Source organism: Lacerta agilis, chromosome 14 (assembly GCF_009819535.1).
Source record: "Lacerta agilis isolate rLacAgi1 chromosome 14, rLacAgi1.pri, whole genome shotgun sequence".
Taxonomy (NCBI): Eukaryota; Metazoa; Chordata; class Lepidosauria; order Squamata; family Lacertidae; genus Lacerta; species Lacerta agilis.
In genome coordinates this window covers 32,361,118-32,503,891 of record NC_046325.1, presented here as the reverse complement: position 1 = coordinate 32,503,891, position 142,774 = coordinate 32,361,118, and the positions used below count along the sequence as shown (strand labels likewise).

The 142,774-nt window shown below is 46.1% G+C and overlaps 4 protein-coding genes across 6 annotated transcripts; 3 read left to right on the top strand and 1 right to left on the bottom strand.

Annotated features, from left to right (window-relative positions):
• The first annotated feature begins 37,596 nt into the window (after positions 1 to 37,596).
• Positions 37,597 to 48,257, top strand: PHB (prohibitin). Its single transcript, XM_033170509.1, is given in 10 exon segments — positions 37,597 to 37,611; positions 38,517 to 38,650; positions 40,233 to 40,258; positions 40,260 to 40,349; positions 40,351 to 40,396; positions 41,748 to 41,895; positions 43,116 to 43,173; positions 43,175 to 43,237; positions 46,151 to 46,244; positions 47,217 to 48,257. Coding segments are annotated over 9 exon segments (828 nt in total). The 5' UTR covers positions 37,597 to 37,611; positions 38,517 to 38,562; the 3' UTR covers positions 47,432 to 48,257.
• Positions 48,258 to 53,432: 5,175 nt separating this feature from the next.
• Positions 53,433 to 89,760, top strand: ZNF652 (zinc finger protein 652). Its single transcript, XM_033170508.1, has 6 exons — positions 53,433 to 53,627; positions 74,640 to 75,759; positions 80,576 to 80,723; positions 84,112 to 84,227; positions 85,205 to 85,349; positions 87,274 to 89,760. Exons 2-6 carry the CDS (start codon positions 74,857 to 74,859, stop codon positions 87,792 to 87,794), a joined length of 1,833 nt encoding a protein of 610 aa, XP_033026399.1. The 5' UTR covers positions 53,433 to 53,627; positions 74,640 to 74,856; the 3' UTR covers positions 87,795 to 89,760.
• Positions 89,761 to 99,120: 9,360 nt separating this feature from the next.
• On the top strand, positions 99,121 to 117,114 carry PHOSPHO1 (phosphoethanolamine/phosphocholine phosphatase 1). 3 transcript variants are annotated; one of them, XM_033170013.1, is made up of 4 exons: positions 100,208 to 100,446; positions 113,920 to 114,053; positions 114,361 to 114,456; positions 115,913 to 117,114. In XM_033170013.1, the coding sequence occupies exons 3-4, from the start codon at positions 114,436 to 114,438 to the stop codon at positions 116,672 to 116,674; spliced, it is 783 nt and encodes a 260-aa protein (XP_033025904.1). In that variant the 5' UTR covers positions 100,208 to 100,446; positions 113,920 to 114,053; positions 114,361 to 114,435; the 3' UTR covers positions 116,675 to 117,114. The 3 variants fall into 3 exon arrangements, with proteins under 3 accessions (XP_033025905.1, XP_033025904.1, XP_033025903.1); XM_033170012.1 differs by lacking the exon at positions 114,361 to 114,456; XM_033170014.1 differs by lacking the exons at positions 100,208 to 100,446; positions 113,920 to 114,053; positions 114,361 to 114,456 and adding an exon at positions 99,121 to 99,150.
• Positions 117,115 to 123,096: 5,982 nt separating this feature from the next.
• On the bottom strand, positions 123,097 to 139,361 carry ABI3 (ABI family member 3). Its single transcript, XM_033170842.1, has 8 exons — positions 139,002 to 139,361; positions 137,596 to 137,763; positions 133,395 to 133,571; positions 129,444 to 129,529; positions 128,826 to 128,915; positions 127,467 to 127,639; positions 124,574 to 124,702; positions 123,097 to 123,295 (listed from the first exon to the last, which is right to left on the bottom strand). Exons 1-8 carry the CDS (start codon positions 139,116 to 139,118, stop codon positions 123,132 to 123,134), a joined length of 1,104 nt encoding a protein of 367 aa, XP_033026733.1. The 5' UTR covers positions 139,119 to 139,361; the 3' UTR covers positions 123,097 to 123,131.
• Positions 139,362 to 142,774: the final 3,413 nt, after the last annotated feature.

Sequence of the window (142,774 nt, the reverse complement as noted above, 5' to 3'; positions counted from 1 at the left end):
GATCAAGCCTGCCTTTTTTCCTGAAAGTTAATAAGCAGCGAGAAAACAACCACCAAGATCATGGGTAGGCAAACTAAGGCCTGAGGGCCGGATCCGGCCCAGTCACCTTCTAAATCCGGCCTGCGTACAGTCCAGGAATCAGTGTGTTTTTACATGAGTAGAATGTGCCCTTTTATTTAAAATGCATCTCTGGGTTATTTGTGGGGTATAGGAATTCGTTCATTTTTTCCCCCTTCAAAATATAGTCCGGCCCCCCACAAGGTCTGAGGGACAGTGGACCGGCCCTCTGCTGAAAAAGTTTGCTGACCCCTGACCAAGTTATTTGGACCTTCTTTGTCTCGGCCCTTCCACTGTGTTAGAGGCATCTATCTTGCGCACAAACGGTGCTCTGTTGCAGAAGCGCACATAGCATGCTCCGTTCCTAACTTAGCTTATGGAGGCCCAGGGAGGGACATACAGGGAGGGGGCCCAGATGCACACAATAATTGCTCCTAAATGAGAAACAGCTCTTTGAATGGGAGAGCGATTAGCGGCTGAATGGAGAGAGGAGATAATGGAGTGGGAGAACCCTGAAAATGGAGAAGAGCTGGGAGGCGGTTGGGGGGGGGGGAGAGAATAAGCCTAGAAAGGGTGTGATGTGACGAGGAGGGAAGACACCTGCAGTTTGGCTTTCCAATTCTTGGCCTCCGCTACGACTGTCGGCAGGCAATTACCGGCCATTACGGTCCTCCTCGGAGCAGAACCGGACTCGGGTGCTGCAAATTTCAGGGCGCAAGCCAGGTCTGCAGAGGAGGCAACTTTGTTAAGAGACGATAAGAGATCTGGAAGTGGCTTTAAAGGGAGGGAGAGAGAAGCAGGACACTGTCCAGATGCGGAGGCCCTTCTCTTGGCGCTCTCTTCCTTTTCCACCACATGGCTCAGGCCTACCTCCTTCGGAAGCTAAAGTGCATCTACCTGCGGGGACCACCGGCCATGCTGGACCTGCCTGCAAAAGGGGAGCGTTAATGGGAGCTGGAACGGTTTGTGCCGATCGGCACACAGGACAAGGCAGAAGCGGAGCTACCATGCGAGGTGAGTTAGGCAGGGTGGCCTGTTTTATTGATGACAGTTGAAAGAGAGCAGTTGTCTGCTTGAAGGGGTTCTCTCTTCCAAGGGCTGGATGCTGAAGATGTGGGGTGTAACATCACTGAAGAAGCAGTCAAATACAACATTTCCTGTTTGCCCAGAGTGGACACGCAGGGGAATGTTGCTCCAGCCAGGAGGACTTCCTGTCACACCTGGTCTGGAGCATCCTCCCCCTGCGTGTGACCAGGGAGATGGGCGTGACCTTGGCAGACCCTACAAAAGGGCCAGTCATGCAGCCATCTCTCTCTCTTGCTCCCTTCTCTCTATTTTGCCTTTTGCTGTCTGCTGGCTCTCAGCCAGCAGCACATGGGCTCATCCCTCACAGAGGATGAACCCACACTTTTCACTGTAACTACAGGCTAAAGCAGGCATAGGCAAACTCGACCCTCCAGATGTTTTGGGACTACAATTCCCATCATCCCTGACCACTGGTTCAGTTAGCTAGGGGTGATGGGAGTTGTAGTCCCAAAACATCTGGAGGGCCGAGTTTCCCTATGCATGAGCTAAAGCCTGCCTTCAGGACCATACAGTGAACTCATGTAAGTAACATTCATTACTTTTAAAAGAAGTGTTGTGTCATTATTGTTTTTAAGAGGGAACTAAAGGGGATTTACTATGACAAGCCAGACTGGGTTGCTTAACTCAAATGATTCTCACAAATCCATCCACTACCTTCCTGCAATGTACAAGGGAATGTGCTCTGCTACAAGCTCACTAGCATGAGTGAGGAAGGATAATATTTAATCAATATATCCTCTCCTACTGTCCTAAACATTCCCACAGAAGAACCCTATGAAGGGAGAGCAGGACGGGGCTCGCCTATCAACTCTTAAACCTGGAGAGCAGGCACAGCAAGCACACGGGTCATCTGAGCCCAGTCTCCCCCCCCCCCCCGTCGGCCAGATGGATTGTTTATATTTCTTTTTACACCGCAGTCCTTGGACTCAGCTATGTTGTTGTTGTTGTTCAGTCGTTCAGTCGTGTCCGACTCTTCGTGACCCCATGGACCAGAGCACGCCAGGCACGCCTATCCTTCACTGCCTCCCGCAGTTTGGCCAAACTCATGTTAGTAGCTTCGAGAACACTGTCCAACCATCTCATCCTCTGTCGTCCCCTTCTCCTTGTGCCCTCCATCTTTCCCAACATCAGGGTCTTTTCTAGGGAGTCTTCTCTTCTCATGAGGTGGCCAAAGTACTGGAGCCTCAACTTCAGGATCTGTCCTTCTAGTGAGCACTCAGGGCTGATTTCTTTGAGAATGGATATGTTTGATCTTCTTGCAGTCCATGGGACTCTCAAGAGTCTCCTCCAGCACCATAATTCAAAAGCATCAATTCTTCGGCGATCAGCCTTCTTTATGGTCCAGCTCTCACTTCCGTACATTACTACTGGGAAAACCATAGCTTTAACTATACGGACCTTTGTCGGCAAGGTGATGTCTTTGCTTTTTAAGATGTTGTCTAGGTTTGTCATTGCTTTTCTCCCAAGAAGCAGGCGTCTTCTAATTTCGTGACTGCTGTCACCATCTGCAGTGATCATGGAACCCAAGAAAGTGAAATCTCTCACTGCCTCCATTTCTTCCCCTTCTATTTGCCAGGAGGTGATGGGACCAGTGGCCATGATCTTAGTTTTTTTGATGTTGAGCTTCAGACCATATTTAGCGCTCTCCTCTTTCACCCTCATTAAAAGGTTCTTTAATTCCTCCTCACTTTCTGCCATCAGGGTAGTATCATCAGCATATCTGAGGTTGTTGATATTTTTTCCGGCAATCTTAATTCCGGTTTGGGATTCATCCAGTCCAGCCTTTCGCATGATGAATTCTGCATATAAGTTAAATAAGCAGGGAGACAATATACAGCCTTGTCGTACTCCTTTCCCAATTTTGAACCAATCAGTTGTTCCATATCCAGTTCTAACTGTAGCTTCTTGTCCCACATAGAGATTTCTCAGGAGACAAATGAGGTGATCCGGCACTCCCATTTCTTTAAGAACTTGCCATAGTTTGCTGTGGTCGACACAGTCAAATGCTTTTGCGTAGTCAATGAAGCAGAAGTAGATGTTTTTCTGGAACTCTCTAGCTTTCTCCATAATCCAGCGCATGTTTGCAATTTGGTCTCTGGTTCCTCTGCCCCTTCGAAATCCAGCTTGCACTTCTGGGAGTTCTCGGTCCACATACTGCTTAAGCCTGCCTTGTAGAATTTTAAGCATAACCTTGCTAGCGTGTGAAATGAGTGCAATTGTGCGGTAGTTGGAGCATTCTTTGGCACTGCCCTTCTTTGGGATTGGGATGTAGACTGATCTTCTCCAATCCTCTGGCCACTGCTGAGTTTTCCAAATTTGCTGGCATATTGAGTGTAGCACCTTAACAGCATCATCTTTTAAAATTTTAAATAGTTCCGCTGGAATATCATCACTTCCACTGGCCTTGTTGTTAGCGAGGCTTTCTAAGGCCCATTTGACTTCACTCTCCAGGATGTCTGGCTCAAGGTCAGCAACCACATTACCTGGGGTGTATGAGACCTCCATATCTTTCTGGTATAATTCCTCTGTGTATTCTTGCCACCTCTTCTTGATGTCTTCTGCTTCTGTTAGGTCCTTTCCACTTTTGTCCTTAATTGTGGTAATCTTTGTACGAAATGTTCCTTTCATATCTCCAATTTTCTTGAACAAATCTCTGGTTTTTCCCATTCTGTTATTTTCCTCTATTTCTTTGCATTGCTCGTTTAGAAAGGCCCTCTTGTCTCTTCTTGCTATTCTTTGGAAATCTGCATTCAATTTCCTGTATCTTTCACGATCTCCCTCGCATTTTGCTTGCCTTCTCTCCCCCGCTATTTGTAAGGCCTCATTGGACAGCCACTTTGCTTTCTTGCATTTCTTTTTCATTGGGATGGTTTTCGTTGCTGTCTCCTGTATAATGTTACGAGCCTCCATCCACAGTTCTTCAGGCACTCTATCCACCAAATCTAAATCCTTAAACCTGTTCTTCACTTCAGGACTCAGCTATACAGCTGCAAATATAACGTTTTAAGCGTGTTTTAAGTGCATTATACAAATGTGAAACAAGATGGCGCTGGTGAGCTAATGGCAAATTCCACATATGTTTTAAAACTTTTTTTAAAAGCATTTTCACAGCGTTTTTTTAAATGTGTGTAGATTTAGCCCTTATTTCTGAAATTGCATACGAACATTTAAAGCCAGAATATGGAAACATGTAGATCTGTGTCATCTTTTCGGAGAGAGGGTGGGGGAGGGCATGCGTAAACCATCAACCCCAGAGCTGCAGGTGTGATGTGCAGTGGTGTACAGTTCTCTGCTCCCACCTTAAAGAAGCAAATCAGCCACCTTGCGCATATTGCGCGATCACGCAAGTAGTGAATTGGGCTGGTGGGATTCTGGACTGCACCAATTTAGGCTGTAGGGGAGGGATGCCAAGGTGGCGAAGTGAGCTGGTAGAATTTTGGGCTGTACCACTTCACACTGCGGGGGAGGAATCCTCCCCATAGCTGTCAAATTTTCCCCCTTTTTAAAGGGAAATTCCCTTATTCCGAATAGGATTCCTCGCAAGAAAAGGGAAAAGTTGACAGCTATGTTCCTCCCCCTCCCCCTCATATTGTCATGGGAGACTCTCATGCTCATGCAGGAGGGGCACAGCCCCACCACAGCCAGAGCCTACTCTCTATATTCCTCCTCCTTGCCCTCCCCTCTTGCCCCATCATGCAGCATAACATGCTCAGCACTGGACCACTGATTGCACATGTATCTTCCATCCACCATGGCCCATTCCTATCCCACCCCATAACTTCGGTGGGTTGGGTTGAGGGGAATAACTCTCACATCTCAAAACACTTTCAGGCTGCCTGCCCAACAAATGCTTTGCCATTTAGCCTCTCTCCTCCGCTTCAAATATTCCCACATTAAAAAAAAATTAAAGCCACTAACATCTTGCACTTAGTGAACATGCAGACCAAGAACAAAGTTTTTTTTCTATTAACCACACACAAGCAGCTTTTACTTGAGGAACTATTTTAAAATATTAACCCACACGCATAGCTGCAGTACAAAGTGCAACTGCTCCAGATTCCTAGTACTGTACCTCCGGCTGCGTACACACTATACCTTTAAAACACATCTGAAACGTATTGTTTGCCTCAAAGAATTCTGGGCACTGTAGTTTTCCCCTCACAAAGTTACGCTTCCCAGAAACCCTCAACGATTAGCCTTGTTGAAACTTAATTCTCTTATAAATCCGTAATGCACTTTTAAGAATTTTTTTTTTTTTGGAAAAGTTATAATTAAACACAAGAAGAAAAAGGAACAGCCCACTCTTTCTGATCCTCTTCTGTACAGAGACAGTGGCAGGCAATTATGATTCATTTTTTTATAATTCAGGGATGCTGTGGTCCTTGAAATAAAGGGTTACCCTAGAGCAGAAACTAATATCTATAGATACTGGTTAATTTCCATTCTTGCTTCCCATTCAAATCATTTCAATGAGAAATGGTGAAGAAAATTTCAGGTTTTTTTATACAGAATGTGAAATCTGCATATAAATACAATTACCTAATGTACATAGACATCTCTTGATGGTTTGATTTTGACTGACTTCTAATCTCTAACCTCATCAACAGCCAGCCATCAATACCTTGTATTGCTTTAAAAAGCCCCAAACAAGTTAGGTCCAAGGGTACTTTAGAGACCACCTGAACCCTCATATTCCAGTCTCTGAGATCATCTGCAGGAGGATCACAGGTAATTTCCTTGAGTTGGAGAGGTTCATTTGACAAGAATCTGAACCATTAGCGCCATCATCCCAGTTTTGTGCAATATTCTGCCGATGTGGGGGGGAAACGTGCTTCAGGTGTGCTGTAAAGGTATACTAGTGTGTACATAGCGTTAGTTTGATCACCTCGTTCTGCATAAAGTGTAGAACTATTCAGAACTTCATCGAGGTTGACACAGATCATGATTCAATCAACATCCGGGCCCAGGAAAAGTGCATGGTGAGAGTTTCAAAGATCTGGTTTGATGGTCCATGTTTCAGTGCAAGACTATAGCTCCCATCATTCCTGGCCATTGTCCATGCTTGATGGGGCTGATGGGAGTTGGAGTCCCACAACCTCTGCAGTGCCACAGGTTCCCCGTCCCTATTTTAGTGCCTGGAGTTCTTTGTTCCGAAGGAGCCGGCCATAGGAGCTCTTCCCATTAATATTTATCTGTTCCTTGTTGAATGGAAGTAGAGCTGAGCAGACAATGAAAGTTTTAATTGCTGGCACTTGCTGCCAAAAAGCAATTTCTCTCTTGCTCAAGGGACAGGAAGACAGGAGGTAGGGTTTTATTATTATTGTTGTTGTTGTTGTTGTTATTATTATTTAAAGAGCACCTCAATGGAGCTCGGAGATTGTGGATCAGAGGAGAAAGCACCGTCCGAAATTGGCAAAAAAAACAAGCTTCTGCTGCTGCAACCTTTAGTTATGAGTTGTAATATGTATCTAACATGCTCCATCCAAAGGGAATACGTTGAGTAATAGCACAAGATTTTTTTAAAAAAGGAGGAGGAAACCAACCGCAGTTCCACTGAATATTCAGAGCACTACAATTAAAGCTACCCTGCCATGCAATTTTACTCCAGGCCACCAAATGTCCCTTCCAGGCAGGAAGTCCTGACATCACGTCTCTCCTCAGAGTCCCAAAGTTAAGTTGTGTGAGGCATTTACCAAGAACACCCTCTGCAAATCATCATCAGCATAACTAGATGGTTCCCAGATGGAACAATTAAAGACATTTTATTCTCTCAGGCAATTTAAGCGAAATGAATTTTTCTTTTAGATCTGATGGGAAAGGAAGCTATATTTCAAATGCCAAAATGGAGTCACCCATTCTGCTGTCTGAATTGGTTATGATGAATCTGAAAAGTGCTCTTGTTTTAATTGTCTCTCTCTCTGTGTGTGTAATTAAAATAAAATAAAATACTGTTTCATACCTGCCTGGCCTGTCATTTCAAAGTAATCCTATTCAATGTTCATTCAGAATTGTCAATGAGTTCACTGGGACTTCCTCTAGCCCAGTGGTTCCCAATTGGGGGTCCGCGTAACCCACCCAGGGGGTCTGTGACACAACTGACATGAAACAACTACCACAGTGATACCAAGTTTTTCAAAAGTATGGCTTGGCTTGGCTTTTGAAAGAAGGACACACATTCAAAGCACTGTGGTACAATTTTAAACAACTCCCCAGCAAGAATTCTAGGAAATTTAGTTTGTTAAGAGTGCTAAGAGTTGTTAGCTCTCTCCTGGAGCTACAAGTCCGAAAATAGTTTAACAATCAATCCCTCTTCGCTGGGAACTCTAGGAGGGCAATAGAGTTTTCCTTTAAGGAACTACAGCTCCCAGAAGGGGCGCCACAGTCGGGATTCAGACCTCATCATGGGACTGAAACTGTCTTGGTCGCACTGGTCGATGATCTCTGGCAGACTAGGGACAAAGGTGAGAGCTGTTTCCTAGTTCTGCTGGATCTCTCAGCGGCTTTTGACACCATCAACCATAACATCCTTCTGGACCGTCTAGAGGGGTTGGGAGCTGGGGCCACTGTTATACAGTGGTTCTGTTCCTTCCTCCTGGGCCGTGTTCAGAAAGTGGTGGTGGGGGATGAGTGTTCAGACCCCTGGGCTCTCACTTGTGGGGTACCTCAGGGTTCTGTCCTCTCCCCCATGCTTTTCAACATCTACATGCAGCCTCTGGGAGAGATCATCAGGGGGTTTGGGCTGGGTGTTCATCAGTATTCGGATGATACCCAGCTCTACCTCTCTTTCAAATCAGAACCGGTGAAGGTCCTGTGTGAGTGTCTGGAGGCGGTTGGATGGCAGCTAACAGATTGAGATTGAATCCTGACAAGACAGAAGTACTGTTTTGGGGGGACAGGAGGCGGGCAGGTGTGGAGGACTCCCTGGTCCTGAATGGGGTAACTGTGCCCCTGAAGGACCAGGTGCGCAGCCTGGGAGTCATTTTGGACTCACAGCTGTCCATGGAGGCACAGGCTAATTCTGTATCCAGGGCAGCTGTCTACCGGCTCCATCTGGTACGCAGGCTGAGACCTTACCTCCCCACAGACTGTCTCACCAGAGTGGTGCATGCTCTAGTTATCTCTCGCTTGGATTACTGCAATGCGCTCTGTGTGGGGCTACCTTTGAAGGTGACCCGGAAACTACAACTAATCCAGAATGCGGCAGCTAGACTGGTGACTGGGTGCGGCCGCCGAGTCCACATAACATTGGTCTTGAAAGACCTACATTGGCTCCCAGGACGTTTCCGAGCACAATTCAAAGTGTTGGTGCTGACCTTTAAAGCCCTAAATGGCCTCGCCCCAGTATACCTGAAGGAGCATCTCCACCCACATCGTTCTGCCTGGACAGAGGTCCAGTGCCAAGGGCCTTCTGGCGGTTACCTCACTATGAGAAGCCTATTTACAGGGAACCATGGAGAGGGCCTTCTTGGTAGTGGCACCCGCTCTGTGGAACGCCCTCCCACCAGATGTCAAAGAGAAAAACAACTACCAGACTTTTAGAAGACATCTGAAGGCAGCCCTGTTTAGGGAGGCTTTTAATGTTTAATAGATTATCGCATTTTAATGTTCTGTTGGAAGCCGCCCAGTGTGGCTGGGAAAACCCAGCCAGATGGGTGGGGTATAAATAATACATTCTTCTTCTTCTTCTTCTTCTTCTTCTTCTTCTTCTAAATGGTTTGAATGCGTCGCAAGTCTATTTAGCCTGGAAGTGTTTCTGCTCAGCATCATGAAAGCTATCTCCAACCAAAGCAATGGCGGCTATCAATTTTCTAAAAAAACACAGTCTGTTATTGCAGTTGTAAACTGGGGCTTTCCCCATGTCTGCAGGGTCTGGAAATTAGTCATTACTGCGGTTAACAACCAGTGGGGCTTTGCTCATTAATTGCTCTGCCCCCAGCTGTTAAATAGCAAAAAACGGTTGTTAACTCCAGGTTAAAAACAACTGCTAAAACACACACACACACACACACACACACACACACACACTCGTGCACAATCCAAACAGAAAGCAAGGTGATCAGGAGGGGGATTATGACAGGAATTACAGACTATAAACTCCCTGCAGGTTAATGTCAGTGCTAAAGGTTGGGTGAGGCCGCTAGCTATCTCAAGTGAGTGCAAATGTATACATTGGCAAGACACTTCATTTTATCTGCTGCTGCTGCTGCTGCTGCTGCAGTTCAGAAGCTATTTTACCTCAAAGCAAAGCAGTCGCCTCAAGTGGTGGATTTGAAGTTCAAGGCAATAGTTTTTGTATGGTGTTTAAAAGCAATTTGGTGAGAGAAGTCAGGGAGACTCAAGAGGGCGACATTTATTTTATTTTCTAATGTAAAATAGTTATAACTCTCCCCTCATCGGGTACCAGGATTAGATGGAGTACATATAGAACCAAACAACAACGACAACAGCAATACCAGAAGTCACAGGGACAACGTAGTCCAGGCTTCCTCAGACTCGGCCATCCAGATGTTTTTGGCCTACAACTCCCATGATCCCTAGCTAGCAGGACCAGTGGTCAGGGATGGTGGGAATTGTAGTCTCAAAACATCTGGAGGGCCGAGTTTGAGGAAGCCTGACGTAGTCACACCCATGCCATACATTTAAAGCACTCTTATGCCACTGTTAATAATAATAATATTATTATAATTTATTATTTATGCCCCACCCATCTGACTGGGTTTCCCCCAGCCAATCTGGGTGGCTTCCAACAGAATATTAAAAATGCGATAAAACACCAAACATTAAAAACTTTCCTAAACAGGGATGCCTTCATATGTCTTCTAAAAGTCAGAGAGTTGTTTATTTCCTTGACATCTGATAGGAGGGTATTCCACACGGCGGGTGCCACTACCGAGAAGGCCCTCTGTCTGGTTCCCTGCAACCTCACTTCTCGCAGGGAGGGAACCGTCAGAAAGCCCTCAGAGCTAGACTTCCGTGTCCGGGCTGAACGATAGGGGTGGTGACGCTCCTTCATGTATACTGGGCCAAGACTTCCCCCAAACAACCCTGGGAACTGCAATTTGTTAAAGGTGCTAATATCTATCAGAGTCGGACCCGCCTTACCATTAGGCAACTGCCTCAGGTGGCTGATTCAGGGGTGAACCATTCCCTTCCATTGGAGGACAGAGATGGTATGCCACCCAGATCATTCTGCACCCCCTGAATTAGCCTGCTTCCCTTGGGTTGCATGGAGGACGCCATCTTAGCACTGGTGAACTGCTGCTCCGGTTGACTTCCATATATGAAACAGGGGCACCACCTTGCCCGTTGCCTCAGGCAGCAAAATGTCTTGGGCTGGCCTTGGTCAGGAGACACACACCCCTCCTTACACAGCAAAAATTCCCAGCAACAAACTACAGTTCCCAGGGTTTTTTGGGGGGTGGGGGGAGCCATGAATTCTGTCAGGGTGTTTTCAATGTACAGTGGTACCTCGGGTTACAGACGCTTCAGGTTATAGACGCTTCAGTTTACAGACTCTGCTAACCCAGAAATAGTACCTCGGGTTAAGAACTTTACCTCAGGATGAGAATAGAAATTGTTCGGCAGCAGCAGGGGGCCCCATTAGCTAAAGTGGTACCTCAGGTTAAGAACAGTTTCAGATTAAGAACGGACCTCCGGAACGAATTAAGTTCTTAACCCAAGGTACCACTGTACTGTGCAAACGGGATCGCAACATACAATAAAAATCAGTGAAAGTGAAACAGGCGTACGAAGAGGCCCTAAATTGTGTGTGGATTCTCTTCCCTTGCCGCTCCATCTCCACCACCCCTTTCCCACCCACGCCTGATGGCTCAGGGTGGCTGACAAATGCTTTAAACAACAAACATCAGTTCAGATGCCAGCTCCTCTCCAGCCAGGCTGGCATAACTGGCCGCTATCAGCTTCCCTGCCGCAACTGTGTGTCGCTCCCATTCTTAAGTTAACAGCTTGGTGTAATTGCCTTGCGAGCGACAGCTTGAATCACAGCAGGCCCTGTGAATGCGGGTGATTCAGACCCCTTCCTATCTCTTCGCTGCCACCACCGCCAGGGAGCTATTTTAAGCAATGTCGAACAAAAGATGCTGCTGAAGCCATTCTGGAGAGCAGGGAGGTAGCCGGGCAAGTCGGGAAGCTGGGCCTGAATGCTGCCTCTGTGTGCTCTTCGGAAGACTTTCGCCCTTCAGGGCCTCATCGGAGATGCAGCCTTCTTTGGATTGGAATGGCTCCCATGCCAGCTCAGGGCCCTTCCAAGCTGCTGCTATTTTCAGGTGGAATTCAGTCACACTCTGGCAAATCCAAGTCATGCAGTTATAGGCAGTGCCGGATTTACGTATAAGCTAAACAAGCTATAGCTTAGAGCCCCACTCTCTTGGGGGCCCCAAAAAAATTAAAGGGAAAAAACTGGATGTACATTTCCAAAATATAAGATTAAAAATAAAACCTACACACAGCAACAGTGTTTTGTGTTGTGTAGACTCCTATGATGTAAGTAATGGGCCCCGCCTGCTAGCCTGCTCCCTAAAATATCACTGGTTCTTAATTGTATTTCAGTTCAACAATTACTTTGATAAAATACATATTTTGTTATGTGCAAATGGCTTTAGATACCTATTAGGTCCGTAAATTACCATATATTCAACACAAAAAACAGCAACAATCTGTTGTTGACAAACGATAGCTGGACATATAAAGGGCCACATTACCTTCAGTAGCTTAGGGCCTCATCAAAACTAAATCCGGCCCTGGCTATAGGTGATGGGCAGGTTTGGTGCAAAAATAATAATAACCTGCTGCCCCTGAAAATCAGACTTTCTGTGATGAGGAAAGCGACAGGAACATGCTTTCCCCAAAAACAAATCAGAATGACAGGCCCTTCCAAATGTGCCTATTTTCCAGGGACAGTCTCGGATTTACAGAAGCTGTCCCGGCTTCTGATTTGACCCTAAAATGTCCCACTTTTCCTTAAAAAGGTAAAGGGACCCCTGACCGTTAGGTCTAGTCACGGACAACTCTGGGGTTGCGGTGCTCATCTCGCTTTATTGGCCGAGCAGGGACCGAGCAACGGGAGCTTACACGGTCGTGGGGATTCGAACTGCCGACTTTCTGATCGGCAACCCTAGGCAGACGGCATAATAATAAAATAATCATAATAACAGCCCCTCCCCTCCACAGCTTTAACAGGTCATAGATTATTTAATGGCCAAAGACCCGGGTAAAGAGGAATGTTTTTGCCTGGGGCCTAAAGACATGCAATGATGGCACCAGGCATGCCTCTCTGGGGAAAGTGTTCCACAGATGGGGAGCCACCACAAAAATGGCCCATTCTCATGTCACCTTCTGAACCTCTCGGGGAGAAGGGGCATAGAGTAGTGAGGTATGCAGAGTAGTGATATAATGCATCAGCTGGGGAACCCCCAAGGAAAACCCCAAGAAATGAAGGCTCAGAGTGGTGGTGGTGGGGCGATGATGAGTGGCCAGAGGGAGAAGAGGGACAGTACTGGGAGGAGGAGGTGTCGGAAGCTGAAGAGGTAACAGGGCTTAATGACCTGGGAAAGTCTTTGGCAGAAAGAAGTCCAGAATCGGAGGCAGAAGCTGAAGCAGGAAAGTGAGATGAGGGAGGCCAAGAGGCAGAGAGGAGTCAGGCTGGTGAAGAGTCACGGGTGTTTCCCCCTCCTGCTGCGACCAGATCTCCTCCCCTCTGATCTCCCAGGACCAGGAGGGGTATGAAAAGGGCAGAGGAGAGGTTGGTTTCACACAGACACAGTCTCTGATTGCTTGGGAAACAACCTGGTGAGGAGGAGGGAACTTTCAATCTCTGCAGCTGATTTTCGTGGAGGAAGACCACTGGGAATGCTGCTCTGCTCATTAGGCCTGACACCAAGTCTGTGGAGGTGGTGTGTTTGCTAATAGTTAGCTCCATCTTTGAAGTGTGTGATTACTGACCGGCATACTCCTGTGACACCACCAAAGGGGCAGGACTAGATATGGGAAGGCCTGGGGGAAAAACTGGGGAAATGGAGGGAGGGCCCCCCCATTTTTCCAGTTGTTTTTTTCCAGGCCTTCCCATCTCTAGGCAGGACAAAGCCAAGCAGCTATCACACAACACCTGTGACTCCCCTTTCTTGAAAACGCAGCCAGTTTGAGACACCGACACCACGACTGCCTCTTCCCAAACGAAATGCCGAGCTTCTAGCAATAACAAGGATTCCCGAAGCGAGATGGGAAGAGATCAATGGCTGCCTTTATAGTTGACAAGATCTCTGGGGTCACTCGGTGACAAGCACTTCAAATTCTCCAGAGTTTGCAAATTTCATGCCGCAACTTTCCCCCCCTCTGGGGTAGACTTTGGACACCATTGTCTTTGGGCTGGTGGGCTGGAGAGGGATGAGGAAGAAGGGTCTCTCTTGTTCCCCCGGCCCGCCTGCTCCGTTCCAAGCATGGAGTTGGTCCTGGCCTAGACTCCCAGCGGAGAAATACAATGGAGCGCTTCTTGGCTCGGAGGCCGTGGTTTCGCCCGTTGGAGGCTCTGCCCCCAATCTCGAGATGGATCTTCTCAAATATACCCAATTCCCACACAGAGCCCCGATTCAGACTCCCGTCTTTGTTTCTGCAAGTCGTCATCTATCGGAAATCCCATTGTTAGCCGTCGGGGAAGGACCAAGAGATGCCCCTCTGGATTCCTGAAAAGCCCGACACCCTGGCCTTATGAGCTGCGGTGCTAGAAGTTTAAGAGGGGGCAGAAGGAGGACAACGGCACCAGCCCAGCCTCACGAGAAACGGCGCCGATGCTGGCAAGGCAAGCAGGCGTGGGATGTTGTGCAGACACAACATCTGCCCTAGGCAAGAACAAGCAGGCAATGATAACAAGAGAAGTGGCATCCTATAACAGGATTGTATTAATTTTTTTCTTTACTGGCTCTGTTCTTCTCTGCTTAGCAGTTGCATGATAAACAAGCATTAAACCGACTGCACTCCGGTGCCCACAGGAGGAAGTCCCCTTCTAAGTGTACATGCAGGAGCTCGTGTTGGAACCTGCTTTCCCTCCCTCTGATAGCCTCACCATGAAAAATTGCACATGCAATTTTTGCATGTTGTGAACCAGAAGAAAAAATGGCGACTCCTTGGGCTAGCATCCAATACAGTGGTACCTTGGTTCTCAAACGCCTTGGTACTCAGACAACTTGGAACCAAAACACTGCAAACCTGGAAGTAAGTGTTCTGGTTTGCGAACTTTTTTCGGAAGCCGGACATGCTCTGTTTTGAGTGCCACGCTTCCATTTTGAGTGTTACGCTTCCGATTTGTGTGCCACACCTCCGTTTTGAGTGTTACGCTGATTTTTTGCTATTTACTTTGCGTTTTTGTTTTTGCGGCTCTTTTTGTTTTGTTTTTGTGACTGTGTGGAATCCAGTTCAGCTACTGACTGATTGATTGTGTGGCTGCAGTACATTGTTTATTGCTTTCATTTTATGGATCAATGGTCTAGTTAGATAGTAAAATTCATGTTAAATTGCTGTTTTAGGGGTTGTTTTTAAAAGTCTGGAACGGATTGATCCGTTTTGCATTATTTTCTATGGGAAAGCGTGCCTTGGTTTTGAAATACTTTGCTTTTGGAACAGACCCCTGATATACTGCTACAAAATTGTGGGTTACAAATACTTCAACGAATAAGCAAATAAGTAAACAAACTATATTAGACAAAGGTCCCTGCCAAAACGTGTCTCTTTGAAGAATTCACAGTAAAGTGATTACAAATATTCATGAGGGCTTCTCTTCTGCATTTTGTTTCTTTAAACATAAGATTTAAAGAAAATGAGAAAACTGAAATGAACAGGTTCACTCATCCCTAGTCCCAATAAGCATAGCCAGTTCCTTCATAAACTGCCTTGTGCAGGCAGCTAGAATGGATGAACCTCTGAGGTCCCATTTCAACTCAAAAATTCTAGGTCTATTATTCACACACACACACACCCCAATACACATTTGAGATCATCTACAATTTACCAGAGTTTCACAGAAGACCAATAAATGTCAAAAAGGGCCCTCTGCATAATCACTGATCCAGAGGAACCCTTTTCCTTTGAAACTCTGCAATTTTTGTACTGTGTTGCTTCTCTCTCTCTCTCTCTCTCTCTCACACACACACACACACACACACACACACACATACACACAACATCCTCCCTGTCTTCTTAATGTGCTCCCTCAAGAAACTAACTTCTCATTTTGCATCCATTTATGGCCAGTTTAGGTAAGTGGATATGTTGTGTGGGAACTGATGATCTTTTACAAAGGAAAGCAATTAAATATATAAATAACCCAAGAAAGGGGGGGGGGGACTTGTCGGTTTGATGGTTTGCTAAATAATTGTGACTCTGAAACAAAACCCTGCCCTAACACTACACAACAGAACAAAAGAACACCCCCATCTGAAAAACAACACACACACACACATACACCATCTTCCTCCCTCCTTCCCTCTCTCTTTCCCCCAATCGCAATATATCTATGTCAAAAGTGTCTCTCACAACATGTAAACGAGCTGTGAGAAAGAATCTATGAATTGAAAGTGGAGTCGAAAGACGCACTTTCCCCTGTTTGTTCGTTTTGCAGCGCAAGAAAATCTTTAAGAGAAACTAATTTTTTTTTAATGTGGCAATGGTTGTTTGATTGTTTGTTTGTTTGGTGTGCGTGCGTGCATACGTTCGTGTTATGCGTCTGGTTTTGCTAACTAAGCCAAAGGTCCAGCTGCTTGATTTGTAAATGAAATCCAACTGACGTGTTTCTTTGAGAGCCCTTTCCTCAGCAATCCTTCAGCCTCATTAAACAGAATCAAAACTCCCCGTGACAAATCTGGATGGAGGAGGCGGAGGCCAATCTGCCCTCCGAGGATGCTTTGGCCAGGAGTGTGTCTGTGGAAGCTGATAGCGAGTCAAGTCGGCGTCACTGCTGCTCCAAAGTCCTAATTCAGCAAAAGATTCAGCACTTTCTTCCCTAGGCAGCCACTGTGCCGTCTACCGAACAGCTCAGTGCAACGGAAAGCATTTCTGGAAGGAGTCCTGGACCTGCGGCCACGCAGCCTTGGGTTCAAACCTTGGTCAGCCCCACAGACTTCCCCTTGCCCAGCCGCTTGTCTTCAGCTCTCTCCCTCTGTAAAACACGCAGAGTTTTGTCTTGCAGACAGATACGTCAAAGGCGGCAAAGTGTTTCGAACATCACAGCCGCGATGGAACTGACAAGCAGGCAAAATTCAGGGGAGAAACTACCGAGGGAGACTAGCAAAATGAGAATTTGCAAAACACAGAGTAGCTATGCTTGTTGAGACTCGCCTCCATGTGCCAATCCTCGTTTCTTGAACCTTGGCTTGCATGCCTGTGAAACATGGCAGCTTGCCTCCCTCCGCCCCTTAGTTTGACACGTGTTGGTTGCTCGGCATGCAAATAGGTGTGAGGTGACAGTGGAGAGAACTGCAGCCAGTCACTTATCTCGTACATCAATGTGGTGGTCTCTCATACTGGGGGCTGTGACAGCAGGGCTCGAGTGTATATTACTCCATGTTGTTGGGATGTGAATAGATGCTAGGGGACGCAGGTGCCGCTCTGGTCTAAACCACTGAGCCTCTTGGGAATGTCGATTGGAAGGTTGGCAGTTCGAATCCCCACCACGGGGTGAGCTCCTGTTGCTCTGTCCCAGCTCCTGCCAACCTAGCAGTTCGAAAGCAAGTAGATAAATAGGTACTGCTGTGGCAGGAAGGTAAACAGCGTTTTCGTGCGCTCTGGTTTCCGTCACGGTGTCTCGCTGCGCCAGAAGCAGTTTAGTCATGCTGGCCGCATGACCCAGAAAGCTGTCTGTGGACAAACGCTTGCTTCCTCAGCCTGAAAGCAAGATGAGTGCTGCAACCCCATAGTCGCCTTTGACTGGATGTAACCGCCCAGGGGTCCTGTAGTTTTTTTTACCTTTTAGATGCTAGGAGAGGATACGTTTTTGTCAGATATTATCCTTCCTTATGTTTGTGAGTTCAACAGAGTGCCATCCCTTCGCAGTTTAAAAGGGAAGCTTAGATAGGCTAGTTTTAGCTTTTTAGTTTAAGGAATCCACGATGCTTTGAGGCAGATGGGATTTTCCTGGCATTCCCCCTTTTCTCCCCCTTAAAGCAACAAACACACAAACAGTCTCGTAAAAGGTAAAAAATAGTATTTACTCACACATAATATTTCTTGGAAAGGGTAACGGATACAGCAGCTTTGTCCAGGTAGGCTTCAGGTGGCAATTCAGTCACAAAGACATACTTAAAGTCTAGCTTGAAATGGTGTCCAGAGTGGAAGGAGGTGGACAGAGATGGAAAGGGAATAAAAGAGTGTGCCCAGGCAGGTAGGTGAATATCTAGCTATGCCCTCCCTCCCTGTCAGGGCACAGTGGGAGTATCTGTCACAGAGTTCTCTCCAGCAAGTTTACAGGAAAACTATGTGAGCTTCAGCTCCTATCATGTGCCTCTCTAGCAAAACATGAATTGTTGGTTTGACCGCATTTTGAACATCCCACACCATGGCAGCTTGCAAGGGGAGAGAACTGCCTACCTGGCCTCAGCTCAAGGGCAGTACCACCACTGCCAGATGTGTATTTGAAACCCTGCAGAAAAGGAAGTTGATTGAGACGGTGATTTGGAAGAGGGCAGCCAGGAGAGTCTTAAGAGATAGTTTGTCACATATATGTGGCATTTCAGAGTCCATATGGTTGCCCGGCAGCAGCTGTCAGGCCCTGGACCCTTGTGTCTTGATGGATGCCCTGTCCACTCCATGCCAGATGGCTGGGTCTGGGAGGTTTCCACCGGACATTTCCCATAGTGCTCTGGAGCAACTGTCCACTGAGCACACAGGGCATTGTGGGAAATTCTAATTGGCAGCTTCCCAACCATCTGCTCCCAGCAGCAAGCAAAACCATGATTGTCCTACTTTGGGGGCCAAGATAGCGCATTGCTGAAGGTACCCTCCTCCCTGGACTCTGGTTAAGGCGAAAGAGGGTGTCATGTTGTTTATAGCTGATATGATGGTTCCAATAGTTATTCATCAGGCAATAGTATTTATTTGGGTTTAATTCAAAAGATGGAGTTGGATTTTAACTGGCATGGTTTGGAACAAGAGTGTCTTTTGGGATAAAGGGTGGATTTCCGAATGATGTTATTGTTTCACTCTGCCTTCCTTCCTTGTTTTCTATTGTATCATATGTTTAAGATTTTAAGCCTCTGTGCGGGGACGTTCTTGTTTTAATTAATTTTATGTAAGCTACTCTGGGAGTCTTTTTGGCTGAAGAACAGGGGATGCATGCTCCCAGTCCCTGTTGAACTTCCTGCCCTTGGTGAAGGCCTACTAATTTCTGTGGCATTTGAAGTTAGTTTTCCATTTAATTTTAACTGATTTGATCTTTATTGGATCTTTTGCAACCTTCCTGTGCACCGTTACATAGATCAAATGTATATCTAATTTTTAAATAAAGAATCCTTGAGGTGTTGCTGCAGTAGCAGCAATTTGCATGGATAGTAGTTAATGTCTTAAAGGAAAAGTGTCCCGTAGAGGTTCAAATCCACCTGGAAATTGCATTCTACCCTCCTCTCTGATTCAGGACACCCTAAGTTCCACCTGGGAAGAGTGGTCTGTGATGATGATGCAACAATAGGCCACTTTGCATAAGCTCAGAAGCAGTCTTTTCAACTGCTGCAGGAGTGGCACAGAAATGTGATCTTAGCACCATGCTATGATCATACCTGTCAAGTTTCGGATTTGAAAATAAGGGATCAGCAGTCTCACCTATCCCGGGGACAGTCACGTCAGTGGTGGGCGGAGCCAGAAGCAAAAGTGGGTGGAGCAGCAATGTAAACTCCAAGTGGGCTCGGGCTCGGAGTGGAGCAAAGAGGAGGGCAGCCATGTGCTCCGCACGATGGAGCCCCATGTCTTCTTATCTGATCCCATCAAAACAGGACAGGAAGCAGCAGCTGCTCAAAGGCAGCCAGGCTCCGCCCGCCAGCGAACCCTATTGGCCGGCTGAGGGGCTCGGTGGCAACGGATAGGGGCTGATGCAGGGGGAGGAATACACCCCCCTGTAAGCACGGGAAACGGCTCCCACTTGCTTTGAGGGATGACGCTTTTCTCTCCAAGTAGACGAGGTCTTCCCACCCAGTCCCTGGCCAGCAGGGGAGGAGCTGCTTCCATTAAAAACGGGAAATTTAAGGGAAATAAAAAATAAGGGAGAGCAGCGGGAAACTACTTGAAATAAGGGAGAATCCCGGGGAAAACGGGATACTTGACAGCACTGGCTATGATGAGTTCTTGCTTCCTTTAAACCCTGAGAAGAAACCTTCATAAAGTTGTCCTGTGAGGTTTTTTCTCTCCAATTGTTTTGAGACGGAAAAAGTATATTTTTTGACGCATCAGCCCAAGGGCCAGATTTAGGTTTGATGAGGCCCTAAGCTACTGAAGGTAATGGGGCCCTTTATATGTCCAGCTATCCTTTGTCAACAACAAATTGCCGCTGTTGTTTTTTTGTGTTGAATATATGCTGTATGGTAATTTATGGAACTAATAGGTATCTAAAGCCATTTGCACATGTTGCTATGCAACCAGTCCATGCAGAATGTAGGCACCCTATATATAGAAATGAGCAAACCAGTGATATTTTAGTGAGCAGGCTAGCAGGCGGGGCCCATTACTCACATCATAGGAGCCTACCAAACACAAAACACTGTTGATGTATGTAGGTTTTGTTTTATTTGTTTTTTATCTTATATTTTGGAAATGTACATCCAGTTGTTGTTTTCCTTTAAAAAAAATTGTGGGCCCCAAGAGAGTGGGGCCCTAAGCTATAGCTTGTTTAGCTCATATGTAAATCTGGCTCTGACAGCCCCCACAATTCTGTTTGGGAATTTTTTGCTTTCACTTTGTTTGCAATGGGTCCTGGGAAACGTGAAATCTGCAAGCGCAGCAAGACGCTCACCGGGTGGCACAGCATGCTTGGCGGGTCTGAGAACAAATCTCCAGGTTTCACCCCAGATGAGCAGAAATTAGCAGCTCATCAATTCTTCAAGAGCAGCTAATTAGCAAGTACCCAGGAGATCTGCGCTCTCTTGCAACATCAAGCCACTCAGCCAGCCCAGATCTGAGCATGCGGGGGGGGGGGGTTGCTGTCTGTAATTGAGACTCTCAGCCTGGATCCAAGTGGCCTGGGGTCTCCCCTGGAGAAAACGCCAGCCAAGCAGGGAAGTGCCGCAAATTGCACTTGTCATCGGCACAGCTTCTTGTGGAGCCCGCCGAAGATCATAAAACGCTTCCAGCCAGAAAAGAGTCCCAACACTCTGTCAATGGTGTGTCATTTTTTTTTGAAATCCAAATAATTTTTATTGGTTTTCATGTAAATACAAGAAAAACATGCAACTACAGTAACTTGCTTTTTGAAAGGCATCACCGTCATTGCGTGGTTGGTACTTAGCCCCAGAAATGATGCAGCTTTAAAATTTGGCTATCATTAGCCACAGGTTTCTTTGGTCCCCCAGATGTGGCTGAACTACAGCTCCCATCATCCCCGGCCATTGGTCATGCTGGCTGGGGCTGATGGGAGTTGTGGTTCTGCAACATTTGGAGGGTCAAAGGTTCCATGCACGCGGTCTGCATAGAAATGAGATCTGGAGACAGCTGTGGCATTGAATTCTACTCAGTATTGATCCAGAGTAGATTCCAATGTATAGTTAGCACAGTAACACCTTAAACACATTGCAGGATTCCCAAAAAATAGACCAGAGGCAATTGTATTTCATCCAGCAGAGCTTAACTGCTAATGAAGGCAAATGAGCATAATGGTCACAAATCCAGTACATTCAGGATTGGCACTATCCATAAGAAATCCAGTTGCAGCAGACTTACCTTAAACTTATAGTAAGTATAAACCTTAACACTAAGCATACTATGTACAGAACACCACACCAGAAGGAAGACAGATAGAAAGAGAAAGTGAAACCCAGGCTCCTTCTGGCCCTACTTTTATAGTCAGCATGACAGAAAAGATAACAGAACCAGTTTAAGCCTGCTGTGCTCAGCTTCTCTGAAGGAATAACCCAAACATCATGAGCCTTCTGCCTGTTTCTTTCACACAGAGAAGCTTCCAGAACCCTCTTGAATGAATTAGAATAGGAAAGATCTCTACATATCAGATCAATACTTTCTGCACTAAGAAATGCAAACTGACAAGCTGGTCATTCCAGACAGGAGCCACAGGATGATGCAGAAGTGGGTGGTTTAGCAGGACCCAGTCATTCCCGTTCAGCTTTAATCTGGAATGGAAACTCTGCTTCCAGGCTTCTAATACTCTGTAGCCAGTGCTGGATTTAGGGTGGTGCATCCAGTCATCCCCCCCCCCAGGTGCTGAGCTATAATAAAAAAATATAATAATAATAATAATAATAATAATAATAATAATAATAATTTACACAGGTGCCTTCAGAGAAGATCCACTTAAAAAGCAACTGTACCAAAAGGAATTATTGTAAATAATAAGAAACACTTAGCGGGGAAGTGTCAAATGCTGTCCTTGTTCAGGGTGCCATATTACCTGCCCTGCCCTCCTCAGCTCCAAGGTCCCCACCAACTCAAAAACGCCATGTTTCTATGGAAGCATCTTGGACTCTTTGCAGGGAACAGAAGGAGAAAGGCTGACCCAGAATTCAACCAAAACATTCTGCCTTCAACAATGCCCTCAGTGCTACCTAATTTTGTAGAAATGTGTGCCTCGTGGGTCTCCCGTTCAACACACACAAACATAGTGTCCCCCAGCCTCACAATCGTGAAGAAGGAGAAGAAGAAGAAATGTGTTGGTCAGGCGTCAGTCTTGGTTGAACTCACTCTTGAGATATTCCTCAGACAATGAGGCCATTTTTTGATTTCCCTGGGCCTCCTCCCAAGCCAGCCTAGAAATCATAACTCTCTCACTCTCTGGAACGCGTCAACAGATGGTGACCGGGCGGTGACTGGGAGTGCACATGACGACTCCCACTGTGGTCAATGCGCCAATATGCAGAGGGATGTTTCAGCTGAGAGCTGGAGATGTCAACAACTTGCTGGGTTCTCAATACAGTGGTATCTCGGGTTCAGAACTTAATTTGTTCTGGAGGTCTGTTCTTAACCTGAAACTGTTCTTAACCTGAGGTACCACTTTAGCTAATGGGGCCTCCCGCTGCTGCCACGCCACTGCCGCGCGATTTCTGTTCTCATCCTGAGGTAAAGTTCTTAACCCGAGGTACTATTTCTGGGTTAGCGGAGTCTGTAACCTGAGGTACCACTGTAAGTTGGCTGCCCCATTGACAAGTCTTTAGGACGCACCCATCGGTTCCATATTCTAAATCAGCAGGTTCATCCTCATCAAGTGGTGCAATAGCATGAATCATGGCGATGTATTTTCTTATCAATACTATATCCCAGCTTTCCTTCAAGGAGCGCACGGTTGCCCCTCTCCTCATTTTATCCTCAGAACAACCCTGTGAGGTAGCTTCAGCTGAGAGGTCATGACTGACCCAAAACCAGACAGTGAGTTTTGTGGCCAATTGGGGACTAGAACCCCCATCTCCCAGGTCTTAGTCCAACACTCTAACCACTACACTACACTACACCTTTCTCAATGGAAAGGTTAACAGATGGATTATAAATGCACCAATTAGGTTTGTTTTCCTATGAACGAAGCCAAACAGCGAGAGCAAGTGCTGTAGGAGAAATTCAGGGGCAAGCAGAGATGGCACCCTTCTGCCCCTTCCTCCTCCCTGTTGTTGTTTCCTTACCCAAGGGTGCAGCTAGGCAATTTCAGACCATGTACTTAAAGGTCTTACAGAGCCAAGGGAGAAGGGCTCTTTAAATGACAATGCGGGTTACTTTACTTACATATACTTGAAGATAGGATGCCCAGAACATGGCTATCATATCACCCCTTAACCTTCTCTTCTCCAGGCTAAACATACCCAGCTCCCTAAGCCGTTCCTCATAAGGCATCGTTTCCAGGCCTTTGACCATTTTGGTTGCCCTCCTCTGGACACGTTCCAGCTTGTCAGTATCCTTCTTGAACTTATAAACACCATCTCCAACTCCTCAAAAGATTCCATCAACGGTGTCTCCAAAAAAAATTTACACATCACGTAGGAAGACATGTGAACTAATGCCAGCGTACTGGAAGAAGCAAAGATCACCCGTGTCGAAGCAATGATTCTTCAACATCAACTTTGTTCGACTGGTCATGTTGTGCAGATGCCTGATTACCGTCTTCCAAAGCAACTACTCTATTCTGAACTTAAAAATGGAAAGCTTAATGCCGGTGGTCAACAAAAGAGGTTTAAAGACTCTCTCAAGGCAAATCTAAAAAATGTAGTATAAACACCAACAACTGGGAAACACTTGCCTGCGAGCACTCCATTTGGAGAACAGCCTTTACCAAAGTTGTCATGGGTTTTGAGGACACTCAAACTCAGAACAAAAGGGACAAATGCGCTAAGAGGAAGGCACGCTTGGCAAACCCTCACCGTGATCAACTCCCGCCTAGAAACCTATGTCCCCACTGTGGAAGGATGTGTGGGTCCAGAATTGGCCTCCACAGTCGCTTACGGACCCACTGTTAAAAGTGTTTATGGAAGACAATCTTACTCGGCTACGAATGATCGCCGAAGAAGAAGAAGAAGCATACCCTCCAAGTGTCCCGATTTTAAGGGACAGTCCTGGAATTATGAAAGCCATTCCGGCTTTTGATTTGATCCCGGAATGTCCCTATTTCCCTCAACAGCGCTGTCAGCGCCGAGTTCAGGGAGGAAGATGAGCCAGGGTTTGTCCCAACCAGCTGCTTGGGCAGCTCATAGCAGCTGTTGGAGAGCGGGCAAAAACAAGGTGAGGGTGAGGCCCAGCCCTGATTTCTCCTTGTCCCCCTCCGAATATGTTTGTGTGCGTTTGTGTGAATTTATTTATTAAGCTGTACTTACGGATCACTTCTCTTAAAAGATCCAAAGTGATTTGACAGCAAAATAAGCATCAGCAATAAAAAGAATTACACCATTTCATATGCGAAAATACAATTAAAGCAATTTTGAAAACAAACTTTTTTTTCCATATTTTAAAAAATCAAGTCCAGATCGAAGACGGACAGAGACTGTGATAAAGGTCTCCACTTAAAAGGCTTGCTGAAAAAAGGAAGAGGAGGAGGAGGAGGAGGAGGAGGAGGAAGAAGAAGAAGAAGAAGAAGAAGAAGAAGAAGAAGAAGAAGAAGAAGAAGAAGAAGAAGAAGAGTTTAGATTTGATATCCCACTGTATCACTACCCAAAGGAGTCTCAAAGAAGCTAACATTCTCCTTTCCCTTCCTCCCTCACAACAAACACTCTGTGAGGTGAGTGGGGCTGAGAGACTTCAGAGAAGTGTGACTAGCTGAAGGTCACCCAGCAGCTGCATGTGGAGGAGCGGGGAAGCGAACCCAGTTCACCAGATTAGGAGTCTACCGCTCTTAACCACTACACCACACTGGTTTTCGATAGCTGTTTCGATAGTTGCTAAAAAGACAAGAGAGATGGAGCCTGCCTAATATTCAAGGGGAGGGTGGTCCAAAGTATAGATGCCACACACGAAAGTTCCCATTCGTACATCATATGGAACAGACGTCCTGATGAGATGTTGGAGCACAGTGATCAGTCTGGTATATAAGGGGTTACGGAACGATCTTTTAGGTATCTTCATGAGTTGGTGTTTGGCCCCTTTGTGCTCAAATCTCTCGTGTTGCTCTGTTACTATCACCCACCCCATTTCCGTCCTGCAGGCTTCTCTTCCGCCGCCCTCCCCCCTCCAAGTGTCCTTTATTCGGATGAGCTCAGCTCCACATGGCTTTAGCCGGTCCCAAGGGCCGGTCCGTTCCAACCTTCAACCTCTAAAAGAAGCCAATCTGGAGTCCCCCGCGATTCGTAGCTTCTCTTTTATGAGAACGAGCTCTGGCACATACACACACCTCTCGGCTTCCTTTCCTTTCCTTCCATCCAGGTTTGGGCCCCCAGAGGATCCTCGATCCCCTCACTGCTTCCCTTCCCTCCCCCTTCTTCCGGCAAATGGGTTATTAGAAACTTTTGTGGAACCTCTGTCTGTGACGTCAGGGTCTCCTTCCCTTCCTCTGTCCCCAGGGATGAGACGCTAGAACAATCCCGCACACCTGTAAACACCTTCCCCCTCTCTTCCTTTCTCCTCTAAAGTTTCTGCTTCCCAGAGCTGTCAAGACATAAAAGATCTTTTGTGAATGCGGGGAAAGGATTTGCCAGAAATGCAAAACTCAATTCCAACCACGCTGCCGTACATCTGTTCCATACAGCTGGTCCACAGTGCACTGAGGGACTTGGGTGTGCAGGCTGTTCCCCCCCCCACTCCCCTTTTCATTTAATCCCCCCCTTTAACAAAACAGGAACATGCTTGGTGCCAGAAGTGAAGATCAGCTGTGAACTTGTCCTTGGTGCACAGGGAGTTTCACACCGAGTGGAACCAGGAGGTCATTTCTTGAATTTTCAGCTCAGCAGTTGGAGATCCTCTACATCTGAGCAGCTTTGTCTAGATACGGTACATACACATTTGTTCCAGCTGCTTTCGAGGCCACCCACCGCCTCTCTCGCTGTTTGTAAATAAGAGGCTGCTATTTATTCCTCCTCCCCACCGAAAACACTTCCCTGCAATGTCAAAAAACAACAACAGGTCATACATCTCATCGGTCATACGGCTGGTCGGAGAGGTGCTTATCAGAACCAGATTCAAGCAAGGGGTCTTGGGATATTGATAACTTTGGCACGTCTCTGAAGCCCCTGCAGATTTTTGTAGGGTGTGTTCTGCACAACATGTCATTGATGCCATAATAGTGCATTAGTGCTGGGTTTATAGTGGGCTGTCCGCTCCTCGTTCTGCCTTATTAGTCCCCCAAATGTTACTCTTCCACTGTAGCACAGCAAAAGTAGGGCCAAGCAAGCAAATCCTGGAACATTTGTGGTATAAACAGTTTCAGGATTAAAAACGAAGCACATTGTTGCCACGGTCTGCAAGATCCCAGAGGATTCCAAGCACTCACCCAGGGTCTGTGCTCCTTTGGAAAATTGAGACACAGCAGAGACTGCTGTAGCTTTAAGAAATATGGTTCATCCACCTATTTACACCTTCAGTCTGCGTGGAGGGAGTCTAGATCTTACAGCATGGTCATTTCAAGAGGGAATTGTCACCCACAGCAATGCAGCCAACCTTCAGCCAGCCTGCCCAAGATGGATCCCGGTCTCTCTTCTTCCTTCTTCTTCCCAGAACACCTTGCTTAAAAAAAACCTCTCTTTTCCTGTCACCTCACACCCAGTTGCCCTGGCAACCTTCCAAACCCCCAGTCTCTGTTCACACTTCAGGGCAAGGAGGGATGGCAGTTCTCTTCCATTGCCAATGGCTAATAATAATAATAATAATAATAATAATAATAATAATTTTATTATTTATACCCCGCCCATCTAGCTTGGCTAGGTCGTTTTGCATTTCCTACTTTTGGAATGGGGAAAATGGTAGGCATTGCATGGGTTTCCTATATATATAATTGACTGAATTATATATACAATTGAATTCAACAACATTTGTGGTTTGGTTTGTTGAACTCAGTAAGCTATCATGCATGAAACTAATATAAACAGCCCAGTCCAATGTTTACTTGGAATTAAGTCCCATTTGTGTTCAGTGGAGCTTATTCTCAGGTAAGTTTGCATAGAATTGCAGCTGTGCAGCTGTGGGTGTGGGTGTTAAGAAGAATTTATTCTCAGAAGATAGGCTAGTGCTGATAAAATCTAACGTTTGTGCCAAACTTTGCAGCAAAATTAACATTTTAAGGACCTTGGCAACCACTTGTTCCCTTTGTGCCACTAGTCAGTCAGTCAATATACTGATCCTGTCAGAAGACCTCACAAACTTACAGCTCAAGTTAACATGCAAAACTATGGTGCAGAATGATCAAATATCTCTATTAACAGATAAAATCACTTAATTGCATTTGTTTGGGTGCTGTTTTTACTTGTATCTTAATTGCTCAAAACAGGAGTTTAGCTATGGTTTCTGTGACTCTGCTCTTATCTGTATCAGAGAAGGAGAGACATAATATTCAGATGATCTTCCAGGATACAAGGTGATTGATGGATTAATTAATTCTTTCCGGAGATCTTGATGGAAGTTATAAAACAGTAAGGCATGGCTTATCCTTTCATCTTCATCTGAACCACGGCAACATTCACCTCAATATTACTGCTGTTGATATTTCACTTTCCTCTGAACCAAACCGCAGTAATAGTTATTATTACATTCTCATATTTACATGTATATTTCAGCTTTCCTCCAAGATGCGCCAAGTGGCAGGTGTGATTCTCTCTCACAAACCCCATTTTATCCTCACAACATACCGGTAGGTCAGGATCAGAGAAAGTGATTGGCCGGAGGCTTTATGGCCAAGTGGGGATTTGAACACATGTCTTCTTCCCAGTCCATCACTCTAACGCAGGGGTTGCTAACCTGGTCCCTACCGCCTACTAGTGGGTATTTCAGGGTTCTAGGTGGGCAGTAGGGGGTTCTACGGCACAAGCTGAATCCTCCTTCCACCGAGCACTGGTGGGCGGTAAGGAGATTTTACCATCAAGAAAGGTGCATTAGTGGGTGGTAGGTATGCTTTTGAATTATGGTGCTGGCGGAGACTCTTGAGAGTCCCATGGACTGCAAGAAGATCAAACCTATCCATTCTTAAGAAAACCAGCCCTGAGTGCTCATTGGAAGGACAGATCCTGAAGTTGAGGCTCCAGTACTTTGGCCACCTCATGAGAAGAAAAGACTCCCTGGAAAAGACCCTGATGTTGGGAAAGATGGAGGGCACAAGGAGAAGGGGACGACGGAGGACGAGATGGTTGGACAGTGTTCTCGAAGCTACCAACATGATTCTGACCAAACTGCGGGAGGCAGTGGAAGACAGGAGAGCCTGGCGTGCTCTGGTCCATGGGGTCACGAAGAGTCGGACACGACTAAACGACTAAACAACAACAAAGGTATTAAAAGGTTGACTACCCCTGCTCTAACCATTATACCATTCTGATTCTCCTTTTGAAATAGGATGCCTACCTAATTTTGTGCCATCACCAGCCACATTCCTTTCTTTACAGAGAGGCAAATCTTGGGGCACTTCCAGACAACCCATCTATTCAGCATTCTTCCCGATATGTGTGCCGGAAGATTAATACATTGTAAAAAGGCAAAGATGGCAACACGCCATCAGAGAGTAATAGTCATATAAAGCCCATAAAAGCAAGATACAGCATGCATTTTAAATAACCAGAAGAAGAGAGGAGGAAAGAAGGGGAAATGTGTAGAAAGGTAAGAAAAGGAGGATCGTAAAGTTGGAAGGGACCCTGAGGATCATCTAGCCCAGGCATGGCCAAACTTGGCCCTCCACTGTTTTGGAACTACAGTTCCCATCATGCCTGACCGCTGGTCCTGTTAGTTAGGGATCCCAAAACAATTGGAGGGCCAAGTTCGGCCATGCCTGATCTAGCCCAACCTCCTGCAATGCAGGAATGTGCAGCTGTCCCATACGGGGATCAAACTTGCAACCTTGGCGTTATTAGCACCTCGCTCTAACCAACTGAGCTACCCAGGAGGGAGAGAAAATGTAAGGAGCTGGTGCATTTCATAATCGTAATTATGACTTACATTTACTTTTTATTTATGAAAATAAAATACACAGAAAGGGTGTTCGGTAGAAAGAGTGCAATACAACATGCCGCACATACCCTACTGGCGAACATTCATTCTGCTTGGTTTGCAGGGATGTTAGACAATGGATCCATCTGCCCTACTCATTTAAATCCCTATTATGCTGCTTTAAACAGTCATGGCTCCCCCCTCCAAAAGGATCCTGGGAACTGTAGTTTGTTAAGGGTACTGAGAGTTGTCCAGAGGCCCTTGTTCCCCACACAAAGACACGGTTCCCAGAGCTACTTGAGAAGAGGGGCTGGTGGTTAAACCACTCTGGGAAATGTAGCTCTGCGAGGAGAATAGAGAGTCTCTGAACAGTTCCCATGATCCTTTGGGGGAAGCTATGAGTGTTACAGTGACATAAGAGCACTTTAAATGTATAGTGCAGCATCATGTCAAAGCAAGTGTTATCTCACACTTTCCCCACAGCACTTCCCAATTACTTTCCTTATTGCCAAAATAAAAAATAAAACAAATCCTCCCTTTGGAAAATGCAGGTTTGTTGTACAAGACCACCCTATGAATTCTAACTGGAGCTGGTTGCTCCAAGCTCAGACCACATGGTTCTAACAAGCCACTGAGTTCCTGTACCGATAATTTAGCAACTTTCACCACTTTGCAACTAAGCCAATTTTTACTGCCTGCGCACCTTTTTTCTGAATGCTGTCTGGAAAAGCACATGAATCTGACCTTTGGAAAGTTTGTAAGTGAACCATTTTTAGCTTAACAAACGTGTGGTCTTTTTCTATGCTGGGGGAAGAAGGAAACTTTGGAACTTAGAACAGAATATTCTAAAGGCCTAACACCCTATATTTCCATGCTTTACTTTGCTGCATATTTTGTGATTTTAAATCTCTGCTGGAGTTCTCTCACCAAATAGTTACCTGTCCCAAACATGGATCTTGGCATCCAGGAATTCTCCAGTTTTTTCTTGCCAACAACAAGTAGCCTATTTCTAATATGAAACCTCACTCTGGAAGCACCTTTCCTCTTCCCTCCTCCTCTTTTTTCCTTTTGTGCTCTTGTCTTTTAGACTGTAAGGGTGCAGGCAGAGACTAGCTTGTTTTATTGACTGGCTGTATGTCAGCTGCTCTGGAAGAGCTGAAGGGACGGTGTGGGGTAGTGGTTGCAGTGTTGGACTAGGAGCTGGGAGACCAGAGTTCAAATCCCCACTCAGCCATGAAGCATTCTGGGGGACCATATGCCCATCACTATCTCTCAGCCAGTCTAAACACACAGGATTGTTGTGAAGAGAAGATGTGGAGTCGGGAGAACCACCCTGATGCTCTTTGGAGGAAAGATTGTCTATAAATGAAGTAAATAAACTGACAAACAAATAAAAATACTTTAAACAAATAAATATTACCCATCCCAAGTGGTCTGATCCAGCAGGCATTTCTTATGTTCTTAAGTGCTAGAAAGAAAGAAAGAAAGAAAGAAAGAAAGAAAGGCCTTCAAATAATTGTGAAATGTCACGCTAGTTCCAAGCACAGCTGCTGCCTGAACTGAAATTTAATTTTTCCTAAGCAATTGAGATTGAGATTGACCAGCGCAGCCATGTGAAATGTTGATGACTCAACATGTTTGTTGCACTCCCTCCCACCAGCCAACAGAGGACACTGGGATTATCCCCATATGGGATAGCTCCACATGTATATACTTTGTAACTAAGTCTGCCTTCAGGGATCCAACAGTGAACTGAATGTGTGAGTAAACTTCTTTTATATACTTTACACAAGATTGTGGCGTGTTTATTCTTTTAAGAGGGATATAAGGGAACTTACCAGGAACCTAATAGTGAGAGGCTTACACAAGCCTGCAACCAGCTACCCTCTGTGCGTTTAAAAGGGGGATTGTGAAACTCTGCTAAGTAAAGGAACTTGCTAGCGCAAGTTAGGAAGAATATTAATAAACAATATATTCTCTCCTGACCTCTCTGAACATTCCCACAGTATTATTATCTTGTTTTCTCCATCCATCGGTCACAGCTGTCCTCCCAAACTTTCATACTCCCCTCGTTGGTCCGCTGCCACTCAACACCAATGAAGGAACTTTTATTATGGTCCTCAAAGTAGGAAAATGTCACTCTGACTAATGGCTTAGATAGCTGGCTTTCGGTTAGGCGTCCCTCAAACTCCCCAACCTACACAGTGGGAAAGGCACCAAACAAGCAACAAGCACAGCACAGTTTTCTCTCCTCCTCTGAGAGAGCAGACAAATGAGTGTCTCCTGCTAAGGTTAGCTCTGATGCACCAGCTGATTGCTGCATGAATGTTTTCCATTGCATATTTATTTATTTATTCACATAATTTTTATCCCACTCTCCAGCCATAAAGAGTTTCCCAGGAGAGCTTACAAATCACACACACACACACAAAATTCCCTCTGCCCCCAAAACGCCATTCAAAAAGTACATAGCACAAAAGGAAAATGGACTTTGATGGAGGAGGAAATATGCAAACTCAAGTTCCAAGTTCTTAGTTCCAAGCTGCTTTATAATGGTGAGCTGGGGCAGAAGTCCATAAATGTTGCTGATCTCTAATGATAATGATATCATAAAGCTGGAAGAGACCCCAAGAGTCATCTAGTCCAACCCCTTGCAATGCTGGAATCTATACGAATGCATCCATGACAGATGGCCATCCAACCTCTAATAATAATAATAATAATAATATGGTGTGTGTTTTTTAATATAGTGTATAAGATGGCAGGGAGAAATTAGATTTAGTTGCTGCAGATCTAAATCTGCCCCTTGTGATTTTATTGCCTGCAAAGACAGGGAAGGGGCTTATGGGGTGGGTCGGACTTCATTGCAGGAATAGATAGCTTGTGCTGGAAGGGCACAGCCTGACGCAAGCCGAGACCCTCCGCAGCCCCTGACTGATGTTTTGGGTTAAATGCATGACAGCAAGACAAAGGGACGGCAATAAAAGTGATTCATTTAGGAGCTCGTAAATCAGCCAGTGTGCCATTGAGCAAGGAGAACCACCCATTAGCGGCTGGTTCTCCGGAACCACTCCCCACTCCCCTTGCCTCGTCCTCCCTCCCCTCTGGCCCTCTTAAGTTTATCTGATACCTGATAGATGTCAAGATCTAAGCTGTTGCCTTGCAAATCACCAACCCTTTGTCTTAATGAAGACCCTATGCTTGGGGGTATGAAACTGAAGGCAAGACCAAAAGAGCAGTGCTTGAGTTTGCCACAGTGAAGGGGGGGGGAGAGCTGTGGAAGGGACTTGATATACACTGAACTAGAGAAGAAGGTTATCTTTTCTTCCTTCTCGGACAACAGGCTATGTCCAGACCTTCAGCAAAACTTGGGTTCATTTTTTCATCCACAAAGACCGATGGGTGAGGACAACAGCACCTCCCAGTGGCCACTGGAGAGAAACGCTTGCAAGAAGACGGAGCCGAGATGGGATGGAGGAGTCTCTCGCTTACTGTATGTCTTGGGTGGGCAACATATGCCAAGCAGAGGGGCTCCAGCTAATCTGCATATTTCTTGCATGTAGTGATGAACATCCTTCCCCACAAACATGAGGCTTGCTCATGACTCTTTTATTCTGTGTTCCTCTGATTATCCCCACCCACCCCTGCTAATGTAAAGTCAGATCCGTTCAGATGTTTAGACGGGCTTAGAAAAGCAAGAGACTGCAGTGGGCGGGGGGAGAGGTTGTATTTTTTTATTTCTTTCAGTAGTAAATAAATGAACGAGGTTGGTCGCCAACACCTGTCAGTCCCAACCAGGATGGCCAATAGGAACTTTACAGTGGTAACCTTGGTTCTCAAACTTAATCCGTTCCGGAAGTCCGTTCCAAAACCAAAGCGTTCCAAAACCAAGGTGTGCTTTCCCATAGAAAGTAATGAAAAATGGATTAATCCGTTCCAGGCTTTTAAAAACGACCCCTAAAACAGCAATTTAACATCAATTTTACTATGTAACGAGACCATTGATCCATAAAATGAAAGCAATAATCAATGTACTTTACTATAGAATAAATAAGACAGTGCTGTAGATGATAAAAATTAAAATTAATTGTTTTTCTTACCTGCACTGATAGTCATTGTTTGGATGGGGGCTTTTATCCATTTCCGCAGTCACACAATCAATCAATCAGTAGCTGAACTGGGTTCCACACAGTCACAAAACAAATTAATCGAAAAAAGCCTCAAAAACACAAACGCAAAATTAATAGCAAAAACAAAAGCGCCAAACTTAATCCGTTCCAGAAGTCCAGTTGACTTCCGAAATGTTCAAAAACCAAGGCGCAGCTTCTGATTGGTGAAGGTGCCCCGGAAACAATAGCCGACAACCACATCGGACATTCGACTTCCGAAAAACGTTCAAAAACCGGAACACTTACTTCCTGGTTTTGGCGTTTGGGAACCAAGGCACCACTGTAGTTCAACAATAACGTGGAGCCCAGGCACCTCTCCTTTGAAAAAACTAAGCACTCCAGTGAAAAGAAAGGCAGTTTCCATTGATAGCCCCTAATCAATCATTCTTATTCTGGATAGTTACAGGTAGGTAGCTGTGTTCGTCTGCCATAGTCAAAACAAAATAATAAATAAATAAATAAATCCTTCTAGTAGCACCAGTTCCTTCCAGTTGGTCTCTAAGGTGCCACTGGAATGAATTTTTAAAATTTTTATTCTGGATAGGTGAGTGTATTATGCCCTCCTGAGATGCATTGTCAGCAGATTCCTCGGTCTATCTGTCTCTGCTCAATAATATACCTCTGCTCCTAGAAATGTTGCTTGCTCAGCAGTGTATTGGAGGAAAGAAAGGCAATTTTGTGCCTTTCCCTCACATTTTTGATGGAAGATTAAAAAGAAGAAGAGGAAGTAATGAGCTATTGCTCTGATTCTGCTTAGTTGGTAATTTAATGGGGTTCGATGCCACAGTCAGCTGGGAAAAACAGCCAAGAAGAGAGCCAGGCTGAACAAAAGGGGAAGGAAATGTGGCCAGAGGCTGTGTCTTCCTTTGTGGGCTGTTTGGACAGGCATTCTGTCCATGCTCAGAGCTCCTTTTCTGCTTGATCACTGCAAGAAATATCCCATTGCTGCTGAGCCCTGACTTTGAAAACTAAGTCTGGGATTCAGGCCTGTCTTAAAGGAAGCCCTTTTCACCTGCAGCACATCACCTGAGACAGAGCGTTTTCTTTTGCCATAAACACCTCTGTGTTCTTGGACCATACCCAAACTTGCGCCCTCCAGATGTTTTCGATGACAACTCCCATCATCCCCAACTATTGGCCATGCTGTCTGGCTAGGGCTGGTGGGAGTTGGGCTCCCAAACATCTGCAGGGCACCAGGTTCTGGAAAGCTGCCCCTAAGCATATTGCTAAGAATTCAAGTTGTATTATTATAACCTGACGGATACAAGAGACGCCATTACTAAGTTATGGAAAACAGCGCCACCTACTGTTGGGACAACAACATTACAGCTAAGATTCTGCATTGCATCACCTCCTTGGCAGTAAGCAAGCAAAAGGAAGGGAGGTCCCTTTCCCACATCAGTACTGGTGGCTACTTCAGAGATGGTGGGAGGCTGCCAGTAACTTTAATGATTGGCAGTGACTTGGGGTGTGTTTGGTTGCTCTCCTCTAATAGCAGAAAAGTACTACAACGACTCCACGTCATTGACTGCATCGGCCAATTTGTAGGCCGGGTTTGTAGGTTGCCCATCCGTTAACCCCAGTTCAAGTCCATGCCGGCTGGCTGCAGACCCCTGGAGACCCCCACAAGGCAGCCCCCCGCCATTTCCTCGCTAGGGGTGGAAAGAAACCAGCAGTCCTCCTATTCACCAAAAGGCTGCTGTAGACAGAGGCAACAGAGGCAACAGATTGGGCAGAGGCAACAGATCTTTCATAATGTGTTTGTGGGAGGGAGGGGTAATTATTGGTTCTGTTCCGTTCCTGTTTTTAGTATGTATTTTGTGTTCTCCTTTTGTATTGTTATGCTGCGAACCGCCCTGTGATCTTCAGGTGACGGGCGCTACACAAATTCAATAAATAATAATAAAGATTCGGCCTCTGCCACTGCTGCAGCGGCAGCAGCGGGTGATGCATTCCTTGGAGGCCAGATCTGCTGCCCCTGTGGATCCTGCCGCCCGAAGCGGTCGCCTCAACTTGAGAGAGTTGGCGGGCAGAAAAGTTGATGAGCTCCATGCTGACAGTTTATCAGCAGAGAGGCAACGAAGCAGACTCCTCCAGTCTTCATCCAAATTGTCTTTGCCTCCTTCTTCTCCCCTTCCCCACCCCATCCCCCGCCAGGTGGGCTGTTCCGACTGTTCCAAGCAAAGGAGGTGGAGGTACCAGAAAAAGAAAATAATTGATGGGATTGTGGAGGACACAGTAGGGAGGCAAATTTTATTTCTTGGTGGGCGAGCTGGCCCTTGTGGTCTCTTCCAACTCTATGATTCTATGATCACCCCACATATTAATATCTCTGAAGGGGGGGGGCGGGACAGACAGTATACTGTAGATATTCAAAGTGGTTATACCAAAACAAAACAAAACAAAGCATGGAACCTTTCTTTTAGGGATTATAGGGACAACTCGGGCCTCTAAATCTAGGGGGCCTCACCAGCCTGCCCGCTCTCCAGTGCCGCAGTCTCCCCTCTCCCAAAATTGTAAACCCAAGACTTCATGCAAGGGCAGGGCAACTCGGGCCCAGCAACTATGAGACTCAGGGCTACCCAGTGGGGCCTAATTTGAAGCAGTGGGGCGCAACTTGATTTTTTTTTTTTTTTTTGGTAGGGCCCCAGTTCACACCCAAAGTCTGCAAAATCTTATAGATATAAATAAAATCCATCTAGATTGCCTTGGTGCAGGGGCCCCCTTAGGAGCGGCCCGCGGGGCCCAAGTTGGCCCAATTGCTCCAATTGCCTTAAGGTCAGCCCTGATGAGACTGTGTAGGGGTTGGACTGACAAGCCCTGCACCTTCTAGGTCCCTGATGTCACCATTCAGAGTACAGACTCGAGGACTAGTTATGGAAATAAAGGGGGGGGCACTTATTGGAAATCAGTTTTGTCACCTCTTCCCCCCAAACCCTGAGACAATGAGCCCAGCCATCTTTTATTCACAGTCGCATAAGCACTACACTACAGCATGGCCTGCACACAATGTTGTTTTTGTACAATCTTGTTTGTCCTCAGTAACCAAAATTATATTATCAACGTATACAAGCAGAAAAGTTGTTTTCCTTCATTTGCAAGGAATCATACAAAACAAAGTGGCACTAATAAAGAAACGTTCCAGTGTGGCAACAGAAAGCAAACTAAAATGATTTTGCAGTTGATCAAACTATCCATAAATATCAAGTTATAGGAAAACTGGTGCTCTTAACTAATCCTTCTGCTTGGTTAATTGGTTTGGCAACTTCCAGGCACATGTGTGATGCTAATTATTTCCCCCAAGAGTTAAATGATAAATGATCAGAGGCAACTACCGGAGAGCTATGAGATTCAGGTGAGGGTGAGGATCAGATGACTTGTCAATCCCAGCAGGTATATAAGAGGACGAGCTATGAGATTCACGTGAGGGTGAGGGTCAGATGACTTGTCAATCCCAGCAGGTATATAAGAGGATGACCTGGCCTGCCCAGGCCAAGCCCATCTCTTTCTATTCCCGTACATTGTCGCCCACGGAGTGCAACTATGCTCAAATTGACAAAGAGGTGTGTGCCATTCCCTCTGATGCAGATCTGATATATATATATATATATATATATATATATATATATATATATATATATATATATATATATATATATATTGGGGGTGGGGGGGTTGCACATGTGCCCATCAAGCTGTGTGTGGGAATTACCTGTCCGTGTGTGGTGCTGTCAGGAGGGGGTCGTGCAAATGCTGCCCGTTGTGCAGAATGGAAATATTTATAGGTGCGATGTTCTATCCATGGATGCAGCTTGCAGAGGGGAAATTCGAGGAGGGCAAGGAGCATGGGTCCACTGTGGGGAGCGGAGCAAATTCCTGCGCACGGGTGCCTGCCTGCAGAAGGGATTTGTACTGCGGAGCTGTTGTGGAAAATGCCTATGTGGTTGTGTTGACAGGTGTGCAAAGGAGGGGTGCAGAAGGTAGAATTGGTAAAGTTAACAGCCAAAACAAGAAACTCTATAACGATGATAGTGGGTTTTTTTTTTTTTTTGGAAGAATGGAAGTCCTTTTCGGACTACTTAAGAAGAAGAAGCTCCATATTTGGGAGGGGGCGCTTGTTCCCCCCCCCTCCCCTCCCGCACTGGCACCGCTGACTCCTGCCCTGGGCACTTACAGGTGGGAACGAGCACCAAATACGGCGGACAACAACTCCCAGGATCCCCTTGCGCGAAAGGAGGCGGTGGTGCCGCGGTGCCCTTCGGGATTTGTAGTTCTCACGCCTTCCAAGGGACGGCCCTGCGAACGGCGCAGCGGGTGGGCTAGGAAACTACCAATCCCGTCAGGCGTCGCGGCCCTTTTAGGCGGGAGCCAATCGCGGGACGCTGCGCGGGTCGCGCGTCATGCCTCGAGCGACAAGGACCAGGTGGCTTGGCTGGGCAGTCACGCGGAGGTCAGCGCTGCGCTTCGAGGTGAGAATCGAGCGAGGGAGCCGAAGGGCCTTGGCTGCGCCCTTCGCGCCCCGGAGCCCCGGGAGGGTTTGCAAACGGTGCTCGGGTCGCAAGCGGCTGCAGAAAAGAAAGAGAAAGGGAGGGGAAGATAGGAAAACGAAGCTGGGAAAGCGTGGGGGTTAATTAGTGGCAGAAAGTAACGAGGTAGAGTAGGAAAGGGAGAAGGGTGCTGATGATATTATTATTATTATTATTATTATTATTATTATTATCATCATCATCATCATTTCTATACCGCCCTTCACCCGATGATCACAGGGCGGTTTACAATATAAAAACAGGAAAATATATAGCATAATTTTAAAATTGGAATAATAATTCATACACACCCCTCCCCAAAGACACACACCAACAGTTTAAAAGGCCCTGAGGAGTGTTTTTGCCTAAAGTTGTGGAAGGCGGCAATTCCCCTGCCCTGCATTCTTTTTGCGGTTTTTGAGCAGGAAAAGGATGTGCAATATCTGTCACAGAATTGTAGAACATCATCCAGTCCAACCCCCTGCAGTGCAGGAATCTTTCACCCAACTTGGGTCTCAAACCCACAACCCTGAGATTAAGGAGTCTCATGCTGCAGCAGCAGAGCCCTCGTGATTGGTAAAATTAAAAAGTAAGCAGCAGTAGATATAGTGATGGTGAGGGGGGGTTGGGGGGGAGAAGGAGGCGAGTAATGCAAGGCTGGGAAAGGCAGTGGTCCCTGAGAAGGGGAAATTATGAAGTTGAGGTGAGAGACTGGTGTAGAAAAGAAGCACAGGAAGCTTCTGTTCAAACTGTGTTCCAGGTGCCTTGGAGTGCATTGCAAGCTGTAGCCTTAGAATCATAGGATTGGGGAGATGGAAGGAACCCTGGTGGTCATCAAGTCCAACCCCCTGCAATGGGATCTTTTGGAAAGCTGTTTCGCTGACTGAGATGTCTAATGCTGCATCTTTCCTTTATGTTTGAGTAGGTGTGACTTTTTCAGCAACACAGGAGGTGGATTTGAGCTGACACCAATGGCTACCAAGATCTTTGAGACAATCGGCAAAATCGGCCTGGGGCTGGCTGTTGCTGGCGGAGTCGTCAATTCTGCTCTTTATAACGGTGAGGAGGCCTTTTCTTTCCATAACACTGAGCTGTTGGCATGACTATTTTTGTTTATCTGGAATTCTTCAGGCGAGCCCAAAACAAACCACATGCTCTCATGATTTTCCTATGGAAAAACATGGGAGTCTACAGAATCCTATCCTTTCCCACAGGCTATGTAGCAGTGATTTTTATAGAAAATATGAGGGTCTGTATCCTTACCTCTATAGGTGCTGCAGCCAGAAAATAAAAACGAAACACAGCAGTGATATACAGATAGGGTATTTTCTCCTGAACATGGTCTACAGCAGTGGTAGCTAAAATGGTGCCCTCCAGTTATTGTTGGATTCTGGCTCCGTCAGCCCATCCAACAGAGGGAATGGCCAGGGCTGATGGAGTTGTAGTCCAGAAATATCTAGAAAGGAACCACCACATTGGCTACCCCTGGTCTACTGGTGCGATAGGATACAGTCCCAAATGCTTTGGCTGCAACAAGCCTAATTTCCTATCTTTCTTGTGGATCAGTTGCCCTTCGGTAAGCCCATTGAGTTCATTCAACTTGGAGCCATGCTGTCGGCTTCACCTGGTTCTGTAATTTTGTAGTGGAGAGAAGGAGGAATGTGCTTATTTAATCCTATTTACTAATGGCAAACTCATTCTCTGAGCACCAGCCCTTATCTCGCAAAGTGGCATGTTCCACCACACAAGAAGGGTGGCTTGGAGAAACTCCAAGGCCTGCAGATAGTACCAAAGATATATTTGGGGACTGAGCATGCTCAATGCGCATAGAACGTTGATGGCTTGGTTAATGGAATGACATACCTTGGAAGGGGGCATGGCTGGTGGAAATCTCAATCGAGCACTCCACAAAACAACTTGTTGCAGGACCTGTTTGACCCATTTGTTGTGTGTGTGTGTTTATTAAATTTCTGAATTTTACACATAAAATTCCAATACCTTTAAATAAGAATTCTTTTCTGTTTTTGACTTCCCAATCTATTTTCCATGATGTTTCCCTGATCACCCCCTTTGCTGCACCCTATCCACACTCTTTATCATAGTCCTCCTAGCATGATAGTTTCTAATCCTTTCTTTTGCTCATAACTCAAAACTTGTTCCTGGATTCTTCATGTTGTAAAATTTCTTCAAATAATCCGAAAAGGGCTTCATTCTTCAGGCCCATTTGTATTCTTTTAATACAGTGCCCCTTTAAGAATGCAGCAGTGAGGTGGAAGAAAAGAAAGGCCTGTCCACCAAGGGAGTGGGACAGATCGGGGATGTATTAGTAAGTGTTCGGGGATTTGAACATGTGTTGTTCAACTGATTTTTCTTAATGGGTTTTTTAATGGCTTTTCAGGAGTGTGGATGGTGCAATGTAAAATTCACATTTCTTCAAATTCTCAGTTTTGCCTCTGGCCCCACTCACCCTGTGTCATGTACTCCCCCCCCCCCCCAAAAAAAACGTTTTTGTCTGGAATAATGTGTAAATGAATCCAGGTTTACCAAGATTCTGGACATAGCGATCGTCACATAACACTATTCGGTATTTCTTCTTTGTGTTTTGAGTGCGATGTTGCTGAGCTGTTTCTCTCTTCTCTAGTTGACGCAGGCCACAGGGCTGTCATCTTTTGACCGATTCCGAGGCGTCCAGGACATAGTGGTTGGAGAAGGGACCCATTTTCTCATTCCCTGGGTGCAGAAGCCGATCATCTTCGACCTGCCGCTCTCGCCCACGTAACGTTCCCGTAATCACTGGCAGCAAAGGTGAGCAGTGGGTGGATGCAGTTTTTTCTCCTCTGTACTCGGGAGTCAGAAGTTGGGTCTAGGTAACGAGAAACTAAACACAAAGGCGAGCCGCTCCTAACTACATACCAGCTTCTGACCACAAGTGCATCTTTTTTTAGCAGCAGCTATAAAGGCTGCTTTTAAAATGAGACAGAAAACATCCATTTGAATATGTCCTTTCCCATAATGTTGCACGTTAGTCATTACAAGGGGTGTGTGGGGTGTTAGGGGAGGGGTAATATCTCTGGTAGGGGACACGTCATACTCCTTCTGGGGTGGTTTGTCCACCTTTGGTCCCCACCTTGCACCCAGCTCTCACCCAGGACTCCTAGAAGATGCCAACATGCAATAGCAGCCACACCCCAAGAATGGCTTTGACTGGCCAGCTGAACCCGGGGAGGGAGGTCAGTGGGTCTCAAGCCCTCGGGGAGTTAGGACTTCCCCTGCATGTGAAGACAAGCTCCGGCAGATTGCGCAAACAAAACAATAGCCCAACAATCACGAAGGCAGTTTCTGCACATGCTGTAGAGGGAAGTGAGGGGTAGGTGGGGCTTGTCCACCTGGGTAGGTAGCCCATCTAGGAAAAGAAAACAGTGATCTTAAACCTCCGCCGCCTTTGCGAGATACCTTCAGGAGAAGAAAAGGCTAAGGAGTAAACCCTACACAAATTGGAGTGGAGTCCCTAAGATGGTGGAATGGCACCTTGTACTGCTCCTTCCAGCAACTCCTGCAGTCAAGCTGGTGCTAAACATATTGTTCTGCTCTGCTTTGGACCACATCACCAGAACCCCCATATGCACTGCCCAGGCTTGTACAACAGGGAGATCACTTTGGTGCTGCTAACACAGCAGTTTGGCTTCACCCCCAGAGGCACGCTCCATTGTCTCTCAAGACAGATGGATGCCGACAACAACAGTCGTAGCCATCTCAGTGCTGCTGCTTATGTATCCAAAGTGGGGGCGGGGGTAGTAGCAAGTTTGTGGGGAGCCCCAAGGTTTGCAGAAGTGCATAAAACCTTTAGAATCCTCTCTCCCAAGAGCTCACTGAGCAGTGAGTGTTCTGAGCAGGATATTGGACGCTGACCAGCTGTTGCTTTGGGGAGGGGGCAGGAACTGAAAACTGGAGTGGGGGACGGAGTTTAGCGTCCGGAATCCTGCACAGCAGACCTCGATGGCAAGCAACATTTTGTTGCGGGTCCCACCTGCGAACCCCTAAAGCAGTAGCGGTGGAATTGGTGCTGCCGCCGCCAATCCAACTTAACATTTTGACCTTTAGCACTTGCTGAGACTTGTTCCTGCTCTGACCCTCTCCCTGCCTCCTCCCCCGGTAGATCTACAGAATGTGAACATCACACTAAGGATCTTGTTCAGGCCGGTGACAATGCAGCTTCCCCGGATTTTCACCACGATCGGCGAGGATTATGATGAGCGGGTGCTGCCTTCCATCACAACCGAGATCCTCAAATCTGTGGTGGTAAGGGCCAAGGAACAGCTGGTGATACTCCTCTTTTCATTGGAAGCCTCTCTGGCTCCATTAATAATGGAGCCCTAAATGGCAGGGGTGGGGAACCTTGGACTGCAGCTCCCATCATCCTTGAGTGTTGATTATGATGGCAGGGGCTTGTGGGAGTTGGAGTCCCACAACAGTTGGAGGGCTTCAGCTTCCCCTCCCCTATCTTTGGGCCTTGCATTCCTCTTTTCTCATCCTTTGAAGGAGGAAAAGGGGAGCGGTTGTAGTACAAAGCCAAAGGAAAGAGAGATCTTAAGGGGTACACAGAGACCAGCAGTACACTTCGGGTCACATAGTTTTTCCGTTAGGATTATCCTTTTGAATACTTACCAAGGGCCAAGTTAGATGTGAGAGGGTTAAGTTGCCCTGAGACCTCCAGGTATATGGCGGTATATAAATTCTAATAATAATTAAAATAATAAATGGTGGGTGTGGTTGCCCTGATGTGGGCAGAGGGGCTTTTACCCTGTGACACTGCTGCAGTTCTGATCTGGATCACCTCTTCCCCACTGCTTTTACTTTTAATAATTTTCAGTAGCATAAACAGTGTCATGTCTAGTTCAGTACTAAACTAAAGTGGTAAAGGGACGCGGGTGGTGCTGTGTTCTAAACCACTGAGTCTCTTGGGGTTGCCGATCAGAAGGTCGGTGGTTTCAAATCCCTGTGGCAGAGTGAGCTCCCATTGCTCCGTCCCGTTCCTGCCAACCTAGCAGTTCGAAAGCACGCCAGTGCAAGTAGATAAATAGGTACCTCTGCAGCAGGAAGGTAAACGCCGTTTCCGTGCGCTCTGGTTTCCGTCACGGTGTTCCATTGCACCAGAAGCGGTTTAGTCTTGCTGGCCACATGGCCCGGAAAGCTGTCTGTGGACAAAGGCTGGCTCCCTCGGCCTGGAAAGCGAGATGAGCGCTGCAACACCGTAGTCTGGACTTAACATCCAGGGGTCCTTTACCTTTTTTTATATATACCTTAACTAAAGTGGTATTGGATAATGTCTCGAGTAATGGTGGAAAAGAGCAGGGAAGGTGTGTCCATGCATTTGCCTAGATCAAAGGATACTGACTTGGCGATCCCACATCCAGCAGCATCCCTTGCAGCTCCTTATGGTTATGTGTAACGAGAGCTCACAGCTTTAACAAAAGCTCTTTGGTTTACTTCCACATTTATCGTTGCATGTCTCCTTTTTAGGCTCGCTTGATGCTGGCGAGTTGATCACACAGAGAGAACTCGTTTCCAGGCAAGTGAGCGAAAGACCTGACGGAAAGAGCAGCAACTTTTGGCCTCATCCTAGATGACGTTCCTTGGTAAGAGATTGTGTTTTGATCCTTAAAGTGAGCCTTCAGATGTTGTTGGACTGCAATTCCATCATACCCAACCATTTGCAGTGCTTCTAGTTCGGTTTACAGCAGGGACAGAGAGCCTGTGGCCCTCTAGACCAGGGGTCCCCAAATTAAGGCCCGGGGGCCGAATGCAGCCCACTCACCTTCTAAATGCAGCCCGTGGACGGTCCAGGAATCAGCATGTTTTTTACATGAGTAGAATGCGTCCTTTTATTTAAAATGCATCTCTGGGTTATTGGTGGGGCCTGCCTGGTGTTTTACATGAGTAGAATGTGTACTTTTATTTAATATGCATCTCTGGGTTATTTGAGGGGCCTGCCTGGTGTTTTTACATGAGTAGAATGTGTCCTTTTATTTAAAATGCATCTCTGGGTTATTTGTGGGGCATAGGAATTCGTTCATTTTTTTTTTTCAAACTATTGCCCAGCCACCCCGCCCCCCAAGGTCTGAGGGACAGTGGACCGGCCCCCTGCTGGAAAAGTTTGCTGACCCCTGCTCTAGATCTCGCTGAACTCCAGCTCCTATCATACCCAGCCCGCATGGCCAGTAGTCACTGGTTGTAATACAACAAATTCTGGAGGGTCACAGGTTTCCCATCTCTGACTTTAGGGACTGGACCCTGTAAATTCCATTCTCTGCACCACAAAAAGTTCAGGGTAGAGCAAGCAGAAGATTTGGATCAGGAGTATACTTAGTGCTGAAAAGAATATGTGTTTATTCAGAAGCTGTTAGGTTTGTGTCTTATTTTCTCCAAAGTTAAACAGGTTGGTGATTTTGTTTTTCACATGCAAACCTTAAGGCCATGGTTAGCCCTTCCAATACTGCAAACCAATAGTAAGGTCCCGATTGCGAATTTGGTCAGCTACTGCAGCCGGTTTGCATAATTCAGGCTGAGATTGTGTTTTGATCCTTAAAGTGGGCCTTCAGATGTTTTTGGACTGCAGTTCCAACCATTTGCAGTGCTGCTAAGGGCTGGTGGGAGTAGGAGTCTAACTATCTGACAGGTCACAGCTTCCCCATCAAAGGGATGTTCAAAGTACAACTGGGAGAAGTGAGCAAGCTTGGGGGCTCCCTCTGCTGGATGCAGTGAGAGGTTTGGGAGGCTATTGAAGCTCCAACAAAAGCAACACAAAATTCTCAAGTCCCTCGGCGGCGTCTCTGTCAAAACTCCAAAGCTGTTATCACCAAATGCTTAGGAACCCTGACAATTGAAAGCCAGGAGATATATATATATATATTCCATCTCTGCTTCCAACAATGTGGAGGAAGGGCAACATTTCACTGGTAGTTCTTAGAAGTCTAGATTCTAGAACAGAGCTTTCCAAACTCTGTCGCAACACGTTAGTGTGTCAGCTGCAGTGTGTAGGCGTGTTGCACAAACGCTCCCTGCGCTCCTCCCGGGGCTGGAAAGGGATTAGTTTAACCTCCTGTTTCCTAGTAAAACTGAATTAATGTGTCACGAAATGATGCATGTCTAAAAAGTGTGCCACCAACATGAAAAGTTTGGAAAGCTCTTGTTCTAGAATATGGTATACTCTATTTCTCTGGCTTTGCAATGCTGTTTGGCCGTAAGAATGCAAGAACTCAGGCAGCCACCAACAACAGGGATGCAGTAGTCCTATGATTCCAAGAAAAGGAGATGAGGAAAAAGTTGTGAATAATGTACTGAACTTTTCAATAAATTTTTATTTTATTTGTATGCCACTCTCCCACTAAAAATATAATGCTCAAAGCAGCTTACAACAAAGAAACAGGCGTGCAAAGCAAAAAAAAGTAGTAACAAATTTCATAATAGCACAGCAAAGCAAAAATATAACAACATACAAAGCCCCACCCCCGTACGGTGGACGCTCGGGTTGCGAATGTGATCCGTGCAGGAGGCACATTCGCAACCCACATCGCCACATCTGCGCACACGTGGGTTGCAATTTGGCACTTCTGCGCATGTGCAAACCACGAATTAGTGCTTATGGGCGAGCACCAAAACCCAGAAGTAAACCGTTCCGGTACTTCCGGGTTTGGCGCGGTGCACAACCTGAAAACGTGCAACCTGAAGCGGCCGTAACCCGAGGTATGGCTGTATTTCAATACTATAAATTTAACAAGATTGCTTAAACAACATGCAACATCCAATAGCAAATAGAACAGGGAGAAATACACGCAGCATCCAATAGGAAAAAAATGCTCTTGATTGAATTGAATTTTGAGATTTGGCTTTGCATCGCAGTCATTGATAAGGTTGGCTTTCCATCAGGGTCGGGCTGATGAAGTTGAGGGGTCCAGCAACACCTAGATTTCCCATTCCTACTTTGGAACAGCCTCCTACTCTCAGTACCCTAATATAGCTAACTGAAAGTGCACATAACTGAAATAATCGCATATCCTTCCCCTAATTTACTTCCCCGCTCCCTTCATCACCCCACCTTCCTTTGTTGTTTTCCTCTGTGTTGTTTTTTTCTTTTCTAGACTGTAAGTCTTTTGGGGCAGCAGAGACCTGTCAAACCTGTTTGTAAAGTACCAAGTCTGTAGATGTTGCTAACCTAATCAATTAAAAAACCCAGCAGCCAATGCAGTACGTATGTTAAGCCAGTGATGCTTAAATGAAACCTGCATGTAAGCTGTGGACCTTACCTCCTTTTGGAATGATCATGTTTCTCCAAATTTGGTGCCTATTTTACAATTTTTTCAGCGCTGGGTTAAGGCATACTTTATTTACCCAGGCATTTTTAATGCGTATAATCCCTTGGCCGTCTTTGTAATTACTTTGGGTTATATTATGTTTCAATTAAGCCTCTGTCCTCTTGTACATCTCCTGCCCTGGGAATCTGTTTGGAAGTAAGACAATAAAGAAATGTTCTGAGCACGTGCGTTTATTCTTCCCTCTTAGACACATCTGACCTTTGGAAAGGAGTTCACGGAGGCAGTAGAAATGAAGCAAGTCGCACAGCAAGAAGCAGAGCGAGCCAGATTCATCGTGGAAAGGTGAGGACATTGAGCTTTCCAGCTGGCGTCAACATCTGTCGTCGTTTCTTGCCAATGCAACAACCGAGGTTCAGTGTTCCACTTGCTTCACGTTCAGCAGAATCCATCCCTTCCAATGCACTGTTTCCTGTGTTGCAAATGCTTTAGAGCAGCTTTGGGGAATCTGTGGCCCTCCAGATGTTGTTGGACTACAAATGTCATCAAGCCTGGCCATTGTCTGGAGCTGATGAGAGTTGGGAGTGAAAAAGGATTTGGAGGGCTGCAGGTTCCCCACCTCTGCATAAGAGACACCAGAATCCTCTGGGATCAGACCAGAGGCAGCATACTTTGTCCAGCATCCTGTTTTCTGCAGTACCAGCCAGATGTTCTCTGGGAAACCTACAAGCAGGAGAAGAAAGCAACAGCCATATCCTGTTTTTGCTCCTCAGCGAGTGGAACTGCCTCTTGGAATCTGGAGGCTGCTTGTACCTACATAGCCACTGTAACAGATTTACAGCGCGATCCTAAGCATGTTTACTCAAAACTAAGTCCTACTGAACTCAATTGGGCTTGGATTGAAGCCTTGGAAGACTCCATGAATTTGTCTTAACTTGTTTTTGAAGCCACCTAAACTGGCCTTTTATCTTGTTGACGGTCCTGTAAAATAGGCTGGGCTGTGAAAGATGGTGACTTGCTCGACGCTGCCTAGCCTAGGTCGATAATTGGAGCCTGGTCTCTCTTTCTGACACTCCTATGGCTACTGAGCATGCTGAGCCATCATTGAGTGTATCTGTGCATGCAAGTCTGCAGATAACTGCTGCTACTCTCGTTTTCTCGGGTGCCTGTTTTTGGTTACAGTCCTGTCGGCATGTGCCACCTGAGTTCATTATTATTGGGGGCACATGACCTGTTTATCAGCACTGCCCTTTGACCAAAGTTCACTGTCTGTATCTTCTCCTCTCTCTCTCTCTCCCCAACCCGGTCCCCTTCACAGGCAGAGCAGCAAAAGAAAGCCGCTATAATCTCAGCTGAGGGGGATTCGAAGGCAGCTGAGCTCATCGCCACGTCACTGTCTTCAGTAGGCGACGGCCTCATTGAGCTGCGCAAACTTGAGGCAGCCGAAGACATCGCTTACCAGCTCTCGCGCTCCCGCAACATCACCTACCTGCCCTCAGGACAGTCAGTGTTGCTCCAGCTACCACAATGAGTGTCCTGACTCTCCCCATCCCCATGTTTTTTTCTACTATTCCCTTGAAACTTAGCAGATGAGTCAAAAGTATATAATCACTGAGATTTCCCCATTTGGGGGTTGACAGATAGCAAGAAATCAAATGGATTTAAAATCCCTTGATCTAATTAAGGCCACCTCCCTTTCCCACTCTAGAATCTAATTTTTAGCAGATCAGTGCTTGGAATAAAGCTGTAAAAGAGTGGGGGGTGTTAGTTTTTGTCCACTGAGAAAGCCTTTTGTTTTGGTAAGACCTTGCCATAGCAGCCTGCGGTCTGTATAATCGGAAGTAGGCCAACTTTGGTTTGCTGCCGTTTATGGAAAAGAGCGGGGGGGTTTCCTTGCCCCACCTTCTTTCCTGCCAGATCTAGAATCATACAGGTAGCAGCATATCAGCTCCTCTTCCTGGTAATCTTTCCCTAATGTCTGGTTCTGCAGTAATGCTTCAGACTGCAACAGCACAGATCTAAAACACCTGATACAGTTTCAGTTCTGTATAGATCTGAGATTATAATGTTCCCATGTGTGGAATTACAGTTCCTGGGGACAGCTCTCTCTCTTCTCTGTGGCTTGTACCTGATCTTGTGCAGAAAAAGGCTGAACTTGCAGGCAGCAAGCATCTATTCCACATATCTCAAGGCCCAGCTTTAAGAGGGATACTTATTCCACTGATAGTCTGCATTCATGAGTGTGTTATTGGGGCTCTTTTAATTAAAAGATGTTCACTTTAACAGTGAAACTGGTAAAATATGAAATTGTACTAACCAACCTTCAATAAATGAACAAATAAAATGCCCCTTCTTAACTGCATGGTTTGTATTTAGTATGTTGACAGTATTACTAAAATTTATGGTTTGTTTGTTTTTCACTATTTGCATTTTCCATCAGAGGTGGGGAGGAAAATCTAGCGAAAAAAATGTTGTGTGTGGATGGCAGATTGGGACTACAACTCCCATTAACCCTCAGCCAGGATGGTCAGTGGTTGGGGATGGTGGCAGTTGTAGTCCAACAACATTTGGAAGGTGCTGTGTTGACTGTCTTGCACTCAAGTAGTCTCAGGAAAGCCTCTAAATCTTACAGCTGGTGCTGCCAGTGTTTAAGGTGAGCAAAAAAAAACCATGATTAACTACAGAAACACACACACACACCGCTGCCCAGTTACTGAATTTAGTGTTCATTTGAATGTTAAAGGGCAGGACCTGCATATGAATTGTGTGATTGACACATGCCTTGGGACATAGCGAATCAGATTCTGGGAAAGATGCACATCAAATTAATGCTAAGTTTCTAAATGTGTTTCATTCATGGGCCTCCTTATATTTCCACAGAAGCAGGTTTCTTTAAATTATATCCAACTACGTTCTCCTCAGAGCAAACCCCTTGAAATATTTGGGCCTACGTTAGTCCTCTCCATTCATTTCAGTGAATCTACTCTGAGGAGAACTAGCACTGGATGCAACTCACATAATTACATCCCTATTATTAGTTTATTAGGACACCGTTTCTAGAGTAGACTGTTCCAAAAACATTGTTTGACCCTCCTAATATTCTTCATACCTGGCTAAATATGGTACCTTCACATGCTGTGTTGTAAAGGCCTGTGAGATGGAAGGAGCAGAAGCACCTCTTACCCAGTTCTTTATGTTAAGACCATTGGAAGAAAAAGATGCCCTGCCCAGTGTTTTTTGAGACATGGCTATGCAATAAATGGAGGAGTTTGTATAGTATTAAGAACAAGGGCAGTAATGTAATTAAAGCTGGGTGCTGTTAACTGGCAGAGTCAACAGATGATTCCTGCCACAGGCCACCCACCCTTGTTAAATTCTGGGCTGGCACTCAGAGCAGCATGTAGCAGCTGGATCTAGCCACTCTTTAAATTTCCCACAATGCTCTGGGCCTAGCATTGCTCTGGGGCATTGTGGGAAATTAACGTGATGGCTAGAGTTAGCTGTCCAGCCCTGCTTTGCCACCGCAGCCGGGGCTCGCTCACTGCCAGAAGAGATGGCTTGCCAAAACACACTTTTCCCAAGGCCCCCTCAAATCTGCCTTGTAAGTGGAAACGTATGTTCAAAGTGTTGCATGGTCAATTTTGCACTGCCTGTTTTCACAAGGCTGTTTTGGCTGCCTACGGTGCCCCCACCTCCACCTTTGATCTCAATTTTCACATGAAAGGACATGTCACCTGGGCAGAGAAAGAAAGGAAAGTGCATAACAAACCCACACCTGTTCGCATACTGCAGCCACTTGCCAACACACAGAGCGACACGCCTGCCTCTCAGCTGCAGATCTTAATCGGGACCGTGATTTCCCTGTTGGCACTGGAGGCTGAAGATGCCTAATCTGCTTTCCACATAGATGCTCCCTAGCCCTCGGAATATTTCTCATGGCATTTTCTCCCGAGCATCCTGGCTGCAGTCCCAACAGATAATCTACCTTCCATATCCTCCCTGCGGTTTCACTTGGCAGCCGCTCCAAGCTTCAGTTCTTGCCGTGCGTTGCCGCATATACTTCGTCTTCCAAGAAGCAACTATCCCACTCGTCATTCCAATGTGCAGGAGGTGTGAGCGTTTCTTCACCTGCAAAAGTAGAAGCTGCAAGGCATTTGGAATGTGCTTTTGGGCAGCGGGTGGAGAACGTCTGCGTACCAACTCACCATGATGTGCCCTCTTTGCCTCTGGGGAACACAGAAAGCAGTCGTATACCAGGTCAGATATTCTTTTACCATCTAGTCCACTGTTGTCCAGGTGTAGCCACATGGTGCTCTCCAGGGGTATTGGATTCAACTCCTGCCAGTCCATCCAGAATGGCCTATGCAGGCATGTCCAAACTCCATTTCAGGAGCACGCTGGTGAGTTTAATCCGGCCCCTGTGGAATTTTTCCTGGGGTAAAATCCTTTAAAAAACCTTAACAACTTCAATCCTAAAAGAAGTCAAAGAAGCTCAACAACTCCACCCCTAAAACCTAACTTAGGTAGGCCCTGTGGTCGGCCCCCCAGCCCTTCGCTTCATCAAAGAAAGAAGTTTGGACACCACTGGCCCTATGGTCAGGGAAGATGGGAGTCACATTGGCTACCCCTGATCTACTTGTACAGCACTGGCTCTCCAGGGTTTGTAGGTATCCCAAGTAAGAATAAAAAAATAGTACTTAATTATTGTTGACAGTATTCAATACCAATATGGGGGCCAGGGGAGAGCAAAAGGGATTATATGAGAGGTAAACATTTCCAAAATATTTTGCTGTATTGTTTACATTCCACTTTTCCTCCAAGGAGCTCAATGTGTGTGGTTCTCCCCTCTCCACTTTATCTTCATAACAACCAGTGCTAATTTTCTAGGGGGGAAAGGTGCCAGAACTCGCCATGAATGCCTCCCTTGTTCTCTTATAATGGCAATGGTGTCCACCTGGAAGTGCCGGAACTGAGCTCTGGCAAGTTCTGGCTGAAAAAAAGCCCTGTGAGATAATTCAGTTGACAGTGACTGGCTCAGTTACCCAAAGAGCTTCATGAATGAAAGGGGATTCGTACACCAGTCTCTTAAATCCTAATCCGACGAACTAACCACGACACCATATTGACTATGAATACATCCATCGATGCTCAGGAAGGGAGAGCACAACCCTTTTTCCAGGGCCTGCCCTGACCCATTTGTCTTTTTTTATATTTGTGTTATTAGTCACTGGAGTTTGTTCACTAAAAAGTTTAAGCTGGCAATAATGATGATTATATAAAATCCTGCTTAAATATCAAACAAGTATATACAAATATCTTTGTTCTGCCATATGTAGGTCAACACAAAGTCTACTCAGTCAAAAGGTTTCCACATATATGGAATTCAGCCAGCAAGGGTTGTGCACATGCGTAATCTGCCACTGAAGATACTTTAAATCAAAGTTGTAATGATGATTGCTGGTGCCACAGTAGTTTTTGTCTATTGTTGGATGCCCATGGACCTGTTGGTTCCTGAGATGTTTTGGTCTACGTTTGAGGACTCGGCCTTTTAAAAAAATGCACTGATTCGGGTAACACTTTGGCATGATGGTTCTTGAGACACACCCAGTCACTGTTCGTGGAAATAATAATAATGAGGCGGAGAATAAAAGGCAGACTAGAAAGACATCAACCACCACCCAACGACCTTCAATAAAGCATCGTTCGTATGCTGCATACATTTCTACCTTGTATTTTTCAAACTGATTTTCCTGGTTTCTAGGTCCGCGAACCCTAACGATCCTGGTATTTATGTTGGGATAGACTAAAGCAGGCATAGGCAAACTCGCCCTCCAGATATTTTGGGACTACAACTTCGATCATCCCTGACCACTGGTCTTGTTAGTAGGGATGATGGGCGTTGTAGTCCCAAACATCTGGAGGACCGAGTTTGCCCATGAGTAGACTAAAATGAACGACAAGAATGCCCACTGGAATCACAGCTCTTTCTTATGGGAGCTTAGGATGCTGCTTGCACTGAGTAGAAGATAGTGGTCTATCTAGCTCACAGTCATCTATGCTCACCTGCAGTGATTATTCAGAATTGCAGACTGGATTATTTCCCTAGTTACCCCGGTGCTGAGGACTGAACCTGGGGGTTTTCTGCACACAACCAAGCACTCTACTTCCGTAGAGCAGTCATATAAAAAGGTCATTTGGAGAGCTCATTATTTAAGGGCCTTCGGATAGCTCCCATTGTTTCCGGTGGCAATGGGCATTCTCGTATTCATTTCCAAAGCATAAATTGGATTTGTTTTCTCCTCGCGGTAGCAACCACTGCTGCTTTTCTGGCTTCATTGTGTATATTCCAAATAGCTGGACTTTATCTCTAATTCTGAAATGTTATGAACTTTAATAGATAAGAGCGAGAGAGAGAGCACTTTAACTCGTATCAATGTTGTTGTTGTAATTATCCCCCCCGCCCCATGCTTTTAGCTGCTCTTACGTTTTTCTGTAGCTGTCTTGAGTTCCTGTCAGGGAAAACAGCGCAGTATAAATAAATAAATTTATTAACAAATTCCTAAAACATTGAACAACCTTCGCAAAAAGTAACTGAAGAGCGTGCATTTTCCGTGCACAGACTCTGGAGTACCTCCGTGCCTTCACACTTTCCAACAACCATCAGCAGCTGTAGTATTTATTAAAACCTTCCACAGAAATACGGGATTGTTTTTTTGTAATAAAAAAAATAAAAATAAAAAACCCGGATCGGTCTTAATGCACACAAACAGACAGACACAGAGAGACACGAAGGATAAGTTACTGTACATGGAAATGGCGGGATCCAGTATTATGTTTGCTATTGGCATATACTGTATATTTCAGTGAAACTAGCAAAATTTCTTAGCACGCATGCGCGGATGGCCCCCTCCTTCCCTCCCGCACGTTTTGTTTTGTTGGCCCTCGGCCCCGCCCCTTTCTCCCCCGTCTCACCTGAGGCGGTGAGCCGAGCGCGCGAGCGAGCGAGCGCGGAGACGTTGATTCCTACCACGCACGCGCCACCATCCAAGCCAGCCAGCGTTCGAGGGTGGAGGAAAAGTGACGGAACGGCCGCACTTCAGAAAGTGGCGCTCGCGCCCGGTCTCGCGCCTATTGCGCGCGCAAGGTTACGAGCTGGGCGAGGGGCGGGGCGGCGAACGGAGAAAAGGCGGGGGGGGGAGGGAAGCCGCCGCGCGTTCTCGCGCGAAGTCCTCCTCAGAAGACGACAACGACGACGCAAGCGCATTCGCTGTCTTCCTTTACGACGATGCCAGCCAGCCAGTCAAGCCAGCCAGCGACACTTAGGAAAAGCGAAGAGAGAGAGAGAGCGCGCGGGGCGGAGGAGGGGGGGAGGGTGTTGCGAGTGGAGCGGGCGGTGCAATCGCGAGGCTGAGTGTCTGACTGACTTGGTTGGCTACGGCGGCGGCCACGTAGCGCTGCGGCGGCCGCCGAGGGGAGGGCGAGCGACAGGGAGAGCTTCGGTGGAGCAGCCGCTGGAGGCGGTGGGGCCTAGGCCTGGTCCTGAGGCGGCGGCGGCGGCGGACGAGGAGGGGGCTCGAGCGCAGGGGGAGGGCAGGAAGGAAAGAGGGCCCTGGCCGCCCCTACCTTCCCCCCTCCCCTGCCTAGGCATGGACCGCGGAGGAGGAGGAGGAGGCGGAGCGGCGGCGGAGGAGCAGCGACGGTGGCAGCCCAGGAGAGTCCCGGCCTGGGTGAGTCCCGTGGAGGGAGAGGCCCTCCGGCTAGGGAAAAGGCAGGCCCAGCTCCTCTTGCTCGGCTCCACAGCCTCTCTCTTCTTCTTTGCTTAGTTTTGGTAACGTGCCTCCCGCTTCGAAGTGCCAACGAGGCCCGGCTGTGGAGCGTCTGGGAGGGCGAGCGTGCACCTGAGCATGTGCAGAGTGCTCTTGCTTGCTTGGGATCTGGACGCTTGAGATAGTGTCAGTGGGGGGCGTGTCGGAGGCTTTGGCTTTGCGTTTCTTCCTTGAAACTGGCAACCTTTTTTGACCACGGATGAGAAAAGGGGAGAGATTTCGTGGGCCGAGTTTTGTGGGCATGGGGTGGGGGGGGGGGGAAGGCTCAGTTGGTCGAAGGGTTGAAAGTTGAAGGCTGTGTGTGGGTTTTGGAAAGTTGAGGTGGAAGGTGCTTCAGCAGAGAAGTTGGCATAGAAGGGAACATTTAGTTTGGCATCACTTTAAAGGTTTGGTGTGGTTGGAGGAGGAAGTTGTGCTGCCTACTGAGAATACTCCGATGTTGGGAATATCTCCGTTTAATGCGGACCTTGGGAATTGGTGGAAGGGAAGCAGCGTTAGAGACTCCTTGCACCCTCGGGTGTTCTGTTACTTTAGGTCCACAAAATACAGTAGCAGAAAAGGTTAAAAAAAAAAGTTATTTCCACTACTGAAGTAGAAATTTTATCATTTCCCACACATAGTGTTCCTTCTTTTCCAAACCACTGCTATTTGAAGTTTGATATTTGATATGGTTAAAATCAGGGCTGTAAAAATCCCAGATTCCGATGACCAAACTCCTCATCTGCAAATAAACTAAAGGTGTCTAATGTTTGTAAATAGACTTAACTTCAAGTGCATGGTTGGAGCAGGCAGATCATGTGTTGTCACACTATTTTCATAAAAGCTTAAAGGGAACGGGACAGAGCAGCGCACGGAAACGCCGTTTACCTTCCCACCGGAGCGGTACCTATTTATCTACTTGCACTTCGTGCTTTTCGAACTGCTAGGTTGGCAGGAGCAGGGACTGAGCATCGGGGAGCTCACCCCGTCGCAGGGATTCGAACTGCCGACCTTCTGATTGGCAAACCATAGGCTCTGTGGTTTAACCCACAGCGCCACCCGCTTACCTTGGAGTATATCTTTGGATGATGCTATGGTAATCCTATTTAAAATCTCACTTTGTAGGGGAAAAAAGTTGCACATTTGTTTCAGACATCGTCGTTTATATACTCCCTACTCTTAATGCTCCTCTGGTGATAGATTGGAGAATTGTTAGGCTTCTATACAGCAGAGATTGGAGAGTGTTACTATTGCTCTTTCTCACAAGGATACCAATGGGAGAATTCCGGGCTTTGTGGTGGAGAGCAACGTAATGGTTCCTGAAGTAAAGCAGAAGAGACAAATGGGATAGTTTTCATTCAGGTGAAATAGGATTCATAAGAAAATAGATGCAAATCTACTCTCCTTCACATTGCGCCTGATGTGAGAATTAGGTAGGTTCATGTAAGCTAGTCTCTGAGTGGCAGTGGTTGCTGAAGTGTGTGTGTGTGTGTGTGTGTGTGTCGTGGAGTTATTCTGTACTCCAGATAAAAGTTTGTGCAACTAGGAAAACAATTGGAGCTGTTTTCATGATGGATGGGGTTTACAGCTTTTGGGATGATGAAGATGGAGAAGGGATCTACTCAGAACCTTCTCGAGTGATGCAGTTAAATGTATGCCCTACAGAGATTGTTGCACCAACTGAAAATAGGAAGAGATGTGATCAAATCCAAACCCCTTCTTCTTGTGCCCCCTCCACATGGCTCCCTGTTTGTGGAATGCTGTCACCGGGGAGGCTCACCTGGCATCTTTATTACATATCTTTAGGCGCCAGGCAAAAGTATTTCTTATAATCGGGTCTTTGGCTGATTGAACATTCTATGTAGCCTTTTAAATTGGCTTGTGTTAGTTTTTGTTCTGTTCTGTATTTTTTGTTATCATTTTGTATTTGTATGTTGTGATCTTCAGATGAAGGGAAGTATACAAATAATAAAAGATGATGATGTTCCTAAACAGTTGTGGGCCATATCATAGAACTGAATCATAGAATTGTAGTGTTGGAAGGGACCCTGAGGATCATCTAGTACAACTCGCTACAATGCAGGAATATGCAGCTGCCTCATGTTGGGATCGAACCTGCAACCTTGTCATTTTCAGCACTACACTATTCAGGCTAGATATATATTGGGAAGCCTTAGAATCAAGTTTGTTTTGCTAGGTGTAACTGGCTAATGGTAACAGCTGGCAAAAAGGGTTAATGAGGGAAAGAGGAGGGTGTAGAGTTGTGTATGTGTATACAGGGTTGCATGACAACCCAACTCAGATGGGCATGTTCTTTCTGCCCTTTACCCCCTACTCTTTATGCAGTATATGGTCACCTAGCAGATAGAATCTATTATGCTATCCCAGTTTGGATCCTTCAGCTAAATATCCATTTTACAGCACTTTAAATGTATGGAAAAAATCAGTACAACTTAACAGGAAGGTGCAGGGATCACTGGATCTTGACTGTTTTCACACACGAATACTGTAGAATTCTATCAGTTATATTTTATCTGCACAATCAGAATGAATTTCAGAAACAAAATGCTTTTTCTGTGCAGCCTGAGCAGGAGCATTGGACAATGTTATAGTTAATAGTTGCCACTTGCATTCACACTCCCTGCTCACAGTTGTGAAGAATATTCTTCCATTGTGAATGGTCTGTGTCACCATTAGGAAAAGAGGTAGGAAGAGTCCAGCATATACGGTATGTGGACTGTCCCTGGATCAAGGGACTTTTCTTCTTTAAGTTCTCAGAGCTTTTAACCTTGCTCAAGGTTGTCATCTGAACTAGCCAGATGCTTAACTGAGAATCAATCACAGTCAGTCCATCCTTTGAAAATTAAGACTTTAGAGCTGTCTTGCACCGAAACGGCAAGTAGACATTCAGTTTTGGTGATCGTAACCTTGGTTTAAGGAGTCATTTTGCACCTATCTTATATATGAGAGTTTCTAACACTAGTAGGTAGTGTGCTGCCTTGGGAGAAGTGGAAGTAAAATAAAATTCGTTGGGTAGCAGCTGTTTTCTGTGTCATGGATGTATTGGGGGGGGAGCAATGATAGGGGGATAATCCAGAATTAGCAGAAAATTATGCCAGCATCTGGATGTTGGCACTAGATATTTCAGCTGCTGCACCTGTGGTAAGTGCTTATTTCCTAGCATACTGGCCCAGGGAATAATTGTACTGACTGCATTGTAGCTGCTTCAGTTTGAGCAATGGGAGGGGAAGAAAGGCTGCACTTGCTGTAATACCTTGTGATTTAAAGTAATCCTACAAAAGTTAGAGTGTACATTGGCTCTTTGAGGGTGACTTGTATTTACTGAAATGCGTTCTGTAAAGGCGTGCAGGATTTAAAAATAACAATAGCCTAATTTGTGTAGGAAATTTTTGCAATGTTGTATTTGCAAATAGAATTCTCTATTTTAGCCTTTTTATTAAAAACAAAAAAAACACTTTGAGGAAACAGAGCTAAATCTTTGAAACAGCCACGCTTGCTTAATATTGTATTTGCAGTTGGCATCCATTCACTGATACTAATCAACTTACGAAATGGAATTTTTTCCACCAAAAAATAAAGTGCTGGGAAGATTTCCTCTTCATATGACTGCTGCTTTAGCGGAAGCATTCATGAGCTGGAGTGAAATAGGATTGTACTTGGTAGGTGTGGCTACTTCAATCAGAACAGGTGTGGATGGGATGAAAAACTTTTTTCCAGTGTTTCTTCTAGATCTGGAATATGGTGGGATTTTTTGATGGTGCAAGTACTGGGGGGCTGTATATGTGCTTTTGTTATTAGGCATGCTGATAACACTCAGACACTCCTGGGGAAACCAATAGTACAGTGACAGGTAGGTAGCCGTGTTGGTCTGCCACAGTCAAAACAAAATAAATAAAAAATTCCTTCCAGTAGTACCTTAGAGACCAACTAAGTTTGTTCTTGGTATGAGCTTTCTTTGTGCATGCATTTCACAAAGAAAGCTCATACCAAGAACAAACTTAGTTGGTCTCTAAGGTGCTACTGGAAGGAATTTTTTATTTTATTTTTGTTTTTTGGCAATAGTACAGTGTGCATGTCTGGGATTGTTTTCAACAGGACTGTGTTCAACTTTCAGTCCTGGGGAAGTTTTGGCAGTGTCCATATTCAGACTAGTGATTATGCTTTGAGATAATGTTTTCCTTTAATCCTGTTGTGGTGTTCTATTTGCACAAAACAATGGTTTAAAATGAGATACATGGGATGGTTCTGTGTATTAAATTTCCATGATATGCTGAGTGTCATTCCTCTCCTCTCCTCTCCTCTCCTCTCCTCTCCTCTCCTCCCTCCCTAGGGTGTCCTTAATTGTTCCAGGACTGGCGGTGGTGTATATTTGATTATTGCAAGAATTGAATAGCAGCTTGTGTTGATTTGTGACTAGCCTGTCATTTGACTTGTCCTCTGCATTCACTCTGGCAATACTATTTACAGCCAACATTATGCTAGTGTTTGTTGACTCGTATGGAAAATGAATGTGCACTACATTATGATGAGTTCATCTTGATAGCATGCGACGGAAGTCAAAGTAGCTTATAAAAGTAATGGTTACGCTGCAGCATGCAGTTATGTGCATGCAGATTTTATTCACTTTAACTGTGCATTGTTTTGCATCTCATATCTCTAACCTAGAGAAACATAGGAGCAGCAGAAGGCACAGTATAGTTACTATTCTTATTTATTAAGAATATTTATATCCCACCTTTCCAGCTGAATATTGATCAATGTGCCTAACAATCAAAATGAAAATGATAGCTATGATTCTATGTTGCTGTTGAGTGAATCAGTCCCTTGTCTTCTCTTCTGTAACAGACCCAAGGTTTACATGATTAGTAAAAGAGGCAAGGTTCTTGTGAACTGGCTCAAAAGCATGCTAGCACCTCCAGGAATCTCTTTCTCTATTCCATTAGTCCTTCCTTTCATTATTTACAGGTGCCAGTTAAGACAGTCCTTTTTAACTTACACAAAACAGGCAGGGTGATGATGATACTTCACAAACTTTTTTAAATTCCAGTTGTCATAGGGCTGAAGCTTATCAATTATTTTACTGTGCAATGTTTTGTGGAAAGTGATTCATAAACAGAATCAAAATGTAGTTTAAATGCAGCTGACATAAATACTATAAATTATTGATAGTGTATATTTTTTACTTTGGAGATTAAACAACTAGGGACTGGCAAGAACTCCTCTTGCCTTTGCATCATCTCCCACTTCCCCTATTTCTAGTGTGGAGATTCTAGTGTGCTCAATAACCTCAATCCTAAAAAAAGCTCAACAACTTTGGTTGGCCCTCACACACATTCACTTCATCAAATCTGGCCCTCTTTGAAAAAAGTTTGGGCACTCCTTTCCTATGCGATCCACACATTCATAAGCCTATATCAGTATGGATTAAAAATAGATTTTTGTAAATAATAATAAAAAATCAATGGTAGTTTTGTAACAATCAAAGAGTGGCAAATTAAAATGAAATCTGAACTTTTTTACAAGCAAATGCTTAAGTCTATAGTTTATATTTTCTTAATTTTATCATGACTGTTAACTGATTAAATGAAACTAGTTTTCTGTGCATAAAAAGAACTCTGGGGAAAGAGATCCCCTTTCTGAGGTTGATCATTATATATTGCACCCTAAATAATATGTTACCTGTTATTGATGTATTTCTGTTGGGTCCAAGTTATTGCTAAGCATTAGGGTCCATGAGGTGCCATGGTATAAGCTACTTGGTCTGCCTTCAAAGCCCATATGGGCAGTCTGGTACTCCTGTAGAATTTCAATGGTTGTAATCCTTGTATGACCACACTTAAAATACTGTGAATAGTTTGGGTGCCCAATCTTCATGAGGATATTGTAGAGCTGGAAAGGGTTCAAGAAAGGGAAATTGAAATTATCATTGAGCTGGAACATCTTCTCGATGAAGGAAGAATACAACTTTAGAGGCCTTTTAGTGCAAAGGCAGGGCATGAAAAGAGGTTTATAAAATTTTGTGTGATCTGAAGAAAAGTTTGTAACTCATTACCAGAATTTGGATGGTCATGATATTCAAGGAAATTAATTGATAAAGTTTGCTGCTACCAGATGTGTTAACAGCCACGAGCTTAGGTAACTTTTAGAGGAGATAATGGAGGATAAGTTTATCAGTGACTAATACTGTCATGACGGCTTTATGGAATTTCTTAAGTTTGAATACTTTAATACAGAGCTTTCCTAACTTTTCATGTTGGTGACATACTTCTTAGAGATGCATCATTTCGCGACACAGTAATTCAGTTTTACTAGCAAACCAGAGGTTAAACTAACCACTTTCCAGCCCTGGGAGGAGCGCAGGGAACATTCACACAACACACCTACACCAGGGGCGTCGCTGGGGAGGGGCGGTGGGGGCGGGACGCCCCCAGTGACAGGGTGAGCAGCGGCGGGTGGGGGTGTCAAGCGGCGGCCCCTCCCGCCACTCCCACGCGCCGCCGCTCCCTCCGTCACCCCCGGAGCAGCAGCACATGGCTTCTGCCGCTTTTTTTCGGCGGGGGGGGGCGACCCGCGAAGGGGGTTGTCACCCCCTCCTCGCTGGTCACCCCCCCCGCGCCGAAAAAACCGCGGGAGGGCGGGCGGGGAAAGCCTGGAAAGGAAGCAGAGCAGGCGCGTTTAAGCGCCGCTCTGCTTCTTTTTCCGCTTTCCCGCCGCTTTTTTTCGGCGGTGGGGGGCGACCAGCGAGGTGGGGGTCACCCGTCACCCCCTCCTCGCTGGTCACCACCCCCCCGCCGAAAAAACCGCGGGGGGGGGGCGGGGAAAGCCTGGAAAGGAAGCAGAGCAGGCGCGTTTAAGCGCCGCTCTGCTTCTTTTTCCGCTTTCCACCGCTTTTTTTTCGGCGGGGGGGGCGACCAGCGAGGTGGGGGTCACCCTGGTCACCCCCTCCTCGCTGGTCACCACCACCCCCCCGCCGAAAAAAACCGCGGGGGGGGGCCGGGGAAAGCCTGGAAAGGAAGCAGAGCAGGCGCGTTTAAGCGCCGCTCTGCTTCTTTTTCCGCTTTCCGCCGCTTTTTTCGGCGGGGGGGGGCCGACCAGCGAGGTGGGGGTCACCCGTCACTCCCTCCTCGCTGGTCACCACCCCCCCGCCGAAAAAACCGCGGGGGGGGGCGGGGAAAGCCTGGAAAGGAAGCAGAGCAGGCGCGTTTAAGCGCCGCTCTGCTTCTTTTTCCGCTTTCCGCCGCTTTTTTTCGGCGGGGGGGGCAACCAGCGAGGTGGGGGTCACCCGTCACCCCCTCCTCGCTGGTCACCACCCCCCCCGCCGAAAAAACCGCGGGGGGGGGCGGGGAAAGCCTGGAAAGGAAGCAGAGCAGGCGCGTTTAAGCGCCGCTCTGCTTCTTTTTCCGCTTTCCACCGCTTTTTTTCGGCGGGGGGGGGGCGACCAGCGAGGTGGGGGTCACCCGTCACCCCCTCCTCGCTGGTCACCACCCCCCCCCGCCGAAAAAAAAGCCTCGGAAAGGGGGAAATCCCCCCTTTCTGTATACACGTGCGTCGTGACGTCATGATGACGTCACGGCGCGCGCGTCGTGCCCCTCCCCCAGGGGGTGCCTCTGCGCTGCCGCCGCCCCCAGCAGCGCAGAGGCTAGCGACGCCACTGACCTACACACTGCAGCCGACACACTAACGTGTCATGACACACAGTTTGGAAAGCTCTGCTTTACTAGATGCTTTGTTCGTATGATCATGTAAAGGCTCTTACATACAACCAGAGCTTCTCATTGTGTGAGGTTCTGTTGAATTTTAGCTGGAATAGTATCAGTTGTTGGTATCCTTGCTTGTTTGGAAAATCTGTGCACAAGCACATTCACCTTTCTTTTCAGCCCCTATCAGACTTCCAGTTTTGCCTGGCATCTCCACCCTGTTCTCCTACTGCCCACTTTACATATAAGGTTATGAACCTATTCTTTTCCAGGTGTTCCTTTGTATGCATTCTCTCACTGCATTTGTGTGCATGCAGCCATTCATGTTACACTTACTGGTACGTAGATGGGGCAGAAGAATCAATTCATTTCTCAGCTGGGGTGAAAACAAATAGTCATCCTAGCAGTTGTCAGTAAGTGTTGAACTAATTGTTGAAGTGCTGACAGTTATTTTTGAAACACACACAACTTATTTTCAACACAAAAAGTAACTTCCTCTCCTCCCAATTTACAAATGGACTATAAGTAGAAATTTATGGTCCCTTGGGAAAATCACCTGAAAAAAATATAACTTTGAAATTGCTTGATTTGTCTGGTATTTTGTTACAAATTTTTATCAAGCAATGCATTTTTAGAAATGGGAGAAAAATCAATAGAATATTATATGACATTAGGAAAAAGCTGAAATCTGCAGCCTGTTCAAATTATACATACACAGCAATCATTTTCCATAATTTTTTTTTAAACAGAATTTATTAACATTTTCATAATATAACACAAACCCAACCCCACACCTACAAATACAAAAACAAATACAAATACACATAAAGTCAGGATTCTTCTTCTTATTTGTAACCTTACAAAGAAAAAAATTTCTAGTTCTGAATCTTGACGCTTGACTTCCCCCGCCTTTTCACCTTCGGTTTTAATTCAATATACTATTTCCTTAACAACTTTTCTCTGTAAAAAATTTAACTTTACTTAAAAAAAAAAAAGAAAACATACTTATCTCAATCTTTGCATTATACCTTAAATCGTAACCAAATATTCTTATAGCTAAACTTATTTCTTCTGTCCTTTATCATGCTGCTTTTAACTTAAAATTCAATATCTCCTTACTTATTTAAAATAAACTTATCATTAACAGACTTCACACTCCGACTTCGGATACCATGGCAGACCATTTAGATTATACATTTAATTCTTCAACCCACTCCCCCTCTGTCCATTGTCTTTTCCTATCTTTCTCCAGCGCCAAATCTCCCATTGTCTTCCTCCAAGTGTCCACAGATCCAGGCTGCATCCACAGCAAACCCCGCATCGAGCCTCAGGGCGTTTCTCATCTGCATTCTGGGCTCCTCCGTTTCTTTTGCTTCTTCTTCTTGTAAAAATTCTAATTCCATGTCCCTTGCCCCCGAGCTGCCACCTCGGGGTCTGGATATTGTAAGTTTTCCCATTTCCAGTTGCTTTTCCCGGATTTGCCCAGCCATCTCAGACCATCTTTCAAACGCCCCTCCCAGCTCTTTGCCAAGGCATGATTCCATTGTGTAGAACTTTTGAAAAGCCTCCTCTGTGGAAAGTAGATCTTTTTTATGAATAATTCCACTCAAGACTTGTAGTTTCCGATTAAGCAGTTCCATCTGCAAAATAGTGAGCTTTTCCTCATCCTTTAAATATGAGTTCGATGCCAGTGTGAGCGCGAAGTCCAGCATTTTGAGAGAGAGGGTGAGTGTCAGATTTCAGTTCCTGTCTCTTCCTTCCTTTGTTTCAAATTTTTCCTACGACACACCAAGTCGCCGCCATTTCTCCGAAGCAGGAGTATAAAGACCAAGACTTCAAGCGGAGATATTTTTCCCCCAGTTAACCCCCGAAGGGAGATCTCAACAGACTCAGTTTTCAAATTCCAAATACTTTCTATTGATTGTTGTGGCAGCAGTCACTTAAAGAGTTAATTTCTTTCACCAGCCGAAGGGAGGGAGGCGGGCTGCCTTTCTTCTTTCCCCCAGAGCATTCCAGGAAAACAAAGAGTCAATCAATTACTCACAGCCTCTGGGTTCTTATCAGCTCCTTAATGACAGGTAGAACTTAGACGCTCATCACAGGCTTAGCCGCCGCAATTCCATCCCGGTTGGGGCATGTCCCCTATAGCCCGGCTCCGTCGTCCCTTCACCCCCACTCCCCCTTTACAGGGGGTGCGGGGGAAGGGTTCGGAGCCACAACGGGCACAGCCGGGGAGCCCAGGGAGCGGGACGCTCTTCCCGCTCCCCAACCGGAGCCCCGCTATGCGGCTGCAGGGCTCCTAACCCCCGGAATGAACTGGGTGCTTCGCAGCCGAAGCATCCCACGACCACCCATAATGGCGTCCGCAGCCGGAAGTCATTATTTTCCATAATTTTCATTCTGTTAGCCATGGAAAGGTAAAAAGGTGAAACCTCACATCCAACCACTAGAAACCTCATTCAGCCACCCTTCTGGCTTCTACAATGTCAGTCATATTTCAAGCATATTTATGCAACCCCAAGGGCTCAGAACTTGTTTTTTTTCCATGAAAGATGAGATTCTCAAGAAACTGAACTCTTACGTTTGGAAAGATGGTTCATGGAAACATGATAGCAGCTTAGTAAAATGTTCTGTGTGCCGACAATTCTTTTAATGTTCAGACTGAAGCCTCTCTAAGGCTTTGCTGCTCAGTATGAGAAGGTTAGGAGTGGAGCAGGCAAGAATGGATTGGAGGGGAGCTTGCCACTCCCCCTTTCACATGTCATCCCTGTACATGTTCTTTTCAATGCACGAATAGCATTTCAGGTTTCTGTGTTAGTTTGGTCTATTTATACATCACTGTAGATGGATTTTGCGTCTTTTTGAACTTTAGTTCAAAACTGACTTACTGAAATTTGTCATGTCTTCAATAGGCCTACTTTCAGATTCATACTACCTTTTTCATCTATTGTTCCAATGTGGCATTCCATGCTTTTATAGTGAGGAGCACAGTGCTGTTAGGGTAGAAGATTGAAAGCTTTCACTTTTGTTTTTTGAATAAATCAGTTTCCTGATAAACAAGCTTTCATCTTTCTTCCTTCACATGTGGAAAAGGAAGAGATAGAGCACATGTGCCAGATCAACACAGCTCATTCTTATAATGCTGAACGATAAATTAATGAACAGTGACTGAGATTTGTTTCCTTTAATGTTTACTTGGGCTGTGTACACACCATACATTTGAAGCACACTTGGACCACACCCTCCCCCCCCCCAGTGCTAAAAAAAATCCTGGAAGTTTGGTCTTCACAGAGGTACAATTCCCAGCACCTGCAAACTACAGTTCCATGGTTCTTTGACTGAGTGTGCTCTGAAGGCATGGTGTGTATGCAGCCTTGGTGAAGAATGTCAGTCTTTGTCTTAAGGTGTTTTGTTAATATAAAAAAAACAGTTTATAATAAAAAGCATAACTATAGTCAGTAGGAATTGTTTCTTCACAACCTGTTTTCGGTCCCTGTTCTACTCTAATCTTTTGTATAAAGCATTTGCTGAGGTCTGGCTTAAATGTTTTATCACCTGCCTGATAGATTTTTATTAGGATATTGTGGGTCCTTCATGAAACAGTATACAGTATTAGACTTGTTTTAACTATTCCTTTTCTGTACAGTTGCATTAATATGACTATGGCAGACCAACATGGCTACCTACCTGTAACTATTAATATGACTGTCATTGCACCCTCCGTTTTAGCAGGAGAATCATAGGCCTTCTCTGCTTGGCACAGCTGCAGAACATTCAAATGCATTGGGGGGAATACATTAAAACCAGTTTTTTAAATGATTGTATCACTTGAGCTATTTCATGTGTTAGATCTGTAAAATATTTTGATGCATGACTGGAAATGAATTTGTAAAATGGTGGAACTGGGTTTGGTTTGGTGTGACATGAGCTTAGCTTACATAAATTATTCATCTTATATTTTTCATGAGGTATACACAACTTGATTGCAGTAAGAATGGAAAGGAGACCATACAGATGAGCAGTACCTGGGTGAGAGAGCCAGTGTGGTGTAGTGGTTAAGAGTGGTAGACTCGTAATCTGGGGAACCGGGTTCGCGTCTCCACTCCTCCACATGCAGCTGCTGGGTGACCTTGGGCTAGTCACACTTCTTTGAAGTCTCTCAGCCCCACTCACCTCACAGAGTGTTTGTTGTGAGGGAGGAAGGCAAAGGAGAATGTTAGCCGCTTTGAGACTCCTTTGGATAGTGATAAAGCGGGATATCAAATCCAAACTCTTCTTCTTCTTCTTCTGGGTGATGACTTGGTCCCATCTGCCCATCTCATCCAATTTTGCCTCATCTTCTATTTTCTTTGTTGCCTGCATCCTGCCTCTCACTGTTCCTTGTTCTCTATTCTCTTATCTTAGGTGTCTGACTCTTTCTGCTTTTCTCTTCAGTCAACTTCTGCTATTACTTTATTCAAGGAACAGGGGGAGTGGTATTCTTGTGACAGTGGCTGCTATTGTACCAATTCTTACCATTGTCTGAGACCTCAGTGCCCCTTTATTTGCATACATTGTTTGTTAGGCATGCAAGGAGTTGATAGTTGGGAACTGGTGCAATGGTTGACAATTGTTACAATCATTTTCCTTTTTCTTCGAAAGCAGAGTACTATACTGTTTTATTCCTTTCTGCAGTTCTCAAAGTGAAGGGTACTTGGGGAGCTTCCAAATGAAAGGATGGTGGTTCCCCAAACACCTTTTATTACCTTCCCTGCCACTTAACTTCAACTTGGATTTGCTCCTGCCCATCAAATGGCAGGGAATGTGTATGGAAATGTTGCCAAATATGTGGAAGAAGCAGCTATTTTGGGGTAAGTGAGAGCCTCCACTAATTTTCACAGCTGACTTTCCTAGAGACTTATTTCTGGCTTCTATCCCCTGCTTTTTCCCCTCTCATCTGTTAGGCACCTCCTCTGTACCTTTACATCAGGCCCTTGCCTCCTTTCTGTTTTACCCTATTCAGGTGTAACTGTTCTTTGTAATGCAAGGATACATTAGCAATGCATCCTTGAAATGTGCATTGAAATACAGTGGTACCTTGGTTCTTGAATTTAATCCGTTCCAGAAGTCCATTCCAAAACCAAAACATTCCAAAACCAAGGCGCGCTTTCCCATAGAAAGTAATGCAAAACGGATTAATCTGTTCCAGGTTGTTGAAAAACTACCCCTAAAGCACATCTCTCCACCGCCCCAATCAGCGCTCTCTCTCTCTCTCTCTCACACACACACACACACACACACACAAAAGTCAAAGCAGCTGGGCTGTAGAGCGCTGCTGGGACACTTCTCCCCACCTCCCCAATCAGTGTGATCTTTCGATCTCTCCCGGCTGCAGAGTGCTGCCAGGACACTTCTCCCCACCGCCCCAATCAGCGCAATCTTTCTATCTCTCTCTCGTCAAAGCGGCTGGGCTGCAGAGTGCTGCCGGGACGCTTCTCCCCACCTCCCCAATCAGAGCGATCTTTCGATCTCTCTCTCGTCAAAGCGGCTGGGGTGCAGAGCGCTGCTGGGACACTTCCCCCCACCGCCCCAATCAGCGTAATCTTTCAGTCTCTCTCTTGTCAAAACGGCTGAGCTGCAGAGCGCTTTCAGGACGCTTCTCCTCACCTCCCCAATCAGTGCAATCTCTCTAAAAACAGAAGCGCAACACTAAAAACGGAAGCTCAGGACACATTTGACTTCCCAAAAAAAATTGAGAACCGGAACGCTCACTTCCGGGTTTGTGACGTTCGGGTTCTAACTTGTTCGTGAACTAGGCTGTTCGAGAACCAAGGTACCACTGTATAGCTGAGAGAGACTGCATCTGAGTGAGTGAATGTTGGTCTCAACTTCCTTTCCCTTTGCTTCAACTTCCTTTAAGTCTCTGCTTCCTACAGGTTTATCACTTTTTTCTGAAATATATCCTAAGTCAGGAGTGGGGAACCTCCAGCCTGCAGATCACAAGTTGCCTTTCAGGTCTCTCTGTCTAGCCCTCAGGACTCCACTTAGATCTAGCCATACTCTGCACCATCCATGAGTGCTTCTGGTCCTTTCCACCACTAGCATTTAGCCCCATAAGATTGCTCACAATGTCATCTTGGCACTGAAAATGATGGGCACCCAGTCCTAGGCATGTCAAGCATACCCGCCCCGCCCCCCATGGTTCTAATTGCAGCTTTTAGTTGTTGAAGTTTCAGGTTTTTGGATAAGCAAACAAAGCATGGTCTGTTGATTAGTAGCATCACAACCTCCCTTCTTTTTGCCTTAAAAGATTGTTTCTTACTTGTATTCTGCAGGAAGTATTTGGAGTTCAGCAGAAATTCAACCAAGAACAAACAGGTTCTCCAAATGCTGTAGTGCAGACATCAGAAAAATAATTACAGAAGATGCCGCACTATTTAATCTGTCATCTGCTTTATGCTTATCTTCACGATAGTCATGTGAAATAAACCGTTGTTCGAGTTTTTCTTGTGGGAGACCATGGACCAAAGTATGCACAGTGTTAAATTCATGCTGTTTCTGTATCTGTATTTTTTTTGTTAAATAGTGATGTGTGTATATTCAGGGTCAGCTGCTATTGCACATCAGAAACCTGGGAGAGTCAATTTTCATTGGGAACTTAATGTGAGGGGAAAGTTGTATCCTGCAGTCCTGATCTCTCTCTCCTTAGTCCTCTCCCTACAGCTCCCTGTGTGGCTGCTATTGAACCCTAAAGCAACCCAGATATGTTAAATGTGACCATAGGATATTCTTGGTGGTCATATGCTAGTTGTGGAGTATTCTCCCCGGAGAGATTTTTCTGGCACCTATATTATTGTCCACTGGGCATCAGACTAAGACTTTTGGTTTTTCCCCCAAGCTTTTAAGATTCACTTTCAATCCTCCTTTACTGTTTTACGCCACTTTATGATTTTGTGACTTTTTGCTTATTGTACAGTGTTAGAAACTGAGATATGAAAGTTAGAAGCTAAATGGCACCTTAAACCTAGGTTATGGGTGCCACAACGGAATGTTGAGGCACACTTTTTTAATAATAAGAATACATAGTTGAAAATGAATGAACTGCCCAAAAATCTTATGTTAATTTTTCACATGGTCTAGTCCTCATCTGAAGACTGCAAAAAATAGCCATGCTTCCCCTGCCCGCCCCTCAAAACACTGCCTTTCTGTAAGGCCAGCTTAGAGGCAGAACCTATCAGTTTGCCTGACGCTGCAGTGATTTCTTGGAAGTCGAGCAAGCAGGAATTTTTCTTCCCATGCCATCAGCGCCAGCAGGGGAAGTTTTAATCTTAAATCTCAGTCACAGTACTGCACCCAGAGCTCAGAAATTGCTCACGCTAATGAAATTCCCAGTCACAAAATGCGCCTAGAACAATGGGAGTTTCGAATGCTGTTATTGTATGTTTGTATTTCCCTTTTCAGTTGTTTTGTTCTTTTCAGTAAGCCATCCTGGAATATAATTGAAAGGTGGTATAAAAATGTTTTATTTTTATATAGTTGGAGCAGGGTAAAGAGAATGTAGAAAACCTAATGGATGACTTCAGGAATCTGTATGCTGTTAGATCCATTCAGCAGTACTCCTCCCCCTACCCCGGGGGTCAGCAACCTGCGGCTCCGGAGCCGCATGCGGCTCTTTTACACGGCTGCCGCGGCTCCGGGGCGGATACGCCCGCCCACTTCTCCAGCTGGCAGCGACCCGCCCTCCGGAGGCTGAGGGCGCTGCTCAGGGGCGTACCCAGGATCACCTGGCCTTGAACAGCGGGGCAGCGGGGCTCGGAGGCGGTGGGGACGCAGTAGAGGTGGCGCAGCTCAGCCGAGGGCTCTGGCGGGGAGCGCGCCTGAGGCGCGCATGCTCATTCGGGAAGAGATGGAGCTGGGCGAGCGGGAGGGGGAACTTTGAAGACCCCGCCTCCGAAGCAGGCGCCCATGGGAGAGGCCGCCCCCCGAGCCTGCCTGGCGGGACCAACCCTGCCCAGCTCCGGGAGTCTTCCTAGCGTGGGAGGCGGCCTTGGGGCGGACAGGGGAGCTCTGGGGTCGGCGGGTATGTGGGACCCCGCGGCATCCAGAAGCAGCTGGGAGGCGGGACGGGATGGGGGCAGGAAGGGGGCCTTCAGACGCGTCCCCGCACGGGCACTGGAGGCCAGGACTCCTCGGCTGGGTCTCGGAAGGCTGCTGGCTGCTGCGTCGAGGCGACGACGAGGTAGGCAGCTACAGGCTGGGCCAGGGGCGGCGGGTGGCGGGCGAGGGGGGAAGCCCTCTTTTTAAAAATGGTCGAGGAAGCGGCGCCTGTTTCCCTGCCGCTGCCTCCTTCGCTCCTGGTTCCGCTCGCAGCCTCAGACCGCGCTCTCGCGGGTGCGCATCTCTCTCCACCCCGGAGCAAGGCCGGGACGTTTTGCAGTTTTTCCTCTGTCCTGAGTGTGTGTTAGGGGAGCCTTGACAAAGCACCTGTTGGCGTGGAAGAGAGGAGTTCTAACTTGGATCTGTGTTCATGTGCAAAATCTATTGCCATTGTCATTAAGGGGGCAGGGAACTCCCCTGAAAAGGTTTGAACCCTATGAACTACTACAGCCACCTGTATACAAGTCAGCACAAACATCACAGGCTTCTCTGGTGCAATTCTGTGCTTTATTTAGCAAGAGAGGAGGTTGGAAGAGATGAACATAGCCTCTGGTCTGGAATATTAAGGGTAAAAGACACTAAGATTATTGTAAAAGCCAGCAGTCTTCAATAAGACATGGGACAAACATTTAACACAAGTGTGCAGTTGAGGACTCATTTTTTAAAAAACAACAACAACAAATCAAATATTTGTATGCTGTTGCAACCCACCTTGGATCAGGCTGTGACCTGGTAGTGGTCCCCAGGGTGGATAAAAATGAATGATTTTTTTTTATTTAAATCGGATTTTTAAAAATTTAAATCGGATTTTTAAAAATAAAATGCAGTGTTATATTTGTTTTAAATGTCGCAATGGTTTTGCGGCTCCCAGTTTTTTTTCCCCCCTTCGGAAACGGGTCCAAGTGGCTCTTTTGGTCTTAAAGGTTGCAGACCCCTGCCCTACCCTGTCTAGTGCTGCAGTTTTAAGGCAACAGGCAGTTGCTTGGTTGTCTTGCAAAACCAGTTTCTTTAGGGGGGAAATCACAAATGGAAACTGCTGGTAGAACATAGTTTCTAATAATGTATGTCTATGCTACTTGCATAATTAATTTATGGATTTTTATTTGGACACACAAAGTACATGCAACTATGAAGCTGTATGGAAACTGACCTGGAAGGGAGCAATTGATCACAGTATATTGGAGGATGGATGGCGGCTAACAGATTGAGGTTGAATCCTGACAAAACAGAAGTACTGTTTTGGGGGGACAGAAGGCGGCAGGTGTGGAGGACTTCCTGGCCCTGAATGGGGTAACTGTGCCCCTGAAGGACCAGGTGCGCAGCCTGGGAGTCATTTTGGACACACAGCTGTCCATGGAGGTACAGGTCAATTCTGTGTCCAGGGCAGCTGTCTACCAGCTCCATCTAGTATGCAGGCTGAGACCCTACCTGCCCGTGGACTGTCTCGCCATAGTGGTGCATGCTCTAGTTTTCTCTCGCTTGGATTACTGCAGTGCGTTCTATGTGGGGCTACCTTTGAAGGTGACCCAGAAACTACAACTAATCCAGAATGCGGCAGCTAGACTGGTGACTTGGAGCGGTCGCCGAGACCACATAACACTGGTCTTGAAAGACCTACATTGGCTCCCAGTACGTTTCGGAGCACAATTCAAAGTGTTTGTGCTGACCTTTAAAGCCCTAAACGGCCTTGGCCTAGTATACCTGAAGGAATGTCTCCACCCCCATCGTTCTGCCCGGACACTGAGGTCCAGTGCCGAGGGCCTTCTCGGTAGTGGCACCCACCCTGTGGAATGCCCTCCCAGCAGATGTCAAAGAGAAAAACAACTACCAGACTTTTAGAAGGCATCTGAAGGCAGCCCTGTTTAGGGAGGCTTTTAATGTTTAATAATTATTGCATTTTGATGTTCTGTTGGAAGCCGCCCAGAGTGGCTGGGAAAACCCACCCAGATGGGCAGGGTATAAATAATAAATTATTATTAAAATTATTATAGAACGGTTTGCTGTCAAAAGGCAAAAACCTAAGCTGTTTGTGCATTTGCATGCTGTCAATAAAGTTACTTGGTATGTAAGAGCCTTTTTAATGTTTCAGCTTTTGAAGGGAAGACATGGCAGTGGCAAACTGGAGCTGTTTTTTGGTGCACACTGGCCAGAACACACACACACACACACACACCCTCTGGCAGGTGGACAGTTGTTTTTTATTGGTTCTTCCATTTGAGTTCTTGCTTTGCTGTGCTTCCCTGCAGCATGGAAAAAGTGACTGCACCTAAAAGACACTGTAGGAGGCATGTCCTTAGGGACTACATGTACCGGTATTCTGAAAACTATGTAGCAAGTGTGCATCTTTGAAGTTTGAAATAGTTATGTAACTGCTGAAAGCAGATCAGTCCAACACATGTCAGGTATATATGCCTTATTCCACTGCCTTAGACACCTTGCTACACAAAAAACTACTCCTTTTCATCAAACCCAGGCAAGACACCCTAGTTCTTGAACATGTGTGTGATCAGTGGTGGATTAAATACAGATGGAAGAACTTAAATTAAATTCAGATAAGATAGCTGATGATAACTCAGTACACTGGTTGAAGAAATGCCTTTTTTGAATAGGGTCAACTTCGCTGTAAAGACCAAGTTTGTAACTTACATTTGTTGCTGGACTCAGTATTGCTCCTTAATTCCTAGCTGATGGCTACAACCTGGAGTGCCTTTTATCAGCTTTGGCTGATATACTGACTTTGTTTGTTGCTGGAAAATAGAAACCTGACCATGGTTATCTATACTTTGGATGCCTCCAAGATAGAGTATTGTGTTCTACATGGGGTTGCCTTTGACAATGACTTGAAAACTTCTAGTGCAGAATGCAGAATCCTCCGTGTGTGGTCCGATATTGACCCATTTTTAAGTATCCATTCATTCCAAGTTCAGTTCAGAAGAGCTTATTCTTGCTGTTAAAGCCCTAAACAGATTGGTCCTAACTATCTTAGGAAATGTGTTCCAGTATGAGCTGACTCTGCAGCAGGGTTTCTTCCATAGCAGCCTTGATGCTGTGCAGCTCACTCCCGAGAGATGTTTGTACAATTACCTACCTGTTGGCTTTTCAAAGGCAGGCCAAACTGTTGGCTTTTGAAAACTGACTGCTCTCCCCGCTCCCCACGCACTGTTTTCCTGCCCTTAGTTTTTTTTTCTGAGTATTTGATTGTTTGATTTTATAGTGGTTGGTGGGTTTTTTGTTTTTTTAAGAAAAACAAAACAGAAAAACCCCTACAAGCAACAAGGTTTGTTTTTATAAGTGGCAGTCTTAGTTGTTTTGGGGAACTTTGGAAAGGTAGCATAAAACCTTTTAAATAAGAAAATCCAAATATTGAAGCCTGAATAAATTTTGTAAATCAAGGAAGTGTGTGTACATTTATCTGTCCTCCTAGCAGAATAGGAAAGCAGTTATATAGAGCACATGACAGCCCGGACACTGAGGTCCAGCTCTGAGGGTCTTCTGGCAGTTCCCTCACTGTGAGAAGTGAAGCTACAGGCAACCAGGCAGAGGGCCTTCTCGGTAGTGGCGCCCGCCCAGTGAAACACCCTCCCATCAGATGTTAAGGAAATAAGCGACTATCTGACTTTTAGAAGACATCTGAAGGCAGCCCTGTTTAGGGAAGTTTTTAATGTTTGATGTTTTATCGCTTTTAATTATTATTAATATTCTGTTGGGAGCTGCACAGAGTGGCTGGGGAAACCCAGCTAGATGGGCGGAGTATAAATGATGATGATGAAGATGCAGATGAAATACACCACCCCTGAAATTCCTATCCTCTCTGGCTTCTGAGTTAGACCGTACCTCAGTGGTTGAGCACATGTTCTGCATGCAAAAGGCCCCAAGTTCACCAGGTTCATTTCCTGGCATCTCTAGTAAAGAGGATTGAGTGGAGAAGACATGTGTCCAAGACTGCTCGGAGCTGCTGCTAGTCAGAGTAGACAGTATTGTGCTATAGACAGGTAACCAGTCCTGTTGTGAGATAGGAACATGAGAAGCTTTTTCACTAGGCACTTCCCATGAGTTTTTAAGATGGATGTGACAACTATAGGTTCTGGAACAGGGGTTGGCAAAGTTTTCGTGGCTTGGGCTGGTTCATGTCCCACAGACGCTGCGGTGGGCCGAAGTGTGGATGCACACATGCGCAAACACTATTTCTGGTACGGAGAAGGTGTGTGCAGCTTCCCATTGGCTGCAGGAGCAATAGGAAGCTGCCCAGCGTCACAGAAGGCGGTCCCCATTCCGCTCCGTGCCGGTTTAGCGCGGTGCACAGGAGCCGACTGAGTGGGCGGCGGGAGTCCATGGGCCGGTTAAACAACCCCCATGGGCCGCTTGTAGCCCATGGGCCTTAGGTGGCCGACCCCTGGTCTAAAATCATCTAAAAAAATAAAAGCCAAGGACAGGGAATGCCAAGTTCCATGCTACATTACAATTTATGTCTTTTTAATGTGTACCTGCAGACACATAGGAACCATACAACTTAGTTGGATACCTGTGGGGCTCATAATTTGTTTCTGGCAAAATAGATGGGTGGGCGGACTAGTGTGTGCAAGAGTTTTCAATTATGTGTGAATAAATGTGTGATTATTATTATTTTTAATTAAACCTGAGAAGTATTTTACTGTACCAATTCAATGAAGTTTAATTATGCAGCACATTAATTCTGTTATAGTGTTAAACATAAGAAAAGGCAAGTATGTTAATAATGATGTTAAATGGACGAATGCCAGTGCTGGTGACTGACCTTGGATAAACTATTTTTTGTTATGTGCCATCTTTCAATTAGATGAGGCCATTTATTTAGAACTGTATTTCAGGACCTTCCTCTGCTCTGAGGATCAGATGAAAGCCACATATTTTCCAGCAGTAGAATTAATTCCCTGCCCCAACCCCCTGCAATAAGATGAATAAGCCCTTATTAATAAGAATGTTTAACAACTTGTGCAGCAAATCATGTACTCTCTTTAGGTTAGGCAACCAATGATTTCACAGGGATAAGTTCTTTTAGTTACGTTTAAGCCACTGACTTAATTTTCTCTTTCTTTTCTAGACAAGATGTTCAGCTGTTGAGCGGCAGCTTTCTTCCTGTGAACTGCTGCCGATTTCCTCGTGCTGTAAAGCCAGAGTTCCATGACCTGCACGGCGTGCTCTGGTGCTCTGCTTCCCCAAGGCAGTCATGTGTTAGTTCTCGACAATTCATCTTGCTCCAGAGGAGTTACTTCCTTGGTATTCTGGAATACAAGGTGCTCAATGAATCGGGAGCCCCCATGAATGAAACAGCCAGCTCTTGCCAGCAGATGGCTAAAAACTGCAGCACACATGTAGCAGGGATGGCGCAAGAGGACAGAGCTCAAGTGCCACCCACTTTCTATCATGGTGCCAGCCAGGAACTTGATTTGTCCACCAAAGTCTACAAAAGGGAGTCTGGGAGTCCTTACTCCGTATTGGTGGACCCAAAAGCAAGTAAGCCACATCTCCATGAAAGAGAGGAACAGCCATATTTCAAGGAGGACAGAACAGTAGGAGAGGTCCGAGCCGTGAAAGAAGACAGGGAGAACTCTGACGACTTGCAGGAGGACGAGGAGGAAGATGAAGTGACTTACAAAAGGGAGCAGATAATAGTAGAGGTAAACCTTAACAACCAAACATTAAATGTTTCAAAAGGGGAGAAGGGGGTCCCCTCCCAATCCAAAGAAACTGCTGTTCTTAAGACCAGCAGTGAGGAAGAGGAGGGTGACAGTGGGGAGGAAGAGGCCACTGAAGACAGTAATGATGAGGAGGAGAATGAGAGGCAGAAGAAAAAAGAGCAAAGAGAGGAGAAAGATAGTGTTGCACAAAGGAGGACAAGGAGAGCTGCATCTGCTGCAGCCGCCACAACTTCCCCTACTTCCAGAACTACAAGGGGCCGTAGAAAGAGCGTTGAGCCCCCCAAGCGTAAGAAGAAAGCTGCAAAGGAGCCCAAGGCACCTGTGCAGAAATCAAAGTGTGAAGAAAAGGAGACTTTGACCTGTGAGAAGTGCCCCAGGGTGTTTAACACACGCTGGTATCTGGAGAAGCACATGAACGTCACTCACAGGCGCATGCAGATCTGCGACAAGTGTGGGAAGAAATTTGTTCTAGAAAGTGAGCTCTCCCTCCACCAGCAAACAGACTGTGAAAAAAACATTCAGGTAGGTTCTCTTGCCTGCTTGCAAGATTTCCCTGCCTTCTGCTGTCCCCTGGACACTTCGAAAGGGGGGAAATCCTTTGAGGAGAACAAGGTCCCAAGCATTTCTGCTTCTGTCGGCATTTCCTGTTGTGCACCTAAGGAAACTAATCTGTGTGAATGTGGGGTGGGAAAGGGAGGGAGTAAGAAGTGGCTCTTAGGGTTTTTCTACACAACATTGCAGGTGAGGTAAAATACAAGATGCTTCAAAATAGAGCTTAATACACTGTGTGCTGGTTAGTATGAGCAGAAGTTTATTTCTAACAATCATGAATCATGAACATGAAGCTGAGTTTGCTGTGCTCTAGGCAATTCAGGTTCTAAGGACAGGCTGGATTTAAAACTTGTATTTATTTAATTTAGTAATTCTGCTTGTAGAATGTGTGATGTCACACGCTTTGATAAGGAAGCAATGAAAACTTGAATTGATGGGCAGGCAAATACAAGGATGGATCCAGATGCTGTTTTATGCAAGACTATTTTCCTACCTTGGTCGTACTTCCATGTAGGAAAGCTATAAACACTAATGTGTAACAAATGGACAGGGGTCTCGGTGGCTTCTTGCAACTTACTGCTTATGTCTACTTGTGAAATAGACATTTGTACACACATTACAGAACTATGTATTGAATGATCTTGTGTGAAACTGTTCTAGGTGCCACAAGGGGGAGAGAGAGACTGCTGTACAAACTAAAAGTCTTGGCTGCTACCACAAAGATGAAGTAGGGATTGTGAAGCTGTAGGTTTTATGAAGAGTCCTATAGAAACTGCATACAATCACCACAAACCCTGCTCATGGTTCTCTCCTCATCACAAACTTTATACTTATTCAGAGTCTTTGCATTTTATTTTATTTTATTTAGAAAATCCTATAGACTGATTAACAAAAATATATATATCCTACGCTGTGTACATAATAAAAGAATTGTCAACAAAACACAAATAAAAGCAACAAAACTTTTATAAAACGTTCACATAATTAAATTATATGTCTGGGTAGACCTACTAAATGTAAAAAAAAAGTTTCTAGGCATCTAAAGTAATACAGCATTGGTGTCTGCTATATTTACTTCAATGGAAGTAAAACTGCATTGACATCCAGATTCTGTGTAACACAAGTACTTATGAATAAACCCTCAAAGCACACCGTCTTAGGATGCTTGCTGACATTCTCAGCCTTGAATTTTCTCTATCTCTGAAAACCAGGGCCATCAAATTCTTAAAGGGCGGATACAGATAAATTGGTTTCTTTGCTAGGATGAGAACAAAAGCAGGGACGAACGTGAATCGTTGGATCATGCTAGTGGAATGACTTGGTTACATTAGATAATATTAAAGAGCATGTTAAAAGGGGTATTAAAAATACAAAAGCAGCCCTGCTAGATCAGACCAAATGATCCTGTTTGTATTGAATCTCCTAGTAAGTTTCATTGGATGACTTTGAATTTTAGTGCTATGTGTGAGAGAGAGAGAGACTGACTTTTCTGTGCGTTTTTCTCTACACTATGCATAATTATATAAACTTTTCTGAAGCTGCCCCTTATTCACATTTTTAACTTAACGAGTAAGTCTCACGTGTAGCTACAGCGGGACAAAGCCTCCTTTCTCACCTTACATAATTTGTGCCCGTTGATGAAGGTGGGGAGAGAATATCAGGGACTTCCGAGTGAAGAGGGAAATTGCTTTGCTATCAGGTAAAGACTTTCCTGCTTACAGTTATGAGGGGCTGGAGACAATTTTAGTGTTTCCTTGAGTACTTTTAAAAAGCCAAGTCGCAGCTCAAAGCTTTGTTGAGAAATAATCAACCTTACAGCTTTGAAAAATGAAGTGTATGGCAAAGTAGTGAGAAGGGAACCATACTGCTGATCTCTCAGCCCATACACAACAGCAGCATAGCTTTTTAAGTATATAAAAGGAAAAACTACTCCAGGGAACTCATAGCCATAAGTAGTGAATTCCTTCTACTCCTCCCCCCCCCAACAAAAAAAATATGTGTGTCACCCAAAATGTTTGCCCTCCGAACTCACTCATTTTCCTAAGGTGCCCCATAAACATGGTAGTGAATTTGTTCCCATGGCCTGGTTTGCATTGTTAAACTATTATTTAAATTTGACAGTTCATGTTGCTGAAATTGTGTTTGCAGTGTTCATCTCTTGCTTTTTGCTTAGCATTATGTCATGTGTAATACATGTGTATGGTTGTCTGGCATTGCAACCTCTCAGTAGTTTGACTTCACCCCCAAAGACACACTCCTTCATTGTCTCCCAAGGCAGACAATGCCAACCATCAGGCCTGTTGGTCAGTGATGCTCTTTGCAAGCCCTTCATGGTGCATTATGTAATAATAATAATAATAATAATAATAATAATAATAATAATAATAATTTATTTATACCCCACCCATCTGGCTGGGTTTCCCCAGCCACTACATTAAAAGCTTCCCTAAACAGGGCTGCCTTCAGATGTCTTCTAAAAGTCTGGTAGTTATTTTTCTCTTTGACATCTGGTAGGAGGGCATTCCACAGGGCGGGTGCCACTACCGATAAGGCCCTCTGCCTGGTTCCCTGTAACTTAGCTTCTCACAGCGAGGGAACCGGCAGAAGGCCCTCAACGCTGGACCTCAGTGTCCGGGTAGAACAATGGGGGTGGAGACGCTCCTTCAGGTATACTAGGCCGAGGCCGTTTGGGGCTTTAAAGGTCAGCACCAACACTTTGAATTGTGCCCGGAAACGTACTGGGAGCCAATGTAGGTCTTTCAAGACTGGTGTTATGTGGTCTCGGCGGCCGCTCCCAGTCACCAGTCTAGCTGCCTTGCTTTGGATCAGGGAAATCTTGTGTGTTCAGTAGATTTGTAATTGCTGTATTCCAAGTGCTTGCTGCTATTGCTGGGATCTGGTTGTTTTCATTAACACCCTCTCCCCCCCCCCCCAAAGAAAAGTCCTCTGCTATTCCAGGTTCCAGTTTTTGCACATGGGTATGATTTTGGTACATGGAAACCACAGGAGCTGCTGCTGCTTCACTTCACTAGTTCCAACTCCTCATTCTGCTACCACTGTCTCAGCTAGGACAATCCTGCCATGTTCAATTGGAACTGGAATCCAGTTAACTTCTGTCTTCATATCTACCGTATCTCCCTGAATCCTACAAGTAAATTAGAGAAAAGTCACAACCTTAAGTCCACTAAGGTGGACTGTGGAGTAGGCTAATTAGTTTGAAGGGTGCCAGGGGTTGAGCTAGAAATCTTCAAAGTTCTTTAAAGTGTTAGGAGAAAGTATTAAGTATTTCTTTTTAAAATGCTGTTTATTTAACTCTTATCAACTGCAGTTGTTGATACATTTAGCATAATTTATACAGGGAGCAAAATTCAGCTTTCCTTGGTACAGAATTTCATTTTTTAAGCTCACAGTACACACGGCCATGTGCATAACTGGGCCATTGGGGGTTGTGTTAAGGTTTGTGCCTATATACATTCCTAGCTCATAATCATGTTGTCTAGTACTTGATGTAAATTGTGTTACAGGATGTTTTATTTGCTGCATTGATCCAATTTTTACTTTTCTAAGCCATTTTGGAGTTGTGTTTGGAGAAAATTGAGACATTACTTATTAAAACAAAAAAAAATATTTTGACTACTAATTGATAAGTTCAAATTTGTCTCCCTTTGCAACCAAGGGTCATTACTTCCAACTTACATTAACTTGTTTAGATGTGATAAATCTGTCATAAATCCCTGGTAGAAGGAAAACATTTGGCTGTTACGTTCTACTCCTTTCTTCCAGTCCCAGTTACTGTCCAAACTCTCAAGATTCCTAGAACTGGATAAGAAAGGCAAATATGTTTCACTTTAGATTTACTCTGTTTGCATAATATGGGGCTTTCTAGTCTTCACAAGTTCTAATCACTGTGCTTAAATGAAAACCTGCTGGCATCTATCTGAGTTAGAATATCACCGTCTCTTAACCAGATAAAATAAATGAACAAGTTTCCCAGTAGCACCTTAGAGACCAACTAGCGTATATACCTGAGTATAAGCCGACTCGCGTATAAGCCGGTTCACCACACCACAAACCTCCTGGTGGGCCGGAGTGTGTGCGGATGTCGGCGGTGGAGGAGGAGCGAGCAGCCCGAAAGGAGTCCTTTCGGGCTGCTCCTTCCTCCGCCACCGCTCACAAGAGCAGGCATAGGAGCCGCGGTTGGGAGGCGCAGTGCAGCACCCCTCCCAACCGCGGCTCCTGTGCCTGCCCTTGTGGGAGCTGGGCGGCGGGCTCCAGCACCACCGGCCACCTCGAGTATAAGCTGGGGGGGGGGGGTTCAGCACAAAAAATGTGCTGAAAAAGTCGGCTTATTTTGTTCTGGGTATAAGCTTTCGTTTGCATGCACACTTCTAAACCAGCTAGTACAAATTATATTTTAGCCTCTGAAGAGGGTTTGTAATAGTGTAATCCTAATCTTTCTTTCCCATCCACACCAATCTTGGATTGGTTTTACTCCCATCACAGCCACCAGGTTTTTAATCTAGATGTAGCTGCTGTTCAGAAGCAGCAGGTGGCGATGTAAGTCCAAGAACAACCCACTCAATCTTTAATCAGACTTTTAGCTTTCAAGCTCTGCTGGCGCAGCAGAATTACACTGAAGTGGGTGGCATTTCAGCATTTGCCACAAAATAATGTATCTAGGATTGTGGTTTCCTTCCTTATTTCACTGCATTTAGGTTACAGCTGGCTTGTCCCATCTGAAATGAGCTCTGTGTGAATTGCACTTCTTTGTCCCGTCCATCCTCAGTGTGTTTCCTGTAATAAATCGTTCAAGAAGCTATGGTCCCTCCATGAGCATATCAAGATTGTCCATGGGTATGCAGAGAAAAAGTTCTCCTGTGAGATATGCGAGAAGAAGTTCTACACAATGGCTCACGTGCGAAAGCACATGGTTGGTGAGTTTTTGCTGCCTGTATTGTGGTTCCTTATCTCTCTGCTGCTTGATTCCGAGAACGTTCAAAGTACTTTCCTTATACTGTTGCCAGTGCCTCTTGGGTTATAAATAGACAAACGATCTGTCTGTGCCTCCTCTCCAGTACCTTATTCATTCTCATCAGCCATTGCCATCTCTGTTTGCAGCTGAGGCCAAAATGTGGAGGGAAATGCCCTTGCCAGCGGAACGTTCACATGGGGAAAAACATTGTAGAGTTCGAAGGAACCCTGAGGGTCATCTAGTCCAACCCCCTGCAATGCAGGAATATGCAGCTGTCCCTTATGGGGATTGAACCAGCAAGCTTGGCATTGCTAGCACCATGCTGTAACCAGCTGAGACCAATACTGTTACCTGCACCCGCAGAGGTACCTTTGCTCTGAAATTCAAATTCTGTTCTTCTATTTTGCAAATTTTGTATACCATTTGATGGTGAAAACAACAGAGCTGTTAACAGAACAGAGATGTAAAATCAAACATTCAGATTCTCGATTAAAAGAAATAAAAACAATTTCAAGCATAATTACTAAAATCATAAGAGATACAACTCAGCTTCTACATGGTCTGCATCGGTTTTGCCTAAACAAAAAATGTTTTAAGAAGGGAGTTCTGAAATGTGGGTCCTGTGGTTAAAGTTAATGCCTTGAACTTGGCCTGGTAGATCTCTGAGCAGAGGTGTTCCATGCAGGCAGGGCCTGTCAGCAACCAGGCTGCAGCATTCTGCACTAACTGCAGCTTCTGCGCGAAACACAAGGGAAGTCCCAATGAGAGTGCATTGTGGTAATCCAGCCTTGAAGTCACCAGTGCCTGTACTACTGTGGCCAAGCTCTCCCAGTCCAGGCACGGCTGTCCCAGTCTCAAATCAAATCCATGCACAAGAATGCAAACACATCTGCACTTGGGCCTCGCAACAACCCTATAAGGTAGGAGAGTGGGAGAGAGACTGGCTCTCTCAGTGAGCTTCATACCCTCTAGGCGGAATATGAACTCAAGTCTTATCAGGTCTGAAGTCTGACACTATTTCCTTCCTACCAGGTTCTTACTTAGTAAACATTTTCTTTGACAAAGCTGAGAAGGTGATTTACAACTTTAAAATACTAATTATTGGCAGTAGTAGCATTTGATTTATAGACCAAGCAGTTTAGAAGTATAAAATCAGTTATTAGAGATCTACGCAGAATTAAAATACCCAGTGAAACAATTCCATTGAAACATTAAAAACATAAACATACAACGAAACAAGCCCATTAAATGGCATAATTATGACAGTTAAAATAGCCATTAAAACAATTGGACTAGCAAATTCAAGAGCGTACCTGTCTAAACAGGTGTGTCTTCAAGGGCCAGTGGAATGCCAATGAGACTGCTTGTATTTAATCAGGGAAGGCATTCCACAACACTATGGCCATTCCACAACACTATGCCCTATGGCCATAGATAATTCAACCAAACTTCACAGACAATGGTTTGGCAGGATGTGATTGGTATAATTTGTGGAGGTGTCGTCATAAAGTGCCCAGATTTGCTTTAATTAAGGATGGACAGATGGACCAGGCCTTTGGCTGATTTTATATGTGCTGTGGGAGAGGACATTATTGGTTCGTTTTTGTTATTTTTGTTATTTTTTTGTGTTCTTTATATTGTGATTTTATGGTGTGAACTGCTCTGGTATCTATGGGTGCAGATGGTATACAAATTTAATATATAATAATAGTAATAACTTTATTTCTTGTCTCTTTAACTTTTTGTGTGTTTATAAGTCACTTGCATCTTGTTTTCACATTCTGATTTTTTTAGCTACATGGAATTTAAATAGTATTTATAAGGTCCGTGGGGTGGTTGCTCGCGAGTAACCAGGCAAAACTCCAACCTGTCTTTTAACAGGTTTATTGTGCATACTATTTACAGTGCAGAGCTACAAGTTCATGTCTGTATCAGTCACTCGCAGAATCCAGGAGTGGCCCCTTCCGGCTGGGACCCCAACATAAGAATTTCGGAATCCCAAATTTCTGCCTCCCTTCCCTATGTTTCATCCCTCTATGCATTTGAGGTGCCGGAACTGGCATGTCTCTCTCCTTCCCCCTCCCGGCTGTTTCCCCCTCTAGAGGTGGAAGTGCTGCTGGTGAGGTGGGGTCAGGGCTCTCTGTAGCATCCTGAGACCCCTTCCACCACCCTGCATTGCGCCGGGGAGAGCGGGGACAGTTCCCTGACAGTATTTAACTGTATGGCATTTAAATAATATTTTTAAATTTATTTCTCTCGCAAATTTAGTCCCAGAATGCACGCTTTCAAACTAATTTTGGTATTTTTTGAGGCAAAAGCTGTTCTGCAAAATTCAAAAGACTGAAATATATAACTACATTGTGGTTTGCACATTGGTCCAAGAGATGTGGATCGGGTCAATTCTTGTCAGAATTTGCAAAGATTAAAGTCCTCAAACATCCCTTGGTGGATCAGGATGACTGTTGCTGATGATTGGCCACTTGGTCAGACCCTTTTCCTGTAAAATCTGCTTTTAAGACATGATTCTGGCTTGAATAACACAATTGATTTTACGCAGTAATACAGCTGGGAAGTTTAAGCTTACTGGTGTGATGTTGAGCAGGGTAGGCATGATAGTAAAAGGCTGCTTCCTTCTTTGATATTAAGTCTTATATAGGTAGGTGTTTTTGTTTTTTTTACTTTTATCCTCAGGGTCTTGTAAAGATTTTCAGCAGAAGGAAGTTTGTCTCATAGTCTGATTATTAGCCTTCTTTTTCTCAATTAATAATGGCTCTATGGACATATCTGATGTGTTCTTTGCGTCCCTCCTCTGGGACTCTTGTGTGCAGCAATGAGCTTTTTATGGTTCAAATTTCACCTGCCATTTTTAATTGCTGGTTCTTATTGTGATTAGAGATGGAAAGGCCTGGAAAAAACCCAGAAAATGGGGGTGGGGAGCTGATTTTTTCCCCCCGTAAAAATTTGGAAAAAACACCCTATTTGATATAGTTTGAATATTCCACACACTTTTTTTCAATTTTTCCGGGGGGGAACAGATTTGGAAAATCTAATTGTGACATTGTTTTATTTCGTTTATGTTGTAATTATTTTGTTGTAAACCATCCTGGGAAGCATTCTGGCTGTAGGGCGCTATAGAAATAAAATAAACATCGGTTATGGATATTAGTACGTTGGTTTGAAGAATCCTTCCTGAATATATGAGATTGAACTCGGTGGCTTTTTTTTTACCCTTTCCAACCTCTTTTTTTGCCCCACCACAGCAGAGTGGAATTTTGGATAGAACTTAGCATTGTTTTCACCACTTACTGATTCTCCTCTCTAAATACTTGTTCCCTAATTTGTCTTTTCAGCACACACTAAGGACATGCCATTTACATGTGAAACCTGTGGAAAATCCTTCAAACGCAGTATGTCACTCAAAGTTCATTCCCTGCAGCATTCGGGAGAGAAGCCTTTCCGGTGCGAGGTATGCACTCTTGCTAATTCAGGGTGCTGTTAGAGTTGGGAATTACTTTGAATTTTAAAAACGCGCACAATGCAGAACAAACATCTAGACTCCGGATATTGGCGACTGTTTGCTGCTTGTCTGCTGCCCAACTGTGAGATTAATTGTGCCATATCATCACAGTGTGAAGTAGCAGGGGCGCTGTAAAATACACTTCACTATATGATAAGGCACTATAGCTGACTGGCTGACCATGTTCTTTCCATCATACAGCAAATTCTGACTATTTTAGCATAGGCAGCAGAAGAATAAAACTGAGTATGAGTGTAGATTTAGAGATGCGGAAAATTGGATGTCAAAGGTGAAAGCGAGAAAAGAAATACGGTAGTCTTGTGGAAAAGCAAATTGAAGCTTTTGCCTTCCCCCCAAAATGTTATCTGCAAAAATTGGGTAGGGGAAGAAGAAGTTCCATTGTGCAGGCAGACGTTCTTGCGTGAATGGAATTACTTTGTTGTACGCAATCCAGTACGTGCATCAGTATTGCGACTTTGATTCTCACATTTTGAAAGCTTGATTCTTGGGTGTTTTGACTTGGAAATGAAATAGAGCAAAGTTCTCCCTTTTCATTTCCTGCTCTCTACATATACCACTACAAATTTTCCACCTTGCCCTTAAGTCCATAAATCTGGAAGAATATTTTTGTTTCATTTCTCCCAACACAATAAACTGATCATGTCTTTACAGTGTAATTTTTTGAAAATTTTTGAAATAGTATAGAAACTATCCTGGGAACTTATTAGCACAACAGGATTTTATTGAAATTATTTTTATGATAGCCTTAGCAGCCTTGAAACTGTGTGTGGTAAGGCAGAATGAAAGCTAAATCAGAATGAGAGCCTTTTGGGTCTCGTCACAATGGGATATATTGCTGCTGCATTATAGTTTATTTTACCCTGATTCTTGCAAATGGAAGACTTGTACCCTCTTGTTTCTTTTAGAACTGTGATGAAAGGTTTCAGTACAAGTACCAGCTCCGTTCCCACATGAGCATCCACATTGGACACAAGCAGTTTATGTGTCAGTGGTGTGGTAAAGACTTCAACATGAAGCAGTACTTCGATGAGCACATGAAAACCCACACTGGTAAAGATGTACTTTTTTATTCTGTAATGTGAAAGTACACTAGGCAGGGTTTCCCAAACTTGGGTTTCCAGCTGTTTTAGGTCTACAGTTCCCATCATCCTTCTAGCTAGGGATGTTGGGAGTTGTAGTCCAAAAACAGCTGGAGACCCAAGTTTGCGAAACACTGCACTAGAACAAAAAAGGTCATACAGTGGTGCCTCGCAAGACGAAATTAATTCGTTCTGCGAGTGCTGTCATCTAGCGAAAATTTCGTCTTGCGAAGCACCAACGGGGGAAGAGCAGTTTGACGGGGGGGGGGGGTCATGAAAATTTTTCGTCTTGTGAGGCAAGCCCATAGGGAAATTCGTCTTGCGAGTCAGCCTTTCATTAGCGAATGCCTTTTGTCTAGCGAGGCATTCGTCTAGCGAGGTACCACTGTGCACAGTCCACAATAAAGAGATTCATCAGCATGTACTCCTCAGTTTTATTCATAACAATAATACAGAACATGAAAAGAAAAAGACAGGTTCTTGCCCAGTCTATAAATTTTCATGTACAGTGGAGAAAAGTCAAGGGTAAACAACAACCGAACATAAGGAAACAGAATTGCACATGGGGGAAATGCAAAGGGTTAAGATCCAGGTTCCCCAGAAAACATGGGTTTAGAGGAGAGAGAGTGTGCTCTAGGAGAAGTTATGGCCTTAAAGAGCAGCATCTAGTATAGAAAGTTATGGGAGCTGGAGAGCTTTAAGCATGTTTGCTGGATACAGAAGGGGATGGGAAAAGAATGTAGGGATTTGGAACAAGGTGTTGCATCGTCTGAATGATAGAGGTGAATGAGTTATTAGATAAACAGGAAAGAACTGAGGTTAGTAAATGGGAGGCCGAAGTGAAAGTTGCAGTGACACATGGACCCTGTCTGCTTTCAGGGGGAAATACTTGGGCTCTGGAACCTTGGAAGGCTGCTGCCAGCCAGAGTGTACTGTACCAAATGGTCTGCCTACTTATAAAGCAGGTTACATTGAGTGCAGAAAGCAGAAGCCAGTTGTGGTAGGTTAAGAGAAGAGGTGGATAAGACAGCAAGAATAGAGTCTGTATTCTGGTACAGTGGTACCCCGCTAGACGAATGCTTCGCTAGACAAAAAACTCGCTAGACGAAAGCATTCGTCTAGCGGGAGGCTGCCCCGCTAGACGAAAAAGTCTATGGGGCTGCCTCGCAAGACGAAAAAATTTCGTCTTTTTTTTTTCGTTTTTGCGGAGCGCGGCTCCCATTGCCGCTCCGCAAGACGAAAACCCCGCTAGACGAAAATTTTCGCGGGACGAATTATTTTCGTCTAGCGGGGCACCACTGTAGTTTGGAGGGAAGATCTGGAAAAAAAAACGTGACTATAGATAGAAGGGTGGAATAGGTCAAGGGAGGACTTTGTAAAATCAGAGAAATGCTGATTCATTTGAACACAATACAGAAGGAGCTGGAGGATAGACTGATTATATTCTGCTGAAAAGGAAGAATAATTGGGGAGATGGCAAACTGAAATTGGAAGGGATAGGATCCTGGGGCACATGGTCGTCTCTGCAAGCAAGACTGCGGAGGAGAAGGTTTAGGGCTGTGTTGAAGGAGGAGGGGTGGAAAGAGTGTGTTTGGATAGCTCCCATTTTATACTGAGAGTCAAGGAACTGGAGAAGTTAGAGGAGTGCAGCCTCTGGGCATGAAAAGTAGAGAAGCGTCAAGGATTTAAACCAAGTTGGCGTCATAAGCATTGCTTAGCTAAGATCATTGTTGTGTGATTTTAAATCTTCAGTCCTTTAACATAGCACCTAATGTATTCCTCAGCCTTTGAAAAAAAAAATTATTGTAGATCTGTGTTCTGCTTTTTTACTACGGTTAATGAATATCTGATTGAGGTAGATGGAGAATGAATTTCCACGTTCAATTTTTCAACAGGAGAGAAGCCTTTTATCTGTGAAATCTGTGGCAAAAGCTTCACCAGCCGCCCCAACATGAAGAGACACCGCAGAACTCACACAGGGGAGAAGCCATATCCATGCGACGTGTGCGGCCAGCGGTTCCGCTTTTCCAACATGCTCAAGGCACACAAGGAGAAGTGCTTCCGTGTTACCAGTCCTGTAAACGTGCCACCAGCTGGCCAGATCACACTAGCCACAAGCTCTCCTGCCACCACTGTACCTTCCATTGCGAACACACAGAACATCCCTGCTCCTACTCCACCAATCAATATGAACCCAGTGAGCACGCTTCCACCCCGCCCCATTGGCCACCCATATTCTCACCTGCACCTCCACCCCCACCATCCACATCACCTCCCTGTCCCTGTGCCCCCCGTCCCTCATTTACCTCCACCTCCTGCTCTGTTTAAGAGTGAGCCTTTAAATCATAGGGGCCAAGGCGAAGACAGTTTTCTACGACACCTAGCGGAGAAAAACAGTTCAGTACAGCACCACTAACTGGTTTTGTCTTCTGCCTGCTGTTCAGTTGGTCTTGCGAACCTGGAAGTGTGCTCCCTCTCAAGAAATCTCGCGGTGGCTTCTGCAGCCCCAAGGGAAAGAACTTCACATGCATCTTGGCTGTTCTGCAAAGTGGTCATCAAGCCCAGGGGAACCGATAGGACAGAAGCCCAACTCGGCTTGCACATTTTACTGTTGACTTTTTTAGATTTCAAAATGACTGAGACTTGTGAAATTTTTTATAATTTCATATCAGCTGATGAGGTATGCTTGCTTTTATATCCTGGACTTTCTCCTCAAAGAGGGGATGAGCCTGGTTTCCTTTGTACTAATCAGAGACTGTGAGACTAAATCCCAGAGCATTAATTATCACTGTGTATTTGTTAATTTCTTTTCAGCTTTTTTTTTTGGTGTGTGTGCGTGCGTGTTTGGTTGTGTGCGTGTGTGTGTGTGTGTGCTGGTTATGGAGTGAGCCAGCCACATGATCGCAGAATATCAAGCATTATAGGAAAAAGACGGTAAACAAAACTTAATCCCATTTGAGTAGTTCTCCTAACACACTCTTTATTTTAATACGGAAAAATTATTTTAGAGTTTTTGTATAGACCTATTTAGTAGCCTGTTTCTAAAATGAAATGTATTTCAAATAAGCGGTGTAATTTTTTTCAGTGTAGCTGGACCTATGTTGTTGCAATAGATAATTTTTTATAATCATTCAAACGTGATTCTTTAAGGAAAAAAAGATGCAAATAGCTTATAATAGGGAAAAAAATATTCTTACATCTGTACTACTCTTTAAAAGGTGCTTTGAAAGGGAGAGGAAGGAACCCAATAAGTCTCTGGTAAGGCTGCCTCAGAAGTGGAGATGATTTCAGAACTTTATATAACTTATTTGTAGGGTGTTGTTTTTTTTCTAAACGTGACGGTTACCTTCTTTCAATGTCACTCGAGGGTTGCTAGACAAGAACATTAAACTACTGTATTCCCACAAACATATTTCACTTGCCTCTGCTGGACTGAAGTGTGGAACGTTTCAGAAAGGATAGACTGTCTCATGGGGGGGGGGGGGAATTGGGGGTATGAAGATGCAAGGAAGAACTCAACCAGAAGTGACACATTTGGAATTTGTATGCTGTTGTTTCTTTAGCATACATTAGGACCTAGTTCATTTTATAAGATGTGTGTTTAAGCTATGACTTAATCTGGGAATCATACTTGATGCTGCTTTCCCCCCCCCCACCAAAAAAAAAAAGATTCAAGAGTTCATTAGGATAAAAGCGGGGAACCACAAATAAGGTGCTCTTTGGTTTGGTTTGTAAAAAACAACAACCTTGAATTAGCAGGAACGCAGTTGTTATGTTGCCTGAAATGTTTACCCACAGAGTATGTGCACGCAGTGAAGCAGGGTCTGGTATAGAAAAGAGGTGCATATTATATAGGATAGCTTCTTTCAGATTTGACTTCAGGTTTCACAGGTATGTGGCAAAGAAATGTTTGAATGTTAAGCAAGTTGCTAGTTGTGTTTTCTCAAAGTCTCCAGTGGCGCTAAATTGTGGCAAACTAGTTTGAATGCAGAGAGTCATGGTTCTTATTCAGATGTAGTTTACGGAATTTGAAATACAGCACCATTTTAAGCATCTGAAATAGCTGTTGGCTCCTTGAGGAGAAGGCACAGTGATACGCTCATGATTAAAAGAGGTGAAATTTCCTTAAGCTTAATTTCACATGCCCCCCCCAAGACCATCATGCTGATCTCTTTCTTAAAATGCCATTCTCTTTTTTAAAAATTAGGCTTTTAAATCTTAGGTGAGGGATTACATCTGATCAAACAGAAAGCCCTCTCTATTGCACCTCAAGGTTGCTAATTGTGTTTTTACCATCTCTATTAACTTTGATTTTTGCATAAAAAAATAGTATTAGGCCTTTTGCATACCTATTCATATTTGAATAAAAACCTCTAAATCTCCTCCTTCTTTCTGGAAAAATAAGTATTTTTTAAAAAAATGTGATAACATCTGTTCCTTCTCTTTTGTAGGTAGTAAAGCTAGCTATAAAAGTGAATAATTGATACGTAACAGTTTGTCATCTTCAACTACCCTGAATGGTTTTATACATTCCATGTCATGTTTGCAAACCTACAGTTCTGTGTAGATAGGCCACAGATCAACAAACTGGCTTGTTAAATCTACTTTTATAGGAAGAAACAAAGAAAAAAACCGTTGTGGTAAAATCAGTTGTAATCCACTTTTGCAAAAAAAAAAAAAAATTGGTTTTCTCAATAAATTTACAGTATTTGGCTGCTATTTATGAATCCTACTACTTGAGATGGGTGTGTTATTTTTTCCCAAACAGCAGCTGAGCTGGCTCTTTGAATGTGCGGCTGATGGGGGCAGCTGCAGTTCTACTCACAGTATCTATCTGCCCTTCCTACCTATGGATGGATTTGCAGCTGCTGTGTTGCAGTATCCAAGCCAATTTCCTGATTGTAGAAGGTTCTAATTGGGTTCGGAAGAACATGTGAAGAACCTCCCATCAACACAAAAAGCTTGGGGGGTGGAATTGAAAGGGATGAGGATATTGGGGACAGCTGACAAATGCAGCCCCTTGCACATTTATTTCTCCATGCGTCCTTTGGAAGCTTGAGTTAGAACTAAACCTGTTCATAGATACTGTCCTAAGGCAAGTGGTTTCAGAACATGCATCTCTGTGGGAGGAGGTCTGACTTGTTCTCAGTATTGGGGATATTGAGGTGCCTGTGCTGATCTCTTCCTGAACCTGGGAAAAGTGGGACAGGCACTGGTTACATGGATTTTGTGTGCGTCCCTCGGAGGCCATAAGACTTTGCATATTGCACCTTCTCGTTTCCTGAAAGTGGCATTTACGCTTGGATTTTAGTAATTTAGCTCGGGAAACCTGAGAGTCCCATTTCCTTCAAAGATACCTGAGATGCTCCAGAAATCATGAATGCCCTGACCTTGGCAAATCCATGAAGGAAGTGTGTCTGACAGTTATACCGGTACTTTCAGAGTGCTATAAGAATCTAGTTTGTTGCATCGCATTCCAAATATCTTCAGGTGGCAATGAAAGCCAGCTTTGCTTAAACGGAATATTTGATTTACTCTTCATGCTATTAACTAGTGCAGTACTGGCTCTGATGTCAGAAAGGACAGTCTATCCCTTTGAGTTACAAGTTGCTTCAAACTTTAAAAGAGGCACCAACAATTTGCCACCACAGTATCTCTGCATAATTAAGACTGATCTTTGCATCAATACATTCTTCCAAGCTGAACTTCTTACAGAATCAGTGATTCTGACATACTGAAAGTTAGGAAGTATCCATGGCTAAGGTGAGGGGACTGAAGTGGCAGATTGTCATTTTCAGTGCTCTGCCAGTTTGTGCCGGCTGGTTTGAGAGCAAGGAGGGATTTTACCTTTGTCCTCATTATTATTATTTGCCCAGGCAATTCTCGGTTTTGTTTTTAATCCCTCCATTGAAACCAAGAGGGAAGGGAGGAATTCGCTCTGCCAACTTCAAATTCATCCTAGAGCTCCTTGGAGGAATCAAATACTTTGGATCCAGCAGATCCAGAACCACTTCCAGCTCATCCCTCTAGTGCCCCGAAACCACCAGCAGCCTAGATCTATGACCATAGAGATTTTTACAGATGTGGTAGCGGCCTCTGTAGCAGACTCCTGGCAGCAAATCACCTGTGCCCCATAATAAGGTCCTCTCACCTGGGTTTTAGGATCACTGTTCCTTCTGAAATTTCAAGATCTGATTAAAACTCAATACATTTTCCCCCCAAGCACAAGTGCTTGAGCAGTGGGTATGGCAAACTACTTGGGATTTGTTTTGCCAAGGTTGCTGAACTGCAGGGTGCAGTTCCTTGCCACCAAAATTACTCCATGTAGATGTAAGAACTAGCTCATCTTGGTTTTTGAAAGTTGAGTTACTTTCCTCATTTAAAAATCACTTGGCTCCAATTCTCGAGAGTACTAGAGTGGAGCAAACAAGTAAAAAAAAAGTCTGCAGAAAGTGGATGTTTTGAAAGACTGGTTGGATATTACTAATGCCATTACACACACACACACACACACACACACACACACACACAGTCTATAATATTGATTTGACATGTATATCTTTGTTTCAATTGCGAAGGCTTTTTGAATAAGCTGAGGTTTTTATTCCTGCAGTTTGGCTTTCAGGATTGCAGCAGGTGGCACCCTAGTAAGATTGGATAATAGATGAAACGCACAAGTTGACAATAGCATATTATGCTTCTGCCAGCATGTTGCAGTAAAAGTAAGTTGCGTGTTGCAAACCAGAAATACGCCACCCTCGATTTATTTATTACATTATGTGCAGACATGGATGCAGTTCGGAATAAATGCTGGAGCTATCTTGCATTGGCTGGGACTCGAAGCAATCTTGCAAAATTAGTAGCTTGTGGAAGCTGCTGCATGTTCACTTTTCTAACATGCAACCTCTTTGGCAGGTCCGCTGTGGACTGTGAATACAAACACTGTCCATTCCTGTTGCCCATATTTATATACTTATATATTTTCTTTAAAAAATTAAATTAAATCTTGGACACAGAGAACAGAAAACCTTCCTTGTGGCATTGTTGCAAAATTACTTTCCTGTTGTGCTCCTGTAGCATGTCTTATTAACAACCTTGTTTCCCATCTGTACTCACTTTTCAATAGGGAAAGAGATTTTATATACAGAAACTGTTCTTGAGAAAAGGGGACACCCTCGAGGTAATGAGTAGTTGGGTATTGGCAGCTAGTATTTAAAATCTCCATGATTAAATACTTCTACAGTCATCTCCCTAAAACATACTTTTAAATATAATTCATTGTTAATGGCATTTGTGTTAAAACTGTCAGAGCTGTTGGCATTTCTTTGCTTAAGGTTTTGCTTTTCGTTTTAATTGGTTTTCTGATGATTGGGGCATAATTTTGCTTTGCTATACTGGTGCTCAGTGCTGCTAAATACCAAGCTACCAGTCTGCCAATCAACTGCATTAAAAAGAGAACTGCCTTCGGGTTGCTCTGAAGGGAACTGATGGTGTGGAGCGACCTGCTTTTGGGCTCAGGGCTGCACTGCTTGAACATGGTTGCCCATTTTCGTTCTTGCGCTTGAGTTGATTCTCCTTAACCTAACGTAACTGTTAATTTTTGCTCTGGTCCTACCATTGGGCGTGTGGGACATGTGTATTGGGTGCCCATCAATTCCCAGAACACTTGTGGAGGCAGTGCATGCCCTTCAGGAACCCAGTGTACTGTGTCCATGTGGAGTGGTCCTCTGCCACATCACAGGTGCAGCTAAATCCTTAAGCAAAGTGAGCAGCATTCTGTGGCCTCCTAAGTCTGCATCGCTTCTGCACAGCATCTGTTTCCACTAATTTCTATGCAAATTAAAATGCTAAATTGCATTGTTTATCAGTAGTAGGAAAGGAACGGTAGAAGGAAAATGAGGAAACTCTGTGCATCCCCTGTGCGTATGTGAGCTTGAAACCTACATGGAATTTTGGGTAATGCTCCTAGGACGAAGGGTGTGTCGCTTCTGTGTTGCACAAATCCTGCTGGCCGCCCACTTATTCCAAGGTTCCTCTTACGTTTTCTCCCAGTCGGCCTCCTTCCCTGCCCTTCTAACGCCAGTGTTCTTGCAAAAATAACAGTATTTCAAATGCTACAGAAGCCCAAGCGTGGGGCTGGAAGTATTTATGCTAAATGACATGAATCATACTCATTTGTTATCATGTGAGGAAACTTCTAGCACAATTCACAATTGGGATGTGGGTGTTCTTTCAGCAATGGCTAGGACTTCTTACAGAGCCTGTCCAGATAATTGCTGAGAATCTTGCTGCATAAAGAGGTTTCAGATATGTGCAGTTTTATAGTCTTTTGGTTGGTTTGAAAAGCTGCAAGCCTGTTTTCTGCAGCAGACTTGAAGGGATGGCATTGGTGATGTCAGGACCTATCATTGTTGTGTCTGTGTCATAACTGAAGCAAAGTTCCTTTACATTTAAAACAGACGGTCCAACATTTCTTGATGGTTATTGAATTGCTGCTGACACAACTGTTGCAAGTTGATGTAACATTTCCTGTGCTATGCTTGGAACAGCTGACTTTCTGTACAAAGGCTCTTTTTTGTTTTCTTGTGAAACTTACAGGAGCAAGCTGGTGTGAAGCAAGCCAGTCTGCTATCTGAATATCCGACTGCAAGGAAATACAAGGTTGGAGCTGTAGCAAGCACTTGAGAAAGAGATATGCTCCTTTCGACCACTGTCCTGTCACTAGTTTTATGCTAATTAAAATGCTAAATTGCATTACACTCTGCCCTCTTTCCCTTGTTGTCCAAAGGGCAGTCAATTTTGATAGATAAAAATATATAATTGCAGCTCTTAAATTCCTTATTTTTAAGATAGCATTGCATGGCAAGTCTTGGTATAGTTCCTTGGTACCATAAATGTGTATCGGGGAGAAGTGCATCAGTAGGAATTGTTTTATAACCTTGTTAGTTTATCTCTGTGGAATGAAATAGGATGAGCAGCTGAGGGGTGGGGCACTCTAGCTTCTTTCTGCCTTTGCTCTGTCTGTAGCATGCTGGAGTATGGATTGTTGTTTGCGGGGGGGTTTCTCCGAAATATATCCCAAACCACAGCTGGACACTCTTTATCTTTAGGCATTTAACCAGCATTGTCCTGCGCTGATCAAATGCAGCTTGAGAAAAGGGATAAATCAATTGTACAGATGTATTTTTGTCAAGCTTTTCTGAATTGGGACCCTTCTGGAACTACAACCTGCAACACGGTGGGACCCCAGCACCCCAGAATTTTGTAACCATATGCACTTAATCTTCCTGCTTTTCTCTTTTGAGTGCCCTGGTACAAGAAAGGGTGTGGCAAAAGTTGTGCAGAAGAGGGGCTTTCAGCAGGGCAGCTTTTCATGCACACAAGAGTAAAGTTGTACTTGTTGAAATTTCCTCTTGTATATAATGATTAAAGGTACGGGAGGTCTTCTCTCCTTTGCGCCCAATCTCCCTCTCTCTCTCATCTGGCTTCCTTTTCTTGCTAAAAACCACCAGAAGCAAAAATGGCAATGATGCTACTGCTGCAATCGACCTTTCTGGGGTCAGAGGACTCTCTTGTGGACCACCCATCCCCCAGGAAGAGCAATGCGGTAGAACGGTGTACTAGATACTGTTGGTGTTGAGTGCTGAATTCCAGGTTAAATGTTGGCATTTCCAGTTCATAGATCTCTGGCAATACGACTGGGAGAGACTTTTTTGAAGGACCTACCCATTGCAAGTCAGTGAATCAGCTGTTAGTACTGTTAGCTCTTTGCCATCTGGAAGGCAGACAAAGGACACAGTGGCTTCGTCCTCCCACAAGATCAGCGGTGCCTAGACTTGCACTCCTGTAGTGGCACATCCCCAAAAGCTAAATTCGGTCACGTTCATTCTATATTTTTGAGACTTACGTTCTAATGCTCAGTTGGCTTTTGAGATTAGGATATCCAGGTGCAAACTTAAAATCAGCGGACCTAAGAATCTCACCCCAGCCCATCCCTCAAATTAAGAGCAGCGATAACAAGAATGAAAAAATGCAATCGAGGTGCTGCTGTTAAGTCTCACTGAAGTTTGAGAATGCAGGCAGTGCCCTTGTCGTTCCAGTTTGTAAAAGGATCGGTTTTGTGTCTGAAACTTCGGTGTATAGTATTCACCAGAGTGACTGATGGGGGAAGCTGCACTTATCAATGCACCCATACCGCCATGAATGGATACAAACCCATCACTGTACATAATCCCTCAAAAAGTTATGAAGTGTTGTAAGTAGCTGCCACTATGGATTTCTGTGCTACCTGCGGGAGAAAATAAGGCCCACCCTCTACTTACTGAGCAAGACTGAAATGCAGGTTGCTAGATGATGGACAGACAAATAAAAAATAGGGAGGGAGATTCTGGCAGAGAAGGGACAGACTAGACTGTCCCGTCTCTCCACCAGAGCTTGGCTTTCGTGCTGGTTGCAGAAGAAGAGACAGAGGACCAATCCCTCTCACACCAGCCTGCTTGCCCGAATGGAATGCTTGGTCCCAAGTTGTGAAACAAAAATTTATGTTTTAATAATGATAATGATGATGTATTATAATCCACCTTGTGAGGAAATCCTTCACAAAGCGCTTAGAGTATTTTAAATTACAAGTTCATTTAATAAAACCTTTTTAAAGCACATAGTGGGCAATAATAACACTAAAACTACCAGCATAAATCAGTAACCCAGCCACACCCCAGTTAACTGCCTTCATCCATGCACGCCATCAAAAATTTATGGAAGTATTTTCAAGCCACCTTTAAATGCAGGAGGTGGGACCTGCTTAATGTCTAACTTTTAATATGGAATTGTGGAGCCACAACCAAGAAGGCCCAGTTATGCATTCTCATCTGTCTAATTATATGTGTCTCCGAAAAATTGTACACATCACTTGGGAAGACAGGCGAACTAATGGCAGTGTACTGGAAGGAGCAGTGTCGAAGCGGTGATTCTTCAACGTCGTTGGGCTGGTCGTGTTGTGCAGATGCGTGATTATCGTCTTCCAAAGCAACTACTCTATTCCGAACTTAAAAATGGTAAGCATAATGCTGGAGGTCAACAAAAGAGGTTTAAAGACTCTGAAGGCAAATCTAAGAAAAAATGTATAAACACCAACAACTGGGAAACACTGGCCTGTGAGTGCTCCAATTGGAGAACAGCCTTTACCAAAGGTGTCATGGACTTTGAAGATGCTCAAACTGGGGACGAAAGGGAGAAATGTGCAATTTGGAAGGCATGCTTGGCAAACCCTCACCATGATCAACTCCCACCCGGAAACCTATGCCCCCACTGTGGAAGGACTTGTGGATCCAGAATTTGCTTCCACAGTCACTTACAGACTCACTGTTAAGACCGTGTTTATGGAATACAATCTTACTCAACTATGAGTGATCGCCAAAGAAGAAATATATCTGTAAACACTTGTGTGTTTCGCACTGGTCCCTTAATTTTGTGTTGCTTTTGTGACTCCTTTGGTCAGGGCAATTGCAGTTAATAGTTTGCAAACATGGCCAAAAAGTGTTGTTTCCTATTTTCCCCTCCCCCCCCAAAAAAAAAAATCACCCTAGGTGATTTAAGTGAAAAAGAAAAATAATTATACAGAACTTGTGAGAATATGGGGGTGAAAACTCTTTGATTTGAGTTTGAAAAACGGTAGGGGGTCAAGTTTGTCACAGTTGCATGAGTGATCAGTTTAATAATGAGTTGCATTTCCTACTGGCCTGCCCTGGTATGGGTATAATTGGTGCCATTATGCCAGTGTGGAGACTTCTTAAATATAGGGAGACCTCAGGCATTCTTTGGTAGTTGGTAGAGACAACATCTGCAGCTTTCTGGTAAGCTAAAATAGTCCTTGCAAAGACCGCACCCTGTGCTTTAATGACCCGTTTCCCTTATCTCTCTCAAACATGTGGTATTGAATTAGAAGGTTATGCAAAACCAAAGATGCTTTAGGTGAGCTGTCCACAGTATTTTAGGGTGGTGGTAGGGTTGTTTAACATGCCACCCTTTGCTTAGAACCCTGTAATCTAATGTTCTCTGTGGCACAGTTTGAAATCTATAGTTAGCCAGGAGCAGGGTGAGGTTTTCCAGCCGTGGCAACTTTATTTTTAAACATGTCTATTTTTGTTTCTTTCATTTCCAAGTCTCTTGCTGAGTAGTGAACCGGGAGCTGGCTATATGGTACAGGTGCTGAATCTAGCTTTTTTTAAATCACATTTGTTTGAGGGGTGTGTGAGAGGACATTGGGGAACTCTCTAGTCTAGATCGTCTTTTGCCAGCCTCTTAATGGGAAATTGAATAATAGGACACAAATGCTATGAACTAAACTCTTCCAGAGTGAAAGGGTGAAAAACCTTAACACTTGTTGGTGATACACGTGCCCTTGACTGCTTGGTTAATTCTATTTTCTATTTTTTATAATTTCAATGATTTTAGTTTTAATGTTTAAACATTCATAAGGGTAGGAGTTACTGGGGTCGTGGAATATATTTGGCTTCACTTTAATCGGAGAACTTGATCAGGAAAGGGTGACTTTTAAAATGACCCAGTTAATTAATGCTCATAATGATTAGTCCCCATCAGATCCCTTCTCAATTTAAGTGGTATGTTTCATTTGCTTGACCAAATCGTTTTTCACAAACTGAAATCTGCAGGCTGGCCTGCCTTCTGCCGAAACACTGATCTGCATCCAACTTCTGATCTGACTCAGATCAGGCCCATTGAGGTTAATGTGTTGAAGTTAGCTGTGCCCATTCATTTCAGCTGGTCTTCTCTTGAGTATGACGAGCATTGCACGCAACCCTCTGTCTCTAGCAAACGCTGCCTTTGTCACTTTTGCAGGCCGCCTCTGGGATTTATGAAACAGGTGACGCTGCAAATTTTGTGGACTGAGAACGGGGGGCGGGGGTGATTTGGGGAGGGGAGGGGTGCCAACCCAAGAGTGTACTTAGGAATGCAGTTCTCAGGGTTCTCTGGAAAGAGAAGGTGGTTTTTTAAACCAATGTCTGTCTTGTAGTTTTGATATGCCCTCTGATCACAAAAGAAGCATAACAAATCCATACCGGATTTAGGCCAGTGACCTGAAGAAACCTAGGGAAGTTTTCTACCGTGTGGTTTTTGTACTGTGGTCTGAATAGCAGGGGTTGGGCTGTGGTGGGTGAGCTGGTCACATTGCAGCATAAGGCTTGACTTGATGTTCTTTCTCTGCCTTTTCGGTGTGCTCTAGGGGTGCACAATTACATAATTCTACTGCATGTACCACAGTGGTAGAGAGTTTTCATTTTTGAATACTTCCTAGCTTTGCCTACTGGGACAGGGGCTGTGCATGACACCAGAGCCTTGTTCTGCACCATTTTGTGGCGCTTCTGTTTCCGATTCCACGGGGCTTATGTCTTCACACGCTTTCAAGCGTGCTGTCGTAAGCATGAGGTCTAGAAACTTGTTTGGAAAGCCGGACGCTGAGGCAGAATTCCAGCAGTTGCTCTGCAGGGAAGGGTTGTTTTGCATTTCACCTGACTAGGTAGCGAGGCGGCGCCCTAATAATGCGGAAGGAGATAATTATCAGAAACATCTTCCTTCACCCTGGGGGCGATTTCTGCTGGGAATGCGTGGCACAAGAAGTTCGCCTTGTGCAGGTATCGCTGAGAATAAAAGGCTGGCTCAGGGCAGGTGATGATGACTCGAAAAGAGAACTTTTTGCGCTCTGGTCCTACCCATTGCATGTGGCTTTCACCCTCGGGATGGCACAGGTACAGGTAGGTCTTCTTCTGGTTCCCTCTTCCCCCTTTAAAACACTTTTGCCGGCACTTTCCTTTGGCAAGTGTTGGGCTCCAAGCACCAGCTCGGCCTCTTGAACCGGTTGTGGCGCTAAAGTTAAAAAGCATGATGGGGGGGGGGGAACCATGAGCGTAGCGGGGGGGGGCAGCTGTCCCACACTGAAATCAAGCAAGTACATAAAAACACTTAGCTAAAAGTAGAGGTTGTAGAACGATTTTGACAAGATTTTTCTGAGCACTTGGGGTCAAAAGAAATGAAATTTAAACAACTGTTGTTGAGACATTTCATTCTCAATCTGCTAGACCAATGGTTCCCAAAGTGGGAGTTACTGCCTCCTGAGGTGGGGGGTGGATTACATAGAGGCACTAGGCACGGGGTGGGGGGGGGGCGCTGGGGGTCGTGTAAATTACTATCAGGCTTTGAAAAGCTGGCATCAGTGGATCAAGTTTTGTTGAATCAATTAAAGCCGTTTTAACTGGATTTTGAATGAAGGCGCTATGAATTGTTGCCGTTCCGAGTTTTATTGTGTTGTTATTATTAGCTTCCTCGGTGGGTCATGCAAACTGCCATTCTGAATGCTTTCTATGTGGCACAGGGGATGAGTTTATGGAACCAAGGGGGGGGGCAGTGAGCTGAGAAGTTTGGGGACCACTGTGCTGGATAGAGGATGGTGACAGGTGGGTGTTCTGCCAGCAAACCCCCCCCCCCCAACATAAATCCTGGCTACGCCCATGAAGCGGGGACCAGGGCGCAAACTTAACAGGGATACCCCGGCTCCCTCTGCTTGCCCGAGGTGTCTCCCCTCGGGGTGGAGGAGAGCGCGCGCTCCGGGATACACTTTCTCCGTTGCGGTGTCTCCTCTTTTGATCTCTGCCCAGGAGCCGCTGCTATTGGCTGCCTCTCTTGTGACGTGCGGGGACTGCGGTTGTCCTATGTAGCAAGCGCCGGGCTTAGTTTCCGTCTCTTTCCAGAGACCCGGGATTCTCTGCTGGGTTGCTGCGGGGGGGTGGGGGTGGAGGAGAAGCAAAAGGAGGAGCCCGGGGGCCGCTTTCTCCACCCCAACCCTCCTTTAAAAAAAAAAAATAGGAGGGGAGGGGTGGAAGGATCAGCTCTGCGCCGGCCCTCGGCGTTCAAAAGGAGCTGGCCAGGGAGAGAGAGGGGGGAAGCTTTTCCCCCCCATTGAGAGCGATGCAGTGAGCAAAGTTGGAAGTGCGAAGCGAAACTAGGGATCTCCCGCTCCCGCTTGACGGCTGGGATCCGGTCCAAGAGCGCACGTGAGTCTGCCGCACTTGGGGGTGACGGGGACAGGAAGAAGAGAGCAGAGTTGAGCTGAGAATTGGCCAAGGGCAAAAGGGACACAGGAGAAAGTGCATGGGGCCCGGGACCCTGGGGGTGGGGGGCAGGAGGGTGCTGCTGATGGGGAGGTAGAATCCGAGTAGCGTTGAGTGGCAGAGGGAGATCTTGGAAGCAGTAGACTTGAGGCGAGGGGGGCAGCAGTTTTGCAGAAGTTTGGGGATGCGTAAGGGGAAGGCTTATAAATGATGAGTGTAGCGACAAAGGACCATGGGGTGAGGTGTCATGTGGATAAGTAAGTGATGAAGAGTTAATTTGTTAGGGGGGGGGGCGTTGATTCCAGCTCTTCGATAGGATCAGAAGAAGGAGAGGTTATATATAACCTTAGCCATTAAAGATCTGGGGTCCAGTTACCTTGTTCAGCCTTAGAAAACAGCTGCCTCTCGCGCTTAGGAAGAATTTCTTCCTCTAGATGCTGATTACTGGAGCAGTAGACAAAAGGAGGGTTGTGGGGAGAGAGGTGGTGATGATCCAGGGAGGTCATTTAAGGATGTAAAGGTGTTCATTGTGCCCCAAGGGAAGGGCACACAGGTATGCCTGGAAACGTTGCCTTCCCTTCACACCGCCCTATTCCAAAAACCACCTGGCATCCAAGCACCCACCGAGCATCTTGTTTTGGTGGGGAGGAAGTGACTTGTCCTTGTAGTAGGTTTTGGGTTGTTGTTTTTTTTCTAATGCTGTTCTTGTTTCGCATGCTGTGAGTTCATTGAAGCTTCCGCCTCTTTGGTTCCATTGTCCCATTTGGGGTGAGGCGAGCGGATTATGCAGGATCTCGGAGGTGGGGAAGGGCTAGGCGAGTTGTCTTACCTATTTGACCGGGCTGCCTATACTGTAATGGGAGGTCAGAAGTTGCTTATCGCCCCAGGGCATCGTCTGAAGGCTCATGACGCAGCAGCCTTGCCAAAGATCTGGCTTGTCCGTGTTTGGTTGGAAGGCTGCCTGGGAACCCAACCTGGGCATATGCTGATTTTTCCCCTATAGTAACAAAGACAGGATGTAACTGCAACAAATACACAGAAGACAGAATGGTGGTCACAGCAGCTTCTGATGTAGGCATCTAGATCTTTGCGGGATCCAAAGATGCAGGGTTTTGGGGTTTTACTCCAAGAGAGCCAGGGTAGAAAGGTGTTTGAGGGGGGCCAAGGAGAAAACATTGCTACCAGTTTGAAGGTTCTGGAGGAGAGTCCGTGGGCTGTACTAGGGCAAGCAGATCCAGGAAGCTTCATACTTAATCCAAAGGGGATTGGATGGATCTGGGATTTGAAGGGGTCTTTGAGATACTGAGCTGGAGGTCTGGCTCTAGGAATGCTTTTAAGGAAGCAAGGCAATAATGCCTTTTGATGTGACAGGCAACTGAGGGTGCTTAGCATGGATTGGACAGAGTTCAGTGGTTGAACATCTGTAGGCCAAAATTTCAGCTTCAATCTCCAGGTAGGAGTGACTCCTGTCTGAAATACTGGATAATCCCTTGCAGTCAGAGCAGGCAAGTCGTGCATTAGATGGACACAATGATCTAACTCGGTACAAAGCAGTGTAAAATGCTCCTGCAAGGCTGATGGCTTGCATTTTATAATACGGCCGTATCTTGGTTCTCGAATGGAATCCATTCTGGAAGTCCGTTCGACTTCCAAAAACCAAGGCGCGGCTTCCGATTGGCTACAGGAGCTTCCTGCACGCAACTGGAAGCCGTGTCGGACGTTCAGCTTCCAAAAAAAGTTCGCAAACCGGAATACTTGCTTCCAGGTTTGTGGCATTCAGGAGCCAAAACGTTCGAGTCACAAGGCGTTCAAGAACCAAGGTACGACTGTTACAAGCCTTGCCCGTCTCAAAAATGTGCTACAAGGGTCTATTATTCCCATTCTATAAGAGGCAGAACTGAGACAGAAAAGTGGCTTGAACCCAACACCTTCCCAGGGCCACGCCGGTTCTTTTAGGGGTAGCAGCACTGGAGAGCAATTTTGTCATGCCCCTGAGACTGTAAATGCAAGTCCTAACATTAGCAATTCCAGGGGGAAGGGGAAAATCTTCAAGGTCATGTTTGTCTCATGGTAACTGCAAGTAGAAGCAGATTTCCAGTTTGGTCCTTGTGCCATGAGCAGGATTTTGTGTGCTCTGCCTTCTTCCCAAATCAGCATATGGTGAGGGGCCCCATGCAAATTATGCAATTGTGTAGCTTACAGTTTTATTTCTTGAGGCAGGATCTAAAGCCAGGATGGGGAACCTGTGGTCCTCCAGGTAATGGCAACATCTGGAGGGCCAGATGTTCCCCAGCCCTAAAGTTATACAAGGCATTGGAACCTAGACTACTAGAAACCCTGTTCAGTACCCCCCCCCCCAGCCCTCCTTTTAAAAATTCACCAATCATTGCCTCTGCATCTTCAGGTCTTTCCCATTTTGAAAGCTTAGAAACTTGGGTTCTCAAAAATAAAAGTAACTAGTAACTGCAAGCAGAGTTAAGGAGGCGAGATTATAGGATGTTGCATCAAAAGAGTTGTACCTCTTGGCAAAAGTCCCTGTCTTATCTTGAGCGCTCTTCCTCGTTCCCAAATGCACATGGACACAGCTGCTTTGCTCGAACCCTTCGCTGAAACGTTTATCCACATGTACGCACCCACACCACCCTAAAATGCCCTGTGTTCCTCATACCTCTTGCTCCTGCATACCGATAAAAGATTGCACTCATCTTTCTGGTATCCCGGCTTTGACTTCCCCATTCATCAGTTGCTCTTAAGCTTCTCTCCCAATTATCTTTCCCATTTTCCTGCCCTTCCCTTCCCCATGCAAAGTTCTCAACACCCACATTCTCTGAGCCTTCTGTTGCAAGGAGAGAGTAACGCTGAATGTAGGGCATGTTTGGAAATCGTGGTTAAGACGCCTTCAAATATAGCATCCCGGAGATCCTCTCCAAACAAGCGTGCTGTTTTATTTGCTGGATGTAGAGCCTTCCAATATAAATAAGAGGCTTCTCCATACAGAGTTTTATTTCATTCCCTATTTCCCTTTTCTGTTTGTCCTTCTTGGCCTTCTCTCTTCCATCCCCAACCCCCCAACCTCCTGATCAGGTGTTTTTCCCTTCTGGGGGATTCCTATAGTCCAGCTGCCATTAGGCAAGCGATATGTTTATCCTGTCAGTGTGGAAAAGAAGGGATTTTAGAATAGACCAGCTTCTTCAAAGAAAAACAGAGACGGATAAATTTAGAATCTACCTAAATGCCTCTCCTCTAAATTAAAGGCATTCCGTTTAAAATAAAGCCTCTCCAAAGCTCAGGGCAGTTCTCCTTAACATGGAGGAATGCCCACAATTTTTCGTTGGAATTGGATGGACGTGGCGACCCCGGTTGCGGATTGCGGCTGACACGGTGCCTTTTTGTCCTACCTCATAGGGTCGTTGAGAACGATAAGTTGGGCAAAGATTGCAAGTTGCTTTATACACAGAAAGGGGCTGTGCAGAAAGAAAAGAAATTTAGCTATCGGGCCAGTTTTCAGTGTGTCATCACTCTGGTACGGCCAAGGGCAGTTTTCTGACCATTTCTGGCACAAATTGGATGGATACTCCACCATACGCAAGTATTCCCTCCGCATAGGAAGCTAGCACGGCAGAGAGGAAGTCTGGGAGTCCTGAAATGCTCGTTTTCTGCACAGAGGGAATGCTTTTATATTGGGGGACAGCCATTCATACAAACCTCCTTGTTCAAGGATAGTATGTCACCAAGTAACAGTTGCTGAGGATAAACATTGGGTCTCGTCTCTGTGCAGGTCATAGAGTTGGAAGGGACCCTGTGGATTATCTGGTCCTATCTGACCTAACTGAGCTATCCTTGTACTACTTAAACTCTCCTGCTCACATATTTTGGTAGCAGAGCTATCGTCATGCGGCGGCCGGGGTGTGCGTGTGTGCACATCATGAATGGCTTGAAAGAATACAGGGAAGACTTATTAAGCTCTGAGCAGTTTTTGGAAGAGAGATGACAATCACTAACGTCGCCAAATTTGCTTTTCATTTTACTTCACAGCCGAGCACAGAGTTTCCTGATATAGCCATGATTGATTACTTTATTTCATATATAAAAATATGTATATTCCACGTTTCAGACAAATACTGTTTCCCAAATTCAGGTAGGTAGCCGTGTTGATCTGACGCAGTCGAAATAAATGAAAAATTGTCCAGTAGCACCTTAGAGACCAGCTAAGTTTGTTCTGAGTATAAGCTACCAGAACAAACTTAGTTGGTCTCTAAGGTGCTACTGGACAATTTTTTACTTATTTCGACTGTTTCCCAAAGTTTACTTAATATATTGCATTTATATCTTGCCTCTCCTCCAAGGAGCTTGAGGTGGCATGCGTGTTTCTCCTCCTCCCCATTTTGTCCCAACAACAACAACAACAACAACAACAACAACAACAACAACCCTGCAAGGTAGATTTAGGCAGAAAGTGAGTGACTGGCCACAATATCAACCCAGTTGAGCTTCATCGCCGAGTGGGGATTTGAACCCTGCTCTCCCAGACCCTGATCCAACTCTGTATAACCACTAGACCACACTGCTCACATCAGTCATAATAATAATAATAATAATTAATAATAATGTGAGAAGCAGGCCTCTGCCCTGAGATCTGCAAACTTAAAAAGATGAGCGATAAAGGGAAGAGGAGTGGAGGCCAAAGGTGGAGGGAGATCAGTCTGACAATGTCAAGAGCAAAGGTGAGAGCTGTAAAACAGACGGTTGGCACCTGGTTGGAGCCAGGGTGCTCTTAAATTCCCCAGACCCTTTGCTTGGGTAGAAGCGACCCGGCAGCCTTAGCTCTTTCTAACCCAGGGGTGGGGAAGTGTTTTCTGACCACAGGCTGCATTCCCTTCTGGGCCACAGGCAGAAGTGGGCAGACCAATAAAAGTACATGTACGTCCTGGCTGGTTTTCACACCCTCGCCCGGCCCTCTTTATCCTCCACCCACGCCAGAGGCATCATTATCCTCCTTCCGAGAACACGCACAAGGCAAACAAACGAAAAAGGGCTGGGCTTCGGGAGCAGGGCTGGTGAGGGGTGAGATCTTGGGAGAGTTCTGAGGGCCGCACAGAGGCCTGGGGGGAGGCACATTTGGCCTGGGGTTCCCCACCTCTGCTCTGATTGGCAAAGGCCAGTACAGTGGTACCTCAGGTTAAGTACGCTTCAGGTTAAGTATTCTTCAGGTTAAGAACTCCACTTAAGAACAGAAATTGTGCTCTGGCAGCGCAGCGACAGCAGGAGGTCCCATTTGCTAAAGTGGTGCTTCAGGTTAAGTACGCTTCAGGTTAAGAACGGACCTCTGGAACGAATTAAGTACTTAACCCGAGGTACCACTGTACAGTGGTACCTCAGGTTAAGAACTTAATTCGTTGTGGAGGTCCGTTCTTACCCTGAAACTGTTCTTAACCTGAGGTACCACTTTAGCTAATGGGGCCTCCCGCTGCCACCGCACGATTTCTGTTCTCATCCTGAGGTAAAGTTCTTAACCCGAGGTACTATTTCTGGGTTAGCGGAGTCTGTAACCTGAAGCGTCTGTAACCCAAGGTTACCACTGTACCTGCTTCCCTGCACTGGCTCTGCGGTCCCTAAGGACAGGGATGGAGATGTTGCTTGCTGAGCTGCCAACCCTTGGCCATGCTCCCTGGGGCTGATGGGAACTGGAGTCTGCAGACCCTCCAAGTGTCCCGGATTTACAGGAGCCGTCCCGGTTTCTGACCTGATCCTGGAATGTCCCGCTTTTCCTTAGGACGTCCCTGTTTTCATTGGGGAAATGCCGGAGGGTATGGTAGAACGTTACGTCGCTATTTTCATTGGAGGGTATGGAGTTAAGTGACACACACACATATACACACACACACACACACATACACACACACACCGAGCCAAGGAGATAAGTAACTGTAGAACCTTTATAAGACATCTGAAGGCAGCCCTGCATGGGGGAGTTTTAAAATGTTTTCTTGTGTTTGTATATATGTTGGAAGCCGACCAGAGTGCCTGGGGCAACCCAGTCAGATGGGGTGGGGTAATAAATAAGGAATAAAAAGGTAAAGGTAAAGGACACCTGACAGTTAAGTCCAGTCGTGAACGATTCTGGGGTTGCAGCTCTCATCTCGCTTTACTGGCTGAGGGAGCCGGCGTTTGTCCGCAGACGGTTTTTCCGGGTCATGTGGCCAGCATGACTAAGCCGCTTCTGGCGAAACCAGAGCAGCGCACAGAAACGCCGTTTACCTTCCCGCCAGAGCGGTACCTATTTATCTACTTGCACTTTGATGTGCTTTCGAAGTGCTAGGTTGGCAGGAGCTGGGACCGAGCAATTCCGATCGGCAAGCCCTAGGCTTGGTGGTTTAGACCACAGCACCACCCGCGTCCCTAAATAAGGAATAGGGCACCCCTATTTTCATCGGATAAATGTTGAAGGGTATGAGTCGGGGGCAGGGGCAGAGGTTCCCCATCGTTGCCCCAGGGTAGCTGGCAATTGGAGCAGAGTATTTGTCCTGGCTCACACTTAGATATCCCTCCTTTCCTTTCCTTCCCAAGCCCAGGGAATCGTTGATTCATTCTCTGGAAAACTCTGTTGTGATCTCTTATCTCCCTTCCCCCAGCCCCACGGCTGCTGCTGCTAGATGTGCCAAATATTAGCATGACTCAGCTGTGCTCCAGAGAACAGTTCTCCGATGTTTAGGCTGCGCTTGGAGTTTCTCGGCAGAGAGGTTAAGCAGGGACACAAACATTGTATTCCTCTCCAGCCTCTTGCCAGCCACAGAGATAGGGTGGCCGCAAATGCCTCTTCGGAGAGGAAGGTATTTTGAAATGTTCTCAAGTGCTTTCGGCAGGGGCACGCTTGTGTTATTTGCACACCGAATGGCCCTTTCCTTCTGCAAATCAATAAGAGCTCGGTGCAGAGGTGTGTGGAGGAATCCCAAGGAAGGCAGGCTGCTTTAGAGAAGAGGCTGTCCTTGAGCTGCCTTTGCCCTGGCTGGAAAGTTCGGATTCCACCCTTGCAAGTCCAAAAGAAGATGGAGCAATTGCAGCTTTGGATCTGGGTCATGGGAGACCTGTGTTCAGGTGCCGCCTCCACCGTAGCCTTTGCTCTAAGACCGAGGGAGCATCGCACACCCTCTGCCCGAACTTCCTGCATCTGCAGAGTTGGGAGTGTGATCGAATTTTACTTCCCTTTAGGATGTGTTGGCAGGGAACATAGTGTGCCATACACTTGGCCTACTTTCGGTGCAATCCTCAGTACACTGGCTGGTGAACCTGTGGTCCTCTAGATCAGGGCAGTCCAACCTCTTACACCAAGTGGGCCACAAGAATACTTTGACGCAGAACCCCGGGACCACACAGCGCAATGACCCAGAATGCAACCTCTGCGCAGATGGGGAGTTGCCTGTATTTGGTTTTTAAGGTGTTGTAAACCGCTTTGAGATGTTTTTCTTCAAAATACAAAGCAGTACAGAAATAATAATAATAAATCCGATCGCAAAAAGGCACCTAGGCATTCCGTTGTGGCGACCATAACTTAGGCTTAAGATGCCATTTTGCAATTAGCCAATTATGAGTTTCTAAGACTGGTTGCAACGTGAAATGAGGCCTTTCACAAATGCACGATGCACACCTGTAAAACAAAATGTGTGCAAGTTAGAAATGAAATATTGGGCAGTGGCATGAAATCAGAAGCTGTCGCAAATCTGCACCCCAGAAGCCTGCAAACCAAACAGAAGCCCCGGCTCTCTAATCATTTGCAGGACAAGGGTCCCTGTAGCTGCCAGACTCCTTTATCTCTTTACCTTGACCAAACCAGATTCAGACTTGCTGGAGTAGGCAGAGGGAGCAAGCTGACCTGCCTTAGCGAGGCTGTGGCGTGTTTGTCTACTTTTTAACTCTGCGCTTTTGACGCTCCGAGAACGTGACTGGTCCTGTTTTGTCGTGACAAGCCTTGCGGGTGCAGGAATCGGAAAAGGTCGCTGCAGGCAGCGCATCAGAGTGGTGGTACAGCGTTGATGGTGCTGGGTTTGCCTGCTGTGTCAAACACTCACCTTCTGTGGAACTTAAATGTTCAGGTATCTGAGGGGAAGCCCCATTTTTCTTTTGCTTCTCAGTCACCTGCTTCTCTTCCCCCATGCCTCCACTTTATTCCATTAGTCAGGGAGAGGATTGCACTTCCCGGGCAGTGGTGGAATTCCTGGGATTTCCCCTGCACTTGTCACATTCATCGGAGGCTCCTGGTTGTGTGCCCTTTCAGGCTTGTGGGGAGGGATGGGGTGGGTGCTTCTTTAATGACAGGGTGGATCATACAGGTGAAACTCGAAAAATTAGAATATCGTGGAAAGGTTCATTTCTTTCAGTAATTCAACTTAAAAGGTGAAACTAATATATGAGATAGACTCATGACATGCAAAGCGAGATATGTCAAGCCTTTATTTCTTATAATTGTGATGATTATGGTGTACAGCTGATGAGAACCCCAAATTAACAATTTCAACTTTGGGGTTCTCATCAGCTGTACGCCATAATCATCACAATTATAACAAACAAAGGCTTGACATATCTGGCTTTGCATGTCATGAGTCTATCTCATATATTAAACTCCAGCAGCTAATGAAAACAACTGCTTACATAAATGGACTTTTCCACAATATTCTAATTTTTCGAGTTTCACCTGTACAGTGACTTAAATTTAGTGACTTTAATTTCCCAGGCACACTAGCTTGCGGGATCTACTTTGGGTGTGACTACAACCCGGAGATCTGCCCAGTTGCAAAAGGTGTACACTTTTAGTATGAAAGAATAGTGCTACTGAGCATCTGCTGAACACAGGGATTTGTTTTGAGTGTGGCAGCTGTGAACTGAGTTTACCCAAATCTATTCCTAGAAACCGTAAGCTGCCTCGGCTGCTCCCACGCCCCCCATTACGATAGTTTGATCGAGTGGGGGAGAGTAATGCTGTCATAGCTATTGCTGAACAACAGGGAGTCAGAAATCCCCATCCATCAACTGCAAACTGCACAGAAATCTGCTAGTAGATCCTGGTTGTCTTGCTCATTCCTCCACAAAAGTCCCCCATGAGGGTTGTTATAGAACAGGCTTCCTCAACCTCGGCCCTCCAGATGTTTTTGGCCTACAAATCCCATGATCCCTAGCTAGCAGGACCAGTGGTCAGGGATGATGAGAATTGTAGTTTAGGAACCCTGTTACAGAATCATAGAATTGTAGAGTCCTGAGGATCATCGTGTCCAACTCTGTGAAATGCAGGAATGTGCAGTTGTCCGATATGGGAATCGAACCTGCAGCCTTGGCCTTATCAGCACTACGCTTTAACCAACAGAGCTTTGGGCCGGGTTGGATAATTGTGCAATGTTATCCTCAAATGCACCCCTTTAAATTTTTATTCCATATAAGCAAATGACTGCTATTCAGAAACACTGCACTTGGGGGTGGGCGAGAGCAGCATTAACACTGTTCCACCTTCTCTTACTGGCCCCAACTTTTTTCAAAGAGGGCCAGATTTGATGAAGTGAACATGCATGAGGGCCAACGAAAGTTCTTGAGCTTTTTTTAGGATTGGAATTCTTGAGCTTTTTTAAACAACTTTATTTTACCCCAGGACATATACTGCCATGGATTAGGCCCCCGAAATGTACTTTTGGACATGCTTGCCTTACTGGCATCCTATGGGGCCGTGCAATATGGGCACCCACACCCAAAGATGTCCCGCATCAGGCCATTTGCTAGTTCTCTGAATTCTGCCTTCTCTTTGCAGCAAGGTATAAATGGATCTGCACAAAGGCGGCTGCTTGCCTGTGGCATAGCCCAGTCCCAAGAATCCGACCAGCTCAGGTTGTTGCCCAAAAATAAAATTTAAAAACAAAACACAAATCATAAACCATTGCTTGAGAGGTGCCACGTCTCGCTGTGCTTAATTGGTAGCATGTGGCACTGCTGACTCGGCACATCCCACATGTTCCGCACCGTGCTTGCCAAGCTGGGGGCAGCCTAGGACAGGGAACATCCTGTGAAAAAGGAAAGTGCTCTCCGACCCAGAGCAGCGCTAGGACTTCGCCATCTGCTGGAGCAGAGATTCGCCGTCTGTGTGTCCCAGCAGTGGGTTTTAAGCTAGCGATTCTTCAGAGGCTTCTGTGTGTTTGGGGTTTTGAAGCATAGCTCTGAGGGATGTGGCAGAAAAGCAGGGGACTGGGGACAAATGGATCCCATTCATTCATTCATTCATTCATTCATTCATTCATAGAATTCAGTCCACCTCACTCCAAACAGACATTGCTTCTTAGACTGCGCCAGAGCATAAGTTTACATTGCAGTGACCAGCAAAGCCTTTAACCTCTCCTGACTACCTGTTGCAAGACTTTACCTGAAGAAGCGTCTCCTCCCCCATTGTTCAGCCTGGACACTGAGGCCTCAGTGTCCCTCGGACACCGAGAAGTGAGGTTACAGGGAACCAGGCAGAGGGCCTTCTCGGTAGTGGCGCCCGCCCTGTGGAATGCCCTCCCATCAGATGTCAAGGAAATAAACAACTATCTGACTTTTAGAAGACATCTGAAGGCAGCCCTGTTTAGAGAAGTTTTTAATGTTTGATGTTTTATCGTGTTTTTAATATTCCTTTGTGAGCCGCCCAAAATATTATTATTATTTGTTTATTTCAGATGAGAGCAGAGTCAGTTTCAGGTCTGCTCCAGACTACAGACTGGGCACAGCATATCTGTTAATCTGTTCGATGAGTTAATAGCACATGAATTTGAGCATTAAAAAATTAATCATCGTCCACTTCAGTTTTTCTTGAACAAATCTGGCATCCTAAGTATGTTTGTTTTGTTTATTAAATTAGCATCCTGCCCTTCCCAAGGGGCCCCTAAAACATCTGTGATTTTAAAAAAAATACAATGAAAAGAAAACACGACCTATTGTAAAAAGTGAAACACCTAAAAACAATCAAACATTTAAAGTGGTTTAAAAACAGATGTAACTGAATCCCATTTCTGGATAGGCCCACTAGAAAAGACCACTTTTCAGCAGGCGTCTAATACAGCCTGGTGTCAAGTGGCAGGGAGTTCCAAAGCGCAAGGGCTGCCATCTGTGTACCAGGGAAACCAGTCCCGCCACTTTGCAGCAGAATTTGGCTGTGGGCAGCACTGATTGGCTAGTCCATGTGACATCACAAACCCACTCACCACTCCAGAGCAATTTTATGACATTTAAAATAAACTTTCCTTGTTTGTTTTCTTTAAAAAAAAAAGAATGTTTAAATGAATAAATGGTCGTGTAGGGCTTTTTAAAAAAAAAACAACCACACACACACACAATGAAAACAGGCAGGCAGTTTTGCAGGGGACAGACTGACAACAACCAGCATTAAAACAGTTGTTCTGTACATCTGCCTGCCTATTTTTAATAGCTTGAGTATTCTCAATGGATCAAACTGCAGTTATCAAGCATTTTGTTAGAATTTCGTTCTTTTACCTTTTCTGTCCACATGATGGCAGTGGAGCGAAAGAAGATGACGCTTTTCTCTTCTGCCAGTTGCACCCATATCTAAGAAAGAGTTTCTGGCTGAAACAAACCCGCAGTCCATGCAGGTTTATATAGAATCTTAGCTGCCCAGTGAGATTGTGAGGCAAAATAGTATGTGAGGCTACAATGTGATGTGAGGCTGCTCTGGAGGGTAGGACTCGAACCCAATGGCTTCAATGTGCAAGAAAAGAGATTCCGATTTCCGACTGAACCTCGGGAAGAACTTCCTGACGGTAAGAGCAGCGTAGGTTTCTTAAGCAGAAGTTGGATGGCCATCTGTCATGGATGCTTTAGCTGGGATTCCTGAATTGCAGGGGGTTGGACTGGATGACCCTTGGGGTCCCTTCCAGCTCTATTATTCTAGGCCTTATTCTATGTCCTACTTGAGTGCCATTGCCTAGCTTGGATGTATCCTGTTACAGGAATTTTAAGGTCTTAGATATATAATAAATGTTCATAAGTGTACCAAGCAAACAGCTGACCAAGTATTTCTCTGCAAGGAGGAAGACAATGGGAAAAGCTTTCCAATTCTCTTTGGACTTTAGGGGTTTACACCTCCCTGTAAATACAGTCTGGCAAGTATCAAGCTGAGCATATTCAGAAACAAAATGATGACCATCACAAAGGAATGGCCAGACTACCAGGAAAGTCAATTGGATAAGGCATTATCATATAACCTGGCAGACAGGAGATAAACAACGCACTCAGATTTCTGTTGTAGACCACCTCTTCTGTGATGTAGGTATGAGGTTTCTGGGGGTGGTCTTGGACTCCGGGGCAGACAATTTAAATGTCTATATAAGGGCAGGCACACCTTTGTTCTGGGTCCTCCTCCAAACTCCTGTGTGTGAGGGGAGCACTCTGTTGCAACAGCTTTAATAAAGATCAGGCTTACTAGCTGCTTTGCTTCTCAATATACTCTAGCTGGCCTCTGTTATTTTCTCCTACCGATGGAGAACCTACAAAGGACTCTAGAAGGGCTCTTGTGTACCCATAAGGGAATAAGGGCAGATTTCTGTTTACAACAATCCTATGATGATACCTTGATTTTCAGGTGTAGAGGGGTGTGAATGACTATTATTTTGAATATGAATATTATTGATTTGTGTAGCCAAAGCCAGTACTGAACAAAAGAGGGTTGGGTGGGTGTAGAGACCCTTCTGGCTTTTGCATGTTTTTAATGTACAGAGAGCTAGCAACTTCATTGATTGCTTCACCCCGTATTCCAAAGGTGGCCCACCCCCTAAGGGAGTGCGGTCCTGGGACTGCAAAATAAAAATACAATTGCCCTCTGGTGGCTACCAGGAACCAGTAGGGAGTGGGAAGTGTTTTGCATTGTGGGAGAAAGAGTTGAGGGTGGACCACTACTTCCTTGCCTTGAAAGAAGTCACTTCCTCTCTTCCAAAATGGCTTTGCCAGGCACAAGGGTGCCACTCTTCTAAAGAGATCTGCAGAAGGCAGACTTTATCCAGGATTTCTCAGGGATGGAGAAGCCAGATCTTCTCTGCATCCTGAGCCCCCATGTGCTTCATTTTGCACCAGATTTATGGCACGTACATGCCATAGATTGAAGCCCCATGACTCCCCTGCCAAGAATCCTGGGAACTGCAGTTTGTTAAAGGTGCTGTATGGGGGGAACTACAGTTCCCAGAATTATTCCGAGGAAGCCATGTGCTTTCCATGTGTGATGTGCACAGGGCCTTATTTATTGATTGGACTGAAACAGGACGGTGCTACAAAGAGAAGTCGAAAGCGAGGCTGTATTTTTAAAAAATAAATGGAGCTTATTCGCGAGAAAAAACGGGACAGGCGTGTTTCTGTGTGGGCCCTTGCAAAAATGGCAGTGTGTGGTTTCTCTGGCAGCAAAGAGACCTTTGTGTGGAGAGAAAAAGAGAGAGAGAGAGAGAAATAAGCCCAGGTGATGCAGCGTGTTGGCTACTAAGGAACTGAAGATGAGAAGGTGCTTCGAAGGTGTCGGGCTGCAATGCTTTCTTAAGGTGAGCACGAATCCCTGGAAATGGGCTGTTTCTGCTGCAGGGAACCAGGATCTCAAAAGCCTGGATGTCGCCATTGCATGGAGGGCTGCAACCCAACCTGTGCTTCCATCGCTGGAAGGCAGGGCAAAGCGAGCTCCTTTCTCCAGGGTTGGCCCTGTGGAGGTGTGTGTGTGTTTGTGTGCGGAGGGGGGGTTGCTTGGACTTCAGCGGCGAAAACGCCTTGGTCCGACTCTGGCTGAAGATGCCTCTAGCCCCGGCGTCTGTCTGTTAGCTTAACCACTTTGCCTCTACCACCCGCAACCTCTAGGCCACGCCTCCATCTCTTCATTGGCTGGCATTCCTCATTTCTGATTGGCGGGCAGGATCTATATAAAGTAGTGCGATGGCAGGACAAAGCGCACAGGTAAGTCGATGAGGTAGGAGCGAGGCTGGAGAGATGGCGTGGGGAGGGGGGCATTCAGTCAGGTGGGGCTCAGAGGCTCCACCCCCCTCAACACCAGAAAAGATTTCTAGGGGTTTCAAAGCTGTGTGGGGACTGAAACCCTATCATCACCATCATTTATTTTATTTTCACTGAGTTCTAAAAACTCACTGAAAATCCAGATGGTGGTAACTCCTACTGAATTTCAGGAAATCCACTCTCTGTATCGAGCTTCCTTACACAGATCCTCACCCAACACAAAGATCCCCACACAGAATAAAGCCATCTTTCCACCCACCTCAAGTGTATTCTTCAGTTTCCCAGCCTCACATCGGTTGTCCTTTTGGGGCACTGGCATTCAGGTTTCAAGGGCAAGTAATCGTCTTGCTCGCTAACGAGCGCGGCCTGGATTAAGATGGACGCAAACCTCTGATCCCCTTTACTTGCAGGCTAAGCCTCTTAACGGTCAGAGTTGAAGATAACATGAGGGGAAAGATTATGGCTGGAAAGATATGCTCAAAGAGGCAACCGGGCTGTAGCGATTTTGTCTAAGTAGCTGACTCAGGAGGCCTGTGGGCCCAGTTCTCTTCCCTGCTCAAGTTTTCAGGCTTTTTCCATACTGGAGTTTCCATTGGGAAATGAAAGGCGACTCACTGGTAGTCGGAGACATTGAATGTACAAGGCAGGGGGAGATTTAAAAAACACCCGCCCATGGCTAGGGGTTGCTGCTGGGTACTTAAGACTCAGTGGAACCAGTGTTCGAAATTAGCTAGGCGCCAGGCGCATTTTGCACCTGGCTTTTGACCACTTGCAACCATGTGAAGGTGCCCGGGCACCAGGATAGCAACTGACGTCTCCGCCCTCTGGGGATTATTGGTTCTAGACTGTTTTCACACACTTAATACCCCATCCCGTAGAATGCGCTCAGTTATATCGTCGCACAATCAGAATGAATTTCAGGAACCAAAAATGCTTTTTCTGTGCAGCCTGAGCAGGAGCTGTCGCCATTAAGGAAAAGAGGTCTGAATAGGCCAATCTATGTGTAGACTGTCCCTGTATCCAGTGACTTTTCTTCTTGTAAGTTCTCCACGCTCTTAACCTAGCTCAAGGTTGTCATCTGAACTAGCCAGAGATTTAACTGATAATTAGTCACAGTCAGCCCATCCTTTGAAAAATAAAGACTTTAGAGCCATATTGCCCCAAAAATGGCAACCAGACATTCTGTTTTGGCAACTGCAACCTTGATTTAAGGAGCCATTGGCCCCTAGCTTACATATCTGAGTTTCTAACATTGAGTAGAACACACACCCTCAGGTGGTTGGGTTCTCCTTCCTTGGAATTGCTTTGAACGTCCTACTGCGTACTTTTGCTGTAACGAATGAAAGGCACACCCAAATAGGACTCCGCCTAATGGATCTCGCCTCTGTTCTTGCTGCAGGACAGGACTATGGCCGTAACGCAGGGCCAGAAATACCTCCTCATCTTCGACTTTGACGAGACCATCGTGAACGAAAACAGCGACGAATCCATCCTCCAGGCCGCTCCGGGGAAGCAGCTCCCAGAGTCGATCCGCAGCACTTACCGCGAGGGTTTCTACAACGAGTACATGCAGCGGGTCCTGCAGTACATGTGCGACCAAGGGGTGAAGATGGCCGATTTCAAAGCGGCCTACGAAAGGATCCCGCTGTCCCCCGGCATGGCCGACCTCTTCCAGCTCCTCTCCAAGCAGCAGGACCACTTTGAGATCATCCTCATCTCCGACGCCAACATGTTCGGCATCGAGTGCGCCTTGAAGGCGGCCGGGGCCTATCCCCTCTTCCGTAAGATCTTCAGCAACCCCTCGAGCTTTGACAAGAGAGGCTACTTCACCTTGGGCCCTTACCACTCGCACAACTGCAAGCGTTGCCCGGCCAACATGTGTAAGCACAAGATCCTTACGGAATACCTGGCAGAGAGGGCACAGGAAGGGGCCAGGTTCGACCGCGTCTTCTACGTAGGGGACGGAGCCAATGACTTCTGCCCTTCCACCGCGCTGAAGTCGAATGATGTCGCCTTCCCCAGGAAAGGCTACCCCATGCACCAGCTCATCCAGGAGATTGGGAAAAGCCAGCCTGGGACTTACCAGGCCACTGTCGTCCCCTGGGACTCTGCCGTAGAGATTTCTTGTCACCTTCAAGAAGTTCTCAAGAAGAAATGTTGAGGGCGGGGGAGACCTTTGGTGGGAGGAAGCAGCTGCTCTCGTTTGGGAAGATCTGAACGATTATAGCATCCCAGCTCTCTCACGCTTGGCTTAAGGCTATCTCTCTCTCTCTCTCTTTCTGGGCTTTCTCCACCTCAAAATCTCTTGTCTCTGGGTCTCCCTTTCCTTCAGCCTAGAGATAAGGGCTCACTATGCAGTTAGGAAATCCATTCAAGGAAGGGTGGGTGGATGACAGTCCGCTTTAAATATTTTTGGTCGCCTTTTTGAAAAGCAAAAGCAAAATTCTTTTGCATTTGCTAAACCCACGCATCTCGTTTCGCTCAGGCTGGTTCTCAGTAGCGCTCTTAGCGCATGGGGAAATTCTGTCGCTACCAAAGCATTTTGACTGCTCACAGGTGTTAATATAGCTCTTCTCCCCCTCCCTTAACAAACACCCTTTTTTTAAAAAAAAAATTACATTTCCAGATCCTACTCCATCTAACAGGATGTCGGAATTGTCTTTTAATTGTTTATCTAAATTGGGGGGGGGGGCACCTAGCGTCTTCAGAAAGGAATGGGAGAACCAGAAAGATTATCCCGGATGCATCTTCTGGTTGGACTTGATGATTCCTGGCATCATTGCTCACCTTATGGCTGAGATGAGCCACTCTGGTCAGGGGCGGAGAACCTACAGCCTCCGGATATTTGCTGAACTACAACTCCCATAATTCCCGACCATTTGCAATGCTGGCTGGGGCTGATAGGAGCTGTGTTCTAACAACAACCAAAAGAATATAGCTCCACCCCCACTCCCTGACTTTGGCCGAGCACGCTGGGAAGAAAAAGGGAAAGCACTTTTGCTGCAGCAGCCTATGAATGGTGTTTTCTACTCTCCCCTTCCTTGCCTGGCAAGACAACCTCTTCAAGGAGTATTCCTGGTGTCTAGAATGAAGGGGGAACGAACAGGATTGGGAGGCCTGTAGGTTGCAGTAAATGGAGAAACAAGCAAAGAGTCCAACGTCTTGAGACCTGAATGAGTCGGAACAAGAAGCCAGTCAGGGACAGTGTGCACTTAAGAGTTACAGAGTGGGCACTTAAATGAGGACAGGCAAAGACATATTTGAGGCGCCATTTTTCTCTAAGGGTGTATCACCCTGGTAAGCGTCCTAGTTGTGCTCCCGTTGCACATTTTGGCTCTTGCTGGCCTGGGTTTCCCCTTTGGGCATTTCCCCATTCCTGCACAGCTCTTTTCCTTGCAGATTCAGGCTGGGTTTTTCTATTCCCCATATGATGAATTTGTCAGTTTGCGGCAGCCAGCGTCCTCCCAAACGAATGGCGGATTGGGGGCAGGGGTTGCGGAGTAGAAACGGGTTGTTTGGCAAGGTGGAAAATCCACGTGGAGTTGGGTCTCGTGCTACAAATGCATCATTTTAAAGAAAAAAGTGGCTCTTTCTGCTACATCCATATGCTGGTTTTTGTACCCACTTACCCACTAATGACTTCCCCCCAAGAACCCTGGGCATGGTAATTTGATAAAGGTGTTGAGCATTCTCTCTTCGATATCCATGGATGCCTTTGCAGAAGTGCAGTCCCCTAGGAACATGAGCATTCATGGAGAGTGAGGGGTGTTCCTCCTGCAGATGAACCATAATCTCCCATTCTCTAGCCTTCATTTAAAAAAAGAGAGCAAGTATCTAGCATTTGTAGAACCTGAGATACGGGGCAAAAATGTACAGCTACTATTCTTACTTTTTGGGTGAGTAACGAGCCTGCTTCTTCCACCCGTGGGAAAATTGCTTGAGGACCCCATGCCTGGGAAGAAATAACATCTATTCAATCACAGGTGGGTAGCCGTGTTGGTCTGCCATAGTCGAAACAAAATAGAAAATTCTTTCCAGTAGCACCTTAGAGACCAACTGAGTTTGTTCTTGGTATGAGCTTTCGTGTGCATCTGAAGAAGTGTGCATGCACACGAAAGCTCATACCAAGAACAAACTCAGTTGGTCTCTAAGGTGCTACTGGAAAGCATTTTCCATTTTTATCTATTCAATCAGTAGCTACAAAGACTTTAGCAACGGGGAAAACAGGTACCAGACAAAGTTTGTAAAAAGGGACCGTGCAAAACTTTTAATCCGAACAAAGCCTGTATCTTTCTAAGTGAGATACATGCTGCTGCCACAGAAATCCCAAGGGTGTGCTTAACGTAAACAATAAGTGATGGTCCATGAGATCATACGTGGGTCCTATGGTCCTATGTGGGTTGTGTGTCCTGCCCTTGTGTGCAATGACCATCAGCAGATTGTTTCGAGAGGCGCTTCTGTGAGTGCACCACAACACCTGCCAGATTCTTCTCTGTATTTCTATTGCAGCCTTACATTTCCCTCTCCCTTGCTGCTTTCCCTGAAACCGGCAAGATGCTCCTGTCCTTACGCTTGCCGCCTGCTCATCCTCCGCAGATTGCACAACCAGACCCATTTGTCAGTCCGTCCGTCCGTCTTGCTTTCCCTTCGCCTGCTCCTAATTCTGTTTCCTCTGCAAACCTGCTTTGTTGTCAGCATCTCCCTCCCTTTCTCCACTGGTCTGTCAATGCTTGTTGGAACTTAAAAGCCATGGAAACTCTTTTTTGTAAGCGTGCAAAAAAAGAAAGAAACAATTAGCAAACAATTTCAATTTATTTTGTCTTGCGTACACTTCAGCAATAGCTGCATACTCTGTGACTACAATTCCAAGTGTCCGAAATGCCCTGTAGCCTGTTTTGTTTTTTTGTCCTGCAATGTTGAATGTATGAATCTCTCTACTTGAGACCCTGACAAGCATAACGGGGAGAGGGGCATATCCTTCCCTCCTGGGGAGTTGCCCTTTCTGTCCTAAACCAATCTGCCTATACAGTGGAACCTTGGTTCTCAAATGGCTTAGTTGATGAACAAATCTGCTCCTGAACGCCAAAAACCTGGAAGTAAGCGTTCAAGTTTTTTAAACGTTTTTCAGAAGCAGAACGTCTGACGCAGCTTCCGCTTGAGTGCAGGAAGCTCCTGCAGCCAATTGGATGCCATGCCTTGGTTTTAAAACGTTTCGGGTTTTGAACAGATTTCTAGAACGGATTAAGTTCGAGAACCAAGGTACCACTGTATCCGTTGGCCTGTGGGGTGAAGCTACTTCTAGTTTGCAACGCATGGTCTTATAAGCCATCTTTTCGACTGTGTTGTTGTTCAGTCGTTCAGTCGTGTCTGACTCTTCGTGACCCCATGGACCAGAGCACACCAGGCACGCCTATCCTTCACTGCCTCCCGCAGTTCGACTGTGTACCTCCCTCTTAATGTGCTTTGTCTTCCCTCCCCCAAGAAGAAAAGTAAAGAACTGAAGACCAGAGAAAATGGAACCATTCTCAGGCAGCCGCCGCCCATCCTTGCCAGGACTGCAACTCCCAACAGTCCTCACCACCTTGGCTGCGTTGCCTGAAGCTGATGGGACCTGGAGCCCAACATCACCTGTCTTAGCCCGGCACACATTATTGTTTACTCTGGCTCCAGCGTGCTCCCACTGCTAGTGTACACATGATGTTAGCCACGCAAGCCGCCTGTATCCTGTAGTTTCTTGAGAAATGCTGCTGTTTGGTGGCATTTCCCCTCAAACCGGTTCGCATCCCATTTGAAAGCACTTCACCGTGAAGCTGAGGTGTGTACATTTGGGACTGCTGTTGCACATGCTCAGACGTCAAGATTTATGAATAGAGAGTTGGGGGGGGGTTGCATGGGGGGAACAAACAGGTAACGTGCACCTATGAAGACCATCAACCTCCCCCCTCCCCGGCTGTGTGCGCACAATGTGCAAATATGGCTTGAAATGGGGAGGAGGAGGAAACAACCTCACTGTGTTTGAAGCCATTGATGCGCACATAACCTTAAGCAGCATCTTAAGCCACTTCTGTATTTCCAGCCCTTCAGTTCCTCTCTTCATTCTCAGGCCCACAGCTTCCTTTTAATGGCATCGGTGGTTAAGTCATACATATTTTTGTCTCGTCACGTCAACAGATACTCATCCTTGTCCACAATGCTCCCCAGTGGAGCCTTTTTAACCACAGTGCATGCGAAAAGCACATTTGCTAGGCCCTTCACAGCCCAGACCCTTAGAACCAGCTCCCCCTCCTCCTGTGAAGGCCTAGGACTACACAACATGGTACCCTTCAGATGTTGCTCAACTGCGTCTCCCGGCATCCTTGCCCCAGAACCTGGCCCACCCATGAGGCAAACTGAAGCAGCTGCCTCAGGCAGCAGAAGCCTCGAAGGCAGTACCTGCGCTGCCTCCACCTGGCGAAAGGGGGCAAACTGCTTCTTCCTTGCCCCCGCTGACTGGTGCCTGGGGCTGATGGGAGTTGGAGTTCCAACATCTGCAGTGCCTTTAGTTCTCTGTCTGTGCTTTAACGGGTGTCAAGAGTGATGGGCAAACTGCTCTGGTGATCCATGAGCTGCAGGGAGCCAACAGGCAGAGCAGGACGTTTGCAGTTCAGAGAGAGAAAGAGAGACGCTTGGCGAATGTGCAGTTAATTTCTTAAGGAAAGGAAAGCAAAGAAAGCACAGAGATTTCTAAAGGTTGCTCCTGTCTTAATGAAGCAGTTGTTCGGATGGGCCCACTGTGTCAGGCCCCTCTCTGTGTGATCTTTTGCTGCAGCGAGCTCCAATGGACTCCCTCTGTGTCTGTTGCCTGCTCAGCAACATCTCATTCTAGGATTGTAGGGTGAGGGCTGAAAGCTTTCAGCAAAGAAGCTGTCAAGAGTGGCCCCAAGAGAGAACTGCAAGGTCCGCCTCCCCTCTGCCATCGCTGTTGGTGCCTACATCCAAACTGGAAAACTCCCTCGCTCTTTCAGGTCTCTTCGCTATCCCTCAAGCACCTTGTTTCTAGCACTTCCCTGCTTGTCCCCTCCTCGGAGGTGTGTGTCCCATGTCCCACAACCAGGACAAGGTTCAAAATCCTCTTCCTCTGCGCCTTCCCTGGGGAGCTCTTGGTTGGGCAGATTCCACCATTCTTCCTCATCCAGCCAGTCCCTGACAGACATTTGCGTGCACAAAATCCACCCAACACCTCAAATGGGAATGACAGGAATCCAATGTTCACCAATGGAAGAGAATGTTTCATTTGTGAGTGCCTAGTGAAGTAGCTTCCACCATCCCTCTAGACCAGGAGTCAGCAACCTAAGGCCCATGGGCCACATGCGGCCCACGGAAGTCATTTAACCGGCCCCCAAACCGAGCCGCCCTCTCAGCACAGGGACTTGCTTTCACAGTGCCGGAAATCACATCGACACAGATACAGACACCAGAAATTGCAGGCGGGCGCGTGATCTGGCCCACGGAGGGATCTCCGCTGGAGTAAACCAGCCCATGCAAGGTAAACCTTGCTGACCCCTGGTCTAGACCATGAAATCCAAAGAGCGCCACCAGCTGGCAGGAGCAGGGCAGCGCAACATACCTAGCCTCCTCCAAAGCACTTTGCAGATGCTTTTCTCAATGCAGGGAGCTAAGCTTTCATTCATTTATGCTGTATTTCCCCTCCATGCCCAACCTTTCCGTTGCACGTATATTACAGAGCTGGCTTTAAAATCGATTAAAACGGGTAGGCAACCTAAGGCCCGTGGGCCAAATGCAGCCCAATCACTTCAATCCAGCCCATGGGCGGTCCAGGAATCAGCGTGTTTTTACATGAGTAGAATGTGTCCTTTTATTTAAATGCATCTCTGGGGCATTTGTGGGGCATAGGAATTCGTTCATTTCCCCCCCCCAAAAAAAAATATAGTCTGGCCTACCACATGGTCTGAGGGATGGTTGACCGGCCCTCGGCTGGAAAAGGTTGCTGACCCCTGAATTAAAATAACAGCAGTATAACAATGACACTATGGAAATATAAGAGTATCTACACATGCGATACTTGGGGCAGGCAGAGCGGATGCATCACAATGTTGCACTAAAACTGAGACGGTGTTAAGTGATGGTGTTGATGGCGATGAGGCAATCGTTGCATCGGAAACAGCTGCTGCGGGTTGCAATCCTGTATGCGCCAAATCGGAACTCGGCCCCTTGGCGTTCAACAGGACAAACTCCCGCCTAAATGTGTATAGGATTGCACACACTTAGACATGCACAGCTGTTGCACAGACTCTGTAGAGGAGGAAGGGAGAGGGGAACCACAGCAAATATTTAACCCTACATCTCTGCGTTCCAATCAATTGAGGTGATGGGGGTGCTCTGACATCCTTAAACGCCCCACTCCTAGCTATTACTTCAGCCTGGCTAGCACGAAGTGGGGTGTGAGGGAAATATGGCTGTTGATATGCCAACACACCAACTTCCACCCAAGTTTCCTTCTACGAGGCCAAGAACAGAGTAGTCAAGTCTTCCGTACACAGTTCACCAGATCTCACATTTTAAGTATCTGGATTTTTTTTAAAAAAAAATAAAAATCTCCAGCGTCCGTTCAGCTTCCTTCATGGCAAAGGCTCCGCATAGTTCCCTGGGAACAATCCCTTTGCGTCACTTGTCACCCCCTCACACCAGCCATCCGAGTATCTTCGTGTCACGTATATAACAGCCCCCTCTGCGAACGAGAGTTCTTGTTCCTGCTGCCGAGTATAAGGGTAGAGGGTCACCACTGAAGGCAAAGGGGAAGAGAAGGGGGAAAGGAGGTCAACAATAAAAAGCAAAAAAATGAAAATAAATCACCAGTCCTGCCCACCCACCCAGCCAAACGCATTTACGGAAGGAAGGGAACCTGGGAATGGCAATTTGGAGATCATCCGGTCAATAGGATACATGTCACCCATGACATTCACTGAATAGCATAAACAGCAGAGGCTTGGTGCTGTTGAGGATGGCGGGTGCAAAGCAGAATACTCTCACCCATGGGGCCTAGTCCACTGGGAGGTTCTGCCGTGGCCCTGTGGAAATTAACAGGAGCTCCACGAGAAAACTAATCAGATAGATGGATAGGTGTTTCTCAGTGGGTCTCATGCATTAGAGCTTCCCAGCAGACCAGTTAGTACAGTCATACCTCGGAAGTCAAACGGAATCCATTCCGGAAGTCTGTTCGACTTCCGAAACGTTCGGAAATCAAAGCGTGGCTTCTGATTGGCTGTAGGAAGCTCCTGCAGCCAATTGGAAGCCCCGTCAGACGTTCGGCTTCCAAAAGAACAGTTGAAAACAGGAACAATCACTTCCGGTTTACGATCGTTCGGGAGCCAGAACATTAGACTCCCAAGGCATTTGGGAGCCGAGGTACGACATTATATACAAGTTGGATTTTAAACCTTGGGGACTCAAATGTCTCTGTACAGCCCCAATATAGGGCTTTCTAAATGGAAATGCAGATTGAAAAGGCACAGAGGAGAAATCCACTACAGTGCCAAGCAAAGAAGCACAACATTTGTGCAGAGCAGAGAAAATGCAGGCAAACAAAGAGTCCTGCAGCATTGCATAGTCCTCGCTGTGGAACAGGGCTGGGCGATATATCAATACAATGTCCAAAACTGGTTTGAAGTCCAAATCATGGTATCAGTTTCATAGTTTTTGACCTGGCAATATATTGCGAATCATGATCTGTGTGGTATGCAAAAAAATCACAATGCGGGGGAAACTGTGAAGCCAGCCAATGCCTCTCCACAGTTCCATCCTTATTTCAGACCTTGTGATATATCAGTATATCACAATGTTTAGCTGGTGATATATCACAATGTGGAAAACCAGGTATTGCCCAGCCCTACTGCTGATTAGGTCAAAGGCCAGTCAAACACCTGGGATTACAGGTAAGTGTGTGCACAGCAGATGGTTTCAGGTGGTTTAGACCCCCAAGCATATCAATGCTCATTGCCAGAATGCAAACCGAATGCCCTGGTAGCCGACTCCAGGAATTTCCTTCTCTTTAGCAAGGTACCTTTTTCCAGATAGGTGTCGGGGGCCCATGGCAATTTCTCCGGGGGTGGCGGAGGGGGAAGGAGCGGAGGCACCAGCTGCTCCAAAGTAGAGGCGTCCAGCAGTGGAGGGGTCATTGGAAAATCAAGGTCTGCAAGCAAACACACACACACGCTACTGACACTTTTCACAAACAAAGAAAATCAAAAATGCGCTCCTGTGCGCTTGCCCTTCCATGCTTGCTTGCCATAATGGGGAGAGAAGTGCATTGAAACAGCATCACACTCACAAAGAAGGAATATGCTTAGTGAAGTAAAGTGAAGGTGGTGTGTAGGTGGTGTGGGAATGTTTAGGAATGTGGGGGAGGATATATTGTTTAAGATATCCTGTCCCAACTTGTGTTTACAAACTCAGCAATATCAGCAGAGCTAACATTCAGTTTTTTAAAGTCACGCAGCAAAAGCTTCGCTTAGATTCGTTTAAATCTCCTTAAAATAATGTCCTGGTATTTTCCCCTTTATCCCTCTCAAAATAAGACACTACACAGTCTTCTATAAAAGATATACTGTAAGAAGAGTTTACTCACAATCATCAACTGATCACAACAAGATCCCAGTAGAGGCAGACTTGAACTTAGTAAAAGTTACATGTGGTGGCTATCTCCATAAGGGAGAAGGCCTTGGCTGGAAGCCAAGAGGAGCATCTTTGCTCTAGATGTTGCTCTGTTGAGAACGTAGTCAGGAAGAGAGAGATGGCATCTGGTCTCAAGAGTTTTGTATACAGGTGAGACCACACCCACCTCTAGTTACACAGGAAGCCCAGCCCAGCCCAGCCCAGGTGAAACAGCGAGTTTCGACTGGCTGGCCTAGAGTTACCCCTTCTATGTCCACTCTAGCAATGTTATGTTTGACTGCTCTGTGTTTACATCCCACAGGTGGGTTCCCACAAGGCAAGATATAGTGATAACAGCAAGAACCTTTATTGAACTACATAACTGGGAAACAGGGGCAAAGCAAATGCTTATATACATTCCTGAAAGCCTGGGCTACTCCCACTCCCAATGTGATTGGCTGTCTAAACTTCCAAGCTGCGAATCATGACTCAAGAGTTCAAGGGCCAATGGCAGAGGCCCAAATCCTGAAATGTTCTTTGATTGGACATCATGTATCGAATCAGAACACAGGAGCTCAGAATCCTTAGTCCAGACTCAAGCTCAGGCAAACACAGACCACTGAATACATGTTGTTGTTGTTCAGTCGTTCAGTCGTGTCCGACTCTTCGTGACCCCATGGACCAGAGTACGCCAGGCACGCCTATCCTTCACTGCCTCTCGCAGTTTGGCCAAACTCATGTTAGTAGCTTCAAGAACACTGTCCAACCATCTCATCCTCTGTCGTCCCCTTCTCCTTGTGCCCTCCATCTTTCCCAACATCAGGGTCTTTTCTAGGGATTCTTCTCTTCTCATGAGGTGGCCAAAGTACTGGAGCCTCAACTTCAGGATCTGTCCTTCTAGTGAGTACTCAGGGCTGATTTCTTTGAGAATGGATAGGTTTGATCTTCTTGCAGTCCACGGGACTCTCAAGAGTCTCCTCCAGCACCATAATTCAAAAGCATCAATTCTACGGCGATCAGCCTTCTTTATGGTCCAGCTCTCACTTCCGTACATTACTACTGGGAAAACCATAGCTTTAACTATACGGACTTTGGTCGGCAAGGTGATGTCTTTGCTTTTTAAGATGCTGTCTAGGTTTGTCATTGCTTTTCTCCCAAGAAGCAGGCGTCTTCTGATTTCGTGACTGCTGTCACCATCTGCAGTGATCATGGAACCCAAGAAAGTGAAATCTCTCACTGCCTCCATTTCTTCCCCTTCTATTTGCCAGGAGGTGATGGGACCAGTGGCCATGATCTTAGTTTTTTTGATGTTGAGCTTCAGACCATATTTTGCGCTCTCTTCTTTCACCCTCATTAAAAGGTTCTTCAATTCTTCCTCACTTTCTGCCATCAAGGTAGTATCATCAGCATATCTGAGGTTGTTGATATTTTTTCCGGCAATCTTAATTCCGGTTGGGGATTCATCCAGTCCAGCCTTTCGCATGATGTATTCTGCATATAAGTTAAATAAGCAGGGAGACAATATACAGCCTTGTCGTACTCCTTTCCCAATTTTGAACCAATCAATTGTTCCATATCCAGTTCTAACTGTAGCTTCTTGTCCCACATAGAGATTTCTCAGGAGGCAAATGAGGTGATCCGGCACTCCCATTTCTTTAAGAACTTGCCATAGTTTGCTGTGGTCGACACAGTCAAATGCTTTTGCATAATCAATGAAGCAGAAGTAGATGTTTTTCTGGAACTCTCTGGCTTTCTCCATAATCCAGCGCATGTTTGCAATTTGGTCTCTGGTTCCTCTACCCCTTCGAAATCCAGCTTGCACTTCTGGGAGTTCTCGGTCCACATACTGCTTAAGCCTGCCTTGTAGAATTTTAAGCATAACCTTGCTAGCGTGTGAAATGAGTGCAATTGTGCGGTAGTTGGAGCATTCTTTGGCACTGCCCTTCTTTGGGATTGGGATGTAGACTGATCTTCTCCAATCCTCTGGCCACTGCTGAGTTTTCCAAACTTGCTGGCATATACATAACATTAAGCATTTCAGGCCACACACACCGTGACCAACCAAAACGACTCTGGGAAGCAGAACAGGGATGCAATAGGACTCCCCTATTCATTTCCCCCGGCAACTACTGCCTCTGTCTGAACTCAGGATGTCCTTGAATGTGTACTCAAGTATGTGAGTTCTGAAGCCAATTCCACAGTCCTGCACTTGTGGGGTATATAAAGCCAGGCATGCAATTACCCCAGCTAATTTGAGTTCAGTTTTGTTCTGGCTTTGAAAAAGGAGGAGGAGGTAGGCTTACCTGGGGTGACATCGCTGACTGCAAAAGGTGGCGGCGGCGGCAATAGATCTTCTGGAAGAGGAGGAGGAAGAACATCACTTGCCTCTGCCGGTGGAGGAAAAGGCGAGAGCGCAGGCGGTGGAGGTGGTTCAGTAGGTGCGATCATACCAGTCTTCTCCATAGTTTCTGTGGGGCTGCAATGACATTCAAAGAAGGAAGATTTAGGTGAATGCAAGGCACGCTGACCCTGGGCAGGGATGGGGAACCTGTTGGCCTTGTGGATGTTGTCTGACTAGAGCTCCCATCATCTTTGGTCATTGCCCATGCTGGCTGGGGCTGATGGGAGTTGGAGTCCAACAACATCTGGAAGCCCCGGGTCCTTTCCTAGTGGAGGGTCGGCACAGAAGAAGCCCGAGCTGATGATACAAGAAGGAAAGACCATTTCTTGATGCTAGAGCGGGGAGGCTGAGCTAGAAGCTTTCTCCTCTGCTGGGCTCAGGTGGATTTTTAATTGCGTTGCTGCCCTGTAGATGTTGCAAAGGGGAATGTTTTAAAATGGCACCCCGCCATCCCAGCAGTCTCAGATGGTTCAGCTGCAGGCTTCCATAGCCTTATGTTGTGGAGCAGGATTAAGAGCATCATTTTGTGGAGCCCAAACAAAGCGAAGAAGGCTTGAGATGCAAGTCATTTCACCATCTGTTGTCTGGATCCGTAGCCGAGCGGCAGAGCATGGTGTTTTGCACACCAAAGGTCCCTGGTTCAATCCCCAGGCAGGACTCCCAGTTTAAAAACCTAGAAAGCTGCCACCAGCCAGTGCAGACAAACACTAAGCTCAGTGGACCAGTGGTGCAGCTACTGTAGGTACTATAAGACAACCTGCTTGCCTTGGAAGGAAACGAGCTGGTGAGAAAGCCCAAATCTGCAGCTGCCCTCCCCTGAGCAGAGAGGAGCAGGTTGGAATAGGAGCTAGGTTCCAAGTTCCCAGCTCAGAACTTCATAGAACCTGTAGAGATGGAAGGGACACCGAGGGTCATCTAGTCCAACCCCTTGCAATGCAGGACTCCTCTCCACACCCATCCCTGTGTGGGCTCAAACCACCAACCTTCAAGTTCACAGCCACAAACTAACCAGGGTTAGAGTATTTACGTGTGCATCACCCCCCCCAAAAAAGAGAGAGCATAACTTTTGCTAATTTATATGCTTTTAGAGAAACAGTTCGTTTAAAATAGAAAGGCAATAGATCTCGCCAAAGTCCCCTTGGAACAGAACCTTATCTTCATTTCCCATAGAAAAGTAGCCACCAGTTTTCTCCCTGAGTTTGGCTTTGCCACCCACCCCGTGTCTCCTTTTGTGCCATGCTGGGAATCCCACAAACGGTACCTCAGTGATGACAAAGATGAAGCAGATGAGGAGGGTTTTCCATCTGGGACAACTGGTGGCCGTATTGGCTCTGGAATCCGTTGACTTCTCCTAAAAAAAAACCAAAAAAGTTTGAGTTGAACATTTATCTTGATCTTCCTCTCTTATCTACGTACTTTGCTTTTGCTTATGAAGCATGTTGTCCAGTCAGTGGACGTCCTTCTCTGCCAGCAGACAGGTTAGGATTGCAGACAAAACCAGCCTTTCCCAACCTGGCACACTTTAGATCAGGCTTCCTCAACCTCGGCCCTCCAGATGTTTTGAGACTACAATTCCCATCATCCTGTGACGACTGGTCCTGCTAGCTAGGGATCATGGGAGTTGTAGGCCAAAAACATCTAGAGGGCTGAGGTTGAAGAAGCCTGCTTTAGATGTTTTGGACTACAAGTCCCATCAGCCCCAGCCGGCTGATTGTGGCTGATGGGAGTTGTAGTCCAAAACAGCTGGACTGCAAAACACCTAATGGAAAGAGTTTCGGTTCCAGTTGTGTTGGGAAGCAGAGGAAGGAGATAGCGAAGGGCAATCTTTGAGAAGAAATCTTGGCTGCGCTGGAAGGCAAGCTAGGACTTCATGCCTCACCTAAGGCTCCCAGATGACTGCCCTGATGATGTCACATTTCCTCGCCGGCAGAGAGTCCCTGTTTTGGCCAGCTGTGTGCCATGATCCTAAGAGAGAGAGAGATCAGAAGGGAAAGAGGTGTATGAAAAGAGAGAAAACCCATACTAGTATTCTTCAAGGCAGTGCTGCTTTTTCAGCAGAGGATTAACCTGTTGTCAGTCACCTTCCCCTCTGGCCGCTGACTTCGGCGGTAGTTGCAGCTTCTGAACCACTTACAAGGACAGTCCCACATAAGGCATGTTAACAGTAGTCAAGGCCGCTTTAGGTTACCAACGCATGCAAAGGTGTAACAATTTGGCAGCTGCTGCAACGTTCTAATCAACAGAGCTAAAGATTTACATCTGTTCTAAAAGCGTCTCTCCACTGAATTCGAAAAGTGCTGTAGCAAAAGTTCCACAGGTGTGGAAGCAGCCTCAGTTCACTGCCTGTGTGTGAACTTTGCTCTGTTGATGTACATAGGAAGTTGGATTATACTTAGTCAGACTGTTGATCCATCTAGCTCAGTAAAGGACCCCTGGACAGTTAAGTCCAGTCAAAGGCAACTGTAGGGTTGCAGCGCTCATCTCGCTTTCAGGCCAAGAGAGCCGGCGTTGTCCACAGGCAGCTTTCCGGGTCATGTGGCCAGCATGACTAAACTGCTTCTGGTGCAACGGGACACCGTGACGGAAACCAGAGTGCACAGAAATGCCGTTTACCTTCCCACCACAGCGGTACCTATTTATCTACTTGCAGTGGCATGCTTTCAAACTGCTAGGTTGGCAGGAGCTGGGACAGAGCAACGGGAGCTCACGCTTTCATGGGAATTCGCCAACCTTCTGATCGGCCAGCCCAAGAGGCTCAGTGGTTTAGACCACAGCGCCACCTTCTCCTCAGTATTGTGCACCGACTTCCAGCAGTGGCTCTCCAGGTTGTCGGACAGGGATGCTCCCGCTCATACCTGGTGATGCTGGGGATTGAATCTGAGACCTCCTGCCTGGGAAGCAGAGGCTCTCCCCCTGAGCTACAGCCCTTGCTTGCCCCATCCTGCAACCGAAGTTCACGCTCCAAGCCTACTTAGGCCTCTCGCTGTCATCTCACATGTTTCTGCCGGGCTTCTGCACCTGTTTTTAGAGAGAGAAAGAGGGCTTTTCCTTCCCAGTCTTCCGGACTTAGCATCAAAAGGCCAAGCTTGAAAGCCTCCCTTCCACAGGAGCGCACCTTTTTGTGAAACTGGGTCATGCGTCTTGGGGGGCCCCTCAGCCACTGAGCCAAATCTGTGTGCCAACAAAGGCCAGCAGCCGAAGGGGTGCAAAGCCCCTGCTGTGGCAGCAGCCCCAGCTGCAGAGAGAACGCCGCTGGGGAAGCAGACGCCAGTGTGGGAACCGAGAGCTCGGCAAATCTTTGCCTCATCAGTTTCAGGCCCTTGTGGTTGAGATCGGTCTCGATGGCTGGCCGCAGCTGACAGCACAATTCTCTTTTTTTTTTTTTTCCACGAGGGAGCGCCCAGCAGGGAAGGAAGAGAGAAGCGCTTAATTTTATCTTGCAGGTGTCCTTATGTAGCTGCGACTTCTCCGTTTGCTGCAGGCTGAATTCAGAATGGTATTATTGCTCCGGGGTGCGTGTGGAGAGAAGTGTCTGAGACATGTGAAAGTGTGTGGTTGCTTTGTCATCTCCTTTCTTAAATTAAAGAAAGGTCCTTTATTTGGCAATACGGCATTTGGGTCATATCCCCACACCATACGGTTAAAGCAGTAGTGTACCACTTGAAACCGTCATGGTTTGCCCCAAAGGATTCTGGGAAAGACAGTTCATTAAGGGTGCTGGGAGTTTTTAGGAGACCCTCCACAATTCCCAGCATCCTTTGGGAGAAGCCATAGCTCTGCAAGTAGGATAAGAGTACTTTGAATGTGTGCTGTGGATGCGACCTGTAATCCTCTTTTTAAAAGGGATCCCTTCCTTAAAATAAATAGCAGGTGGTAAGTCCAGATGGAAACTCCATTCTAAGACTCAGTTTCTCCTCCTTCAGAATCTGCCATCCGCATATATAGCTTTTTCTTTTTATAAATTTTAATATTTTATTTTGAGCTTAAAAGTCACATTTTGCCACTCAGCAGTTATATCCAATTCTACCACATTTTCCAATATTTTCTCAGCCATCGTGAGGGTTAGAAACTTGTGTTCAGGAAGTCGATGTCATGCAGAACTCACATGAGCCGTGAGTACACTTTGTCATTTATTAAGTCTCACTGAAAGTGATACTAGTTACTTGTGACTATTTTATCTGCCATTAATTTCGATATAACCTTTTGTGATTAAATTTCTTTGGATTTGGGACGTTGTTTTGTTTTGTTTTGCTTTTTGACTGCTAAAGATATTGCTGTCTGAGTGCTCTCTAATCTTTTTTTTTTTTTTTTAAAGGAAGAAAGCAATTGCTCGGTGGTTCATCAAAAGACATACATTTTCCACAGAGGAAGTGCTTGGAGACTCACTGTCTGTTACTGAGTTTCGGTCTCTAGATAAGTCATCAAATCTTCGGGTTAGGCCACATCACCTTCTCGTTTTGAGTCCGAAGCAAACCGCACACTGTGCAGCAAGTATTACCGCAGCCAGACTTATGAATAAAACTAATGATATATTAATTTTCTTGTTTGCCTCCTCCTGCTGTTGATGCTGCTCAGTAATTCTAGTGGTGATGCGATCTCCCAGGAGTTCCATCTCTGAGTGTAGCAGTTGCTCAGGAATTCCCTGGCTCTGTGATAAGTCCAGGGTTTTGTTTTGTTTTGTTTTTGCATTGTGTATAGGAGCAATGGCACATATATTTTCTCCACATTTTGCTTCAGGGTACACCGGCTGACTTATATGGCTGGTATGTGGACGCGGGTGGCACTGGGGTCTAAACCACTGATCCTCTCTTGGGCTTGCCGATCAGAAGGCTGACGGTTTGAATCCCCACGACGGAGTGAGCTCCCGTTGCTCTGTCCCAGCTCCTGCCAACCTAGCAGTTCGAAAGCACGCCAGCGCAAGTGGGTAAATAGGTCCAGGTACGGCGGAAAGGTAAACAGAGTTTCCGTGCGCTCTGGTTTCCATCACAGTGTTCTGTTGAGCCAGAAGCGGTTTAGTCCGTGGACAAAGCTGTCTGTGGACAAACGCCGGCTCTCTTGGCCTGAAAGTGAGATGAGCGCCACAACCCTATAGTCGCCTTTGACTGGACTTGACCGTCCAGGGGTCCTTTACCTTTATGGCAGGCAGCAAGATGTGAAGCAAGACAATGGCTTGGGATAGTTTCTACCCACAATTTAGAACCAGAGCTAGACTGTGGTAGTTTGCTATTTTAATTCTCAAGGTATTTAGATACTCTGGTGTTTAGTTATTCTAAATACACACACACACACACGGTGTTAAAGCCAGTGTGTGTTGGTCTGGGACCTGGTTAACCCAGGGTCCAATCCTCTCTGACTGGGAGAGCCAGTCACTGCCTCTCAGGCTTGCCCACCTCACAGGGTTGTTGTGAGAATAAAATGGTGAGCGAATGGAACCACATACACCGCCTTGAGCTCCCTGGAAGAAAGGCGGGATAGAAATGCAGTAGCAATACAGCAACAACTGTCTTTATCAGATGTGTGATCTGAAGTACGCAAAAAGATTTGGTTGCTTGTTGAATTTATTTCCTGCCCTTCCTCTCAAAGGAGCCATTTATATTCTTTCTGTCAAGGTAGGATCTACCCTGCCAGTAGTCCTATGCTAACAGGCAGAAATTCAATAGGTATGGCGCTCTCCCTCCCCCCCCCCCAAAAAAAACATCCTGCACCATTTCCCCAGGAGATTCAACAGCATGTGCTCCTTTTCTTCTCTGGATAAGGACCCTTCTATGGCTTGTCAGCATGGAAGATGACTACAGCTAGGGGAGCAAAGGAGGACATGCCCAGCTCTTACCTTCATCCCGTGCCCAATATCGTCCAAACTGTTGAAGTTCAGCGGTTTCCTGTAATACGCCTCCAGGGGCTCCACGTGGCTTGGGGAGATGATTTTCTGTTGGTGCGGAAATCTCTTGGGAACAGAAAGGGCCCCAATCTCTTGGCGGGACACTTTCTCCGTGTGCATCTCCACCACCTGAGGCAGAAAGACACAGTGAGGAATGAGGGCATAGCTGGGTCAGGAACCATTTGCAGGAGCTGGTTTAATTGTGTTTCTAGTCAACACACAAGCTTGCAGCACCCTACCATTTTGGGGAGGACAGGTGGCAAAGCCCACTCCCCAGGGAAGCCATTTTTGGCTCCTCCTCTCCCACAATGGCCCTCCCTGCTGGTCACGGTATCCTGTATATTTGTGGAGTACACAGTTCTGTCTGATCCCTGCCCTTCAATATCTGTCGCCTGAGGCAGCCGCCTCACTCTGTCTAATAGTACAGCCAGCTTCAGTCATCTGGCTTTTCTACCCTCAAGCACCAAAATATGGGCTTGGAGTGTGGGGTTTGCAGGTGTATTCCACAACATGTCACCGAGGCAGAAGCAATGCATTGTGGTGGATTTACAATGACCCATGCACACTTCATTCCGCTTTATTAGCTGTTCTACGAAGGTTCGCCAACGTTATTCCATTATGGCCGTAAAAAAATTGCAGGATTACTGCAGGAAGCCAGAGAGCATGCACCAAATGGATACAAAGCAGTATACCCACCCCAAAAAATATTTGCAGGTGCAGGCCATATTAAAAGCAGGATTGCGTATGACCACCCCAACGGCTTCAGGGGCACAAATCTTCACAGATGCATAAGAAAAAGGACATTTGGAGACTGTTTGCTGGTAACGCCACACTGGAAGTACGGCACTGAATTCTGTGCATGATGGACCCAAGAAGATATGGGGAAAGATTCAGAAGAGGAAGCCAAAGCCATAATGAGGGGAACACTGAAGGAGGGACTTGTCCTGGCCAGAGCTTTGTAAATACTGCGGTCGCATGACTGCACAGCTGCGTACATGGCAATATACTTAAAGCAAGGGAGGAGACTGAGAGAGGATGTGATAGCCATCTTCAAATATCTCAAGGGCTCTCACATAGAAGATGGAGCAAGCTTGTTTTCTCCTGCTCTGGAGGGTAGGATTCGAACCAATGGATTCAAGTTTGCAAGAAATCATTGTTCATTTACTATTATTTGTTAATTTAGTTTGTATACCGCCATATACCTGCAGGTCTCTGGGCGGTTCACAGATTCCGACTAAACATCAGCCTTCCTTGCAGGTTTTTAAGCTGAGGTTGGATGCTTTAGCTGAGATTCCTGCATTGCAGGGGGTTGGCTTGGCTTCAAACTCTACAATTCTATTATTGTACTCCCCCCTACCCAAAGAATCCTGGGAACTGTAGTTTACACCAAACTACAGTTCCCAAGATTCTTAGGGGATAGTTGTGCACTTTAAATGTGTCTGCAGCATACCACCAGGGCTGCTGGTGGTAAGGAAGTGCCACCACCTCAATGGCACATTTATTCATTCATAAAGAGTGGCAAATAAATTCATTTTGCATCTCCCTGCCCTTGGTCAGGCTCAGTTAGAAGTTCATTCCCACTGAGTTTGATTAGTGTTGTTAGCTTGCGACTACGGGTGCGAGCTGTAGACGAGGGCGCTTCCACTTCAAACCGGACCTCGGACATAAACTCATAAACACTCTTGCTATCTTGGCCTCCGCTCTTCCGCAAACAGCGTATGGCACTTGGCAACGAGAAGATGGACAGTGTGCCTTGCTGTGAAGAAATGCACCAGGCAAGGCAAGCAGATGGAGATGTTGTTTGACAGGCAATTCCCAAGGTGTTTGCGTCGAAATATACTGCACGAGGGGAAGCCGCAATAAAACTACACAGCAGTTATAAGTGGGCACAGCATTGCATTCCTTCCCAAAAGCTCCTTTTGCAGAACGGCTGTGTCTCCATGCTTGATTTCCAGCGACATTTCAGGGGACTTAAGGTGAGGCTTCAAACTAGTTCAGGAGCTGAGCCTTGGTTCAGATTAACCTTTTGCCCTAGTGAAGCAGGACATCCGATCTAAAGCAAGGGTGGCTGTTGCCCGTTAATCTCTTCTTGGCATAAAGCGATGAGGAAAGACTCAGTAACCGCTTACAACAACATCCAGAGAGATAGCCATGAGTCTGTTGCAGAAGACAGCAGCAGACAGGGCTCTTGCAGATGACCTGTTTATCAAGCATCTGTCCTTATTTGCAGGGAAATCAGATGACATTGGCTATTTGATGAGCCTTCATTCCAATTTGTTTGCGGGAAGTCTGGATGATCGTTAAGTCAAAGCGAGGGTTGTCCCAAACTTTCCACTGCATTTCATCATCCCTTTCCTTATTGCCGCAAGTCTGATATTTGGGGAGAAGCAGGTTTGTTGCGGTCAATTATAATTGCACAACATGCAATTTGTTGGGATGTGACTGAATCCCATCTGATAACAGCAACAGCCTGGAAGCACCCAGAGGCCTTTAAGGCAGGTGAGGGGGAGAATGCAGATTGGAATCTACTGGTAGATCTCTGGATTATCTTTGGTAGATCAGCAAGGGTTTCTGACTCCCAGTTATTCAACAAGGAGGTTACTTCCCCCACCTTAATTAGGCTACTGAAATGAAGAAAGCTAACCAGCGGTAGACTTTTGTGTGAAAGGCTTGTGAGCCCAGTTGAGTTTGGTTACTAAAAACAGTCTCCTAACCTCACACAGTTCCAAGGGACCCGGTTCTTTAATTGTGAACATTGGAATCTGCCATTGAATCAGACCATTGGCCCATCAGTCCCAGACAGGGTTTTCTCCCAGCGCTGCCAGGGACTGAACCCGAGACCTTCCTCATACCAAGCAGATGATCCACCACTGAGTTACAGCCCTTCCCTCATTATATCTGCTACCAGGGCCAGCCCACTCATGAGGCAAGGTGAGACAAGTGCCTCAGGTGACAAGCTCTTCAGGGAACAATTCCACTGAAGAAGATAACCATGGTTACCCAGACCTAGTTGCTGGTACCAAAGGACCCCCACCCCATAATGGTTGAAGCTTCAAGAACCCAAAAATGTAGGTCCACCACTGGTCTAAGTCATCTTCTTATGTTCCTCTGTCAACGATGAGATTTGGGTTAACCAGCTCACAGCTCACCCTCTTATTCTCTGTGCTATGCCAGCACACCCTGCCTCTCAAAAAGCTCACCCTACCTTTCCTTGCATTGTTACACGGTATTTGGGGAGCCTATGCACCTCTTGCTCATCAGCAGGTAATGGTGCATATGCTGAGAAGAAGCTCCCCCTCTGCACGAGAGAGACCTGCAGGCCCAGAAGAAAACCAGAGGTGGTAAATGCACGGTTTTGGCAAAGTGTGTTCTAGGATCCAACAGCAGGAAGCGCCAATTATTAAGCAGAAGGCAAACAGTTATTCCTTACCATTTCCCTCCACACCTCCCTCTTGTGCTGAGCTAAAAGTGGATTTCATAAAAGTGTTTGGAGATACCAAACTGGTGACACGACAGAGGTGATTAATCCATTCCACGGATGTTTCCTGATCCATTATGTTTTTATTCTCTGGGAAACAGGAAAGCCGTCAAGCAACAGGAAGAGGAATCCTATGTCCAAGAACATTGTGTATGCCTCCCTATATTCCAGTATGAAGGGAAGGCACAGAGAGGGGGAATCTCTTTTGGCTGGTTTGTAGTCAGGGCTCAGGGGGCAAGGCGGGTCTGTCTAGCTTTGGGACTTTTAAACAGTGACACTGTAAGGAACACACCAAAAAGGCTGGGCACCACACAGCATGGTCAAGGGGCCGGAGCAACTCCCAAGTGAAGACGGGTTACAAAAGATTCCCACATTGCAGGGGGTTGGACTGGATGACCCTTGTGGTCCCTTCCAGTCCTACAATTCTACGGTGGAAAGAATTTATTTCGAATGTGCTTTAGTGGAGCAGCGTGTGTATGGTCCCCCAAATAAAACTGATTTTTTTAAAAACAAAAAATGCATCTCATCCCCCAGGAAGCAGTTTAAGCAGATAAAACAAAGACAAAACAAAGCAGCCAGGGTCCCGATTCCAATCACAGAGGGCTACCAGCTAGAAAAACAGGCTCTGGGGCAGATAAAGCCCTCCCACAGCACCTCTTCATGTTGTCTTCTCACCTGTGTGATGGAGCAGACTTTAGCTTCCACCTGCCGGACTTCAGCCAGCTGCAAGTCTATCACTTTGAGGATGTCGCTAGCCAGGTTGCTGATTTGGTAAGCCACGCTGGCTAATGACTGGGTTGCAAAAGCCATGGTTTCCTCTAGGGCTTTCCGCTTGTCCTTTGCCTAAGAGGTTTACGAAAACGGAGGGAGAAGAAGTGAGAACTCTGCCATAAATCAGAACAACTGAATCATGGTACTGTATAAGTGGCTACGATAGCTCTACCTGCTACACCCAGTATCGCATCCTGCATGGTCACAGCCACACTAACCATGTACATAAAGTGCGTTTAAAGCACATGGGCTCTTCTATTTTGGAAATGTACATCCAGGGTTTTTTCGTTTAAATTTTTAGGGGAGGCCCAAGAGAGTGGGGCCCTAAGCTATAGCTTGTGTAGCTTATACAGTGGTACCTTGGGTTAAGAACTTAATTCATTCTGGAGGTCCGTTCTTAACCTGAAACTGTTCTTAACCTGAGGTACCACTTTAGCTAATGGGGCCTCCTGCTGCCACCGGAGTGCGATTTCTGTTCTCATCCTGAGGCAAAGTTCTTAACCTGAGGTAGTATTTCTGGGTTAGCGGTCAAGTCGTTAGGTCAAGTCGCGGACGACTCTGGGGTTGCGGCGCTCATCTCACTCTATAGGCCGAGGGAGCCGGCGTTTGTCCACAGACAGCTTCCAGGTCATGTGGCCAGCATGACTAAGCCACTTCTGGCAAACCAGAGCAGCACACCGAAACACTGTTTACCTTCCCGCCGGAGCAGTACCTATGTATCTACTTGCAATTTGACGTGCTTTCAAACTGCTAGGTGGGCAGGAGAAGGAACTGAACAAGGGGAGCTCACCCCCTCGCAGGGATTTGAACCGCTGACCTTCTGATCGGCAAGCCCTAGGCTCAGTGGTTTAGGCCACAGCGCCACCCGCATCCCGAGGTACCACTGTACATAAATCCGGCACTGTTTCTGGCTAATTCCAGCAAGGCTAGGTCAACATTCCTTGCCTCCAAAGTCAGAGCAGGATAGTGGCATCTCTGCATAAACTCAAGAGTTCTCCAAGCCGAATTATCTGTCTCAGGTTATGAGGCACTCCTACCTCACAGGATCTTCACCGACACTTCTGGGAGGGCAGGGCAGGGCAGTGTGAGAGAACGCCAATTCTTCCAGCAGCCAGCTCCCCCAAAGGACGTCCGCAACATCCATCCTCTGCAACGTTGCCAGGAACTGCAGTGACCACACTGTGCGTGGCTCTTAGCACTGCAGTGCCAGCATGCCAGGCAACTCCTGAAACTTTGCTGCCCCGGGCAGCTTCCCAAGTCTGCCCGCCTGGCAGGGCCGGCCCCTGATGCAATGCCCTCTTGCCACTCACCTCCTCATAGTTGCTCTCGCAGTAATCTGCCACTTTGAGAAGGTTGCTGTAGTTGTCCTTCAGGGTTCCCCTCGCGCAGGGGATGGTGTTCTGCATCAACTGCTGCAGCTCAGACATATCGCCGCTCCCCACTTCCTTCTCTGAGCGCACGGTCTCGTCAGCAGGCAGGTTTTGAACCTCGCAGCTGGGCTGGGGACTCTTTTTGTACTTGAGTTGCCTCCTGTGGGCAGAGCTGATCCCTCCCCCTCAGCCTCCTTGCCCAGATGTCGTCTTGCTGACACCCTGAAATTTCTTGCTGCCCTCGCCCAGAAAGCGTGCATGTGGGTTCCTGTACGACAAACCTCTCCGGCCTCTGCCTCTGTAGTGCAGACACCTCCATTCCGCACAGGAGACTTGAAAAACCGCTCACATGCCCAGAACAAGGGTCATGAGAATTAACAGAGGAAGTCTGGGGAGTAGCAGAGGCAGAGGACCTGTCGAGAGAGGAAACCATTATTTTTAGAACCATTTTGCTTGACTGATTGCAGAGATCTTGGGAGTAGAGGATTGCCTTTTACTACTAATCAAGCTGGGTGAAATGCCCTGAAATCTACTGAGGATGGAAAATAATAATAATAATAACAATAATAATAATAATAATGGCTTTTTCAGCTGGAACTCAGTTCTGGCACCTCTCAGGTGGGTGTCATTGCCATTCTGAGAGAACGAAGGAGGTGTTCATGATGGGTTCAGGCACCTCTTTTTCTAGAAAAATAGCACTAATAATAATAATAATAATAATAATAATAATAGATGTCTATATTAGCTTTGGCAGGGGCTGAGCTTCTGTTTTCATGGCACCTGAGATATTGCCTCTTCCCAAGTCCCAACTTAAGAGCACATGTTTCTAGTCCTTATGAACATATATATCAAGCCCAGTGCTATTACAGGGAATCAGAGGGCTTGGGTGAAGGAAAGAGGGAGTGGGGTAAATGACTGGTCCTTCAGGACTCTTGGTTGAGAAGACCTCTGTTATGTACTGAGTTGAATAGGATCCAAACTGCAGCAGTCTGATTGGTCCTAGAACAATAGGATTGAGATTGCAGCAGTCTGACTGGTCTCAGAACAATAGGATTGAGATTGCAGCAGTCTGACTGGTCCCAGAACAATAGGATTGAGATTGCAGCAGTCTGATTGGTCTGCAGGAGCCACCCAATCCAGCTCCAGGTGGAAGTGAATCCGCACTCTGATTGGCATACAGGAGTATCCCGGAATTAGCCAATCACGTGGGGCCCATTGTGTAAATAGTGTATATAAAGCAAACGTTTTGGGGGAACTACATTCCTCACTACTATGAGCTGAATAAAGAGCATGAAAATCACACTGGACTCCGAGTATCTTTCACTGGCGACGAAGGTGGGATCCCGCTGAGCTGACTGCCACACACAGCACCGCAGCAACGCCACCTGCCGCACAGCTGCCTCGCACCGTGTATCCAGGCTTCAGCTCCGGGTCCCAAGGAACTCAAGATGGCAACGGACAGCAGCTTCTCGCCATTCAACCCAGCATCAGGAGACTGGGAAGGATACGCCACCCGTTTCACCTTTCTTCTAGAAGCTAAAGGGGTCACCAACGATGCCAAGAAGAGGGCGATATTCTTCAGCGTCTGCGGAGAGGAGACATTCGAAATCGCCCGGGCTCTCCTTGCGCCTGATGATGTCGCTACCGTTCCTTACAAAACAATAGTGGAACGGCTGAAGGGGCACTTCTCGCCACAGCCCTCGGTGGTGGCTCGTCGAAATGCCTTCTATGCAAAGCGGCAAGCCCCGGGGGAAACCATAACGGGGTTTGTGACCTCCCTCCGCCAAGCCGCTCGGTTCTGCAACTTCTCAGAGTTGGAGAACAAGCTGCGTGACCGTCTCGTCGGTGGCCTGAGGGACGAGAAGCTGCAACGACGCCTCTATGCCAAGAAGGACCTAACGTTCCAGGTCGCTCTGGAGGAGGCCCTGGCAACAGAAGCCGCCGAGAGGTCAATGCAAGAGGCACGGCCGAGCGTGCCGTCCCAACCAAGGGTCCACCACGAGGACCTCATCGACGATTCAGGATCAGACAGGGAGGAGGTGCACAGAGTACAGTGGCGCGCTCAAGCCGTGCACACACCACAGCTGCCTCGACCAGAAGGAGGGAACTGCGCAAGCTGCGGGGGGAATCACGAGAGGAGGACCTGCCGTTTCCGCAATGCCGAGTGCAGGCAGTGCAGAAAATCAGGCCACATCGCCCGGGTGTGTTGGGCTCGGCCCATCCGACGCCAGGCACCAGATGACCGCCCCAAGAGCCCCAGGTCCCGGGGCCCAACGCACCAAGGCAACTCGACGGAGACCACGGACTACCAGGTATACCAGTTGCCCCACCCCAACATAGAGAAAATTTATGTAGAGGTACAGATAGAGGGGGCCCCGTGCCGCATGGAGCTGGACACAGGTTCAACCCTATCCATAATCTCGGCACGGACTTTAAGGAAACTGTGCCCTAGTGGGGGTCCCAAACTCAGGCCAGCCCCATTCACCCTCCGGGACTTCCAGAAACGTAAGGTCCCCACAATGGGGGTGGGGACCTTCAGGGTGCAATATCGAGGGCGGACGCGGCAGCTGGACTTGCTCGTGGTCAAGGGCTCCTACGTTAGCTTACTGGGATTGGCATGGTTTGGACCACTGGGGCTAGCCGTCACCGGGGTGAACCGCACTAGCTTACAAGTGGATGTGGACGCCATATGCAAGGAGTTTCCGGCAGTTTTCGATGGGAAATTGGGACAGTATACGGGCCCCCCCATTGCCCTACAGCTGGACCCTGCAGTACGACCTGTCCGGCTCAAGGCCCGCCGGGTCCCGTTCGCCCTGAAACCCCGTATAGACGAGGAATTGGACCGGCTCGTGGAGCAAGGAGTGCTGGAGCCTGTGCCTAATGCCACCTGGGAAACCCCGATCGTCACACCCGTCAAGCCTAATGGTTCGGTCCGCATCTGCGCAGACTACAAATGTACCATAAACAAGGCCCTCACGGCCCACGCATACCCAGTGCCAGTGGTCAGCCATGTCCTCGCCACCCTGGCTGGGTCAAAATTTTTTGGCAAGCTGGACTTGGCCCAAGCCTATCAACAGCTGCCAGTAGATGAAGCCACAGCAGAGGCACAGACGATTGTGACACACAGGGGAGCGTTCAAGGTAAAGCGGCTGCAATTCGGTGTCAGCGTGGCACCAGGCATATTCCAGAATCTAATGGACTCTCTCCTTAAAGGGATTCCTGGCGTCACCCCCTTCTTCGATGATGTGTTGATTGCCGGGCCCACGGCAGAGGAGTTTGAGGATCGCCTTCGCACCGTTCTGCACCGTTTCCAGACAGCGGGTCTCAAGGTGAAGCGGGAAAAGTGTCTACTGGGAGTGCCTCAGGTGGACTTTCTGGGATTTATGGTGGATGCAGAAGGGGTCCACCCGACTGGGGACAAGGTACGGGCCATTTGTGATGCCCCAGCGCCCAAGGGCAAGACTGAACTTCAGGCCTTCTTGGGGCTATTGAACTTTTACCATGCCTTCCTTCCCCATAAGGCAGCAGTAGCAGAGCCCCTACACAGACTCCTGGACAAGCGGGCCCCTTGGGTGTGGGGCCAGCGCCAGGAGGCCGCATTCCAGGCAGTCAAGGACTTGCTCGTCTCAAACTCGGTCTTGGCACACTTCGACGAGAGGCTGCCGGTGGTGTTAGCATGTGACGCCTCACCCTACGGCATCGGTGCTGTCCTT

What these genes read in the sequence shown, in the direction of transcription:
- PHOSPHO1 (XM_033170012.1), top strand. Translation starts at nt 114,009, where the DNA reads ATGAGAAGGTGCTTCGAAGGTGTCGGGCTGCAATGCTTTCTTAAG. An exon ending in GGCTGCAATGCTTTCTTAAG is followed by an intron (nt 114,054 to 115,912) that starts GTGAGCACGAAT and finishes TTCTTGCTGCAG; the next exon opens with GACAGGACTATGGCCGTAAC.
- ZNF652 (XM_033170508.1), top strand. Translation starts at nt 74,857, where the DNA reads ATGAATGAAACAGCCAGCTCTTGCCAGCAGATGGCTAAAAACTGCAGC. An exon ending in ACTGTGAAAAAAACATTCAG is followed by an intron (nt 75,760 to 80,575) that starts GTAGGTTCTCTT and finishes GTCCATCCTCAG; the next exon opens with TGTGTTTCCTGTAATAAATC. An exon ending in AGAAGCCTTTCCGGTGCGAG is followed by an intron (nt 84,228 to 85,204) that starts GTATGCACTCTT and finishes TGTTTCTTTTAG; the next exon opens with AACTGTGATGAAAGGTTTCA.
- ABI3 (XM_033170842.1), bottom strand. Translation starts at nt 139,118, where the DNA reads ATGTCTGAGCTGCAGCAGTTGATGCAGAACACCATCCCCTGCGCGAGG. An exon ending in AAGTCTGCTCCATCACACAG is followed by an intron (nt 133,572 to 137,595) that starts GTGAGAAGACAA and finishes TTTCTGCCTCAG; the next exon opens with GTGGTGGAGATGCACACGGA. An exon ending in AGTCAGCGATGTCACCCCAG is followed by an intron (nt 124,703 to 127,466) that starts GTAAGCCTACCT and finishes GTTTGCTTGCAG; the next exon opens with ACCTTGATTTTCCAATGACC.